Genomic DNA, 111,296 nt, shown 5'->3' with positions numbered 1-111,296 from the left:
TAAATATTGTTTGAGCTGGAGAGCTGAAACAAACAAATAAGCCTATATAATGGTGATTGCAGGCAACCGATCCTCTCTCATTTATATAAAATTCTCAACGAAGGAAGAAACCAGTTTTAGAGAAAATAAAGTTAATTTTTTTTAATTGATCCTGTTATTGCACTTTATTAGATAAAAATACATTAATGAGTAATTGAAATTTAGTTTCACCTCCTCCATATTAGGCCCCAGGATGCAGAAACACACATTTCAATCCTCATAAGATGCTTCTTTAAAACAGGAGCAGAATTGTATGTGAACGGTAATTTATTCAGACTTTTTATCGGCGACTTCTTAAATAATTTCATGTCACACTGTAATGGGTGTATTCTATTCTTCCAGAAAAGTCAAGCAAATTTCACTTGTGTTTCAATTACACAGATGAGGTGTTCTCCATTTTTTTTATGTATCGAAATGATAGGGGAGGGGGGCACTGTCAGGGCAATGCCATTGAATCTCTGCATCAGCCATGTAAGGTTTATCCAAGTTTCTCAATATTTTAATATTGCATAGGTGTCCGAAACGGGGGGGGGGGTCGCTTAGCCCCCTTTTTTGCAAAGATCTTAATAGATATAATATAGGCAGCCCCCCTCCCCCCATTTCAACAGGCATTTGCAGTGTAGTCAAAGAAGGTAAAGTGATAGTGTTTTGAAAAAAAAAGAAAAAAAAGTTCGAACCCCCCCTCCCCCCCCCCCCCCGAAAAAGGATTTTCCGGTTTGGACAATGGTATTTTTTTTATTCTTTCAGGAAGTATATTTTTAAGTTTTGAAATGTAAATTCCTTGTGTATACGACTATGGTATAACTAGCTAAAATCAAAGGAAACTTGTGAAAACAAAAATTAATAGAAAAAGTTAAAGCGTTTTGATTTTGGTTACGGAAATCACTACAAACTTAAGAATTTTTGGGGGGAAAGAACTATGCTGAATTTACTTCTTTTTTTTTCAAATTAAAAGCAGAAATAGATTTTTATAAAAACTGTAATAAAAAGATATATATCTTGATAGAATTATATTGAGATTTTTCCAAAATATCGTAATGCATCGCGACCTCAAGGTACACATTTTATATAGAGTGACGTCACAAGTGCATAACGTCACAAGTACTTTACGTCACAATTCCTACGTCAATGTGATTCCCGTAGATTTCTGAAATCATGGTACAATATACTGGAAAGGGATTTTCTAATGAAGTCCCACTGTGTAAAAGTGCATCCGTTCCTCTTAGACTTTCCAATATTGTCCCTCTGTTGGCGGATCAAACTCGGTCGGACATTTTGTTTTCGAAGGATATGATCGTAATTGGTGGAATTGTAGCATTTTGTAGTCTGGCTGGATATATCGGATGGAAGTTTGCAGGGATTATGGAAAGTCCCATAAGTGGATACAGGGTTCCTGGTCTTAGTGCTCAGCGGCACCACTTCCAGCGATGGGCAGAGAAAATGATAGAAGAGGAGGCCTCACCTCAAAACAGCCACTCTCAATCTGTATCTGTCGGCTCTGGAACATCTACTTCTAAAAATGATACTGCTGATATTGTGCTTGAATGCCCAGGCCTTTATGGAATGTTTGGTATGGAAGAGGATGAAGAAATTGTTGTTTGTAATCCATTGTTTACCGGAAAGTAACTCAAGCAGCAGCACCTCAATAAAAAAACACAGGATGCGTCTGGTGTTCTCACTTAACTGAAAAGACAATATTATAATTATATATTTAATTTTTGTTTTAATAATCGACAATTCTTTTTCTGTTATTAAAAGAGTTCCTTTTTTTCTTCAAAAATATCCGCGTGTTTTGTTGTTTTATTGTACTTTCTGTAAATGGCTTTCTAGTATAATAATTATTATATAAATTTAAAAATATATTACCACTTTTTTTATATTCATCTATCAATATAAAATGAAAAAATTACACTGAAAAATTTGCACTCATTTAATTATGAATTTGGGGCAAATTCTTGGTGGCCATCATAATCCTTATCTTTTTCAGTCCAATTATTAACATTTTTTTGCATTTGACAAAGCAAAATATACTAGTAATTTTAAAAGTTACCTCTTTAATTAAAAAGAATTCATCTCCGCATTAATTAGTTTGAAAATTGTGAATATAAATTAAAGGCATTCTTGTTAAAATAGGGGGAAAAATCAGACAGACCACGTGGATTCAGAATGTTCATACATTTTAAATATCAATGTATACATGAAAATAATTCTTCAGAGGAGCAAATTTATTTATGAAGCAAAACATTATTCTCCCCTTGATACGGAGTTGGAGGCGATAAAGTTTTCGTGTGTGTGTGGGGGGGGGGATTTTTTTGTGGGAGAGTGAGTTAAAGGTGTGCAAAACGGAAGTGACGTTATTTGCATCGCTATCGATGTCGAATGATGTTTTGATTTATAGATATGCTTTTTGCAAGGGGATACTCTTCTTTGTGGTGCCTTTGTTTAATTTCATTGTCATGAGCGGTAAAACACGTCGACTTGCATGCAAATAATATTTTTTAAAAAATACATGTATAAACTTTTTTCTTTATTAAAACCACATGATATAATGGAGTTTCTCATTCATTCCCCACCATGAATGTTCAGAAAACATTATTTCTCTGGTATCTAACTTCATTTATATACAGTACCAATAGATGTCGCTCATCTTGTCTAGATAGATTCTTTATATCCAAATCGGGGCCATATCGTACATCACAAACAAAAACATGATTGAGACAATTACAAAGAAGAACAGGCATAGTTATGTTTGAATTAAAATTATGTACAGAAAATGTTTTTTTTTTATATTGAAATAAATACGCCCAATCATGACAAGGAGCACAAGGCGAATGTGATCGGTCGTCGGGGAATGCTTTCTCCTTCATGGCTCCTGATCCCACCTCTGATGTTTTTAGAGGCCCGCGTTTGCTTAGCTCTAAATCTGCTCTAATGGACTTTGGAGCTTGTTACCTGGTCATTGTACCCGTATTTCATTTAGCAAAAGATGCCAAAGCATTATTTTTACGATACATAGTATGTGTACTTTACTCTTGTTTTTGTTAACATTTACTATATGTTTAAAGAAGAATTAAAATGTGGCTTTCTATCCCTTACAGATTAAATCTCTTGTCTCGACAGCTCACAAACAACAAAAAGCGCTAACTGGCATCGTCTCAAGCCACGGTTTGGAGTCCGCATACTCCTACCCGGCCAGAATGGGAGAGAATCATACATTTTGGTAGCCTGTTTCCCTAGCCTTTCGTTTGCGCTGCATTATGGGAATGCCAGGAGAGACAGACTAACATTTTAGCCGTGGTTTGCGACGATGCCAGATTATATATATATCATTACGTCACAATCAAAGCTTCACTTTACATTGATTATGACGTCACAATTTGTTAACGTCACAGTGCACTTATTGTGACGTTTAATTTTATTTGTTATTCTTGGAGATGAAAAGGAGGAAAGTGATAGTATGAAAGGAAATTTAGTATTGAGTTTTATTTTTGTCTTGCCCTTGTGCATATGTGCACCGCTTCCGCACAGTTCAGCCAATCACGATCATCCTGTGACAGAACACATTCAGACGTTCAGTTTTTCAACAAAGAACATTTTCATATTTGCTGGCATTTTGATTTGTTGTAGCGTGGCCGCATTCCTTGGATGCAAATTGTCCAGATTCACCAATGCAGATCATGATTTAGAGAAACCAGATAACACTGAAGCGGCTTGCAAAGCTCAACGACACCACTTCCAAACGTGGACAGAGAAAATGGTGAAGGAGGAGGAGTTATCCACTGAAGAATGTGATCCTGTATCTGTCATTTCCCAAACTTCGTCTATCTATGACAATCCGAGGATTGTTACTGTGCTGGAGTGCCCGGGTCTGTATGCAGTGTGTGGTTTGGAGAGGGATGAGAAGATCGTCGTGTACAATCCAATGTTCACAGAGGAGTAGGCGGCCACTGAATATCATCTGATGCAATCAACAGCAACCAAGTCTGAGAAATCCAAAGAAAAAACTGTACTGTGTATGCAATTGTTTAATAAACTTGTATTTAAATGTTCTAGTGATACCCGTGTGGTACAGGTAAAAACTTTATTTGTAACCAGAGCAACAATCTAGCTTCAGTTAGAGAAACATTTGCAGCAACACAATCCTTGTCACTGGACTTTCTGAAAGTTATCATCCAATAAACAAATCTTTTTGCAGGTCCCTCTTAGGATGTATGTGTTATTGCTTCTTTTATCAGATATTAAATGGTCATCACAATTTTCAAACTACTTTTATTCTTATTATTCCATATATATAATTATGTATACCGTATGTAACGGATCTTTCGTCTCTTTTTTCATGCAGAACCTTTTTTTTTTTTTTTTTTGGTCAAAATCCATATGGAAACTATTGTCACTTTAACTGTAAATGACATTTTAAAACCTTTACAATTTCATTGAATGGCCAATGTTGGTTGGATAACATGATCGGATACAGGATTTGTGATTGGGGTGGGGGTGGGGGTGGATATGTTCGTTCAGGCAGGGAGTCTAGGGCCGTCTTAAGGCGGTGTGGGCCCAGGGGGCGAAGCTCCTGGGTTTTCATGTATTTTAAGAGTATAACTGGCACAATAATAGTGGTATTCAGGTTTGTTATGTACCAAAGTACGGCATTATTAATACTAGTCATATCATACTTTGAATGGTGGGGGCCTAGGGGGCAAAGCCCCCGGAAGCTCCTGGGTTTTCATGTATTTTAATAGTAAAACCTGGCACAATAATAGTGGTATTCAGGTTAGTTATGTGCCAAAGTACGGCATTATTAATACTAGTCATATTATACTTTGAATGATGGGGGGCCAGGAGGCGTATCCCCTGGAATCTCCTGGGTTTTCGTGCATTTTAAGAGTAAAACCAGGCACAATAACAGTGTTATTAGTTTTAGTTATGTACCAAAATACGGCATAATTAATATTAGTCACACCATACGTGCCCCCCCCCCACCTTAAATACGCCAGTGGATAGGTAATTCTTATCTGAATCTAAATTATCTACAGGTACGACTATCCTGTGTGGTCAGCAAGAGTTACGTTTTTTCTTTAATGCAAGCTTAATGTCGTATATCTTTACTCTATACACTGTATAGTCTGATTTCTCGAAGATTTTCGTTCAGATTAAGAGAGAAAATATACAATTGCACCTAAGGTTCAAATCTTGACAGAGAGAGCTAAGTGCTGTTTTTTCTAGTTTTCAAAGAAACGTGAGCAAGTCAGGGTTTTGTTTGCATCGGTATAAGTATGTTTTACGAAGAACTAGAAATAAATTGAAATATAAAAAATAAGAAATATACGAAAAACGTTAAAATTTCTAGCATTTGCTTTAGATTTTTTTTCTTCTCTCAATACATTTTTGTGAAAAGTCCTCTATAATTCCTTGAACATTTTTGAAACACCAGTTTAAAATACCTGCTTTGGGTAATCATGCTAATCATGCATGTAGGTAACTTTAATCTATGGAAGTTTATAAATAATTAAATTTGCAAAAAAATGAATATGTACAAAATGTAAAATAATTTGAAACTCTGTAAAATGAAATATAAGAATGAGTCATTCATCAATCGTTGATAATACATGTATTATCATTGTCTTCGGAGATCAGGTCTTCCAACAGACTGTCGGAATTCCCATAAGCACTAATTGTGCTCCTTTACCAGCAAACCTATTTTATATTCCTGTGAATCAGATTTTTTTCATATTCTTCTTCATGAGCAAAAGAGAACATTTTCTGTGGCCTTGAACTCAACATTCACATTTATATGGACGACATATTATCAATACATTTAACAATACTTGCTTCCATTTATACGAGTATGTCGACTTTATATATCCCGGTGAACTTGAAATAAACGACACGACGAAGTATGCCACATCTGTTTCATATTTGAATGTTATACTGACTATAGTCGATAAGGACCAACCATCAATTAAACTGAATTTGTATGACATACGAGATTATTACAACTAATCCATCATCAACTTTCCTTATCTATGTAGTAATATTCCTCTATCACCTGCATACGGTGTTTACATCTCCCAGCTTATTCAATACTCAGGTGTATTCTCCAAGAAAAATCAGTTTTTAAACCGAGGTGTCCTACTGAAAGATAAGTTGATGTAACAGGGATTTCAACAACCTCGTTTTATAGGCAGCGTTTCGTAATTAAATTCTTTGGTCGTTTAAAGAACTTTTTAGTGAGGTAAAAATTATAACCTATCATTGGGCCGTATATTGGATGACATGTTTCATAACAATTATTAGATCTTTGTTTTATATTGTATTCGACTACCGAATGTTCCATCCATATGATCAATACATCGGCTCAAGACGAGTTCGAGCGCTCAACAGAGATGCTTACTCACCCTTGGCACCTGATCCCACCTTTGGAATTTCCAGTGGTCCTTGATTTATGTCCTGTTTACAGATTTCTAAATTGTTTATAGAAGTTTGTATCATAGTATTCGTCTTTTTCACTATCATTAAAAGGAGAGAGAAAGGGAGATTAGTTGATTAATTTCGGCGAACAAAATTATTCTTCTGAAACACTTCACTCAAAACAACACATGTGTAATTAAATACTTTCTAATTAGATCTTGACAATGACAATGAATTTATTCTCATAAACTGACATAAGTACAGTGTTGAGAAAGATTACACATATAGTTAAATATATGTGCATGGTGAAAAAGAAAAAAGTACAAAGTAACAACACTTACAATGAGCTAACGAGGAGAGCCAACTCTCTCAAAAATAATTTTTATAAATTTACACAGTTTTGTCAATGTAACTGTATTTCTTGTATTAAAAAGTTGATCTTGGAAATCAGAAAGAACTCGAGGAATTGAAATTGAAGAACAGTAAATGAAAGAGAGATAATTCTAACACTGTTCCAATCATAATTTATTATTTGTGAAAGCTAAAAAATATATTCGATTAATTAATTCATATTCAAATATCAACTAAGTACTAAATGAACATTCGAATACTGGTTCATGTGACATTCCTACTTACACGTTACAAATGTAACTTACTAATAGAACACTCTACAAGACTTCGTGTAGCTGACTTTTTCTTCTCAACCAACGAAAACCAATCATCCAAAAGTTAATCTTAATCTTCAACGCATCATAAATGGGTATACTGGATTAAAGATTTTTTCGAACAAGATATTAAATGAACTTTATTACCCATAAAGGCGTCTGTTCAACTATTTTGGAGAATTCTATGATCAGTAAGCACTAGTAACTTTGTAATCTGTTTTGAAAACAGAATGCACTATTTTGGGGTTAGAAAAATAACGGGAGGAATTTATGAATTTTGTAAAGCTTGTTTAGCGTGTGGACATGAGAACCATTTACGGATTGCAACAAAAGAAGCATGGTCCTCATCACTCACCTGCGTTCTTAAAATAAGGAAAAGCAAGACATGACTTTAAAAATCTTAAATTTTCATTAAATGATGGAGCTTCCATATTTCTTTGACCAAACATGGATTTAGGCGATTTTTATACATTTCTAGGTAAAGACCTCAGCCACGTAGCATCGTTTTTGAAAGGGGGCAATCCTGATTTGAAAAATATCAATTTCCCAAATTTTGAAATTCCTATTTCGGGGGGGGGGGGGCAAAATTTACAATGCATGTTTTAAATTTCTGCATACCACATTTTCCTAGTAAATTCAAAATTTACAACGTGATACAAATTTGAATCTGTATTATACTTAAAGATACTTCTATATTGATATGACTTATCATGGATATTCCTTTATATACTGTGAAATCACAAATTTTGTCGTTGGGGTGGGGGTGGGGTAATTAATTTTCATTGTTTTTGAGATCTGGAGAGACCTACGAATTTATGATAGCCGCAAAATGTAAATTGTCATAAGCATTACTATTAAACACTTTCCAACCATGAAATCAATACCCCATAAACCAATATTTTCAAACCTTGGTGGAAAATTTAACCCCATGAAAATATGTGATTTTACAGTGCTTTTGATCCTGTATTTCCACTATTGAGGCCCAATCCCATCTCCAGAGATCATGATTTGATCAATTAAATCTATTGTACCCAAGGCATGCGAGGATTCTTCTACATTAATTTAACTAAATATTTGCTGTGCTTTTTGAAGAATGATTTTCCTATATATATGTAAAATTTGATGCCCTGTTGTGGACCCGTCTTTCTCTCGGGGTCAAAATTGTAACAAGGATACTTCCATGTACATGTAATTATGACTAGTTATTGCTTTGCTGTTTTTGTGAATATTTTTAAAGGCATTTCCTACACATTCATTAGTAAAACTCTGATGCCTTGTTATGGCCACGCCCTAAGAGAGAAAATGCTGAAATTGTTCTAATGGAATTCATTCTTCTACTTATCGTGAACCACTGAACCAATTTGCAACAATGTTTGTTAAAATCATGCTGATTGTACACACAAGTAACATTTCAAATTTCTAAAATGATTTTGAGTTTTAGAATGTTAACATATTAGTTCAAATATCTAAATAAAAAAAATAAAAAACTCAAACTGATTTAGTATATTGAAATTTAATATTTTAGTTCAAAAACGTAACTTTTCAAATTTCTAAAAAGGTTTTAGAATTTTGATGTTTTAGATTTTTACCTTAAATGTTCAAAATCTAAATTTCCAAAAACGATTTTTGTGTTTTAAACGTATGACTTTTTATTCTACCGTTTGTTCAGAAAGTTTACGCTTAACAGTCTAAAGTTCAGAAACATTTTTCGTCTTTTAATTATTTAAAATTTACTTCAAACTTTTGAATTTCAACTTTCAAAACGTTTTGGATTTTTAAAAATTTTATATTTTGATTCAAACATTCAAATTTCAAATAACCAAAACACTTTGAGTTTTAGATATTTACTTTAAATATCCAAAATATCAATTTTCAATCACGATTTGAATTTTGAATAGTAGTTCAATATTCTAACTTTCTAAAAGCTCTTTATTTAACCAAAAGAGTTGTTGAAATAGTTTCAAAATTCAAACCAGGTTTGGAATTTGATATTTTGGATATTTGAAGTAAACTTCGAAAAACTCAAAATGTAAAAACTGTTTTGGTTATTTAAAAGTTTATGTTGAGTCAAATGCTTCTGAATTTTTAAAAATCTAATGATTAAAGTTGGAAGCTTGAAGTAAATTTCAATTAATCAAAAGACGAAAATTGCTATTGAATTTTAGATTGTTAAGCGTAAACTTTCTGAAGAAACGGTAAATTAAAAGCTCAAAATTTTAAAATACAAAAATCGTTTTGGGAAATTTGAATGTTGAACATTTAAGGTTAAAATCTAAAATATCAAAATTCTAACGTTTTTAGAAAAATTTTTTTGAAAGTTAGAAATTTGAACTTATATATTAACATTCTAAAACTCAAAATCATGTTAGAAATTTGAAATGTTAAGTGTTACACGAACCCATGTAGCATCAATGGGTGAAGGGGTCTGGGTCCTCTACCAAAATTGTAAAATTCATGGCCCGAGGATCAGGGGTTCTAGTGCCAGGGTTGGGCACTTGACATTGTAGTATGGTGATATTTTATTAATGAAGAAAAAAAAGTTGATAACTTTAAGTGCTTGTAGGATGTTGTTCTAATTATCATGTTGAAAAAAAGTGTAAATTCTTTTAAAAGCCTGCAGGATCTTGCTCTACCCCCATTTTGCAGATAAACTACTAACAGGTACATGTACATGTTTTAATGCCCATGGGTGCCTCTTTCAACTTTATTAATTTCATGGCCCCTGAGTAACATATGGTGTTAGGGCGGAGTTCTACGTACTACCATTTGATTGATTCTTTGCCCTTTGATCTTTTTTTAAAAAAATAGAATGCTGCCTCCCAAAGTTTGATGATTCTGACTATTGTATACAAATGTGCAGGTAGACAATACAAAACGATACATCAGACCGAGATGTTTGTATTTGCATGATGTAAAATGAAAAGATCAGAGAAGTGCAGACGATAGTGCATTGAAGTTACTTCCAGGAATTCAATAAAATGTGATTTGTGTTTAGAACTGGATATAGGATACTTTGAAACAACTTGTTTGTTATGCGATCAGAACAAATGCACATTTCTGAAACCCATTTATCCCACAGCGATAGAAAGAGCAGTAACTGAAGTTTTTTGTTCGTCATAAATTTACATTTAATCTTCCCACTTAACCAAATTCTCCCCTTTTTGAAATGCAAGTTAAAAAACAAGATGTGTTTGTGAAACACTATGCGCCCGGCGGCAACAAAGTTTAAAAACATATTTTTAGCATATAGGTCACAGTCAAGGTCACAAGGTGTCATTTGAAAGAGCTTAATTAGTGGAGTATGCATACCAAATATGAAGTCTCTATCTTGCAAAAGTTATGGTGAATGTTAAAAAAAAGCTATTTTTAGCATATAGGACACAGTCAAGGTCACAAGGTCATCGATCGTGGTGTCATTTGAAAGAGCTTAGTGGAGTATGCATACCAAATATGAAGTCTCTATCTATCATTGTTCAAAAGTTATGGTGAATGATCAAAAAAAGCTATTTTTAGCATATAGGACACAGTCAAGGTCACAAGGTCATTGACCTTGGTGTCATTTGAAAGAACTTAATTAGTGGAGTATGCATACAAATATGTTCATTTTATCTTTTATGATAAAAGTATAGGGAAGGTTAAAGTTTGTATCAAAAAAACATTTTTAGCATATATCTCATATCTACAAAACCACAATTCATTGACCTTGGTGAAATTTGGACACACATAGCCATACACATATGGTCTCATAAATAGCATATGCTGAATAAAGTTTCTCTCCTTGTTTGTGACGTCACAATGTGACAAAAACAATATACGTCACTATTTAGGCCACTTGTAATTAAATGATCTTTAAAAAAAACTTGAGATAAAAGATACCACAGAGTCTGACACATCTGTTTCAAACGACTGTACAATTTATTGTAAAGACGCTAATGGTAATCTAACAACCATCATATGATAATTTGATACTTTAACTTTTTGAGATAAACTTCCCTTACTTATGCAAATTAATTAATGATTGGATATATATATATATCTAGTGATTCGCTAGGAAGGCATGCATGGTTAAAAATTTCTAAAACGGGGTAAATTACCCAGTGAGAGCAAGTTTGAAAAGATATGTATTTTTAATTAGTCATCATTTGCTATTCAATGACTTACAATTAGCACTTTGAAAAATACAATTTTTGAACAAATGATATAACGTATTTCATACCTAATCGATATCGTTTACTTTATGATTTTAAACATTTTAGATTTGATAAAAAGGAGCACACGGCATTGACCGGTCTATGCCTCCTTCATAAAGGTTTCCCACCTCTGATGTTTCGGAGGATTTGTGTTTTAATGCTCGCTATTTTTTTTTTGGACTTTGAGGAATGTTATTATCTCACCCATTCTGTTTCTTCCAAAAAACGTTGCCATTTCTACAAATTAACTGGTCTTGTCATAAAAATTAACTCACATGGAAAGAAATATAAAACTCGGAAATATCTTTTAACTTTTGTGATGTTGAATTTCTGCTAAACATGAAAAAGTGGTCACGTGACCGCCAATATCACGAAGAGTCAAATAGTTGAAGGGATTTGACCAGAACCCCCTGGTTGTATATGCATTAAACATCGGGTGCAAGTTAAATAATGATTTTAAAAATCAAAATACTTGTAACATTAAAACCAAATATTGTTTCTTGTATGGAAGTTATTCAATTAGTTTGCCCACTTTTTGATAAATTTATATATTAGAGATTTATAAACCATATTAGTATACTTAAATTGTAGTTTTTTTTTATCAAAGTCCAAATATATGTTTTAAAATATTTAATCCTGCTCAACTTGTCATTCTGTCATTTGAGAATGGAATTATATTTAATGGTAATTCATGTATTTTAAAGTTTTTATGTAGCAAAATAACTTTAGTTCAAGTTCTGGCTCACTGCACTAGATCCTCGCCTGCCATTCAAAGGTATTCGATTGTCCATTTCATGAAATAAAGGTAAATTAGCAGATATGCAGTTTTTAATAAATAAGAAAACGTATAAATACAAAGGCACATACACTTCCAAGTTGTCTAAATAAGAAACAATACATTTGAAATCTGTTGGCGAGGAAATGAACTCACAAATCAAAACGACCAACAGGATTTCAAAACAAGTCACCCGTGTCAACCTCAATTGTCTAAAAATAGCATTTTGCATGAGTAACGCAAACACAGAATGATTCGTATCATTTAAAGTATATATTATTCTCTATATACTTAAAGTAACTCACAAATAAACAAAATATTAATATATCACACAGTAAACACGTTCTATAAAATTAGGCTATCCAGTGACACAATACAAGAAAAAAATGCCTCTGTCAAAATTCCCCATGAGGCCCCGTTTTACCCAATTCCCCCACTGGGTCAACGGAAACCAGCAAAAACAACATAGACACAGGTAAAAACGAAAAAAAATCGATGTGCTGTAATGTCTCTGTTTTTGAATATCGATATATGATTCTTTAATTTTTGAATGTTGCTATCTTTGGCGGAGGACCTTTCCATAACTTAAATAGAAAATTGTTGCTTTCAACACAAGAATGAACAACTTTACAGGGGGTCTGTTAGTTCGAATTTCCTATGTTTTTCATAAATCAAACACTTGTTTTGAATGTATATTTAACAAATATAGATAGTAAAACAAGTAAACGTTGTTTATAACATTAATTTGGTAAAATAATATGCTCTGAGAGACTGTTGCACTGCCTGCAATGAGGTCATCCAGTATGTTGGAAAGATTTTTATAACATGCTGAACATAATAATGAACCCCTTCACGATAGTTGTGGTACTACTCTTTTGCACGGCAAATTAGTAATGTTTGGTGAAGTTTTTGTTGATAGATGATTAAATGATGTATATTAAATAAATACTTTTACATCATATTTCACTAAAATCATTTTACCCTGCAAAAGAGTAGTACCTCAGTTATTGTGAAATGGTCTATTATAATGTTACGTATTGAATGTGAAGCAGAATATATATTGAGAAATAATTAACTTAATGGCAAACAAACACCCTTTTTTTTTTACCTTTGCATAGGATAAATATTGCACAAACATAATCAAACTGAGTTTCAGTCAAAGGTAACTTTATAAAAAAAATATTAATTTTTTATAATTTAATCATCTGAATATATTCATTTTTAATTTCACTGCATTATTTGGAAATTTTAAATCATTACTCATTTACTGTGCAAAAAATAATCCTTTGGGTTTGAAATTTGTTTATTTTATTAGGGTAATTGCATTTTAAATTTGTATTGCACAATTGATTATCCACATACCCAGATATTCTCATTTTATTATACGTTTATGTCATATTTTATTATTAAATATAGAAAGTTAGAAACAAGTTAATATTCCATCATATATCAATGCGCTGACAGCTTTGTTATCATTTTGTGGTTCTACCCGGACAGTCAATCTTATATTCATAAACATAAGGAGATAGTAAAGTGTAATAAAGTGTGTTACCTGTCATTTATCAGTTAAATCCAGTGATATAGCACCACACAATAAATTTCAGGTTTCAACTCAATTTCATACATTCAACATGATGTACTGTCAGGGCTAATTTTATAGTACAATAATTTAGTAAATATTTGATGTATTTTCAGCTTAATTGTGTACAGTAAATCAGTAATAGAGTTACAAGTTAGCTCTTAAAAAAATTTGCACACTAGTGTGGATTACAAACGTGTATTTTTTTTAAGTTTCAAGACTGAGTAATGAGTATAGATTTTTTGAATATCAGTGCTTGTAGAAGGGTATTATATCATAATGTCTCAATGATAAGAAAATGTCCTAAACATAAGTGATGTGCAGCAGTATTATTTCCAGGTGCTCTAATGTATGATGACAATAAACCATTTACCATGTTTATCAAAACTGTTAAATTCTTGCCTTTTGGTTTTAGATTTTCATTTTATGCAGAATTAATTAATTGCCAATTTTTTATGGAATTCTTCACTTTGTGCTGCAAAGCTAGTCATGTGATCATACACTGTTTTTGGTTGACTATTAAAGCCAATGATTTTAAAATCATGGAATTTGATGTATGAAATCATGGTTGGCTTAGGAGTCATATAAATAAACCAAAAAAAAATTCAAGATTGTCACTCATAAATAAGAAAGTTGATATTCAAAGAAAAAATGTTCATTGTGTACATTAGCTGTTAGATGATGGATGGAATGACTAAAAATTTTATACTAGACAACAAAGGACTACTATTGTAGTGAAGTTCTAAAATATGAGAAAAATAAATTTATTCCTTAATTCTTTCATTGTAAACTTTGATGAAAGAAGTAAGGTACACTTCTTTTAATGTTGCTTGGGAATGGCATTGATGTTCTATGGACATTTCGGTATTTCTTTTTCAATTCCTATACTTCCACAATGTACATGCTAGACTGACTCTTGATAATTTTCACTCAATATTTTGTTTTGTTTACAACTCATGATAGAATTGTGTCCCTTTTTCCTGTAAAAGATGCAAAAGAAGAGAATAGAATGGTATGTGCAAGTCTGTGTATTCTCACATTACTGTTAGACCAGTTAGAAGAAGGTTAAAAAAATTTACAAAAAATCACTTTCAACACTAACTGCAGCAAGCCAAAAGTGGCAGTTGATCAGTGGTATGAGATGTATATATCATGGGTGTGAAATTGACCAGTCGTGATATTTCTAGCAGTAGCTGATGACGACAGTAGCGGTGTTCTTTGGTGCATTTGTCCTTTGTTGATTTGTTTTATGCAGACTGAAGAAGTGGAAAATTAATCAGTTATTCCCTTCACGTTTAAGATATTGATTCCTTATAGTGGCTGGGGATTTGCATCAAATTGATTAAAAATAAAGGGTGTTAGTAGGAGTGTATGGGAGAAAAAAATAAGGAAAAAATTAATGGGTCGCAGGGGGAAAAAATCGGCTGAATGATTTGAAATTAAGGTTTAATGGTTGCATATGCCGGAAATGAAAATTCAGGTGAAACATGCAGTAATTACACATCTTGGAACCTCAAATGATTCAGGTACTTAAAAGATTACTATTCTCTCTCTGTCCATGCTTGCTGAAGTCTCCATGATTTACTGGCAATCCTAATATAGATTTACCCAAGCTCTGTAAACATATCTCGAGAGTGTTATGGCCCCTTGTTAAGGGTTATGAAATATTCAGCTTGATTAAAGCATATTATCAGGGCTGAGGGAATGTCAGTGAATGTACCTGAGATCAGTCAGTGGTCTGTGAATTACCTGTAGGACTGGTACTAGTAGGTCTGGATGACTGGTAGGAAATTACCTGTATGACTATAGGTAGGTTATATAGAATGGAGGCAGGTTTATTAGTTTTTTTGGCTAGCAATTTTATGATATTGAATTATCCAATGAAAAAACTTCTTTTGTTAAAAATGTGTTGAAAAGTGCAGTTTGATGCAAATATTTATTTTGTGTGATTTAATTTAGATTAGATTGAGGCTTGACTGGCATGTCTATCTTAATAGGGTGTATTTTGGCTCAATTTTTTGAAGTAAAATTATTCTTTTGATATACATTTATTAGTACATGTGTACCATACTGAAACATAAGGCCCTTAGGCAGTGTTTTATTTACTACGTTAAAGTTCCATTGATATGAATAAATGATGATGAAGCTTTGTAATGATGTCAGAATTCCTGATGAGATGTTTGATGATGTAATATGTATCCGTGCCAGAATTCACCACAAGGAGCTATTAAGTATGAAATAGAAGAACGATTAACACCTCATAAATCAATCTGTTTATATTTGATGTAATTAAAGAAGTGTGTGCATACCATACTGCTCTAAAGCCTCTTATACTATAGGGTACGTAAGAGACGTCTTGCAAGGCCTTCAAACATAGAGTGATTGCAGTTATGGGGTATCTTTGGAATCGTAAGAGGTATTGTGATTGTTAGAATGAAGTGGCATCACACAAAAACAATATATCATCATTATCATGTAATTATATTATTATAGAGCGGCAGTAACCCAAATCATCTCACAGAGGTCAGGGCATTCAAAAATATGTACGAGTATACTTGTAAAAATGGGAAGTGGTCAAATATTTTGTATCTAGTTGGCATCATATGGATATTACATTTATCGGTCCTAGAAGTTACAGAAAAATAATTCCTTCTCTATTAGAACAAGTACACATTGAATTAAAAAGTGGATACTTTTTGTTTTACTTCGACATTTCGGATCATGCTCTGAAATTTTTCTCTTCATTCAAATTGCACTATGGTGATCTTATAAAAAGCTTTGAAAGGTTTCATTTATTATTTAGAATGATGGAAATGATGGAAACTAAAACTCGTCAGAATGAATAAGTTTCTATTAATATTAAGGACCCCATTAATGTTAATTTCTTGTGGGAAGGGAGGGCTTATTGTTAATGAAAATCTTTTATACTTATATTCAAGTTTCAACAGGAACTCTCAGGAGCTTTACATATCAGCGAATCTGGGCCATTTTAAAAAGCTGCGTCTGGTTGATTCAATTGTTGTGCTGAATTTGATTATCTGCTGCTGTTTGAAGCAGTTTATTTACCGAGGATGAGACTGAAATAGCAACTTGAAGTGTTTATTGTTTTAAACGTAAAGCCATTATTTATTGTGTTATACAAAGCTTACTTGATATCCTATTGCTGCTATAAAAAAATGTGCAATAGAGAAAAAAGTGTGCCATATGGTAAAAATATGAAAAAAGTGGTTTTCCATTACAAATCCATGTCATTTGAATGCATAAAAAGCTCTTTAGGCAAGTGAAAAAAATATTTATTTTGATGCAGAATATGAAATCAATATACAAAGTTCCTATGGAATATGTAAAATGAGACTCAGTAGTTAATGCTATGTTGTTCAGCAAGATTAGCTAGAATTCCCTCTATGGGAGATGACCTTTTACAAGAGGATAATAAATCTAAACAGCTCATAAATTCTGAAAAAATTCAGAAGCTGGCAGACATAAAAAGGGACATTTTATTGCCGAATGCAATGTACAGGAACATTTCAGCTTGTAAGGAGAAGACATTATTGGGGTTGGTGCATTGAAAATGAAAACCAGGATGTTTATTATCAATAAGAGCATTGCATATTTAACGAGGCTGGGGTGTGGCAGCCATTTTCAGATGTTTATATATCAAATTTTAAAACTAAAATGTATAAATTTTTTCTTTGCCAAATTGCATATTTTTTTGGTTAAAAAATTAAAACAGATTATAAGAATCATCTCATAGTATTCTAAATTCATTTGGCAGTTTTCACAGCACAGACTCCATTACCCCCCCCCCTTTCTCATTCTCCCTGGGTGTATTAATTTTATCTGCCTGAGTTGCCAATCTTATATCATTCATTGATGATGTTATATGTGGTAGTGAAAACATGAACCACTACAGCTGTTTTGCTGCCAGACCTTCATTCTCTACACAAAGTTGTACATATTTATCCGAGTATTGATTGGACGGTGACTGCAGAGAAAATATGACATTAGCAACAAGCCAAGGCTGACAGTGACTGTTGGAAGTGAAAAAGGAAAGAGAAGGACACATCTCTCTCTGGACTTGGTTTTTTTTGCTACATGGAAGTTATATTACACCTTAAGAGAACACTATGGTATAGGCTAGAAAATTTGACGTTTACAGTGAGTTCTTAAGGGAGATATACCTTCTTAAGGGAGTTTTACCAGTAGGAAGAAAGAAGAGTCACCCATTACAACCCCTGAAGTTTCTGTTATATTTCTTGACAGAAGTCTCCACGGATTTCTGTGTTCGGTTTGTGACGTGCAAGAAGGAAAGGATTAAGTTTTATGACCATAACTTACACAAATTTAAATCCTCTGCTCTATTCTCTTTCTACAAGGTAAGACGATAAGTATAATCCACTGTTGTCACCCTCTTTTATATCAGCAGATTTAAAGTGAATGAAAATGTAAAGTTTCAACATAAAATGTTTACTCTCTCCCAAGCAGATGGCCCAGAAAATGTTTTATCGACTCATTTAGTTAATTTCTCTATTACATGGGTATTTTAGTCTATCGATTCATAGGAAATGTGGAAAATAAATTCAGGCTTGCACTGAGATATTGACATAAGTTTGTTTGGTCATGATTCCAAAGCTTGAAAATAATATGATTAGTTAATCATTATCTGCTCAAATGGGTAGTCAGACAATGGATTGTGAATTTCAGCAAGTTCATTAACACTGTAGTGGAACACTGTGGAAGATTTATTAGTAAGTACTTGGGATTTTGTATGGAATGCACAGAATTTTGAAGTTAAAATATAACTTTGATTAGCTTAGACGTGTACCATTTTCTGCCCAGTAACAAATTAATTTTTTTTTGTGACCAAATTTTCATGCAGTGGAAGACTATATGCTGATCAGTTTAATTTTTGTAATGAAAAAACTGCAAGAACTTTGTCAACCTTGTAGTGTGTGTGTGTGGTGGGGGTGGGGTGGGTGGGGGTGTTATTCATTGATTTAAAGAGAGGATCAACAGTGAAGGTTTTCAATTGACCCTGGTGTTAATAAAGGAATTACTATGTTCTCCAATGGATTTGTAATCCCTATAGACCTCCAAATGTTGACATTTAAAATTCAATATAATCAGTTTATGATTGGCCATGTCATATAGATGTGCAAATGGGTTAAGGGAATTTGATTTAATTATAGTCTCCCAGGGTTTAATGGTGTCTTCCTTTTTAAAAGAATGTCAAACAATTTTTTTCCCAAGTATTAGTAAAAAAAAATTTGTATTAAAATTGGATAGATGATGGCACTTTGAATCAGTATTCCGAATGACTGCATGTGACCTACATTAGTTGGATGAGTGATCATGCATATAGATTATTTACCAATAATTTCCAAAGTCAGTGTAGCAGCTTAGGATGCATTGTAATGCTTCAGTTGCTGTGTATGACCTGTATTTTCTGGGTGGACAATCTCACTTTAATTTACTGTTTACTAGTCAATAATCAAGTGGATAGACAAGTAAGTTTGACAGTGACTAAATAGATTTATAGATCATTTCAACAATACAGTGTATTGCAGTTTGCCCATGTCAATATGACCAAACTGTGTACATGTAATAGATATAGAACTGAGACAAAATTTGAAAGAGATATCTTTCTGACACAGTATTGCTTAATGCTAATATAGAAATACTGACTTAAAATCTGAAAAGCTTATGGTCTGTACATTCAGGTTTTAGTTATCGTGTTGAATTGAATTCTACTGCCCCTCCCTCACTTCTCAAGGGGACTACCGGTATATTTTTATATAGAAGGCCAAACCAAAGAAAGTATCAGGACTGTCCAAACATCCATTCATCTTTATAGATACCATGAATACAGTAAAACACTTTTATAGCATAGTGCAAGTGGTGAGCAATTTTGATCCGCTATAAACATTTTTGCCTAAGTTATAAAACTACAGGGAATGAAAATCACTTTGCTTGCATGTAAGTTTATTAGTTATAATCATTTTTATATTGTGACGCAAATTAAATTTTGTCTGCAAAAGAAGCCCCCCTTTCCTTTTCACCTTTTTGGTGAAGACCAAATATGAAATATTTCGAAAAACATTAAATAGTTTGCTTGTATGTTGTTTAACATCCTCTTGAGAATTTTTCAATCATATGGATATGCCACCACTTGCCGGTGGAGAGCTGAAAATTTTGTTCTATACTCGACACTCAGGGCCATTGAGCAGTGAAGGATCTTCTTGTGCTAGCATCTACTGTGACATGAGACCTTGGTTTATACGGTTTCATCTAAAGGACCGGTCTTCACACCCCACAGTCAGGGATTCGAACCCATGTCGTAAGGATCAACTCCTTACTCTGCGACTCTAGAGCAGATGCTCTAACCCTGCGCGCCATGCGGGTGACAAACCAGAATACATATTGTGTTTTTTTGCATAGTCATCATGCATCCTTTGAAGAAAATTTGGCAATAAATAGATAGAAGGAGTGTCTGCATGATCATTCAATGAATGAATTTTTGCCCTGCATATTGTGAAGTACCGTAATGTAGTCCTTGGGCTTTATTTTTGTAGCCCATTTGGCACCATTAATCACTCATTTTCTTTCATATGAAAAGTTTATAACTAATTTGAAACAATCACTATAACTGTGTAATAGGATGTGTTCTTTTGTTTCATCTTCATCTTTGATGTCAGGCAATTGTATTTTCAGTGGAAAACCAATAGTTGTAAGCTTTAATACTGACATTTCATAACCGTATTCTAAATTAGATTTTTAAAGAAAAAGCCTGCATACAGTCTGCAACAGTGAGAAAGTTCAATGTACTCGAGATGAAAAAAATAGCATTAAAATCCTTGTGTGTGTGTGGTACTTTGATGCATCAGAAGATTTACCATATTTAACATTCTGTATTACTTCGTCACTTTAATGTTTTCCAGTTTCAGTTGTCATTTGTTCTGATTCGGTGTGCCTGGAATCTGAAGTTTTTCGAGCGTCGTTGCTTTGATGTGGTCAATTATCTGTAAGCCTCTAGTCACCAGTCATATCTCTGTGTTAGGTAGTTCTGATTGATTTTCATGTAAGGTCTATAATTATTTAACTAGGAGTGCTGTTATCATTTTCCAACAGTTACAAATTCATTTTCTGCCTGCAACTATATAAGAGTTAGATTAGTTGTAAGCAAAGACCTGGTATAATTAGAATTCTGTGTTTTGTGCGGAGATCAACAGTGGAAGACATAAGAGAATGGTCTATATTGGACTGTAGATGTAAACATGGTCCAAAACATGACTGTATCGTAATTTTAATGAAATTCAGTGTTAATATAAGCTTATTGATTTGTTTTGTACGGATTGCCTATTCCACTGAATAAAAATAAGTACACAATGTATTTAGGCATAAGGTTCACACTAGAAACAAAGAAGTGTTGTTAGTAAGACTCTAGAAAGCTGAAGCTTTATCTTTATAGAAACATAATAATTATATTGTGTAAGTACTGAAGTAAACAGAGCCATTATCAGTTTGATGCAGAACTTGTGAAAATCCAATGCAACACTCCTCAGTATAAAAGAAGAATGTGTGTCGCAATATCCCCAAGGAAGTAGGTATTTTTACTTTAATAAGTAGCTAATTGTGTAGAATTGAGGGACAAATGATTTTGTTTATTGAAACGAGGCATAGCGCCATAGAACAATGTATTTTGATGCTTTTGGAAGAATGTCCTAAATACCTTGGAAAACAAGAGACAACACAAAACAGATGAGAATCCTAGCATTGCTTTGTACATTGTTGTATGCTGCAATTCTGTATATGCCATGCATGTCACACATAGGTTTAAAGAGCCATCTTCCAATGGAGCTAATTATGACATTAGTGGAAAAAAATATTGATGAAATGTAAGGTAAATAGGTTCAGTCTATGTCTTATGAAGGGATTAAGATGAGGTGTAATGAGATAAGCTGACATAATTTGCTATGTTTGTTAGCTTGATCACCTTTGGACTGACATGCATGATGGCTAGAAACTTGAGCTGACAGTTAACCTACCGTTACTTCTATAATATCATAGTGTTGACCATCAGATAATCATCATTGAAACTTAATAACCTCCTCAGGGATTGTAACCCCCATCAAAGATCCACTCACTGGATTTTTTTTGCCTCATAATAGATGATTTGAGGTATATAGTTTTTTGCCCTGTCCATCCATCTGTTGTTCTTTTTGTCTGTATGTCTGCAGAAATGTTAACCTTGCTCATAAATTTTGAGTGGGTGGGACCATGCTATGGCTTTCATATTTCACAGTTGTATTCCTTAGTGTGACAACATCTTTCTTTGGGTACCACTAAATTTGACTTCTTGACCTTGGTATTGGAGTTTGACCCTTTTTTATTAAAAAGCATACTTTAACCCTGGCACCATAATTTTTGAACAGTTGATGCTTGGGCTTTCATACTTCACATGTATATTTATTGTTACAAAACCTTCCAGTGGGTATAAATATTTTTGACCTTTTGACCTTGACCTTAGAGGTTGACACACATTTAAAAAACTTAAATTATTGCCATAACATTTAAACAGCTAGAACTAGGGATTTCACATTTCAAAGGTGTATTCCTTGTTACAAGACCTTCCTTTTCAATTTGGTACATATTGTACCAACAACTTTGACCTTGACCTTTGGAGTTTGACTTGCATTTTAGAAACTTCAACCCTCGCCATAAGCTGCCATATGGGGGCATGAGTGTTTCACAAACATATCTTGTTTTTTCTTGCAAAAAAAGTGATAATTTATTGATTTGTATATGGGGAAACTGTATTCTTTAATGACCAATATCTGGTTCCTATATCAAACCGTGATGTAGAAATCTATAATTATGTTTTAAACCATATTTTCATCAGCCATAATACCATTATATCTTTAGATAACAGATATGACATCAAGATGACTTAAATTCAAGATGTGAATGATTTTAAGGTAATGTTAAATGAAGCAGGTCAGTTTGAAAGTTCCATATCTTTTTTCTTCCATTTTACTATGTGCACACAGATTTAAGGTGTTCCCATTTATTTTTTTTGGGGGGGTGTGTGTTAAATTTTTGTTGTTTTTGGGGTATGAAGAGACCCACAAAGTCATAAGCACCACTTAATAAGCATTACTACTCAACACTTCTTTAAAAATCTCCCCAAGATATGTGATTTTACATTATCTCCCTTGCCCCCTCAACCATTTCCCATCATTCTTCATGCAGACCTACTTCCTGGTCTGGTATTTGGTTAAGACAATGAACCTGGCCTCATTTTCAGCTCTGAGCTGTATGATACTTTATTTTTTTCTGTCATTATCATTTCTCCCACTGTTTATACCTTCAGGTGTCCATTTTCTACAATGCAAACAAGGCAGTTATTAGAACATAATTGCAGCATTTTATATTGATTTTTCACATACATGTACATAATTCAGAAGCTTGTTATTGGCTTCTGTTTAAGTTCATTTATATTGTCAATTTAGAATCTGTATACACAAACTGAAAATGCTATGATGTAGTGTCGTTTGTTAAGGTCAGACGACACGTTCCTCAAAAATATATAATTTTTCTTAAGAATTTGTCATTGAAGTCTAGGTACTCACACAAGTTTCCTCACAAAAAATTGGGGTACCTTACTGGGCATTTGAACAAGATACGACAAGGTCATATTTCTTATATAACTCTTATGGGTAATCAACTGAATGGACTGTATTACAATTTTTGGTGTTTATATTTGAAAACATTCTGTAAACAATGTAGAAATCACAAGAGAATGACGACTTTGAATTAGTTTTCTTATATATTACCAAGAGATACAAAACATATATTTGAGGAAGGTGTCGTCAGACCTTAAACTTGAAAAGAACAGTTAAAAGAACCCAATAGCTGTCCTAATTAATGATATTGACAGAAAGAAATGGTTTGTGGTACCACTGTGCATGGAAGTTGGTTGATTTGAATTTTGAACAATTTGGATGCAAGTATCTAATTTGAATTTTTTTTTTTACTTGAATTTTTTTAAAAGTAATTACAAGGGCATATCATGGTAAAATTGTTTCAGACTTGTCCCTGAGGAAACAGCATTTTCAGAAAATTCAGTGTTTTTAGGCCTTAAGACAAGCATTGGTTTTCCATGGAGGATTCACAATAGAAGTAGTATTTATGTTATATAGAACACAATCACAATGTTTTCTCACAGATTTAATTACTTTGTAACAAAAGGCATTCGGTTCTCTCGGAGCCAGGGTCTTTTTTCGATCTGTAGTATATAACAAAGGAAATAATTAAATCAATAAAATAACCAACACATACATAAAATAATTCCATTTGATTCACCAGGGCAGGTGAATGTGAATGAATGCCTTGGACTGCTATTGAGGAAAACCCCTGTAAGCATATGGTATCATTTTATATTTCTCTATATATGGAAGAATTTTGAGTATACAGTGACAATGTTTGATAAGTTTTTGACATATCATTAGACTTAACTGTCTTATATTGTTGACTTACCAAGAGACAAGGAACATTAGATGAATTGTAGATAGTGAAAGTTATAGTTGCTGGTTTGCTTTACATGTCTTCTTCAAAGGGACAAATTTCTATTGGCATACTTTGTGAAGATACTGTGATAAAGACTTTTTAAAAATGCTTTAGTTGTTCTTGAATTTTAAACTCCAGTTAAAGGAATACATTGTATATGGTGGTATGTCAGATAAGATATAGTACAGCACAATAAAAAGTCTGATTTGACATTGAAATGTTCTAGATTTCTTTTCCAGGTAATTTACTGGTATCCCAGTGCAACAGGAGTTTGTCATCATGGGAAAACAGAATAGTAAGCTGAAACCCGAGATTCTGGCGGATCTACGGAGTCAGACGGAATTCAGTGAAGACGAACTACAGGAATGGTACAAAGGTTTCATTAAAGACTGTCCCAGTGGCCACCTGTCGGTGGAGGAATTCAAGAAAATCTACGGAAATTTCTTCCCTTACGGTGATGCATCGAAATTTGCTGAACATGTATTTCGGACCTTTGACCAGAACGGTGATGGAACGATAGACTTCCGTGAGTTTATATGTGCTTTAAGTGTTACATCGAGAGGAAAATTAGAACAGAAATTACGATGGGCTTTTAGCATGTACGATTTGGATGGAAATGGATTCATTTCAAAACAAGAGATGTTAGAAATTGTTACGGTGAGTGTAATTGAATTTATTTTTTTTCTACCTTCTTAGTTTCTTAAGTTTTTAAGAGAAGAGGTCCTCTGAGTTTAAATCTATTAAAAAGAAAGATTTAAGGAGAAATTTTTAATTCTCAATCTTGCCTGATTTTTGTTAGTAGTGATTTCCTATGAATTTGTATATGTGAACTTACCGGTACTTTTATTTGGTTTCTTTCAAATTGGGTATTCTTATACATAGACTATTAGTCCATTGTAGACTTCTACACAAGCAGGGAAAGTCAATAGCAGCTGTTTAGTGGTTCCTTATATAAATATTGCATGTTGAGGTTCAGGTGGAAAAATTACCCACGACTAGATGCAAGGGTTGATCCAAAAGAAATATATCACAACTGCTAGAAAATCATTCATAATTGAAAGTTTTCATTGAGTCATATACTAATATCTCTATCTTTATTGACTTTTGACCTAAAATTTCATTCAGCTATATGCAATACTTCATTAATTATTAAAATAAGCACAATGCTGGGTCTTGTCTATGGCCACACAGGAAGAATATACTGATCTGACATCGATGCCGTTATGAAGTTTCTCTTCAACACTCATTTTCAATCTGACGATACATAATATTTAAAAAAGGGGTTGAAAAGACGCATGTGAGACGTTAAAAGAAATAATTGCAGATGGACTGAAAATGAGAGCTGAAGAGTAACATCAATTCATGATGACATTGGTAACATTTCTGCCATGCAGGGATAGACAGAACTTATCATGGTGTTTATTGTCATATTTTAAGAAGTATTCAATATATATCAAAAAGAATGAATTTTTGGGTAAAAATTAAAATAGATAGGCATATTTGTATGTCTGATTTTGTTGATAACATTTAATTATTTAAGATTTATATCAGCTATGACATTACTTTTGGATCAAATGGTGTACAATATTTATTATAATATATTACTTTCATGTAGAATACTTGAATTTGATTTAATTGACAATATAGAAGCATATGTGAAAGAAAGAGTCACCCTCTGAATGAAGAAACCACACCCTTCAGTGCAATAGAACTCAAACTATTGACTGTGCTGAATGCCATATATATGCAGGGGGCTACACCTTGATTTGATTCTTTTTTGATAAATCATTCAGTATAGTGTAGTAAATACTGCAGGTGATTGAGAGTAACATTATACATTTATTGACTGGGTTTGAGGACAACATGCTTTTTTGTCGACAAAAGAACCAATATATGCAAGAATAAACATTAGGGATGGGTATCGCCAAAAATTTCGTATCACGATTTTTTCCCACAGTATCACGATAATATCATGATATTTTTAACAGCAGTTTTTACAGTGATTTTATATGAAAAGTCATTATTTTTCTAAAAAATATCCTAGAAAAACAAAATTTTACTTTCTTGAATTTTTTTTGTATATAAAATCAATTACATGTATGTTTGGACGGTAAGATGCCGTTCTTTTCACTTTTTACAACGTTTTTTATACTTTTTGTAATTGTAATTTGAAATTTGAAATATTGAACAAATAAATGAATAATTTCTGGACTTTATAATATGTACCTAAAGACAGGTATTTAGGTCTCCGTATCACGATACATATCACGAAACAAAAAATCGCGATATACCGGTATATCGATAAAATCGCACATCCCTAATAAATATTGCATGTAGTTGAGTGTAACATTGAAAATTTTCACCCCTCGAAAACGATTGTAAATCTTGGCTGCACCTCAGATGACAATGGTTTCCTTGGGGTGAACATTTTCAATGTTACCTCAACTACATGCATTATTTTTATATTGTTGCATGTAGGACTTCTATAAAAAAGACTATTCAAGGCTTTTTGCAGGATAATGATGATAATGCATGTAAATTTTATGCCAATAATTGCCGTCATTACATGCGATTGCTCCAAGACTAACAGCTTTTTGGGTTGGTTTTTCAAAGCTATACTACTCACTACTGCATCATATCACGATTTTCCATGCATGGACCCATCTTTTCTTTACAAAAAGAACTTTTTCAGAGAAAAAGGTCAAAAGCAACTTGGCAGTCATAAAAGGTTGTTTATAGTTGGGCATTGGATATTTCCCCAGTGTGCTGTAACCTCAGTGCCTCCCAGGGTTCTGCCTGGGTTTCCATATTGTTATTCAGTCAGTAACAAAAGACTGGAAATGTCAATTTAATTTTCATGATCTGTAGAAGCTAAGCCAGATGCTGTCAGACTGGAGGTTGAATGAAGGATTCGTGAGCTGAAACACTGATCATTTGAACAGAATCATCTATTGGTCGATTTAAGAGGCTTAACACCAATCAAAACGGAGTGCCCTTTCCTTTATTATTTATTTATGTTAGTAGTGTAATATACTGCGTAACACGTACATGTATGCTCTTTGTTCGTAAGGTTTGCCTTTTTTGTACCAAGGGTATAATCCTGGTCATTTTAAGTGGTAATAAGGTGAAGGTCATAAGGGTTGTAAATTACTTTACTACAGGTACTATTATACAATATAATGTACGCAAATTGCAGAAAACTGAAAAACAGAGTGTTTCTGAACAGATAAAGCAAAGTTTCTTTGAGGTTTGAAGAAATTATTTATGCAGTATGTCTGATATACTTGTTTCTATAATCTTTAATTCATTGTAAATGATCCTGATGAATTTTTTATTTATTCCCCGTATCCTAGCTCTCAGTTTTGACCATTTATTCATGGACTGTAATTCTTATAGCTTTTTAGCATTTCTCTTAAGAGTGAAAATAAATCAAAGTTATTTAAAATTGTCAAAACGCTTGGGATAAATTGATGTGATGAAGAAAAGAATGTTATAGATTGAGGAAGTCTCATATGTGAAATGGATTTCCTAAGCTTAATTTGTACCTGGTAATAATGTTCCCTCACTTTATGGTTTCTTCTGTCAGTTGTTCTTTTTTTTGTTGTCAGTATTTAAGGATTAAACACAACGATGTAAAAAAATCTGAAAAAAAAATGAAACAAATTAAACAAACAAATTAAAGATTAAGCATATTGTTTCTTTTTTGGATTCATATGCTCCTTGTGTTCATTGGATATGAATGGGAACTGCATGAATATTAATGAAAAAAATGAAATACTGTATGTGTACAATGTACTTAAAAAAACAGCCTTCATATTTTAGCGCCATTGGCATGGACAATGATGTGTTTATTCATGAATACCACTAAGAAATCATTTATTAATAAAATATACAGTGCATTAGTGTATTGCGCTTATTTATGAATATGCTAAATTTTTTAATAAACCAATTCATGTACATGAACAGTACATGTTCTAAATTTTTCAATTTTTTTTTTTTTTGCTTGAAGGCAATCTACAAAATGGTAGGCACAGTGATGAAGATGCCGGAGGATGAGGCTACGCCCGAGAAAAGGACGGAAAAGATTTTCCGACAGATGGACAAGAATCTTGACGGACAGCTGTCATTGACAGAATTTATTGAAGGAGCAAAAAGCGACCCTTCCATTGTCCGTCTTTTACAGTGTGATCCTAGTTCACAAGGATGAGGCAAGACCCCACATAAATAGAACATTTTTCTTCTTGTAAATACCAAGTTGACCTAACATGCTCCGTAACAATTCTTTTTTTTTCATCCATGTGTTATTTATATATAATTATATATATACATTCATGATTGTATACTTATTTTTGTTTGTATATGATACCTTTATTTGGATACATATATATGTATTTGATGTATGATATTTCTGCCAAGTTGTTTCCCTTTTTTTGATGTAAATTTATTTTTCTGATTGATGTATGGAAGTTTACAGATAGCTCAGAGAGAGTATAAATAGCTGAGAATAGGTTGAATTTTCTTGTTAATAATGAATTATTCATTCTTAACCTATACATTCTTTTCATGCTAGTTTGATAGGAATCCAATATGGTTTGTAACTTGAGTAAAATGCATTTGTGAAAAAGATATGGGCTAATTACATGTACTCTCCTGGTTACAGAATACTTGAATTTTCCTCCTTAAATAAACCTGAGACATTTCATACATGTAGACAGAATTTATTGATAAAGGCACATAGACAATAATTATTTTGTTCCATAATATTTGAGGTTAGAAATGTTAAGAATGGGCTGTTGTATTTGTTTATATAGAACTTTGTGTATTTACAAATAAGAAAGTAACTATTTTCGAATCAGGATTTTATTGTTTTGATGTCATATATTCAAAAACATCAAGTAGATCCACAATTTTATAGTCAATCAAAGCCCCCTGCCCCTAAAACAAGAACTTAAAACACAGTTTTTTAATTCAGTCATGTTTGTATATTTTGAGATGGTCCATAGCCCCATGTTAAAGTTTTCCCTTTTGTTGTGATATTGTTTATTGTTGCACAACATATTTATTGTTATATTTCACCAGTGGTTTATTTGAAGTCAGTTGCATGTTATTTGATATTTTTCAGCTGATTTTATTTTTCTTTACAATTACTGACTAACATAATTACATTTCGGGGACCATTTTACTCCTAGATTCTCATAGATTAAGAAATCATGAGTTCTTGAAACATAATTTGTATTGATTTTTTTTAAACAAAATTTTCATTTATAAGAAGATTGGATTAAATTGTTCTGTCCATTTTATAGTTTGTATGTGTATATTGAACTTCTTTAAGCTGTGTATATCAGATGAATGTTTTGGATACATGCCAACATTTATTTTTTTTTTTGCTAGATTTCTAAAATAATGTTTCAGGTTATTTTTTTTACAGTTTAAAACAACCCCACCTAATGAAACTGGGGAAAACTTTCATAGAATTAGACCTACATTACTTAATTTAGACATGCAGTCATTTTATGGTACTTTTTTTTTTTTGCATCTCTGTAAAATATGACCACCATCCCACCACATTACATGTGTATAGTTTTGTCATTGTATCCCCCTCTCCCAATTATTTTTTTTTATAATACTCCAGGATTTATAACTTATTGTTACTTCATCTGTAAATTCCCTGATGGTTAGAACATCACTGCTTGTCACTGCTTCTCAATCATTTAATACTGAAAAATTATTACTGTAGGAATGCTAGTGCTCAAACACTGAATTTTTGTACATTGGGTTTTGCATATTATATGAGTGTCTAGAACGATTACCTGTTTGTATTTTATGTTAGCTTTTGGTAGGTTTCTCATTGTATCATCTTCAGGAATGGTTGTCAGATGTCAATTAAAAGTTAATACTGCAGTTAAAAAAAATTTCTGAGAGTCCAAATGTTTGTGGCTGGAGGGCAGAATAATTAGAAATCTATTGGATGTACAACATTTATATTAAAAGAAAAACTGGACACACACTCTATATCTCATAAGGAATGTTTTTTCCATGACCAGAATAAATATGTATGGATGTTTTACTAAATTTGTAGTTCATCTTTCTACTCCAGTCCCACTTTTTCTCTTTTCATTCATTCTTTCTAGTCACATGACATTTTTATGTAGGTTTAGAAACTTTGATTTACCAAGTTTGAACAAAAACATTACACATTTTCTTGATGTGATTAATCAATAAATGTACCTTATATTTCTGACATTGCTTCATAATTGTTGATATTTAGCGATATCAGGTTGACATCTTAGAAGTATATCCACCAATCATTTGCAAGACCTCTTGAAATTGTGTAGGTTTTAACATTATACGCTTAATAAATGTATGATACCTGATAACTTAAGAGCACATAGAACCAATTGTATACCTCTGGCATATGAAATCTCTACTGATTCTTAATTTAAACCCTTGAGCATAAATATAGAGTGTATGAAAATTTCAGTGAAATCGTGGAAGATTATATCTTCTATGTAAATGTTCTAGAGTAGTCAAGTTTTTTTTTTTTAGTTATTTTGGTTTCTTAGACTTTCACTTTATTGATCTCAATGCAGTGAATGAGATATTGCAGTTTTATAGCAAAATTGTCTTGTGTGATTTTTCATTAAAATCCAAGGATCACCATTTTCTAGTGTAGTGTGTTGAAGATTTTTTTAGTTAATAGTTTTGAAGTAATGTGCACACTAACCCTTAATGTATTTAAAAAATAGATATTGACATGAAATTAAAACATGAATTTTAAATATAAATAGAAACATTAAGTTTTCAGCCATCTGTATGTGCAGATTTTTTTTCCTTAACTGGTTTTGAATACAGTGCTTGTATGATGTTATTACTAGACTAACTCAAATGTTACATGTAACATTGGTGTGACTTTGTACATAGAACAATATAGCTGTGTGTCATATGATCACAATTGATTTATTTGTCATTTGAGTGGGAATCTTATGTGACAATAAATCATTTTTCTCCTCAGTCTGTTTTATTTTTTTCTGATTTTTTTTTCAGGGTTTTGTTCAGTATTGATTTATATTCTGTTGGTTTGCTAGATCGTATGTAAGAGTGTTGTCAATCCACGCACACCCTACATCATGCATTAGTTAAATTGATATGCATTTAGTAGCATCCTCCCACATAGTTTATGTGGCTTAGATGCTTTTTAGGCTCTTACTTCACCTGAACTGAAGGCTCAGGTTAGCTTTCCTGATCAGAATTTGGTCTCCTGTGTCTCTGTTGTTGTTGATGTCGAATTCTTTTCACTTTTCATCTTGTTCTTCAGAAATACTGAGCCAATTTCAACAAAATTTTGCACAGAACATCCTTTGGTTAAGGGATTCAAGTAATCACAATAGGATATCATCATTTTTTATAGGAATATGTATGAAAAATCTTTAAAATTTTAAAATTCATTCCATTATGAAAATCAAAGCCAATTTTTTTTTTTATATTGATATTTAAGTATCCTCAATTAGATAAATTAAAGTTTGTTCTGGTCAAGACCCTGAAATGGAATAATTTGAGGCTACAATAAAGTATCAGATTTACAAAAGAGAACAGTATGTGGGAAGGAAGCTTTTAAACAGTGGAAAAACCACACCAAATGGATTTGAAAAGCAAAAAAATAAATATATCTAAGTCACAAGGAATTATTTTTGTTTTTAAATTATGAACAAGGTTTGTCCAAAATCTGACGTTCATATTTTACATAATGCATTTGCACAGGAAATGAAAATTCTCCATGACAGCAGGGCCATGTTAATCAAATTGATATTAAAGTATCCTGATGTTTTAATATTACAACTTTGATTAAATTATAGCTCTCTTCCTGCTAGAATGTAGCCCACAATATGGATTAATTTTTTTTTAATTAAGCAGAATTTTTTCAAAAACCTTACAAAGAACAGCAAGGCCAAAGTGACTCAGGTGAGCATTATAGCCCAGGGGTCTCTTATTTTCAGTCCAACTGTCACTGAGTGTGCAAGAATACTGTTGTAGGAAAGGCCAGATTTTGGGACCCTCTCAAATTACCTGCATCAAGAATGCAATTTAAGTTAAAGACCTGTTCAAGAGTTAATATTAATTTAAGAATAGGTCAAATTGACTAGATGATTCATCCACTTAATAAATGCATGGATAATATGCAGCATAGCCAGCATATTTAATTTTAATCATTCTTACTATATATGCTTGTTCCTGTACAGCAGTAAAAAGTCAGATAAAAAGTACTCTCAAGTCATGCACAGCATCTGACACATTATTGATGGTAATTTTGAATGAACCTGTTCAGGTACTGTAGCATTTATTTGGAAAAGGAGGGGGCAGATGGAAAAACACACTAATTAGGAAAAAACAGCACAGCTAGATCTAGAGGGGGTTAGGAGGCATGACACTTAAAAGAGGGCAGGGGCCATAAGAAGTTATGGTATAAAATTTCATTTCAAATGCTTGACAAGTCACTTGGAAATGAAAATTTACTCACAAAAATAAATGAATTATGACCTTGACCTTTTGACCTCAAAATAAATAAGGTTCTTCTTTAGGCCCCAGTGGAGTTTCATTCAATGCAAAAGTTCAATACCTTCTCGAGATCTTGTATTAGAAACCAGTGTTACAGACAGACAGAAAGACAGAATGACAGACCCAATATAATATCTCCACTTTCAGTGAGGACAAAAAAATTCTACACATACCCAGAAAAAGGGTGACAAGCAAATAAAAGAAAAGGGGGGCGGGGGGAGTGTCCAAACCCAGAAATGATATTTCGTGGGAGTGGGGTAGGTTCCAACTTTTTCTCAGTATCAATTTTATTCAAAGTCGACTATTTACCCTAATTTGACTTTATCTAAACAAAAAGGGGGCGACCTTTCAATGTACATTTTATCTACATGTAGCAAATATTTTATGGTTCACATACAGTACAATTTGAAGATGACTAATCTTGGGTACTGTACAATATATTCTAACATGAAGCTAGTATACTAGTATACCGGTATGCAAAACTAAGTCAATGAGACTAATTCTTATTACTTTGGAATGGACGTACTCGTAACAAAATTGATAACTCATCGAGAAAAAAAATTAGGTCACATCGAGATACGCAGCAGCTGAAGTATGACTGATGATGTTCTTAATTTGTCAAAACAGAGTCTGGACTAGCAAACATTGTTATAAGGAATTGAATTGAAAAAAAAATTAAAAAATAAAAATAAAATTAAAAAAAAGAAGACGAGAACAATTTTATTTGGAAAACGTTTATAACATACACATACTTATAACAGAATTTTTAAAAAAATATATTTAAAAAAAACCCCTTATAAATAGGCTTTTAAATGAATATTAGCTGCAATAAAGTTGCCCTCTCCGATTTTTTTTTTTAAATCTGATACCCCCCCCCCCCCCAAAAAAAAAAGGAGAGGGCTACATTTTTGCAGTTAAGTGGTTATAAATACATATTTTTGATTAGTAGACATTGATTTTGAAAAAATAGAGAAAAGTGTTTTACTGGGCTGATGTAATTATAGCTCTTGCTGTATTCCATTCACGAGACAGCACCATGCATATGAGGTAAATGTTATTCAGTATATGCATGCACCCCACTTTTTTTTCCAACAATACTTTTACTATTGAAAATGTTCATTGAAAGGCTGCTTGTGTGAAGTTTATACTAAAGTAAAGTAACAGGAATGTACGGAAGCCCGTTGGTGCCACCTACGAAAAATATTTTATCTGGCGGCCGCCAGATATGTATCTGGCGGCCGCTACTTATTAACTGGCGATCGCCACATATATATCTGGCGGCCGCCAGATATATCTGGCGGCCGCTACTTATTAATTGGCGGCCGCCACTTATTATTTGGCGGCCGCCAGATATATCGCCAGATATATATCTGGCGGCCGCTACTTATTAATTGGCGGCCGCCACATATATATCTGTCGGCCGCCAATTATTATTTGGTGGCCGCCACTTATATATCTGGCGGCCGCCACATAAATTATTTTGCAAAAGGTGAGTGTTATTGGTTTAAGAAGATGGATGTTGACACAACCGCGGCTTATTGATAAAAAAGTAAAAAATTAAATGATAAAAAACGAATTCTGAAATATTGGAACACCATTCTTGGAAATCCGAAATGCAAAACTTAATTTAATTCTCAACCAATCATAGCGTAAAGCAGACACCATGATTTATGTCCATGACCCCTGATAAGGCTTCTTAATAATCGAAACACTCTACAAATACTTGCATAATTCAAATAAAATATTAATCTGCTCTAAGCAAAAACATATCTCCTAGAAGTGTGGATTGGAGTGTTGGTTCAAAATAAATCTCTAACAAGTTTGGTTGATTGCTGTTGCTATTATAATTTTTACAGTGTATCTAAAACCACACATTAAAACGTGCGCACGCATCAGGAAGCCAGGTGTTATCTGGCGGCCGCCATATAAATTATGTGGCGGCCGCCAGATATATAAGTGGCGGCCGCCAATTAATAAGTGGCTGCCGCCAGATGTTATATAGCGGCCGCCAGATAAATTATGTGGCGGCCGCCAGATATTATATAGCGGCCGCCAGAAGAATATGTGGCGAGCGCCAGATGTTATATAGCAGCCACCAGATAAATTATGTGGCGGCCGCAATATATTAAGTGGCGGCCGCCAGATATATGAGTGGCGGCCGCCAAATAATAAGTGGCGGCCGCCAGATAAAATATTTTTCGTACGTGGCACCAACAGGCTTCCGTAGGAATGAAATATAGTTTTGTAAGGTTAAAAAATTGTTTTGAAAAAAGTTTGCTCCTACCTCCCCCCCCCCCCCCCCCCCCACGAAATAGGATTTTCGACTTTGGTCAATTTCCTTCTTTTTTTTTTTTTTTTGGTCAACTTTTTCAGGTATGTAAAAAAAAATTTCAACTTTCAACAGTTTCTATATTATATCAATTAACTTTATTGACGATTACCATGTCATGAACATTAATAACATAACACAAATTAACACGATTAATACATGCATATACAAAGTGACAAATATGAGGTGAACAAAATTGAATATTTCTCAATATTCATTTTGACTTTCTTTTCTGGTGTCTCTGAGCACTTTTAATATATGTGTACTGAAAATAAAAGATGGAAGACTTGTTTTATACTTGCAGGATTAAAATATCCCAAAAATTTAAAAAATGTCGGCAATTTTTGGTATTTTAATTTTTTGCAGGTGCGCGTTCTAAGTACGACCTACTGATTGTCGTAATAATTTATTTTATGAACGAGTTGTTTTAAACCATTTGATTGTTTTTACCTCCTTTTACAAAAGAGCCTCTGGAGAAGAAAGGATGGAGAATGAAGTGAAATTGATAGGAATGTTTCGTCAAATTAAATGCAAATCGGTGTTCTAAGAAACAATTTTCAAGACAGGTTAGTTTATTAACAATATTTGTTGTTATGAGCAGACATTCTTTTGAAATTTTAATCTTGTATTATAAGATTTCCTTATTTTTAAACTTTCCCTCTCAATCTGTGGATGATAAGGCAGTGTAACATAATTAATCATTCATTCAAAGAAACTAATAAGAATACAATATATGATTTGTGGTATGATTCTTTGCAAAAAGATTTTATTTTATTTTTTTCCTGGCTTGTATTTTTTCTTATAGTTAATAATGGTCAGCTGCTGGTATAATGTGTGCATATCATAATTCATTTCAGTTTTTAACTAATGGTTTTCATAATTTGGACTGTATTGGTATAAAACACACTTTTTTCAAAGAGATTTAATCACTGAAGTCAAAATTTTAATTGCATGTAAATTATGAATTCCTTTTTCAATCTATAGAACTAATTTTTCGGGTTTTCAAGAGAATATACTTTTGTTGCATGTTCAAAATCATCAGTACACATGTATTGCTTTTCTTTAGCAATTGTATTTATAATTTTTGACTGAAAAAGTGGAATCAAAACAAGGAATGTTAATTTATTTTATTGATAGGTAACCAAACTTGGGGTAAATCATACCCAAGAAACATAATATGTACATGCACAGTTCTAACCTTAAAAGGTGCTTATTTTTATTCAGTGATTGCATTTTACAAATTATAACTTGAGTTGCACAAACTGGGGGTTTTCACTGTCAAATTTGGTGATTTTTTTTTTTTTTTTTTGACATCCAGGTATTTTAGATAAAAAATTTTGAAATTAAGAGACAAAATTTTTTTGGGGATAACCTTAATCGATAATATCCATAGTACATATTATGTTTCTTGTTTATGCATGTTTTTTTCTATATTGGATATGGTAAGAGGAACATATTATCATTTAGTATAATGGGTCAGAAAACCCCCAATTTGGAGAATTATTTCATTTTAGGAGTTTGATATACTGGTGCCTGCTTGTGGTGCATCTAATATTTTAGGGCTTGAAGTATCTTTTAATTGAAAATAAATTGAAGAGAGTTTATAGAAATTTTGAACCTCATGTATTGTCTTTTCACACAATATTTCATTAAAGTTATCAAATATGAATTATTTGAGATTTGAAAAAAATTCAATTCGTTTTAAGGACTTGTTTTCGGTTTTGAAGATTTGTCTATTAATTTTTTGATCACAAACACATGCAAATGTGTATATATGGTATAGATTGTACTAGTTAAAGACATTTTATTTGTCTTTTGCAGTTTTCAATAATGCTCACTAGGTGGACCTTCTAAAAACTTCCTTTCAAGAATAAGCAAACATAATCATCAGTGATCTACTGGCTAGTGCAAATATTTCAAACATATAATCAATATTATTTTTAACATATTTTAGATTTATGAAATGCATGCATAACAATTTATTTCTTTGACATATTAAAATGTTAACCCGAAATTGAATTGGTGTGTAGCTTGTTAAATGTACAGGGACACCAGGGTATATTGTTTGAATACTTTAGTACACTGTTTGTCAGTGTCTAAATAGGTACATGTAGTAATTCCTTTGGTCACAGAGAATCAAGAAAACGTACAAGTGATTTGGAAACATGCATGATTCTTTGTAAATTAATAAAATTTGCAATAGTTCAATATATGGTATGATCATTCATGAAGCAAACTATATGTACCTCAAGTATTTATATTTTACTCCTTTCAGTCTTTGTTGATAAAATGGGGTAAAGATAACTAAGATAAGAGATAGTAAGTCTGTGATTTGTTATCTCTACTGATCCTGAGTGTATACGTCCTATTGAGATCATTCAACACATGTTACACTTAAAGCAGCTTAGTATTGAATGACTTATCCACATATTTATATACTTCACATTTATAGACAGATATCAAACTTCATCTGTGTTGAAATTTTAGTACTTTTTAACTTTTCAAGTTCGGAATGTATATAAATGCCAGATAGTGCAAGATGGAAAAACAAAAACAAAAAATATACAAACCTGGACAGTTTCACATGTTATGTGAAGTAACATGGACAAAGAAAGAACATGAACACAAGAATAACTAATTGGAGGTTTATAAAATGCCCATGCTAAAAAGTCACAAGTTGGTAACACATTGGTTGACAGTGTTTCCTGTGTGTATAAGTAACTCTAGTTTTCCTTTACTGGGGGATCAAGAGGGTTCAGGATGCGAGTTCTCACTATGGCCCCGGAACACAGGCCTTTTCACTTCCTGTCGAGTTTCTGTCACGAAAGGCTTCAACTTCCTATGGAAATATTGCGTTGTTACTTTTTACATGGTTAGGATTATCATTGGTAAGCCAATTTTTTGTACGTTGTCTCTCTTTGTTGCAATATTTTTTTATAAGGTTAAATGACTGATTAGATTTCATGAGTACATCCTTCAGTTTAAGAGTTTAGCTGATGCAGTGTACTGTAGTGTACTTCATGAATGTGCGACGTCTTTTCTATTCGATGCATAAGGATTTGATAAAATTGATGTTGAATTTCCTTGATGACAGTTTGTTTTATCAGTATCAAGAATAAAACATTGTCTGCAGTTGCATTTGACACTCATTGTATTTACCAAATGTTGTTCAAAGGACTATCAATATATCTATACGAGGTGTTACAATATGTGGATAGCCAAACAATCATTAATAGGGCAGTGCAGTTTTGGAAAACTTTTTGGCTGTAGGTTCTTTGTTGCTGTGAAGGAAGGCTATACAGCAACAAAGAATGAAGAATTAAGATGATTAAGAACTTTCTCTGTACTGTCATGATTGTAAATCTGAAGCCAGTAAGGTCAAGAGTATATTGTTATATTAACTGTTTTAAATAAGTACTAAAAATTGCAATAATTTTTGCACCATTTGATAAGAAGAAATAGTGTACATTGTACATGTATAATCATGTGGATATACATGTACAAGATTTTTTTTACCCATTCATATTATCTAATCTTATACACACTGATACCTGCAGTATACAATTGTTCAGAATTATGTTTGATTATCATATCGATATAGAAAGCTAGTAAATGATCTTATAAACCTAACAAAAGTATTATCCCCAAGTTTGCCAGTTATAGACTTCTTAGGAGGGATCATAAAAGATTGTGCCAAAGACTTCTGTTGGTTCCCTCCAAGCATTGCTAGGATTCTTGGCCCTTGGATTGCAGTGATTTACAGTATCTGTGTAAATCCCAATAAAATGGTTTACCCTGCTTCGACACTACCTTAATGAGCTGAGTATTTGAGATATTCTATCTAGGTGCCACTTAAGTATTCAAATCATGGTCATTTAAATTTTAATTTGTACAGACCAAATTAAATTGGGGGTAATCGCAAACCGTTCATCTTCCTTTTGTGGTGTCACCCATTTTAATGAGGAGTACCAAGTATGTATTATACTGTGTGGTAAACTGTTTGTTGCATGGAATTGTTACATGTATTGGAATTTGGATTTAAGCCTTTTTAACCGTGTGTGCAATATGCAGTTTTTTTGGGACTTGGTGCATATTGCATTAAGAAATATGGCTAATAGGAAAGGCATATAGGCAAGTCTTTGGAATGGAGTAGAAATGTTTTTTTTTAGGAAAGATTAATGATTAGAAATTGACTGCCTCAGTGTCACAATAGGAGAAACTATATATCTATAGTCAAGTTAAAGGTCACGGAGTTATATTCAATAATTTGATCAACTAGCAAATACATAAGCCCTCCATGGCTTTTGTTCCTTCAGCTCTGTTTAACAACAAGATATGATAACCAGATTATAAACCACAGGGTCAGCTGGATACAAAGAATGGTCTGTCAGTCACATTGGGGGTTGAACAGAGAAGATTTAATTCTGCTGGGGTGTTTATTAAATCATTCCACTCATTGTTCTACTCAGGAGTTATTTACTGACTCAAATTTATCAGGCCTTTAGGTCTGGAGCCGTTCCAGTAGAGTTTTCGAGACTAAATCTCCTAATACCTGCAAGTTACTCCAGTCTATAGATTTTTTAATTAGATCATTACTAAGGTATTTCTCCCCCTCCATTCAATATTCTGTCGTAACAAAAGCCCCGTTTTTTTAAGCAAAAGATTAATATTTTCACTAGGTCAAAAAGAACTGTTTTAAATACCATAGTAAGAAATAATGTAGCAATTTTAAGAACGGGGAATAGTAGTTTTATACTTATATGTGTAAACAAATGGAGTGAATGTCACGTTTTATTTCTTGATTCAAAATGAAAACAACACCTAACTTCGCTGGACAGTTACTGTGTGCCAGATGCAGGTACTGTGTCTCTATTGGTTGTGAATTATAGTGTTTATTAAGCACAAGTTTCAAGTTGTGTTTTATTTTCCTGTTGGTGGATGGAACATTCAACAAATTGTCCCCGAACTGCAGCTTGGCAGTTTGAAGTGTGTTAACATTTTTGCTTTTGTTGGGATTACAGATATTTATCTGCATGAGTGAATTGTGAAATATAAACACTGCATAATATCTGATTCTGGGGATTAAAAGCATTCAGTATTTTCCCTGCCTGTGTTTTCAGGTTATTTTTGGATATGAGGATGCCAGAAAATATCACTTTTCATTCAGGTTTTATTATGGATGACTTTTATGTATATTTTGATTATGATCAAGTGGGTTAATTAACTGAAGTCCTCAGGCCCACCCTTCTCTTTGCTAAATTCAATTAAACAAAACATCTTAGTTTGTAGAGGGCCTGGGTTACATCTATATTTCAATAATTCATGAGATCACTATCATGGCCTTCTTCCAATGTATACATACAGTTTTGTGTTATTTAATTCCCTTTGTTGGCATCATTAAATCTTCAGAAAAGGTTGAAAAATTAATTATTTAGAGATGGAATGAATGACAGCTAAACCTGGTAAGAGCAAATGGAAAAGTGTTGCTTGTTTGAAATATTGTGCATTATTCACACAAATACAAAAAAAGAAAATGTTGAGAGCTTTATAACAAAGCAGTAAATTATCTTTTCTAAGTTGACTGACTTTTGTTACATCTTCCATGTAATTCTATTGATTTTGTTATTCCCCCTTTAGATTTGAATCGTAATTTACTGTGGTGTATTGGGAATGCCATATAGGCCATTGACACTTAACTAAATCATAATACATTTAAGTGTTTGACACATTGATTTATGGCTACCCTGGTACCCTGTAGTGTCTACCTTTGGGAGGTATATTTATCAATGTTAAAATATGTTGTCCATAATTCCGATCAAAAATTTACAATTCAATTCCACTGTCCAGTTCCGTTCTGAAATGACTAAAAATTTATACTTTTGAACATAATATCATGTTCTATGACTTCTCAAGATTTACACCTAAACCATATGCTTTCTATTGGAGCGTAGAATTTTTTCTTAGCATGCACAATGTAAAAAAAAATTTAAGAAGTCTTTCAACAGCTAAGAAGGTTGTTTTGTATGTAGGTGTGTTTGATAGGAAGATTACTCTAGTTTTGGGATATTTTTACCCAAATTTTATCATTGTGTTTAGTGATCAGTATCATGTGCTTAGATTTAGGGACTTGGGATAAAAGGCATGAAATGTTGGGTAGTTCGGAGAAATATCTTGTCATCTCTAAATATTTAGAAGAAATGATGTTCTTGGTGTCAAGGTTTTTTCCGCAATATTAAGTTGAATACAATCCATTGAAGCTTATAAGAAGTATAATTCTTATAAATGTCACATTAACATAAATCTTGCACTCTTTTCAGAATGACATTAGAAGAAGAAAAAGACACCTCTCCCATCCCGACTCACAGCTACCACCCGGAGCGAGAGAAACCAATGATCCACCCCTGTGTTGACCCCCCAGTGTGTGCCAGCTGTCAGAAACTAGAACTATCTTTCTTTGATCCAGAGTGCCCGGGATGTAGGTCAATTCTAGAAAACCCAAACACCACTGTGCCAGAAATCTTCTCAGTCCTTCGACAATGGACACCACAAACTCAACAGAACTTAGATTTATTAATAGACGAGGTGAGAATCATGTCGAAATTTGATTTCATTGATGAGGATTTGTTGGAGTAAATTTAAAAATTAGATACAAAGACATGGCAAGATATTTTATTTCAATTCCTAGACCCTGGGTCCTCCAGACAACTAGAGTAAGAGATGTCTCAAATCAAGTTAAAGCAACTTTTAAAGAATCTAATTTCTTCAATTGAATTATTCATCACAGAAAGAAATGCATGATGGAAACACGATAACATATTCGTTAAAGCCTTGTGGATACATTTCTGCAAGTAATTTTCACCTACAATTTTTTTCTGTGATTATCATTAAATATTGTGTGTTTTGCAGATTTTAAAACGGGGTGCTCACATAAATGACCGTGATGGTCTTACAGACATGACCTTATTGCACTATGCAAGTAAATCAGGAGCGGCGGGGATAGGCGATGCCGACCTCGCGTGTCGTATGGTGACCATGCTCCTGGCTCAGGGAGCGGATCCAAACATCCGTTGTCGGTGGACTAACATGACAGCACTTCACTATGCAGCCTATTTTGATGTTGTTCCTGTAATCAAAGTACTACTCAAGCATACAAAAGCTTTAGGTAAGTCTCCTAACAAGATGACAATAACAAAAAAATATATTACTTTTAGTCAGAAAGAATTTTGATCTTTAAACAAACGCTGTATACAAACTATCATAACCTTGATCCAGACTATAAGTATATTTTTTTGATGATTTTCTCAGGTTCAATTAATTTTGATTTTCAGATATTGACAGTGTTTGTTCAGAATTTGATAATGGTTCATCATTACACATAGCGGCATCAAATCTGGCTTATGAAGCTGTCAAAGTACTCTTACAAAATGGTGCTGATGCTTTACTCAAAGACGACCAAGGACGAACGGCTTTAGGTAAAATGGGTTTTATGTGGTTCTACAGTGTGTTTACTTTGCTAGGGTGAATATTTTATTATGAGGAGAGCAGTTTTATCATGGCTTTATGGTATACAGGTGTGTTATAAAACAAGGTTATTTACCACCAGTTCTCTCCCTTTTAGAGTGCATTCCTGATCCATCCAGTCTGGACTCAGATCCAGAAATGGCGAAGGTTGTAGTGAAGTTAAGAAAGACTCTACAGGAGGCGTGTCAGCCTGCACCCAAACAACCACCTCCTAACTACGACCTTGTACAGAGCAAGGTCACCCTGCAGTCACTGGGGCTGGCTCTTGGTGACAAAGTCATGGTGGGGGGCCTTAAGGTAAATTGTCAAAGTCACGTTATGTTCACAAAACACTCTTTGCAATAAACTTGAAAATATAAGTGGAAAAGTAAGAAATGATAAATGAACTGAAGAAGACACAAGATTTGCAAGAAGAATAAATGTTTGTTGGACGTACATGACCATTTTAGGGGAGTAATATGCTTTGCTTTATTTAATGTTTTCTTTAATAATAGATGGGAACACTAAGGTATTGTGGACCAGCGGAGTTTGCCGCCGGAATCTGGGCGGGGATAGAACTGGATGACGCTGGCGGCAAAAATGATGGGAGCATCGGTGGCATCTCCTACTTCCAGTGTCCTAAGAATCATGGTAAAGCTAGATCATATCACTGACGGCATAATTAAAACTGAAATGTGTAAAGCTTTTATATAAATGAAAAGATAAAAGAACACATTTCCTTTTTAATGCAAAATAATGTAGAGTTTTATACCAAAATTTTTATCAAAATTTCATGTTAAAATCTCTCAAAATTATTAAAAAGATATTAAATTATATTTTGAAAAGTACCGGTATACAGACTGTTAGATCAACTTAGTTGGTGTTCACAAATGTATTATCTACTATTTTAGGAATATTTGCTCCAGTCAGTAAGATAGCCAAACCAGGCTCTGCCCCCCGACCCCGGTCCCCCGCCATGTCTCCTCATAAGTCCCCAGTACAGAGGGCAGGGTCAGTGGATGTGTCAAATGTCAAGGCCAGGGTGGATACAGGTAAATATCAGGCAGGGTCAGTGGATGTGTCAAATGTCAAGGCCAGTGTTGTTACAGGTAAATATCATGCAGGGTCAGTGGATGTGTCAAATGTCAGGGCCAGGGTTGATACTAGTAACTCTCAGGCACAGTGGATGTGTCAAATGTCAAAGCCAGGGTGGATACAGGTAATATCAGACAAAGTCAGTAGATTTTATAAAGGTGAAGGCCACTGTTTATACTGGTAGTTATCAGATATTGAAAAGTAAGAGAAAATGGTATTGAAATGGTTTGAAATGAAGTCCATTAATCTGCTATCTGTTTATCAGAAACACATTAATATGCATACTGGACTTAGAGGAAGTTCTATTTAAAAAAAATATGATGTGAATAAAGGGAATCTAATATCCAGAAAGAAATACTTCATACATTGAAGAGCATTCAGCGGTTCAAAAATGATACCAACAAATACAAATGCTACCTATTATAAGGAATTACCTGGTATGTATACCATTGTATTTCAAATGAAGTAATAATATGAATTATAAAATTATTGAAATCTATTTAGGTCTGAAGGCAAGAACAAATTCCATATCTAACTTGGCTGAAATGGAGGTGGGGGAACGAGTGATTGTGGCAGGACAGAGGAAAGGCACAGTTAGATTTGCCGGCAACACTCAGTTCGCACCTGGTATTGAAAGCGTTTTACAAAACAAATATTGTTCTTGGAATGTAGATAGTGTACTTATTTAAATGTCTCTTATCTGACTTTTCTTCACCTTTTATTATTTTGTTGTCATACTCTATTCAGTTGTGTATTTTGTTGAAATAAGTGATTAGAAGTAAATATTTTTGCTCAGACTCAACTTTGGTAGTATTTCAGATGATATTTTAAGTATTTAATGAATTTGTGTGCATTTTTAAAATATTATACCAAGTGCTTGTGGTCATTAAAAATAATGTATTAATTCCTGAAACCCTTTGTATGTCCATAAGGATATTTATCTAGTAACAAAGAGTTGACTATTGAATTATCATTCCTTGAATAAATTGCAGTATGTTCCATTTAGCATGAAAGCACCATGTCTGACATAGAGAATGTTTTTTCAGGTATCTGGTATGGTATAGAGTTAGACAAACCAGCAGGAAAAAATGATGGTTCTGTCAATGGCCAGAGATATTTCACATGTAAACCTAAACATGGGGTCTTTGCTCCCTTATCAAGAATACAAAAGTAAGTACAATTTAATTTTTAATTGTCAGTCAACTTATGATAAAGAAACATTCTGTTCAATATTTATAGATGTTAACCATATCATTTTTTCTGAGTTTTTAGAATCTTTGCTGAATTTTCTTGTTCTTTCAAAGCTGTAAAACTGTTCGAACACAGTTTCCTCTGCAGCATTTCGGTTTCAACGGAATTTTTAAAAATGGAAATTCAAAAATATGTTAGCCCTATAGTCAAGAAATTACTGTAAACCAACTTTTATTCGAGTGCATGTGAACAACAGATCTAAAAAGGCTTGATCGCAAAAACTAATCATCGCGAACTAGTTTGCCTGCGTTAAATCGCGAATAAAGTCATCACTGAAAATTGAATGATTTTTGTGTGAGTGAACTTGTCTGTAAACCAGGTGACAGTGTATAACTTATTTATTACTTAGAAAAAGACTTTTTTGAGAAGTGTCTGTGATGATATTTATTATTTCAGTAGTGTTTATTTTCCCTTTCTTTTGCTAGATTGGGAGATAGAAGATTTAGTTCCAGTGAGTCATTGGAAGCCATAAGTTGGGGGGCTGTTTCAGAGAGGGATCACAAACCTCAATGTAAGTTCACAACTTAGACTTGTACAGTAATAATTGTCATTAGTTGGGGGGTTATCAGAGAGGGAATACAAACTTTAGTGTATGTTCACTATGTAGACATGCACGGTACACTAATAATTGTCATTAGATTTGGGGCTGTCTCAGAGAGCGTAATCCACAGTGTAGGTTCACTATGTAGACTTGTACACTAATAATTCTCATTAGTTGGGGGGGGGGGGGGCTGTCTCAAGAGAGGGATCACAAACCTCAGTGTAAGTTCACTGTGAGGACTTGTACACTAATGATTCTCATTAGTTGGGGGGCTGTCTCAAAGAGGGATCATAAACCTCTGACAGTGTAACTTCGCTGTGTAGACTTGTATACTAATAATTGTCATAAGTTGCGGGGAGGGGGGGGATGGGGGGAGCTGTCTCAAGAGAGGGATCACAAACCTCAGAGTAACTTCGCTGTGTAGACTTTATACTAATAATTGTCATAAGTTGGGGGGGGGGCTGTCTCAAGAGAGCGATCACAAACCTCAGTGTAACTTCGCTGTGTAGACTTGTATACTAATAATTGTCATAAGTTGGGGGGGGGGGGGTGTGTCTCAGAGACGGATCATAATCTTTAGTATAATTTCACTATGTAGATATGTACACTAAATGGCAGTTATAGGAGACAATTTTCATTTTCTACTCATTGATATTACCGTAAGTTATAATGGATGACCCATTACAGCACTTGGGCCTGTAGATCTCTGATATTAGTGATTAAATAAAAATTATATTCTTATATCTTACAGCAGCTGGTGGTGTAAATTCTACACCAGGACGAGCAAGGACACCTGTCAAAAGGTAAAAATATCTAAAGAAAATCCTAAATTATTGATTTGTTGCAACACTCTGTATACATGTATAATATATCATATTACATGTGCAATGTACATTTTGCAAATGATAATTTGACCCAACTCTAGATGCTAAAAGATAGCCATAAATTTGGTTTAAACCAAGCTGTTTTAGCTCACCTGAGCTGAAAGCTCAAGTGAGCTATTCTGATCACCCGATGTCTGCCGTCCGTCCGTCTGTCAACTTTTGACATTTTCAACATCTTCTCAAGAACCACTGGGCCAATTTTAACCTAACTTAGTACAAAATATCCTTCAGTGAAGAGGTGATTAAAATGTTAAAATGAAGGGCCAAGTCCAAGTCACCAAAGTTACTTAGGTGAGCAATGTGGCCCATGGGCCTAGTTTTTTTTTTTTTTTTTTTTTTTTTTTTTTTAAACCTATTTACTACTAGTTTTTGTAAAAATCTGCACAAATATCATTACACATACAGATAAATTCTAGTGGAAAGTGCTAAATTTGTTAAATTACGGACACACATTCTTCAGACCAAAAAGTATGGGACAGAGTTCAGCCAGGACACCTAATTCACAGAGGATCTCCAGAACTCCTGGATCCACCAACGATTTCAAGCTGGAAGTGGGAATGAGTGTCTTCTGTAATAATGAACTAGGTAGGTAAACCTCACCATGGAAACCCTTAAGAAGGAATTTTTAAAAATATTTACTCTTTAAACTATTTGTTTTTTCCCCATGGATCACCGAGTTTGTTTCCAAGGATGGGGCAAATTGATCATGATTAAAGGGAAATGTCTCTTTGGAGCATTAACACACACACTTCTTTATCTGGCTTGAGCTATATCCACTGTGTAAAGAAGTAAACGTGATTAAGACAGAATATTTATAGGAAGTATTGCAGTGTATAAAACAAAAGATTTCTTCCTACAGGTGTTGTCAGGTACATTGGTCCAGCGGAGTTTGGTGAAGGTGTGTGGGTGGGTGTGGAACTAAGAACTGCAAAAGGAAAGAACGACGGCAGTGTACATGACAAGCGGTACTTTACCTGTCGTCCGGATCATGGACTGTTAGTCAGACCCAGTAAAATAACAGTCCGTGGTATCAATGGTGCCAAATTAATTACAGACTATTACGGATCAAAGGAATCAAGTCCAATGGAAGACAAGTGAATTTTTAAATAAAGGAATTAATCAGGACCAAGTATTTAACCCTTTTATCCTCATTATGCCTGTGATTAAAGATGCCATAACATTTCTCAATTTTACACAGCCCATATGAAGCATTTTTACTGGATATTGATGCAGATTCAGCAATTTTTTGAAAATATGCATTTATTACTCTGGTTGAAGATTTTTTTTTTTCATAGAGAATGTTCACTGTTGGTTAGGTAATATTTACATACATGTCTCTTGTACTACAATTTTATGGGGCTTGTGATCTCAGTCATATTGTCATTGTTAATGATGAATGCCTGTGATTGATATATTAAAGTATCACATGCTTTTATTTTTTGTACAATAATAACTCGATGTGTCAAAAGTTATTTAATGGGAAATCCATTATGCAAATCAAAGTTGTTGATATTTTTATGCATAAAATAAAATATTTTAAGCCTATAGATAATTGGTTTTTTTTTTGTCACCAAGCTACATTAAAAGCTTGACTTGTCAGGATACAATCATCCTGTATCTTATTTACTCACAAAATTCTTCACAAGGATTAGCAGTTTTTGTCATGTCTGGATCAAAGGTAGTCAGTCATAAATGGAGCCCAGAAAAGTTTCACAGTTAAACAAGAGATTAGAACAGGATCACAGGTAGTCAGTCAAACATAGAGACTAGAGAAGGATCACAGGTAGTCAGTCAAACATAGAGACTAGAGAAGGATCACAGGTAGTCAGACAAACATAGTTATCAGAGAAGGATTAGAGTTCATCAGTCAAAAACTAGGGCTGGGTATTGGCCTGAGATTTCGTATTGCGATATATTGCGATATTTTTAACTGTATTGCGATATGTATTGCAATATTTTCAATGTAATAAAAATGGCATTTTCTTACTAAATTTACTTTAATTTACATGCGGAATGTACATAACCATGATAAGTGACCAACACGGAAAAAAAATCTTGTTGATTTCATTTAAGTTATGCTCTGAAATGTTCCCACAAAACAACTTCTGACTTACTATTTGGCTAAATAACAAACTTTCATAAGTCCATTTTTATATTTAATGACAAAATTCCTTAATCTAAGCATATTGCCAATATATCGATATTACATAATCGTATTGCGATACGATATTTTTTGCCATTGTATTGCAATATATTGAAATATCGATATTATTGCCCAGCCCTATCAAAAACATAGAGATTAGAGAAGGTTCACTGTCAGTCAAAGAGACTAAAGAAGGATCAGAGGTAGTTAAACACAGAGAATATAGAATGATCACAGGTAGTTAAATGTAGTTATCAGAGAAGGATCTCGGCTTCCGCTAATTCAAGTACAATGTCTAATGTCTTGCACAAATACTCATAAATAAGAACATTAGGAAATGAGCTAAATCAAATCTTCGCAAACTTGTTCAAAAATTAATTTCCACAAAATATTGTACATGCCAAATACAATACATTTACAGTATTAATTATATAAAACAAGTCTGAGGTACATCTACAAATATGTCTTCAAATTATTATTAAATATCTAAAAAAAGTACCAAATCTCAAAAAAAAAATCTCAGAGTTGAGTAGAACTGAAATATCAAGTGGATAGAGGTTAAACCATAGTCCCCCAACTCTGCAGAAAGGCTTTAATAAAAACAAACATATGCAATATTTAGCATTTAATAAATAACACATAAATTTCAACACATTTTGATTTCATTTGAAAAAACATGACAATTAAAGTTGCAAATATAATGCAACTTACAAAGAGACATGACTGTAACCTTGTTAACATCAAATGAAATTAAATACAGGCTTCAGAACCTTAAACATAGATGACCCCCTCCCACCATTTCACATTTACAGAAAAATAAGTCACATAGCATACCTTAAAACAATAAATGTACATGGCAAGCTTTTTGTTTGCTTCTTTTGCTCTGGGGAAAAAGGCATGGAAATAACGCAAACCAACTCACTACAGTAATTGCACTTCGTAAGCTGGGACTTAATTCTTTGGCAAGAGTTATAGAACGTTATAGCTCTATAACTTGGCTAAACACTTCAGAAAATAGACAACATACACAGAATCTTTTCACACAGACAACAATCACATATCTCTATACATTCTAAAAAATATATATTTAATCAGCTAGCTCTCTATTACTTTGGTACTATCAATTCTACAAATATTATCAGCTGTCACAACCTTGAAACTGATCCCTAGAACTGTTCAATACACTTGACACACAAAAGTGAAAAAAAAATCTTAATATCAAAATATTGAATCTCTAAAGCTAGAATATAAAAATGCATATGAATTATGAATGCATTTTGTGAGAATTAAGTGAGCTGTTTCAAAGTGATTGTCAATGGAATTCAAATGTCATACAAAGCTATCAGTTTTTCTCCACCAATTTACACATGACACTCATTACTGTATCTCATTCATTTTCTGAGAGGTTATTGACAAGTGTCTATCTTTACCAAACTCTACCCCAAAATAAATGCTGTGAATATATACTGGGCATATCTGTTGATGCATTTCAACCTCTCCTATAACAATAATGGGATATGAGTTACCTGATCATTGGAATTTGCACAGGTACATTAATTTCACAAAAATATAGTTGGTCTGTGAATGCTGTGAATAATATATAATACATTAAATTCAGTATCACACCAAATGATAAAAAAGAGCACATATGGGGAGAAAAATACTGTAAATGGAATTCATAAAGCTTTTGTACAGGGTAGGAATATAGGTGATCAATTCATACAATCTTGGAAAGAAACAAAGTTCCTAAATATCAACATCAACATGTATATGGCAACAGGGTATTGTTAAAATGTAATGATTTGTATACACACATAGATAACTGATGGTAATTTAATCAAAATATTTGTTCAATTAAATGCACATTTAAGGATTCTCAAATTTAAAAAACTTCCATTTAGAAGAACAAAATGTCCAATGCACTCTGCATGAACAAAATTCGTGAAAAAATGAGGTAATTCTAGTTTAGTGTTCCTGCAAGAGCACTGGGTAGATGTGTAAAAAAAATTATAAACCGAAATATGACAGTAACAAAACCTGCATCATTAAATCACTCTGACAATACTTGAAACACTTGTGACAAGAACCTCCTTGTCATATCACACCATGCTTTAAATAAGTTATAATATCACAATGAATAAGTTGTCCCATCCCTCAGTCTCTCGGAGCCTGACATTAAATGTCCGAAGCCTGGAGGCCATTAATGAGGTGAGATCTTGGAGTATCTCCATTAAATGTCGAGAAAAGTGGATTCTTGTGACCAAAGCTGTTTTCCTGTGAGCCAATCACAGCCCCGATAGTTTTTACTTCTGAGTAGCTAGGAGGAATTTTACTGCTGTCTGACGTAAATGTCATGGACACTTCTTGTGTGTCCACAGTCCGTGGGACAGGGGCATCTACAGCATTGTCATCAACTGAATCATTGTCTCTGAAATAGCAAATCAAATGACATCAATCCTAGCATGCTTTTAAACTACTGGGAAACTGTACATAATAATGAAATACCAAGTTGATCTTTATTTTGAATATGGCTTATCAAGTTCATTTTGGATTAATTAGCAATTAGCAAACAATCCCTATCTTAAAGGATAATGGAAGTAAACATTAAAGAAAACATGGTTATTCCACGAATGTAAAGGAACATTCTGGAAACTAGTAAAAATCCCTTCAATTTACATTAACATTATATTCCTCAAGTACTGTTTCGAAATGAATGTTCATGTATAATGATAAGAGGTTTCTTGACAGTTAATTTTGACTTACTCAAAATCTTGGGATTCTTGTGATAATACTTTCTCCAAGAAAATGGGATTGGCACTGAAACATTTAAAAAAGAAGTGGATTTCAGACATGGTCACAAAATAGCATGCTTACACACAATTCTCAAATCGACGAAATGAAGAACTGAAAATTACAAAACAACAACTGCAATACCAAAGGAATAATTTTGAATGCTAAAATGCCAACATCTTCGTAAAATTTTCAAAACTGTTTAGGATTATTTAGCAATGACTAAAACATGCAAAAAATTAAGAGCTCTGTGAGTTATAATTGGCATATATGTATATTAAAATAACCGACTGGGGAAGAAATGTTCACATTTTAATTTGAGAAAAGTCTTTCTTTTTCTTTTCAATTCAGGGTGCATGAAACAAATTAAACATGCACACAACAACTAAGCAGGGTTCACATCAGCAAACCTAAAATCTTGTTTGGGTCTCAAATACAGCGTTGCTACAAAACAGAAGACAAGTCTTCATTTACAATGCAGTTCTAGATTTCTGAAGGTAAACTATTAAAAACATACCTGAGAAACATCTCTCTACAGACCAAACAATTTCTATTAGTCTGAATTAAGTATCACTTACTTTTCATAGGCATGTAGGTTTGTACCAGGAAGTTGATTCTTTTGCATATCATTATCTTGACCTTAAATATAAATTTATTTATTTGTGATTACACAACATTACTTTCGACACTATTTCCAATTACATGTATTATTTTTATTATTTTCAATAAATTGTTTACAACAGAAAATTTACATCATAGAAGTTATGAAGATTGCTTCACTTACCATACACCATGGCTGTGGCTGCTTTCAATTTCCTTTGATACCTAGTAAAACAAATCAACCATTCAATACTAAAGGTAAGCAGCTTTGGAATTAATTTCAGAATAAATTTAACAGCTACCCAGGTTATTCGGTAAAACTAAAAGGCTGGGTAAATTTAACTTTTAACTGCAAATAATCTTTTCCAATCCATTTATACATGCATTCTAGCATGGTATATGTAATGCCTTCAGCTGGATAGCTAACAAATGTATAATTTTGATTTAAATTACTTTTTTCAGTATGAATAAAAAAAAACAACAAAATCCCATCTTGACTTAAGGACCTTAAACTAAACAAATAGGTGCAATAATCCCTATGCTGCCTGATGATCAAACACAAACATAAATTAATACTTACGACTTTGTAATAAGGAATATAACTATCGCCATGACAATACAGGGAATTCCTAAAATGATTCCCAGTAGAATCAGACCCATGATCAGCAGTCTATTGGAATCTTTTTCCTCTTCCTGTTGAACAGCTGACTGAAATAAAACATTACAAATATATACATACATTTCATAAAAAAGTAGAAAAAAGTGGAAAAGAAGATAACTTTTCACATTTTTAATTGAGAGAGTACTTTTTTCCCTAGTACATGTATCTTACCACAATTTGTAGAATATTGTATTCATTCAGAACAGGCACCAGTGCTGAGGCTTGTCCATCAATTTTACTTTAAAAGAAAAATATTTTTTACAAAACATATGCAATAATTCATAAACATTTTCTCCAGTATTTGAGATTTTGATGTATTTTAAGTTCTGAAAAGCATCTATTAAAGCAATATGAGTTGCATGTTTGACATTGGAAAATTTAACTGAAAATTTGTAATTAATTAATTTAATGACAGATAGAAAAATTATTTATAAACTTCTGTTGTTCATATTTGCGAATTAGTGCAAAATTGAATTATTGGACAATAATGATTTTTTATATAAAACTGTATATTCGGTTGTACAGAAATATTTCTTCATTTTTAAACTTTATTTTGGGCTTATTATAAAATTTAATTTACATACAAATTGATCATAATAGCACATTTTACCATAAAAATAAAATTTAAACAATATTTTTAAGTGAATACATGTACCGTAAAACATGCTTGTAATGAAGTGCAAGGGATGAATGACTTTGCTTCATTATAAAAGTAATTTGTTCTATAGATTAAATTAACAGTATATTTAAGTGACAGGACCGGAATTTAATTAATTTAAACAATATTTTATGTGACAGTGGAACATGAAAGTGAAAGGGAATGAAAATCACTTTGCTGTACATAAGCATCACTTCATTATAAGCGTGTTTGCTATGAGCATGTTTTACTGTACATATACATGTATATTATGTCAATGCATTTGACATCATCACCAGACTCTCCCCCCAAAATAGATATTTATTCCTTAAATAGACTGTAACATATATTTCAGAAACATTCCAAAAACTTAAGTAATAATGATTGACAAATTTAGAAACCAGACTTTACCTCAATAGATCAGCAGCAGGAACAATACTAAAAGGCTTTAGGATTTCTCCATGTATAAACATATCGGTCCTATATAAAATAAATCATGCAATGCAGTGAAATATCAGATATTTTGGAGAAATGATATCATGATCATACGTATTGCTTGCATTAAATCCTAATCATAGGGTGAGTATATTATTTATGTAACATTTTCTTTCAAACTGAGCCCCATAATATACAGAAACTCCTACTTATCAGTCTCTGGCTTTCCAGCAGCATTCTCATGGGTCTGAATCTTGTCAACTACGATATGGTATCCTGTGATCCTCTCCAGTTTACTGAAAGAAAATATGAAAACCATTTAATTTCAACTAATTATTATTATACTGTGGATTATTTCAGTTCCATAGCATCATCTTTGAATCCTGATCACACACTGTATAAATTTACCTTCTGAAAGCCTCTGAGAAGTTTCTCACTTGATTCGGCATCATTCTAAATATGACTTTCACTCTTTGATCATCATTGATAAGAGATATCTGTCAATTATAAAGATGCACCAAGTCAAATTTTCATCCAAAGAAGTACATCTTAATAACGTAAAACTTTTTTTCTACATATAATTTTTATGTTTAGATTCAATATTGTCTGGATTGGAATACCAAACAAACCAAAGCCATCTGATTGAAGCTTTAACTTCTGAAGAGAAACTTACACTAAAGAAGAATCAATCCTTCGATAAATACAACAACTACAGTCTTTCTAACATTAAAAAATTTTGCCCAAATTGTTGAAAATTGCATTGCACGTTAAATAAAGTAAACATTTTGTACCCTCAATGAAGCATTGGCCATTTGGCCGTCCTGATCTTTGGCGCTGACTTCCATCACAATATAGCCTGACATGTCTGACTGGAATATTGTGTTGGTTTTGACCACCCCATCACTGGACAGACTAACGGGGGCACTGGGCAGAGCATCCCTCAGGGCCGCAGGGATAATGGTCAACGACATCAAATGAAAGGTATGGGCAGAATTGTTCCCAGTGTCCAAATCTGTCACTTCCTCCTAATAATACAAAAACAATCAACATTGTATAATGCATTTTCCCACTCATTATATCATTTCAAAAATACATTAGGCTCTAAATTTTGGATATAACAGTTTACTCATTTTCAAGATTTTTATTTGTTTCCAAGAACTTTGCCTGGATATTTCAAGCAAGAACCTCAGTATTCAATTGAATTCAAAATACAATTTTCAATTAACTAATGACTTACACTGAGTGTAAATATAGTTTCCTGAAACTGAGTTTTTCTAGTGATTCCCACACTTAAATTCTGGGTCCTGAACTTTGGTGGGTGGTCATTTATGTCATTAATGGTGATTTGAACCCATAACAGAGTCGTGTTGCCTGTATCGTAATCATCTGGTGCTCTCATTTCTATTTTTGGAGCCAGTAATCTGTTGGTCCCTGGTGGTGTTGAGTATCTGTCAATGTTAAGGTATCCCAGTGGCGTGGCCCAAATCACCAGGTTAATGAAGTTGATGGGAGTTCCTGTGACATCTCCATCCCTATCTACAGCTTTCATTAAGTACAACTCTCCTGTCTGATTGAGGTAAAAATGGTCTATCAAATCTCCACCTGCAAAAGATTGAAATAAGACAAATCAGCATCATCATCAAATACCAGTACATGTATATGTAACAGATACAAGTATTTACAAATCTGTGCTTTGATAACTACCCGGTATATTTCTGATCTTAAAATTTGTTTCCATGAACAAACAGGTTGAGTTATCAAAGAAAGTAAGGAAAGTTATAAAAGTTCTCTGTATGCTACGGTCTCTTACCTAAGATATAATAAAAGATAAGACTATTGTTGACATGGCTATCTCTATCTATTGCTACGTCCACTGAACCACAGTATTCCATGGAATGTTCCTCTGGGACCGGCCCCAGCATGTAGGGCTCCATGTCTGGTCTTCGTGGAAATTCAGGTTCCTGGTCATCTATGTCCAGCAATTGGACAAAAATGGTGATGGAGTTTGCCAGGACATTGATAATACCACTATCATTCGCAATCACCTTGATCTAAATTTGATAATCAATAAAATGAAAAGATACAATCGACTAAATGTAACATTTACGAGTAGAATACACATGAGAAGTATAAGTTTGCTGAACCTTGCCACACAAGAACAAGAAGTTGTGGCAAGGAAAACAATGAATGAACCAAATATTCCTACACTAACCTCATAAACTGCTTGCTGCTCCCTGTCTAGGATTTCATTGGTAGTCAATAGTCCAGTGTCTTTGTGGATCTGGAACTTCCTGTAGTCTTTTTCTGGAGCCAGGTAATAGTGGACTTCAGCATTTTTCCCGTGATCTGCGTCTGTGGCACTCACCTGTATCACTGTGGTACCTACTGGTTGTTGCTGGTTAAAAGATTCATCAGACATATTAAAATAAAAGGGATATGAAACATTGTTTTAAATCTTCCTCAGTGGGGAAAAAATGAAGACTTCAAACAAAAGATTGACTTGAGTATTGAGTTAAAAAAAAAAAAATTAATAGTCAAATTAATTAAAACTACAAATTTCCTAAATTATCTTACCTCCTTAATTTGTAGTGTGGCAATGGGTCCCTTGGGAACAACAAATTGTGGCTGATTTAAATTTTCATTGGATTCAATTATTTCTATCAGAAAAGTCTGGTTGGAGGACAGACGAGTGGGAGATCCTTTGTCTTGAACTTTCACTGTGATATAATACATCCCAACATGTCCTAGCAGAGACTGCCTGGTACGAATGACTCCTTCATTATTCTTGATGTCATTGTTGTACCTTGTAGCAATATAAAACCAGCTGTCACTGGCATTAGTGTGACCAGACAATAGGGAGAACTCCAGCTCCGCATTTACTCCTATGTCAGCGTCACTGGCAGATATAACCTCTACAATGGTGTTATTTTGGGAATTCTCCACAACTGATTTGGGAATGTTGTTGACATTAGTTATGATGGGATTATTGTCGTTCACATCCGTTACTTTGATAAATATGGCCCGTGTTCTCTCTGAGCGTTGCTGGTTTGGGTTGCCCTTGATATTGTCTGTTGCAGTGACATACAAAATGTATTCATCTCTGACTTCTCTGTCCAAGGGCTTCAAGACGGTGATAGTTCCCTGCAAATTATACAATAATTGACTTCATTTACACTATCTTATGCATGTTATTAAAATCAGTGAACAAGTTTCTTCAAACTTTTTAAAAAACAGAAATTTCAAGTGAACAGAATAACTTTTTGAAATATAGTGACTTCACATTTTTCAATTTCCAACATGTTTTTTTAATTTCCTTTTTCCTCCCTGGAGTTAATTTTTGAAATGTTAATTTTTTTTCTAATTATTTGTTTTCATTTTGGTTTATAACATATTAGCTTCCGTGGAGAGAGACTTACTGTATTGGAGTCAATAGTTAGACTTTGATCATCATTTGTAACTTGCATGGAGTAGAAAATCTCTCCAAATCTCCCGCTATCTCTATCTGTGGCATTGATTGTCCCTACAAAGGTTCCATTGGGCTTGTTTTCCTCTATGGAGTACTGGGTAGAGTACGGTTGAAAGACAGGCGTGTTGTCATTGATGTCAATCAGTGAGACTACGACAGTGGCCACTGACGATAATCGTGACATAATGGGACCAGAATCTGTGGCTACTATAGTGAAGCTTACAACATGATTGCTTTCATAATCCAATGGTTGTTTTAATGTCACTGTGCCTAAACAAAAAAAAGATTCAAAGTATTTTATCTCCATATCTAAAGATGAATTGTTCTTAGTCTATTTAGCATAAGCAAAAACATGGGACGATTATTTAAGTGGAATTAAAAATAAAAAATATTGATGTGGATATTTTTTTTAATCATGTTTAACGGTATATGACAAATATTTTGGTGACATTCAAAAATATAAAAGCATGCCAAAACTAGAACTGTCCAAACGTGACAAAATACCCCTCGCTGGGTTTTTTTCAGAAGTAAGTTTTTCCATAATAAAGATATGTATCAAACATGAATTATGAAATTTTTCTTCCAGTGACCTTGAACTTCCCCAAATGACCTTGGGTCAAGGTCATGACACACCCTTGAGTCATGGGCAATCTTTGTGTGAAATGACAACCTACCAAGTTTATCCATAAGAAAGAAATCGACCGGACACAAATTATGAAATTTTTCTTCCAGTGACCTTGAACTTCCCCAAATGACCTTGGGTCAAGGTTATGACACTACCTTAGGTCATGGGCAATCGCTTTGTGAAACGACAATCTACCAAGTTTATCCATAATAAAGATAAGGACCAGACACGAATTATGAAATTTTTCTTCCAGTGACCTTGAACTTCCCCAAATGACCTTGGGTCAAGGTCATGACAAACCCTTGGGTCATGAGCAATCTTTGTGTGAAATGAGAACCTACCAAGTTTATCCACAAGAAAGATATGGACCAGACATGAATTATGAAATTTTTCTTCCAGTGACCTTGAAGTTCCCTGAATGACCTTGAGTCAAGGTAAGGACACATCCTTGGGTCATGGGCAATCTTTGTGTGAAATGAGAACCTACCAAGTTTATTCACAAGAAAGATATGGACCGGACACGAATTATGAATTTTTTCTTCCAGTGACCTTGAAGTTCCCTGAATGACCTTGGGTCAAGGTCAGGACACACCCTTGGGTCATGGGCAATCTTTGTGTGAAATGAGAACCTACCAAGTTTATTCACAAGAAAGATATGGACCGGACATGAATTATGAAATTTTTCTTCCAGTGACCTTGAAGTTCCCTGAATGACCTTGGGTCAAGGTCATGACACACCCTTGGGTCATGGGCAATCTTTGTGTGAAATGAGAACCTACCAAGTTTATTCACAAGAAAGATATGGACCGGACATGAATTATGAAATTTTTCTTCCAGTGACCTTAAAGTTCCCCAAATGACCTTGGGTCAAGGTCATGACACACCCTTGGGTTATGGGCAATCTTTGTGTGGAGTAGTAGATTCTAATGTCCCTCTGTAAGAAAGATATGGACCGGACACGATTGCACAGACAGACGGACAGATGGACAAGGTGATTCCTATATACTAAGGGTATAATAAGAGCATGTACAGTTCTTCAAATTAGTGTTTTCTTTCCATCTTATTTAAATTTGATTTTAGATCTAAAAACTCCCAGCCATTCAATAAATAATATTACAATAATATCCGATATAACAAAGCCTCCTCACCAACACTTGGATCTGGGATCTGGAAGGAATTGATGGAGTCCTGCCCTATACTGTAGGATATGGTTTGTTTCTTGTCCGGATCCACAGCTGATACCGTTATAACTAGGTCATTGACCTCCCTCCCCTCCGAGACGTTCACCTGAAACTGGGGGCCTCCCACAAACTGAGGGGGATTGTCATTGACATCTTCTAAGGTCACTGTCAAGGTGGCTGTAAAGAAAACAAGGGAAGTAATTTCACAAAAATTTTAAAAGTTTGCGATGGAGGAAAAAGTATATTTCTCAGCCTAAATCCGCAAGTGTGTCACATTATAAATGAGGAAATTTACGTAAAAGCTTAGCTGCAATACCGAATAGGCAGAAATCTAGCAAGGACTCAATTTTGGCATTTTCAGCAAAGGTGTTGATATTGGTAAAATTAAATATCACTGACAAACCATTCTTCATAGGGGGTATTATTTGAAGGCATCACAAAATTGCTAAAATTACTTCATGCTAAAATTAGTTGATGATTTTAAAGAAGAAATCACTAAATTTATATGCGATAAAAATTCCACTTCTATCAATGGTAATTGTTTACCAGTTGCTGTTTGTTGATCTGCTGAGGGCTGCCATCCATTGAGGTCCTGAACAAGGATCTTTAGTTCCACTCTTTCTGCTGTTTCTCTGTCTATTGCTGAATTAACAAACACAGTGCCAGTGGTGCTTTGTATACCAAAATAATCCTATAAAATAAAACAATATTCAGGTGAACTATCTCCAACATCAGTCTGGCAGTCCCAACTACTCCTTTTCTCATTTTAACATGAATATCTTATTTCCTTGAGTCTATCTTTTTTTTCTTTAGTTTCACCTACTTTAAGGCAATGAAGTTTGATAGAACAACTACAAACTTCTTATTGTGTATAAACAAATATCCATTTTATATTTAAAGGCCGAGATTTCTAACCGTACGGTTTTCTCAGGTAAGGGGAGGGACTAAATTTTACACGCGTGGCACCCCGAGGCATTGACGGTCGTGCAGACCGTGGGAAGCGCTAATCCCTATACACAAACAGTATACACAGGAAGTCCATGGGTATTACCTGTACAGGTTGGTGGCCAACTGTTCATCATAAAATTAGTAGAATTTGACATCGTAAATAAAAAATTATCAATAATAATTAATGATAATTGTAAAATTTCGTAATTTCAGACTTACAAGCAGAAATCTCGCTGGCCAACTTTTGTAAAAAAAAAAAAATCTACGGTTTGTTGTACGTCACATGTACAGCAGTTACGACTTGAGTTCGTTGTAAAAATAATACTCATCCTTGTCTATTCCTTTCAAAATCTTAAAAACTATTCATAATTAATTATCGTAAATATAGTAACAATTGATTAGAGCTTCGATCATGATCAAATAGTAACAGTTACTTGCCGTTTGTATATAAAAAGTCGCGTGGTCCTATTTTTAGCAAATGTACATTCTGTATCCTAATGTGAAAAAATCGCGATGATAACGATGGTTTTGTAAAGTTAAAATTACATACAAGTATGTGTGTATTTTAAGTAAATTTAGATTAGAAGTAAACAACTTAAAACAAAATATTAATGTATTGCTAACATATCTTTCTAAACTATTTTTAACAGCTGTGACCTTGAAAGAAGGTAACAACCCACTAAGTAAGAAATGCTCGGTTATAAAAAGGAAAAGAAAAGAAAGAAACTTTCAATTCTTTAATACTTGTCCAAGCGAAGTTGTTACTTATAAGATATTTCGTTTCATCCTTAGTTATCCATTGTGTTACCAGCTTATTTTCTCCTTTATTTTCATCGTAATTTTTCGCCGTGTCTCACAACAAAAATCATTCTTAATTTTTACGACTGAAAACAAGATTTCATTCGCCTATGCAATTTTCACTAGCAAAATATACACAATCGTGATTTATTTTATTGAAATACAATGAGATAAAAATTCATTTTTTAATGAAATATTTGTAATACAGATAATTAATCAATTATAATCAAGCTGAAATTGTTTGCACCGAAATGGCTTCCTCATTGCGATGGTAATTTAGCGCTAAACATCAGAAGACCGAAAGTTAATTTGATGGTGGCCACGCGTGTCAAACAAGGTGAAAGAGATATACACAGGGACTAGTGGCCAAATGTCAATCAGTTTCAAGTACCCAATGTTGGACCTTAATTTATTTGATTGACAGGGGGATACAGACCAGGTAAATCTGAGGGCGGTGCTTATTATCTCGGGCTTTAACAAAAAAGTTTGGACTGCTTGATCAGTTCTAAAGAGATATTCCAAATAACCCTACCTGTATATGATTGGCTGTAACATTGACATCCCTCCCCTCCTCATCCACAGCTAGTATGGAGTCCTCCAGAATTTGATATCGGAGTCTTGGATTGCTGTCCGTATCTACAGCTGTTATTGTCACAACAGGGGAACCTAAAGCCATGTTCTCTTGGATAGTTACAGAATGTGAGCTTGTCGCGAAGTAGGGAACTTCATCATTTATGTCCAGGACATTAATTTGCACCAGACAAAATCCCTCTAACGACACAGACCCTCGATCTGTGGCAGAAATATTTAAGGAGTAGGATGACCTTGATTCATGATCTAGTTCTGATTCCACAGTCACTTCTCCTGTTCTGAAGTTTACTATGAACTTGTCCTGGGCTGTGCTTTCAATGCGGAACACAAACTCGTTATTTGGGGCTGTTCCATCCAAATCATAAGCATGTACTTTCAACACCTGAGATCCTATGGTTGCATTTTCATAAATATCAACTTGATACATCGATTGAGTAAATACAGGTGCATTGTCATTTTCATCCTGAAAGTAAAAATAGAGAATTTTTTAAAATACCAGTACTTGTGTTGTAGATTTAAAGTGAGAAATCATGTAAATGTATAAAAATAAGATATTTTCCTTTCTAATCCTCTATCTTTACCTCTTTCTATCCAGAGTAATTAAGATACAAAATAATATTTCTATTCATTGCTGAACTAACTGTCTGTACTCACAGTCTGTCTAGCTCATTCTTATGCATTCTCATTGCAAAAGCATATTGGTTTAAAGGTTCATTTATTAAAATTATATACATATTTGATATTTTACAGAGTACAATCTATTAGGAAAGCTTTTTTTATAACATTTAGTCCATAAAGTTCCTACCTCTAGATCAATGGTGACATTGATGTTGGAACACAGCCGAGGTGACCCCTGGTCACAGGCCTGGACCTCTAGCAGAACCTGATCCAGATTGACCAGCTCATAGTCCAGGGCCCGGGTCAGTCTGACCACACCCGTGGTGTTGTGTATGGTAAAGATGTTAAGGACAGGGGGCTCTATGTTGTATACAGAGTATAGGACGTGGCTGTTGATGCCCTCATCCAGATCTGTAGCCTGGAAATAGATAATAATATACCAAATAATCTACCACTATAAAAATTTATTACCATTCTTCTGATGAAAAATGACATTGCGAAAAGCTTGAAGCATGGATAATTGTGTTCTATTCTAAATACTTAATATAAATGAAAGTTTTGTTTTTCACGATTAAAAAAAAATTTTAAATGCAATTTTAACTCAGAACGTATGCATGAATAAATGGTTTAAAGGAATTTCAAATCCAAAGTCAAGGGATCTTCAAACTGATTTATGCAATGAAAATACCTCCAATTTAAGTTCTCTGATGAATGACATTGCCCCTTCCTTCAATGACGCAAAGTAAGCATCCCTGGTGAACAGTGGTCTGTTGTCATTGGTGTCAGTGACTTTCACATATAATTCTACAGTGGTTCGGAATCCACCCCCATCCTTGGCCTCCACCGTGATGTAATATTCACCAATCTTCTCTCTGTCCAGGACTTCTGTATTATACACCTCTCCAGTTTTATTGTTGATTCCAAATCTAAAGTGATACATATTTTATAACATAATAAAAAAAAAAAGGAAATGTACATGTACTGCAGGAAAAAAAGCAATTTATAAAAGTATTCAACTGAAAAATTTTCTGTGCAGTGCCTAAGCTATACCAACCTTCCATTTCCCCCTCGGACTGAATATGTGATTTCTCCAAAGACTCCAGAGTCCTGGTCTGTTGCCTATATTGATAAATAATATGACATGCAATGATAAATATTCAAAAATATTCTCCATCATAAAGTTACACCGTAATATTTCATTCAATATCAATTTCATTTTAATTTTCAAATATTTTACTCTGTAATACATGTAGTTCAGAAAATATCCACCTCTTTTAAAATTTTCAAAAATTTTACTTTGCACACACTCACTGAAATTTTGTAATCAAACACTAAATTTGTATTATATTATTATAAATCCAGCATGTTACCTTTAATGTTTTAAAAGTTGTCCCCGATGGAGAGTTTTCGGGGATCTCTGCTGAGTAAGAGGAGTTTTCAAACTGTGGTTGATTATCATTGACATCAAGAATGTGGACTGTCATCCTGACTGAACTGCTCCTCTTTGGGTTGGTCCTCAGTTCTCTTGCTATTACCTATCATGTCATATAATCAAAATGTAATGTAATGCAATGAGATGTAATGTAATGCATTGTTTGATGTAATGTGATGTATTGTTTGATGTAATGTATTGTTTGATGTAATGTGATACATTGTTTGATGTAATGTATTGTTTGATGTAATGTGATACATTGTTTGATGTAATGTGATGCATTCTTTTATGTAATGTGATGTGATGCATTGTTTCATGAAATGTGATGCATTGTTTGATGTAATATGATGTAACACTCATATAACCATGCTTGAAGAGAAAATAGAAAAGGGAAACTCACATCAAAAGTGGCTGTTCTCTTCTTTTCATAATCAAGACCCACAGAATTATTAACCCTTATCAGAATGGAAGACTCTGAAAAAACTTCTTTTGGTAAAGGAGAAAAGTCATAATAGGGTTGGCCATCCTTCTCCAAAGTGATTTCAAAGTAACTGTTAAGTCCCTGAAATAAAATACAAAGTAAATAAATACTTGCATTTAAATCAAATATATAACTTTCCTCATCAGTACTGCAAAGAGGAAAACAGGTTTATCCTTCATCTTTCCTTTAACAACCATAAGTTTTTTTTAACATTCTAATTGAGTGGGGGTCAAAGGACAAAAATAAAGTTATCTAATATCAGACTCTTTTCAATTATAAACACATAAATCGTTCAATTATAACCTAATAGTTTAAATATATGTTAAACTAATGTCTGATCACTTTTTGCTGATTGTGCCCATTTCTTCCTCCCAGCTGTTGCACATCCATTTCATTCATTTTTTTCAATTCAGCTTAGAGTGTATGTAAACATTAGATCATAAGATACCTCGATGTTGACTCACCTGATCAATGTCATTGACAGACATGATGGTATTAGCGGTAAAAATGACTGGGACACCGTTCTGCATGTTCTCCTGAATGGTAGCTGTGTAGTTGACGTGGTTGAAGGTTGGAGTGTTGTCGTTGACATCTGACACAGATATCGTCACCAGGGTAGTGGCAGTAGTGTTCCCATAATTCACGCCAGACATCACCTCTTCAGCCTATCATAGAGATACATATGTCCACAAAAAACGCATTTACATGTAACTCCTCAATGCAACACAGAAATGGACTTCATACATTTGTTAATCTGTAGTTTTATTTTTGTCTTCTTGGCAACACATGTATAAAAACCATGGAAATGAACTCAGACAATGCAGGTCATTTTTTGAAAATGTTATCATACCTTGACATACATTGCATACACCCCACCACTGTTTTGTACAGAGGCAGCATCCCTGTCTAGTTCTGTTTTTATGGTGATCCATCCTGTGTTGGAATCAATATTGAAATTCTCATAGTCACCTGAAATAAAGGAAATAAGCCCATAATGATATCAGTTTCACAACTTTTAAAGAAAATAGAATTTAATGGAAAATATGTTTGTAAAATTAATGCTGCAAATTTGCCAAGAGTTTCAAACCTGCTTCTACTCCTGGAAAGTTAGAAGATGCAAAGCTTATGTCTATCAATATTTTTTGCAGCAAATTTAAAATGTTCCTTATTCTTTTCAGAAGTAAAAAATCAAAACTTTGCTCCATAATTGTACATTTCTGTGTGTAAAGTTAATTTCTAAATACAATATGTAATTACAAATATCAATTACCTGAAACAAATGTGTATCTGATACCATTTGGAACCCCTCTATCTCCATCCAATGCTGTAACTTGAAGGACTTGTGAACCCTAAAATTAATTTCATGTAAAAATGTGATAATAAAATTATGTGTGAAGTTGTAATTATGTAATACATATATGCAAATGTTCTTCATCATATGAAAATATACAAACAAATTTCAGATGAAAAAAGATCACATACAGGTATAAAAATCTTAAAATTTCCCATACATTACCCACAGTACAATACCCCATTCTATGTGCCAGAATAGTGAGAAACATATTTGAAAAATATTTTTTGCTAGAGAAAAAGTTCCTTTACTCACCACAGCTTTGTCCTCTGGCACGACAACACTGTAAGGTAGATTGAAGAAGGAAGGGGGCGTGTCCTGTACATCAAGGACGGTTAATACAAAGTCAGCGTTGTTTGTACTCTCACTGCCTAATCCATCCTATCAAAATCAGCAGCATTAGTTGTTTTTTCTTAATTCAATTTCATAAATGTTCATTTAGCTGAAAATCAGAAAAGGTTCTTTGACAGCTGGATAGACTAGCTGGCCTGTTATTCATCATGGCATTTCAAAAACCAAAACTTTTGGCAAATATATCTCACTTTAGTTTGTTATATATTTTTCTTCATAGCTTCCCTTCGCTTTATGTCTATATGGTTAAACCATTTATTAGTACATACTTTTGCCTTTATAACAAATTCATAAAAGTTGTGCTTTTCAAAGTCCAGGGAAGAGTTAATGATGATATCTCCCGTGTCTCCGTCAATACGGAAGGCATTTTTATACAGTTCATCGGCAGCCTGAAATATAAAACGAACTGTGTAGGAGGAATTAATGACAACATATTAATTTAACTTTTTATCTTCTAGTATATCATTAATAACTGATTAAATCACAATGAATGCTGTGTTTCATTTATCAGTCGTTCATTCTATTATTATGTTATTAAATTTAAATTTAAAGTTCAAAATGAAAAAGATACTTCATACATGAAACTTCTCAGATTTCAATTGATTAGGAACTACATGCATATCCACAAAAAACTTACATTAACTAACAGGGACAAAAATAGAAGTTAAGCTTCAACAGATTTAATCAATTTGAGATACAGACTGTATTTATGGGAGATTTACTGGTATATGACGGTGAAAATGAAAAAATAATTACCTGGGCTACAGGCTGAAAAAAAAATTAAAAGATAGTAAGATATCATAAAAGATAGAACATCAAAAATATTGAAGTAACAGTACATGTACAATTATTCAAACAAGTTCATATAAAATGTTAATATCTTTTAAATCTACAACTTAATCTTTAAAAATTATATATTTACCTGGCAGGGTAAACTGATATTCATTTAATGTATACTCGTATTAAGCTCAATAGAAAATCATATTGGATCTATTTCTTGCTTGATAAGAGTTCTGGATAACTTTCTCCTGACGTTTCAGTAAGATTTGAATTCCTACCTCCATTGAGTAAGACACGGTGCCACCTAAACCATTGTCTGGGTCCTGGGCAGAAACCCTTATAACTGTCGTTCCAACTGTAGCATTCTAGGTATAATACAATAAGTGAATAAACTGATTAAAAGAAAACAAATTTCTTGTGTATTAAAATATACTATCTGAATGGCACATCATCTCTAGTTCAAGAATTTTTTTTAATGATTTAGTTAAGTTAGCCCAACTGCAGGTAAATTATGAGACAAAAAAAATTTCTCCAGATTATTTCATTGATAAAACAGCCAACTAATATATCTCATGAAAAATTTATGCTTTTGCGAAAATTCAAAATACCGTATAATCCCTATTACCGGTAACCGCCCCGGGCACTTAGAAAATTGCGAAATGGGGGCAGTTATTTTGGTATTCTCTTTATAATTTTTGTCATATTTTTACTTTTAAAATTCTGTTGAAAAAAAAAAATCAAAGAACCACTAAAATAATGTAAGTGAAGATAATACAACCAAATTATGCTAAATGATTAATTTTTCCACCGAGAAATTGGATAATAGACAAGTATCATTTTCATTTTCTTTAAAATTTGGCAGACTTTTGATATGATTCTAGATTATTTTAATCATTGTAAAGGGGGCCCTTATTTCCTGACAATTGAAAAAGCCATAGGGGCGCTTATAGGGGTGGTTAATGGGGATTATACGGTACCTGGTACCGGCTGCATTTCATTTCCGGAATTTTTGGTAATTATCAACTTTTCATTTCCGACATTTTGTAGTTTTCATTTCCGACATTTTTTTGTTTTCATTTCCGACATTTTTCAAATACATATGTAGTATAAATATAGTAACAGATTTGATAACTTTCCTTATGAAAAATTTAAGGAATAAATTATCAACAAATCATCGAAATCCAATTTTGTAAATCTATCAGTGACTTGGACATAAGTATGCTGCTGTCACTTACATATAATGTAGCGTACATTAAATGTGTTGAAAAAGTTTTATGCACATTGAACTCCTTTAACTAGACTTAGTCCTACATGTATGCATATATGTAAAGATGTTTTTTTTTGTTATTTTTTTGTTGTTAATATTTTGGTATAAATACATTCAAAATTCCATTTTCTTTTACTTAGAAAACATTGAATTGTCGCACAGGTAAATTCCGGAAATGAAAAAAAAATTATGTCGGAAATGAAAACAAAAAATGTCGGAAATGAAATAAAAAATTGTCGGAAATGCTATGCATATTTCCGGAAATGAAATGCAGCGCTGGTACCATATCAAATATAAATAATTTCACTAAAAAGTATCTGTTATAACAATCAATGTCTCTCATTTATTTACAACTCTCTTAGATTTCCAAGCATACCTCTAACACACCACTCAGTTTGAACAGAATTTATTTTCTATTTCATGTTTTGTGCCTATAATTACCTCATATACAGACTCTTTATAACGTAGGTTGACAAACTCTGGTACTTCATCATTGACATCACTAATATAGAGTGTCACTTGAACTGCCAACTACAATAATAAAGGCTATACTATAATTAATTGGTTTATATTTTATATAGTAATTAATTGCATCAAATATGAAATTTAAGAAAACAAAACTGGATGGACTAGATGTGTCAATATGACAAAATGTCCCTTCCCACATTGTGTTTTAAATACCATAAAAGTAGATATTTTAGCGAACCTTTTACAAATAAAACACAATTAATTTTTATCAATATTCACTTTTAGCTATCTCAGCACCCTTGCTAATAATATCAAAAATATAGATCCTTACTAAAAATTCTGCTTATGTGGTACCAAAAGTCCTATGATGAAAATTATTTCAATGGATAACAATGAAATAAAGTAGAATATCATATATTCTTGCTTTTGTTTCCTTGAATCATTTGCAATATCATGACATAATTTAGCTGTCTGAAAATGGTGAAAATAAGCCCCAAAATGGCATTCATTCCGTAATCTTAATTTGTACAAATTAGAAGACATGTACATCTGTAGTTCAAAGTCAAAGGGCAATAACTTTTGTGAAAAGTGTTTCCAAGAATGGCAGCTAGGGCAAATTAAAATTACTTCATATTCCAATTTAATATTTAAAATCGTTGTTCACCTTGAATATATGTACCACTATATATAATGAGTTTTTCTGTTGAAATATCAGTTAATTAATATATTGTATGAATCATCTTGACTGCATCATTTTCAGTATGGTACATTAGCACTGTTATTTAGAAGAAGTAATTATACTCTCCCCCTTATCACTCTACATTGAATAATTCATCTATATAGAACTTGGGAGGCAAAATATTGACCATCAGTCATAAGTTATAGCAGTGAAGAAATATGCTACTCCCATAAGGGAACTGAAGTGTGCGGCACCAAATGGATTGGGGATTCCCTATTATAGTGGTAATGGCCTTGTAAATGAAGCGACTTGCCAGTCACAAATCTAATTCTCACATTGTTAGCACTGGAGCCCTGTCCATCCGCCAGATTGAAGTACAGCTTTCTGTCTGCTGGTTCCTGAAACACAGTACATATTCATCACAGTCAGGAGCTCGGTAATTGGATAACAGACTTGTTTACTGATTTAGTTGTCTAAATCATACAAACAAGGAGCTACAGAACAAAATGATTGTGATTCAACTTGATGGTTTGATCTAGTTTTTCAATTTTCATCAATAAACGTTAGCTTTTAATGAACATAAAAAATTGGAGAGAAAGTAAACATCCACTCCAAGGACTAATATGTTGTATAGACTTAATTCATGCACTAAAGTATCTCATTGAACTATTGAAAAAATTTAATTTTCTATAGATTACATGTACATATTTTCAAATGGCATATTAGAATATATTCATGTGATTATATTTTAGAACAGGCATTAAAAACTCACAATTTTCTGTGATTTTCGATTTACTATGCAACTAATACTAACAAAACAATTAATCTAAGAAAAATCTTTGCAAATTAATTTTAATTTAATTAATATTCCTTAAATTAACACTCTACAATAAAGCACAATACACTTGTTTTCCTAGCACATTACAAAGCTTTCTGACTATATGCACAAGATACTCATTGGGGCGTTCCATCCTCTGGGAAATATTCTTAGTGTTCTCTAAGAAGCTCTGTGTCAATCAATATACTTACATGGTCCCTATCAAGTTGTTTGATTAAAATAATCTCCACCGATCTATTCACTGTGCTGTCTCCGAAATGCTCACTCAAGCGCACCAGACCTCTTGTAACATCATCTTTAATTGTAAATGTGATTTGGTCAGGTCCGTCTTGATCCCTGGCGGACAGAATTCCAAGGCTACCATCTAATGAGAAAAAAAGTTACTGAAAATCTTAGCTCTGCTTTCTAAACATACATTTTGTTTTTAACTATTGAGTGCATTTGAAAAATTATAATATACATACAATATTTCTATCATTATATAGTTTCTTAAAGCAACATATTAAAAGCAAAAAAAAAAAAACAAAACAATGTATCAGAATAGGGAACTTATTTTTAAAATACCAATATGTCAACTTTCATTTTTTAATATCTTCTATAGTACAAATTACATTTTGTAAGAGTAAAAAAAAATCATCTACATCTTCTATTATTGGTAGCAACTGACATTTAGAAATCCCTTACTTATTGGAAAATTTTCCTTGACAAAGATGTATCTGTTGAAATTCAGCAGGGTTGGTGGATTATTGGTTGCATTTAGGCCTGAAAAAAGAATTGAATAGAGTCTGAATAATTGGTCATTTATTGCAATGTGAGACCAAATTTCCAGATTGAGGCCCTATGATCAAAAAGAAAGGTCATGCCTGCTAGCATACTAGTTTCCTCTCAAAACAAATTTTTTAGGGTAATCCAGTTATGCCCTGAAAATGAACTACAGACAAGTTCTCAACAGAACTTATTTCTCTAACTGTAAACCATTTTTCCCTTGGATAAAGCCAATGAATCATTTCCAAAGTCAATTGCATTTCCCAGTTTCAGCAGAGATTTCTAGATTTGATATTTTTATTGCAAACTTCATATGCAATTTATGTTGCAATAAATGATATTTTTATGCCAATACATATATTATATGGTTATTGCATCCAATAAATTCAAGGATGCTTGATTATTTTAATAAATTTTCATTTAATAACCAAAATAGCCTGATGAGAGGCCAAAAATATGGTTATATGATCATTTTTATTTGCTTAGTATCTTTTCATCGATGATTTATGTGACTTCTATGGAATAGTTATTAGCAAAAAAAATTTGGTGTCATAATGTTCTCTATACCAATGATCTTCAAATATTGTTTTACCTTGATGATTCATATAAAGAAGGAAGTTATTTAACCACTAACCAACATGCACTAAGCTCTCATATAATTCAACAACATAAAAGTACAAGTTACATTTTAGAAATATTTTAGCAAAAAACTCCTGAAGCTATGAAAAAAAGCGTAATTAAATTTTTTTTTCAATTTTAGCCACATGACACTGTCAAATAATGCCAAAATTGAATCCTCACTAAAAATTCTGCTTATACAGTACATGTAACCAGATCAAGGTACAAGTTTTTGTTTTTTTTCAATTGTGGGGTAGATAACATATGACAAATTGAGGATATCTTAGAAATGTGAATTTAATACTGTACAGGATCAATGAAACAATGGTTAAGACAGTTTCACAATCAATGTTTTTCATGACAAAGAAAAAAAAACCGACAGTCAATTTTATGGCTTGAACTAAACAATTAACTTTTTACTGAGGGGGGGGGGGGGAGCAATAGAACAAGAATATTTATCATTGCCTTGCCTTGTGCTATACATATATTCTTTGGAAAAAAATTATCTTCTGATTTTTTTTTTATTTATTTATTTTTTTTTTGCAAGCATATACAATGTAGTATGAAAACAGCTCAATTATTTTTTGTTTTTCTCAAATTTATGTAATTGAATAACAATTTTGAAAGAATGTAAGAGGCCTATGGGCATTGAGAGTCACCTGAGAATTAATGATTTTCCTGACTATATAACCAACTGGTCCCACCTGGAATTGGTCTCTGGACTTGGTGACAAAAAGTTAATAATTTGGTGGCACTCTTTATTATCATTTAGATTATATATTTATGCAGCATGTCCCCTAGATGTTCAGGTGCAAAGAAGGTAAAGCACAAAAATTTCAATAAATGAGAAGCTAAGGACCACCCTGGGTCCTGATTCAATTTCCATGGGGACAAGAATTTTTAAATACATGTAGCTGATGATTGTCATATAACAAGGTGGGGACAATAATTTTTATAAAACAATGTAATATTTGTTAGCTTCACAATATCTTTAAAACACACAGGGAATGAAAATCAGTTTGCTATAATTGTCAATTCAAAAGCATGTTCGCTATAAGCATGTTTTACTGCATCTGCTTATTTCAATCAAAAGAAACAAAATTGCCTGCTAAATGCCCATGAGTCCAATGAGGATTTATTATGTATGACCAACTTAGCCCCACCCTTATGGCCTTATCCTTCACCATGGTCTTGGGAGCACTAAGTTACAATTCTTGTACAGAATTAAGTGCTTATTATAAGCTGAAAACAGTTTCTGTGCAAGATGTAATGAGAGAGATTTTCAAGTTGTAATGTATTTTCAATATAGGATAACTTCAGTCCAATAAAGGAACCATTAATTTCACAATTTTGATAGAGGGTTGTGGATTTATTGCAATTTATTTAAACAGTTTTCCAGATAAATCTCAATGAGTAGAGAAGAAGATTTTTACACACATTTTCAGTATATGACTAACTAAGCCCAATACATGGGCCAGAACCATAGACCCATCAGGTATAAGTTTCTCAATTTTGGTGTTAAGTTTGAGTATTAATTTTAATCAACCAGACAGTCTGTTTATAAGATGTCCATGAGAAAAAAAGAGAAAATTTTACAAAATGCATAAGATAAATAACTTATAATACTGCCTAGAGTTGAACCTCATAATTTCAAAATTTTGGTAGAGGGCTCATTGCTTAAAATAACCATGCAAAAAAAGTGACTGCTTGATTTCAGGAGTACATGTATATATTGAATATTTTATAAGATTGCATTAATTTTGATGGGTTTGGTACAACACTTCTTAGCCCCCCCCCCCCTTTTTTCCTCTTAAACATCAAAATTGATTGAAATTGGTTAATCAGAGAAGAAGCTGAAATTGTTCAAAATTTTACAACTGACAGGAGATGCATTTCACACAAGAATGAACAAAAAGATACATGTAGCAATAGCGCAATAACTCAGTCATTAAGAAACAAGGTACTGAAGGTAGACCTATATATGCAAGATTTTAAACAATCTGAACATTGCTAAACATATTATCTATAAAATAAATGTAAGTTACATCTAAAAATTGCTTGAATCATATTTGAAGTAATTAAATTTACATTTCAAAATTAAAATAAAATTATACAAGTTCTAAATTACATTTTTTCTTAAATTAAAAAATACCTAAACAGAGAATTCCTAGGCCCAGTAACAACCTCAGAACAGCTGACTTCATCTCCTTCACACTAGTGATAATGTGTTCACTTAATAAAACAGCTCATCTAAAAATAAAGTAAAAATAAAATAATTTAAAATCAAAATAGTTGTATATTGCATGCTAGATGTATGATATATTCTCCTCTCACCTAAGAGCCTCAATTTCAGTAAATAATATTCATTTTACAATCCTTTTAGTATATATGCGAGTGAATTTATCTTTGTTTTATAGTAAAATGATCAGGTATGTATAGTTTCTTTATGATAGTGATCAGTGATAACTTTATTAACATGACCTCCAGACAAAAATAATGACTAAGGATCAGAGAGTATAATATAAATAGTATAGTCATTCCCAAATATCTTTCATTTTTCAGCAAGTAATCCACAATCTGAAAGGAAATGTATAAAAGAAGTACACTGTATTTCTTTCCCTCTATGAATAAAAAGAATTTTGGCATATGCAAATACATGTACTGAAATATCTTTCAAATATTTAGATTGCAAATTTTTAAACTTTTTTTCATAACATAAATTTTTGTAAGAAATATAGGCAATATTGGATAAATCTGGATTCCCCATTACACAAATGTCCATAATTAATAGGAGGTATTTAACAGCAGATCACTAACCATGAGGCACAATATGAAAGCTTCCAGCAGACTAATTATCACTTCATGGTTTACATTAATGTTACCAATAAACAACATTTCCAGACCTGTACTCAATCTGCACCTGACCCTTCAAGCATTCATTTGAAATTTCTGCTTCTCAGTTATGCTGGATTAAGTACAGTCTTTTATGATATTTAATGATTAACATGGAACTGCTGCTCAATATTGAGTAAGAGAGGGACCTTTTAATGAACAAAACAGCCTACTAGAATATTTATAATTAAAAGAAGCAATAAAATTGTGTTTTCAATTTTGAGAAAGTTTTATTAAGTGTGAAACTGTTTAAAATTTTTGTAATTGAAAAAAAAAAGTTTTCAAATTTTAGAAAGTTTAAATAAATAAATGAAACTATTTACGATAGTTATAATTAAAAATAAAAGTTCTCAAAGAACTATGTGCGGTATATTGCATATATTTGCCCCCACAAAAGTCAAATTTTGAAAACTTCCTGAAATGTGCTGAATTCATAAATTGTATGAGAAATATAAATTAACAGAAAATATTATAGTTTCAAAGCAGTGTATTCACAATTTTTGTTTTTATGACGTCACAAACTAGTCCGATGTTATATCCTTTTTCAGAAAGAGGACAAAATGGACAAAATTTCAACAATTTTAGCTTTTAAATTTATAGAGCGCAAGTTTGTTCAGGAACAATATAGACATATTTCATTGATATTATCATTCTACACATTATATCAAAATATTGATCCTGAACACAAATGCGCTCGGTGACTTTTACTCAAAATATCGACAAAATATGTACATTTTTCTGTAAAATTCATAAAAACCGAAATTTACGTCATGTTTGTGACGTCATTATGTACATATGACCTCATTACTTATGAAAATATTCAGTGCTTTGAAGTCAGCATATACCCCCCTGTTTAAGAACTTAATTAAATATATCTCCATCAAAGTTTGATTTTGGAGGCAAATATTGGTTATTACCGAATAAAGTTCTTTGAGAATGCTTTAATTTCAGAGTTATCCCATTTCATTTCATACATTATTTTTCAAGTATGCAATCTTAAAGCAAAACAAAATGGAAAACAAAAACGTCATAAACTTCCTTAAAAATGTTGAATAAATTTCAAATGATTTTATTAAATATATAAAAATGTGATGATCTGCGTAAAACAAAAATATTTCCTTATTTCAATTCGTCAGGATGGTTCATGCAACTTTCACAGTGTGCTAAGATTGGTATCTCTAACCCTTTTTTCTGCTTAAATGATTTTCTTTCATCGGTCAACTTTAAAAACCCAATTACAAATCCAGAAAGGACTGTCATAATTATAACGATATTGGTTTATCATTGGCATTTATAGCCCTCTAATCTTATTGAGCAGCCATGTGTTATATTGCATATATCACTGAAGAAAATCTGGGAGAGAGGGAGTAAGAGAGATGAAAAGGCAAATTAGAGAGAGAGAAAGCTCAAGAGAGAGAGAGAGAGAGAGAGAAAAATAGCCAAACTGAATTGGATGAATCTAAGTGACATACTATACAGATTAATACTTTTATATAAAAACTATTACCACTACATGGTCAATGTGTCAGAGAGTTACAGAATATAATGAAATATTAATCCAGCTTATTAGGAATTGATCTACAATACATTGATTATCAGCTGACAGAAGCCTGACTTGTAAGTGACACACCCTTTTACAAGCTGTTTTTCAATACATGTACCGTTAGTATACAGTGTTTTTTGCATAATATTTATTTTATACGCAAGATAATATTATAATTTCCTTGTCAACATGTTTAATTCATACCTTATTGAAAAGTGTGAATATTTGGCCCGCAGGCCTGGTCAGTCTAAGGTCCACCCTGATTTCAATTGCAAATCAGTTCGGATTTTAATGAGATGCCCACCGGTTAAGTGTCTACTGAAACATGTCTACCAATATATAGCCCTTAAACAATGACTTACTGTTGAAACATTTAAAGATCACAAGCCAATAAAACGAACTGCTGAAACACGGAACCTGGAGAACTCCACACCTGAATTCGATGCACGTACCTGTATTTTATTTTGGCCGAATATCAGAAAAATCACAATGGACTCACCATTGTTGAGAAGTTCCTTTAATCCATGATGAACAAATTCAAGTCAATTAAACTCTTCCATTATAATAAAGAATGGTTTTTTCACTCAGCACACCTGGACAATTTGTAGCTTTAACAAGCTTCCACACAACACAGTCGCTGTACGGCACACACGCGACTATAGTCTAATGGATTTAATTCATGCAAAATCAATAAGCAAAGCAACCCCTCTCCTTTATACAGCTAAAACAGTGGTTTAACAGAGGAAGCGGCTGGACTCCAATAACATATTGCATGGGTATATTATAACATTTTATTAGAACACAAAGGGGAATGCCTTAAAGAACAACAAATTTATTTTGTCTTTAGAAACGATATACTAAAAGGTTGTTCTCAATGAGGAAAAAAAAACAATTCTAAAGAAAAGGGTTTCTATAGTAACATATTTAGTAAAAGAAACTTATTGATTTCTTTGCTATATATCAGGTATCTCAGCTTTTTTTTCACATTTACACTAAACATGTACATCAAAATTTCCTCCAATTCAACAATTGGTCAATGTACACAAGAATCTTTCTTTACTCCTTTCTTGTCTATTTTCACCAAAACAAAACATAATATTTCAAAAGTAAAAACCTTATTTGTTATTTTTCAGTTAAATCCATTAAGGACCATAGATTTTCTTTTGAAATTGTAGATAGATTTGATATTTTTTATTGAGATACAGTGTATATTTTTTTGTTAGATATTAATTGATTTAAAATATCTGTTAGTTACAAAATAAATAAAAACACATGAAATATGATTTTTTTTCCCAAATTTGGGGGAAAAAAATAAATAAATTATCATTGTAAGTAACAAACATTTTAAAATTTCATTAATTGAAATATTTTGTTTATCTCCCATTTAAAGATTCTGTTTCTTAGATTTTCCTTCAATAATGACTATTTTTTGTAACAACTCCTTCCTTGCTTATCCATTTAAGCCCTTTCATGTTCTTGACTTCTAACAAAATATTTTATCTATGCTTCAATTAATCTGTCTAAATGAATGAAAACGTTTCACAAAGACTGTTTACAGTTGTGGAACTTGAGAGAATTGATTACTTTGTTACATTTCTATCCCTTTCAATACATATCCCGCCATTTGTTGACTTATATCTTGAACTGGGAGACCTTCTTAAAGAATCCAATCTTCTTTTAACCATAGGTTGCTTAAACCCAATTACTTGAACAAATACTTTCTAAATTCCCTGTCCAGGTATAAAGATCAAAATGAAGAGAAATGTCCAAAACTGGACAGATGTATGTCCGTTCTCCCTGATTCATTAAAATTTTCATCCTAACAGCAGGTGCAAGCTTCAACATGACAGTAAGACGTTAGACCTCCTGTCAAAGTATTAACGGCTATGATGCATTTAATTGTAATTAGGGTAAACTTTAATTCACATGACTAGTTTTTTCACCCTAACACCCATAAAAAGTCAAGAACCTCTCCAAAATCAATAACTGAGTAATAAAAGCTACCCATTAATTGTCAACCAATATATATATTCGTCCTACACTCTGAATTTGCATGGATCAATATTTTAATGATAATAGAACATATCAAAATTTGACACTCCTAAATGATTAATGAAGTTAATACTTTTAAACAAATACATAAACAACACAACTTCACTCCTTTTTATAAATCAGTTCAAAGGAATTCTTCCCTTCACATTATTTGAAAAAGAAACAAAATTACTAATTATAATTAAAAGCATTCACATGTTCTGTGTAAAAGATTTTATGCTTACCTTGAAAATATTGATTGTTGATTAAACTATGAAAAACTATATGTATTTAATACTAATCCCTTGTATACATGATTTCATTTTCACTTTATCCTAGAATGCTTCATTTCATTTACTTACTTTCAATTTTCAAAAATATTTACAATAATTGATAAGGTGTATAGATGTGTTCAATGAAGCAAAGGCTGTATGCAAAAGAATGGATTTCACAATTATTCAGCTCTCTGTAATTTTTTTTTGATGGATTGTTTTGTCACACACATTTTGATACATGAACTGATTAGAGGCCTGCCACAAAACATATTGCCCTGATATAATATTATCATTAACATTCGATCATATTTGATATTTATCAAAATAAAGAAATGTGAGAAAATGGTCATAAAGTCCATCACAAAATTGTCCACCTGTACAAGATTCACAAGAACTGATAAAACAATTGGCCTAAAGGTTTAATCAAACTCCTCAAAAATGTTAACTGTGTACTTATAGTCTTGACCCTTCAGGACATAATGTGTTTTAATATTCTTTTGATATTGTTCCCACAGGTTTATGGTACTTAAAGTGTGGATGTCAATACATTTTATTTCCCAAGTCACCAGTGAGAATTATTGCTTCAGTCAATTTTTAAATTCCTTTTACAGACAAACAAACAGATTATTGTCTCTGAGTTTTATATTCATGAGAGATTCATTGGGACCATGTGCAGTAGATACTTGGTTGTTATCAATATTTTCCTTCAAGTAGTCATACAAAATTTTATTACACCCCCCCTTCCCCTACAAAAAAGTTGAATAGTGTAATTTCAAATTCAGAAATGATTTAATGTAGGAATTAAAACAAACTGTTACAAATAATTTACCCTCTATAAAGTATAATCATTCAATGATAAATTCAGTAAAATATTTATAAAGAATGATATTAATTAGAATATTTTTAAAATTCATTTATTTGTTTTAAATCAATAAAATCTATTTTAAAAATTTCTATTAATATATACCTGATGATGTCATAAACATTCCTATTCAGAGAAATCAAGGGAAATCCAATTAATTCCTATATATCATCAATGGTCCACTTTTCTTACATTAACATGAGCTAAAACAATGCTCCCACTACCTAAGAACAGTAAATGGGATGTTATGTACATACACATAAATAATCTCTCTGCCAAATCACGGAATGACCCAAAGAAAGGTAAATAATCACCTGCAGATATCCAGGTATTTCATGTTCGAACATAAACATTGAAATATCTTGGAGACACACCCCTGATTTCGGCGGTAACATAAAAATGCCAAGCTTACCCACTCTTTATTTGCTAGATTACATACCCTTTTCCCTCTGTTTAGAAACGAACCTCTATCAGTACTCTGTGTTCTGAACTTGAATATTAACACTCAATACAATCTATAAAAGAGGTTATCGGGTAGGGGGAGATTTCTAACAATTCTCAAGAAAACCCTTGTCACACGAGATTATAATGCGCAACTGGACTTTACCTAGCTTGTCTTTATAAATATCTACCAGTACTCTTGTCAAGACATTTTATTTTTATGGGGCTACTTGAAATATAGTGGAACATTTTATTGCTTTATTATCTTTTTTAAAACTTATGAAAGTATACATCAAGGCCAACTATGTTCAATCTTCAAACTAGCTATACAGGTATATAAAATGTTCTGATGCAGTTTTGAAAAAAAGGATATGCACTTAATTCTGGATCAATTTTTTTTTTTTTTAAGTTTTCAGAAACAGAATTAAAATTACATCTTTGAACTTGAAGTGAATTAAACTAATGAAAATCAATTTGATTAAAATTTATGATGCATCATAATTCATATAAATTGTATGTATTCCATAAACACATGTGCTTTTCTCACTATCACCCCCACAGTTATACTTTTTTGCTAAAAAGCTGAGACAAATGTATAAAATATTGACTGAGATATCACATCTGATTTATATAGTGACTTACAGTGTCTTTGATTCATCACAATTTTCACTGAATTTAATCATTCCACTGTTTTATTGCATTGCTTTTTAAATTTTTAAAATTAATTATGCAAGATGAATTTTTTTCCTTAAACAATAGGAGCCATATGTCCATATGTGAATGCTAGTGCATGTCAATTTGCTTGGACACTTAACGCTTTATGGACCATGTGAGATAAAATCTATTTATCTATGTACGATGTCTAGACCCACAGGTGTAATTACAGAACTGATAATAAACCCTGCTTTTATCAACAATACTTGTTTTTTCCTAGTATACATATAAAATCAAGATGTATTAATACATCCAGGTTCTACCCCCTTTTTACTGAATTATAGACTCATCAATAACAAAAAGATAAGGATTTCTATCAGTAGTGCATGTATTTTAATAAAGGTTTAATAATGTGCTGTTTTGAGATTACAACTGCAAACAAAGGCTTAACCTGGTAGCTTTTTTGTTACCTGCAGACTTTATTTAAAGATTCAATTTCCTTGTCTGGTTAAAAACATACATTTAATTTATCACTAAAATATATCAACTGCAAGTCAATATAGTTTTTGAATGTGATTTTTTAAAAACAAAATTTCCCAAATGAAAAACTCTTAATTTTTATAATACATTAATTGACACAATACTTTGTAGGTTTGAAAAATCCATTCAAAACGGCTATAACTTATACACCAGCCTCTAAAATTTCTTCAACTTAATTTGGCACAAATGTTTAATTTTGATTTTAAAAACAATTCATCATTTAGTATTTTAACTGAAGACTATCAAAGCTAAAATTCAAACTGGATGGAGAAAAACTAAAGAGCATGCAAAGTAGCATGTCTTTGTAACATTTATTAAGTTTGCATCCGAATGTGTGAAAGGAAGTTAATGACCCACATGTCAATTATTTATTATAAGATCAATGACTTTAAGCAACACAAGAAGGTTCCCACTCTCTCATTTCTTGATGTCAGGCCTGATCAGACAACAGAAATTAAAAGTTTGGAAATGATTAAGTCTGAAGAGAATAGCAAACAGCACTACACAGATTATAACTTATGGCTGCAGTAAGCAACAGCTAGACCACTTACCTGTAGAAGTTTATTGGAGTGCTTCCTTGATCTCTGGGAGCACCAGTGACCTGTTCAAAAATCCTGGATAAAGTCAACCTCTATAATATATCAACCTAAATGAGAAGTTAACAAGAAATGTTAAAGAAAACATCAAAGTACGTGCTGTAATTTAAATCACTTTTTTTTAACAAGAACTTTATTGTACATTTAATCATGCAAGCTAGGCTCTCTATATATTTTCAACTGTATCATTCTCACATATAATTTAATCGTTAATAAAGATAATGCAAAAAAAAAATAACTGATGTTTGTTAAATATTGTCTTGGTTACAGTACTCACTCCTTTAAAATCACATATTTGCATTGTTTGAGAAAAATATATGGGTTCATGTAGCAGTTAGAAATATCCTTCACCCAAAGATACTTTGTGGCAAGTTTGGTTGAAATTGGCCCAGTGGTTCTTGAAAAGATGAAAATGTGAAAAGTTTATGATTACAACAACAACAATGACGATGACAGACGTGTTAATGTTATTTGACCCTTGACCTTGTGACCTCAACATTAACTAATTGTCTAATCCCAAGGGGGAGCCAATATAGTAATACATGTACATTTAAAGTAAGCATGTCAAGCAAAGGATTCATATCATTATGATATTGAATAGTCTACATATTCCTTAGCCCAGTTTGACCCTTAACCTTTGATTGTGACCTTAAATTCAATAGGGGTCATATAGTGATATTCCTAAAGAAAACTGGTCTTTAAAGTATGATGTTGGCCAATCAAGCAAAGTCAGTGTTCTCAAAACATTGAAGATACAAGATGTTCCCATGCCTAGAGTAATTTGACCTTTGATTTGATTTTAAGACCTAAAAATCAATATGGTTCACCTAATCCTAAAAGTGTACCAGTGTGCCAAGTTTGATGTCTGACAAACAAAAGGTTCTTCAGATAATGAGGACAACTGGTCTACCAACCAACAATATATGCCCCAACCCCTACTTTTTCAAGGGGGTCAGAGGGTTAAAAATACATCAATATTGAAGTCATTAAAAAAAAAAATAAAAAGTCCTGCATGCAAATATTATTATACATTTTAGAATTAATCTTCTCAGTCTCTATTTCCAGTTGGAAAAGTTTCCTTCTGCTAGGTGTATCATTGCCTCTCCTTCGTACTCTGTACAGTTGTCCATTCCTTGGCTTCTGAAGTCCTTTTCATCAATAGTGAAGCTGATTTCCTTTCCCCTCAATATTATGACTGTTAAATGAAAAAAAATCCTCTTATAAATGCATTGTAATCAGAAAACATTTTCTTAGCATATAATAAAAAAAGTGCTATAATTACATTAATTCAGTAAGTTATTTAGGTAGCAGGTATTATAAGCATTTTTAAGAGTTCATGGGAAAAGAAAATTTTAAATGCCATGAACATCGGCCTGAGCATCTGGGTATTAGACCTAGAACATGTCAGTCTGACTCTAACAGCATCTGTTCTATAGGTACCTAGCCAGGACTGCGTTCAAGATTGTAGGAGCTAATCTAGCAGTTAGGTTGTAGATATCTATCTTTGTAGAGTGTAGTGTATTGAGCAAACAACTAACTTGTTAAGCTCTATAAATTTAGAATGGAAATATATCATGAAAAACTTAATTACTTTTAAAATAAAACTTTTTATTTCAAGCGGAAATTATGTGGAGAAGAATTCCTGAATTGTGTGAATTGCAAAGTTGTAACTAAAAGGGATATCTTGAATTTGGTACACTGAATATAGCATGTGAATTTGGTACACTGTATATAGCATGAAATATATATACTAGCTCTCCCTATGTAATGAACTCTCCATTCAGAATAGCCTTATGTTGAGGCTACATAGTATACATAGACTGTAGAGTATGTAGCCGTTTAATACAATATGTTGAATGCAGGCCTCAAGTCCACAAAATGAGAACAGACTTTGTCAAAATGTTGATATTTAGAGATATATTCAACATATGTATTTAAAAATATACACAATCCTTATAGCTGTTTAAAAAAAAACTTTTTTTTTCAAAATTACAGTCACTCAGACAGATCTGATGAAAATTAAATGCAACACACATTTCCAAGGATGCTCGTCCAAATTTTATAACGAACATTAATTCGTTATCCGTCAATGTGATTGAGACGAAACCTTATGATATTTTGGATATAAAACTGGCTTAAATCAAATTAATGTTTTCATTACCATAACCATACAAATTAGAAAATTCCGTCTGCTCGTTTAACAGCAAGGACGAACCCGATCTGATTGAAATGGATAATACACTAGTTTTACCCAATGCCTTCAAAGTACGACTTACCTAGACACGTCATACTTCATCAGCTGCCAAAACCAGAAGATGGAAAATATTGACCGTTTCTTATGTAAAATATTAACATTTCAGATTAGGAACCAGTCAGTTTGCAGGGTAAGAAAATCTGCAAGTTATCTTTTGGAATTTATGAGGTTTTTGCGATAGTTTTATAGCTGGAAGGCTTTAAATTTCACAGGTGCCCCTTGGCTTTGCACATGTATTATAATATGCAGAATACTGATTTAGTATTAATATTGATAACATTTCTTGAAGTTGATAAACAAGTGAAAATTTATGAAAAGAAAACAAAAGACGTTCAACTTCATATAAATATTATTGAGCTATATGATTCTGTTCTTCATAAAAAATACAGTTAATATTTTTTGAATTATATATTTCAAAAAATTATATATTTATAATATTTATATATTTTTTAAACAGTTTGCAAGATGAGTGCAGGACCATTAGTAATTGAAGTGATTTGTACTTGCTGCTTGGCAGCTTTCTTGTTGCATCGATATGGGGATCTCAGAAAGCAGAATATTTTGACAACTTTAATAACATTCATCGCTTGGTACTTTTCATTTCTGATCATATTTGTACTGCCACTGGATGTCTCTTCTGTAAGTTTTAACAAATAGGTTTTTTTCTCTGTGTAATAATTATTTTAAAATGCATTTAGAATACTCAATTTAAATGCTAATTTTGAAGAATTTACCAAAAAAAACAAAACAAAAGAAAGAAAATTACTTTCAAATTTTCATATGAATCTATATAAGGTAAAATAATTTGAACATGACATGAAAAGAGATCAAGATGAGTTATATAAACAAAATACATGACTGTATATTTATTTCATGGCAGACATTTTATCGACAATGCTTGAAAGACAAAGCCCCAAGAATTCTTACAACAACAACTCCCAAATTTTTAAATGTAACGACAACAGCAGATGGAAACACATCAGCAACTTCTGCATCTTCCACACCTGCTGTACAGAGCCTTGGTCAAGTTCATGTTTCTCCATGTGAAATCCCACTCAGCCATGTTCCAGAAAATGTTTTACCCACTCTGTGGCAAGTGGTTTATTGGACATCACAACTGTTAACATGGTATCTATTAAGACTGGATTTTATGGAGTACTGTTTTTTAGTGTTATAAACACACACAAATAAATGCATAATAAATAGAATTTAAAATATGCATTTAGATGGAAACGTAATTCTTTTAATACTGTAGATCACTAAATTTTCGCGACACCTTATTTTCGCGAGATAGTCATTGCCTCTTTATGAGCGAGACAAAATTTTCACGAATTGTGGTGATTGCTTTATATAATCCACAGGAACACTAATATATGCGAGAATAATATTTTCGCGAGCACTTTGTCTCGCGTAATTACGCGAAAATAAAGTTCTCGCGAATAAAAAGTGATTTACAGTAACTGTTACACCCCCCTTTCAAAATTAACATACCAATCATTGATCTTGCTATTGATCAGTATTAAACAATGCAGTGTATTACTCTATATGCATGTATTTTAAGAAAATTGTTATATTTTATGAATATTTTGTTATTTTCCAGGATAATTTTACCACTCATGCAGTCCTATTCCACAGCTGGTGACTTCACCGTGGCTGGCAAGATTAAGACTGCTCTGATAGAAAACGCCATATACTACGGTTCTTATTTACTGATATTTGGAGTGTGCTTGATTTATGTTGTTGCCAAAGCAGATCTCCAAGTTGATGCGTAAGAATCAAAACTTTCTTTATAAACCTATAATTAGTATGATTATTTGGCCAATTCTTACTCACCAACATTAAGATTATTTTACCTCATTTAAAACAAGATAAATATTTTTAACAATTGTGATGTCTAAAGACAGTCTTTACTAAAGTACTACAAACTGAAAAATATTTTTTTTAAGATGTACAATTTTATTATTCATTTTACTCATCACATGTTAAGTTTTTTTCCTTCATTTTTTAGAGAAAGATTAAAAGTTATAGGAATAACAGCCAGCAATACCTGGGGTCTCTTTCTGTTGATTCTGTTGCTTGGTTATGGTTTGGTGGAGGTACCTAGATCTGTGTACAACAGCTGTAAAAAGGGATTCGTCCTGTCCAAAACATATTTCAAGATCTCCAAACTCAGCACTGATAAAACAGAAGCCGATGAAGCTTTGGAAGATGTCTTGGATGTAAGCTTTAAAAACAGAGGCTTTAATGTACTTGTAGTACATGTACCTTGAAATATGATTTTTCTTTGGTTGTTTCTTCTTCATGGATAATTTTCTATTTTTTTTTCTACTTATTAGGAGATCAAAAAGGTTTCAGAGAAGATCAAGTATAACCACCCTTTGAGGAAGCATGTTGATACAATTTTACTAAAGGTAAGTAAGAATGATTTTCTTCCTCACTAACAAAGATTACTCCTACAAGTTAGAGCCTTGATTAACGTCCCTACGCTCCTTACATACCTTGTCAAGTCAAAAGTATCTCGCTGTGAACCTCTAGCATGTTGGAGTATAACAAAGATGAGATGAACATCATTATGAAGGTTATGACAATTAATGACAGAGAAGAATCTGAAGACTTTTAGAAAGTTAATTACAAATAAATACAGTAGTAAATGAATCATTTGTAGAATTTTTTTTTAGTAAATATACATATTTGTCTTCACACAGTGTCCCGAGACAATGCGTCATGCTGTTAAACAGAATAATGATGACTACGAAGATTACAATAGGAGCAGTGTTGACATTCCTAATGAAAAAACACTTGTGAGACTCCACAAGCGAGTCATTCGGGACTCCCAAAATCACCATCGCACACATGCCCAGTGGAACTCACTGATGCAAAAAGCCATCGCTTTGGAAGATGTGGAGAAGAACGAACAGAGTGCAGTTCATAAATTCCAGAGATCACAACATTCCGCCTCAGCATTGCCAGCTTTTGTACGCATTGTGTACACGCCTGCAGTAGGTATGTTGATATTTGATGCTTTTTGTGTAGGTGTGTTAAGTCTTTGTATGTATTCTGCATTTACATGTAGTTAAAATGGCTGACACATGCCAGGAATTTATGAAACTGTTATTACATTTTCTTTTTTCACTGTTTGTTTTACACCAGAATCAGATGATTCTAATTAGGGAATATAAAATTCTTTAACGCAAAGTTAAAAAGTTACACTCTGAAAGAAATAAAGGAAATTTTTCATAGAGATTATTTATTTATATAGAAGAAGAAAGTTGAGATTTTTTTAATTGGAATTAAAAATTCAGAAGATAACACTGTTATATTTTCAGAGTGGTACTGGCGGTGTAAGGTCTATTTCTGGCTGATGAGGGTGTGTGGTATCCTTCTTGCCATCATGACCTTTATGGTGGTGTGGTCAGAATGCCTCTTCTTTGTCAAGGACCCTGTCCTTTCACTGTTTGCTGTCTTCATCAATGCTGCAAAACATAACTATGATTATGTTTTTATAGAGGTAAGAGTTTAATCCAACTGAATAAACAGATGTTAAATATTATTGACAAGTGAATATTTTTAAATCTAATGAAAAAAAATGTAAATTTGGATTTTAAACTTACTTTTTTCCCACACTTTCATATTTCCTTGAAATCACAATTTCTGTTCAATCCATGGCTCAAAAATTATGTGCCAATGTATTTTGTAAATTGAAATATAAATATACTCTGACAAATTTTAATGGAAAATTTGTGATTGCATACATAGCATAAATTAATTATTAATCCCATGTGGAAAAAAGCATGGCTATAGTATTTTGAGTCATTTATGATTTATTCTTTTCATTCATATTTGGCTTTCAAGAAGGAGATTTCTCTCTTGCTGAAGTTGTCATGCACACTTTGATATACATTGTATGTATACAGTGTTTAACCTGATATGTTCTGTTTGCTTTCAGTTGTCATCCATTTTAATTATTGCCTACCTCTGCTTCTGTGCGTACTACAGCGTGTTCCAGATTCGAATACTCAACTTGTACTACATAGCACCACACCATCAGACTGATGAATTCAGTCTCATGTTTACTGGCATGTATGTACTACAAATACTGTCTCAAAGAGAAACTGTAGTATTACACAGCTCTTACTTTGTAACAACACACAAACAGACAAATTGTATTCAATTTCATGTTCACTGGCATGTACATGTATGTACTGCAAATATTGTCTCAAAGAGAAACTAAAGCAATACTCAGCTTATACTGCTTGGATATAACAGCACACAAACAGACTGATGAACTGTTTCATGTTCACTGGCATTAATGTACTTCAAGTATTGTCTCAAAGAGAAACTGTAGCAATACTCAGCTCATACTATATAACAGCACACAGACTGACTGACAAATTCAGTTTCATTTTCACTGGCATGTATGTACATGTACTATATACCGGGTATATTATCTCTCAGAGAAAATACAGAATAGCAGCATGTCATCAGAGTTATGAATTCAGTCTCATTCACTGACTTGTATAAAGTTACAAATATCATATTACTAATATATTATGCAAATTTACCTGCTTTGGTAAGGGTTTGAAGTCCTAATTAAGAATTTGATCATTATTATTACCCCGGTACTAGCTGTGGAAACTTAATCATTTCTTGTTATGCTATTCAGCATCAAAAGGAACGACTGTATTCAGAGTTATTTTCATCCTTTAAATGCAAACAATTTTGTCAATTTTACTTTTGCCAAACCATAGTTGTGTGTGAGAGATTATAGTATCTCTAAATTATTGCCAATTTGGTAAACATGTAATAATATTGGGGGCTAAAATTACCCTGTAATACACTGTTACAATATACAAGCTTATTTTTATCACCAGCATAAATTTGAATGCACATGGAATCTTGCATATACATTTAATTGCAAATAGTAATTGAGGTTTAAATATCAGATAATTCGTATTATATGACATGTACCAGAGTTTGAACTGTCTGCTTTTGTTTTGAAGCTATTTTCTCTGAGAATGAACACAAGTACTAAAGTGTAATTCATGAAAATTGGACAGCTCACTATTTTTTCAAACTTTAACAATTTTTTAGGATGCTGTGTAGATTGACCCCGCCCATGTGTTTGAATTTCCTGGGACTGATTCATCTTGACAGCCATATCACAAAGGAGGATAATCTGGAGGAAACATCATACACACAGGTCAGGGTCCGGATAAAAACAAAATATCATTCTGTAATTGTTTTCATTAAAACTTTATATAAATTTGCAAGAAAAAAGAGCCAAGAACTGACCACTAAATAAGGCTAGCTTATCTACCGTATATGGCCGAATATAATATGCATTGACGTAAAATACGCACCCCCCTTTTTGAGCCTGAAACTTGGGGAAAAAACGCAGTTCGGTTGTATTATACGCAACAGAAAATTTTACCAAGCGATGTTCTGAACTTTGAAAATCGCGGTAATTTGTTATGAAAGTCGGCGCAAAGATTAAGTGTCAAAAAGTTACAGAAAACAATTAATCCTGAATTTCCATATAGAGCAATCTGGAGAAAATTATTTATTTCAACAAAACACAAGGTAATGTTGCGTAAGCATGTGATATTGTTTTAGCATACTTCGTATTTCATTTGTCCACTCTCAATTATTATTTAAACAAGAGGCCGATAAATACAAGGTAAAGTAAAATTACACTTAACAAGCGTTTAATTGTTTAATGTGTCATAATCAACACACACTCATACATACAAAAGATCATAAACCGACCCCCGATTTTTAACAATTGAAAGAAAATAATCAAAGCAATTAAAAATACAGTAAATAATTAGTGCTGTAACTGTGAAAACAATGCTTTGGAGTCGGTAGACAATTTAATTGCCTGGAGGGGTGTTGAGAGATAATACTGTAGATTCCTTATTAAACATGAAGAATTAATTTCCGCGTTATTTCATGAGAAGAATCACTCGCGAAAAAATATTACTCACTTTTATTTTTAAAGTGTTGAAATCTATGAAAAATCTATTGATCAACCGCCCATTCGCGAATTATAATTCTCGCGATTTGACGTTTAAGAGCCAGTTCGCAATAAAAAGTACTCGCGAAAAATAAGGAGTCTACAGTAATCAAGTGACAAGCACACGTGTTCACAATATTGGCTTCCTTTCATTGGGACGTACACAGCGGTGTATATGTTGAAGTGAATTTTCACGGAGTTATTTAAAACTTAAAATAATTTTTTAATATATTGTATTTCATTAAACATTTTATTACTTCGTCTGGCAGATTAGGTACATGTGCACTATGATTATGGAAGCACGTGGCAAAGAAATGTGTGAACGTCTAAAAATAATATCAGTTATGGCGGCCTACAGAGAGACGATAAACATGCAGTTCAAATTAGTTTTAAATTACTTTTTCATATCATTTTACTATCAAATGATTATGAAAGTGACATTTTCATCAAGCATACGTTCCAAAAATAACTTTTCGAAGTTTAAAATATGGCGATAAACAAAAAAAATTACATATGTCTCTAGGTAATACTACGGTATGTACGTATGATAGCCATGTTTCACCTGAAAGAAAAACCTATCCAAATCCCATTGTGATGTAAAATACACATCCCTTTCTCAAAGAAATTTATTTTTGGAAAAAAGTGCGTATAATATTCAGCCAATTATGGTAAATCCAGTTTGTAAAGTTTTTGTAATGTGAAAATACATGTACATGTATGAAGATTCCAAAAATGGACCAATAATCTAAATCCATTATGTTTTGACAGATCATGGGCCACATGGATGTAATATCATTTATCTCGGATGGCTTTAACATTTACTTTCCTATGATACTAGTCCTGTTGTGTATCTGTACGTTCTTCAGCCTGGGGAGTCGAATCCTCCATTTTCTGGGGGTCCAGCAGTTTATCGGGGATGATGACATGACCCAGGAACTGGTGGATGAGGGGAGACAGATTGTACAGAGAGGTTAGATAAACAGATTATCTTGTTCCCAGTCTGAGTGGAAGTCTTTATTACCAGTGCTTATGCATATGTAGTGAATTTTAATGTGGAAAGGGTATACATGTATTAAATAGAGAAACTTCTCAAACTTTGGACATCATAAAATTTGACAATTTTAAAAAGAATATGTAGTATATGGCTATTTTTTGTACTATCATGTACATATTTTTCAATAGCTCTTACAAGTACATGTAAATATTTTATAGAGAAGAGGAGTCGAGATAGAAAACTTGACAGTGCAGAGAGAAGGCGTGAGTGGACAGAAAGATTTGGAACAACTTCCCAGTCTTCGGACCGAATCATTGGATCCAGAGGTAAGAGAAAAAGTCAAATACATGTACCTTGGAATGTTTCCATTTTTGCTTCAAAAAAGCTCAGTTATTCACATAATTAGAGACATTTCATATTTGTACATATCAATATTGTACAATGAATATAAAAAGAAAAGCATGAGGTGCAACATCGTCACAAGCCACAGGTTTTATGTTCATTTTATTTCCACATTTTGTGGGAATAGAATGGACACAAATTCTGTGGCTTGTGATGATGGAGGTGCATTTGAATGCATTTTTGAAGTGAATTATGATGTACCTATCCTCTTTTTTATATGTATTCCAGCCGACAGAGAAAGAGAGAGGGAGCGGGAAACCTTGGCAAGGAGCCCGGATGACAATGATAAAACTGAGCTGCTGAAGGAAGCAGAACCTATAGACTACACAGGTGAACTGCCAAGCACAGCCGACCCATTTAGTTCAGGGTCTGATATTTCACAAGGATATCAGAGGGCCTCATCACTTAGATCCAGCAGGTTTAGTTCAAGGACTTCTGGTGCACCCCCAAGGGGAATATTTGATGATGTATGACATATGTCAAAATAGGGAAAAATTTAATATTCACTGCACATGTGTTTACTATTAGATGTATTAAAATTATATTAAGTATTTAAGGTAATATATTTGAGAGCAATGCTTCTGTAAGTAGAAATAGATGTACAGGGTATAAATACTCTGGTAACACCGCTGTTAGTTGTCCAAGAATGGAAACCAAAGAAAATGGTCTGAATCTCATATTAAGAAGCTTTAGAACATCTTTATTTGTTGATGTTGAAGATAATTGAAAGTTATCACTCAAACATTTTTCATATAAAAAAGAAGGTATACACATTTTGCATTAAGCACTGTGATTCTTTTATTTAATTTGTTTGAAAACTTTTTCTAGTCAGTTTGTGTAATAGAAATGTGAGTTTTTAGCACAATGTTTAAGCATTTATTGTAACAACTTTCAAGGTAATTTAAAATCTGAGTTTGGTTGGTAGGGCATTATTTGGGGAAAAATTGCTTTGGAGGGAAATTTAAAATAAGATGGCATACTTGTAATACATGTACTAGCTGTTTTACATTGTATATTTAAGTATAGACTTTAGATTATGCATACATGAGTAAATCAGGGAAAATAATGGGAATATTAATGAAATGCAATTTGTTGTTTTGGGATGTTTGTGATGATTCTTGTAGCATTCCCCATGTTTTACATGTTATGAGCAATAGAAATTTCATATGTTGTGAAGATGTGGTAATTTACTTACATTGTTACATGTCCATGTACTTATTCTGCACAATTTTACCTTTATGTACCATGCTGTCTGGCAAAATTATTCATATGAATTCATAAGAGAATGAGAAAATTACATTGTGCAAGGTTTATTATCACCAGCAGTGGTCCTTACTCTGATACTAGTACGGTATTTCAAATTCAGAAAACTTATTATATTTAGAACCTAAAAGACCACAGATGTAAGAAATACTTGAATTCAAATAGGATTTTCCATCTTTTGGACAATTTCAAATATTGAAGAAAATGCATAGATAAGAGTTATTGATGTCCCTTCTGAAGAATTTGTAGTTCATCCTCTTACACAAATACACATGGGTGCATACACAAACAGTTGACACTGCTTACAATGTTTTAAATATGCATTGGAAAGAATAGAGGCATTTATGTATATTACCGACATATTTAAAAATACATGTATTTATTTACTAATGGTTGTGTTCCTTTTTCTTGGTAACGTACAATGTATATATCACCTTTATTCATAATTGATGTTTCAGACTGTAAAACACATTTTCATTATTAATTGTAATATTATACTGAATGTTTACTTAATCGGTAGAAATTCTTATTGTATCATGTCTATACATTTTATCTTGTATGGTTAAGATAAAGAGAAAATACATGTATATCAAGTTGTAGAAATAGTTATTAGTGTACAATATGTACTTGAGTATTAAATTTACTAAAAATATCAACTAGAACGTTTTCACAAAATACAGTTGACCAATGTTATCTCAAACACCGATACATATATATCGAATATTAAGGATATGTTAAAGGGATTATGCAGTCAAATCTTGTTACCTCTAACTCGATGTGACCTAGGAAAATCTTCCAGATATCTGATGATTCGAGATATGTGGAGGGTAAAACACTGAAACAATAAGTGGTTGGGACTAACAAATCACTTTGACATATATCTATGCATGGTATTTGAGATATCGGTGTTCAAATGTATTTATCTTGGAATTCTTGGGTATCTCAAAGCTTAATCTTGGTGCCATTAAATGGCTCATATTTAATAATTGCTGAAATCATGATTTTGGAATTAATTAATTGTGTATTTAATTTCAGTCAGTCTGTTGATATAGGACTAGTAAATTGTCAGCAGAGTTGATAACTTTTCAAAGAATGTTTAACAATCATTTTGTCAATTAGAAAATCTTAAAATTAAGGCTAAGAAAGTTTTAGGGGGTTAAAATTGCTGCAATTCAGTATTGCATTAACATGTATTTATGAATAAATGTAGATACATGTACTTGATGTTTAAAGGAACAAAAATTACATGGATTGCATTTTAAATGTCTTTTTGAAATCCAGTACATGCAAGTGCTTTTGTAAGTTAAATTAGTATTACGAATTCCAGATATAATGTTTTAAATATTATTTTGTATTATTGGTTCTTCAAACATTCCTCCATGCAAATATTTTTTTTTACCACAGTAAGTCTCTTGTTTGGTTACATCCACTAAATGTTCTATTCTACTATTGAGAATTTATATACACCACTTTTGAGCCATGTTTTAATTCTAAGCCTGCATAATAAATGGTATTATTATAGACCTGTCATTGTTATTGAATAGAAAGCAACAATATCTTACAGATTTTTTATAAAATAAAAATTCACTGTTGTTGAAAAGGTAGATGCCAAAATATTTAGATGTACAATGTTCTTTTATTCTTATAAAGTATATATCTATTACTTTAATTTCTGTTAATCTACTTATTGTTGTGGAATTAAATTCTGAGGCACAAATGCTTAATTGAACTTTGTTTTAAGTGTAGAGCAGGCACATAGCAACCTCTCCCAATCCAAATTTTCTATAGTACAGTACAAGCCGTTTATTATCATAGCTTATTTGTCAGGCCAAAACTTTATAATAACCGACTATGATTATAACCATAGACAGCTGAAATTCATCTCCGAGGTCTGGCATGAACATGACTTGATCAATAACATGCCTGCCGTTTTTACACTATTTAAAATAAGTATTATAGTATGTAATTTCATATTTTTACGTTTATTTTGAAAAACAAGTTAGCTAACATATCATTTTACTTTTTTTACTTACTGTTTCAACATTTTGTATAAATAAATTCACTTTCCTAAAGCTTAATAATCTCCGAACTCAATCTTCTAGATGTCTTGGCATCCATCTTGTTAACTTTCATTTTGATCTACTTTCGTTTTTTAGTTCTATGATCAATTCAATCTATTAATAATTCGTTGGGTTTTTTTTACATTAATAAAACACAACAAAAAGAGAAAATGTCTATAAAAAGTATATAAAAATGTACAAACGAAAAAAACATTTAGTTACAAAAATGTTAGTTCAACATTTCAGCATAACATAACTTGCTTACCAATTACACAATATTTACGGTATCAAAATTATGTTACAACATAAAAGAACATGAATTAAAATTGTTTAATTCTTTCTCATTCTTTTTCAACCTTCAAGCTATTTATTGTCAGGGAAAATTCATCTCAAACACAAGCCAAATTATTTTCTTCTCTGCACCCAAGCGCTAATTTACACTTAATGGTGCCGTTTAATTGAAATTAAATTAATTGATACACTGATGTAAATCAAAGCCGCTTTGACAGGCTGGTTAAAAAGTTAATTTCACATCACTTCTTAATAAATTGGACAGTTTATAAATGTGATTAATTATGAACATTGATCAGGCAACAAGCGTAAGATAGCTTGGGTAATTGACACTTAATTTAGATTCAACACATTTTGGTAAAACACATTTATTATCAATGTACAATTAAACAATTAAACAAAAGAAGAAAATAAGATTGCTGATGGCTTCCTGTTGTTGTGTAATGTACTTTGTGAAATAAACAAACTTCCAGTCACCGCTCAGGTAAATGCGCTGGAGTGTGACTAATCCCCCTCAGTCAAGCCATTGTGTATAGATAAGCGACAGTGCATGGGCCACAGGTGTTGACAGGTGTTATCTTTTGTTTTGTTAATTGTCTCAAGGGTGAAAAAGGTGTGAAAAAAATATTACGGACGAAAATTTTCTATTATAGTAACCGAAGTACACACTTTTACCTATGATAATAACGTAAGAAATTAACATTGAATTATTAAGAAATGGTTTTGTGTTTTAAATATCTATGATAAAAAACGGCCTATGATATAAAACAGGTATTAAATTAAACGGCTTGTACTGTAAAACATATGCCTGATGCTACATGCCTGCTTTCAATCAAGAATACCCAGAGAAATTATCAATAGGTATGGATAGTAAATTGTGTATGACTTCACTCTCTGACGTTCCTATTTCTTGAAATATAGCATACCAGTGAAAGCTTTGTGTGGGTGGGTGGGGGAATAAACACAGGACTACAATAAAATATTATGAATCCTTTAATCCAGGATATATAATACAGTTCATAGGTAGAAATCATTTAACAAAGTCTTGAGAGTTGCAAACAATTTATAACAGTTATTTAACTAACTACAGAGACCAAAACAATTCATCAACAATGAAATGTGTATACTAAAATGAGAGGCCCATGGGTAACAAAGCTCACCTGAGTCACAAATGGCCATTCTGTTCATCAGCAGCAGATACTCTCCCTATATATTACCCTATACATCTTTGATCAACCATTGTGGTTCCACCCTATCCTTGCGGGGGTCATCATATGCACAAACTTGAATGTACACTACCTTGCTTCTTTGTATGTTGTATACTGGCCCAGTGGTTCTTGAGAAGATTTACCCATCTCCCAAGGATGCTTTGTATCAATTTTGGTTAAAATAAACTAAGTGTTTCTTGAGAAGAAATTGAAAATGCGAAAACTTGCAGGCAGATGAACAGATAGATGACAGATATTGGGTGATCAGAAAAGCCCACTTGAACTTTAAGCTCAAGTGAGCTAAAAAGGTGCATCAGATAATCTCAGATTCTCTAAAGGCACACGCTAAATACTCAACACTGAAAGAAAAAAAGTAAATAAATAACAAAACAAAAAAATATAAGTTAAACTTTTGACTGAAACCTTTTTAACAGTTGTATAGTAAAAAACATTTGTAAGATATTTGATCTTTATTTAAAGACAGTTCATTGCTTTATTGAGCTTTATTATGCCATTTCTTTTTTCATTGTAGTTACTTCTTTTATACAAACATGCTTTAAAATCAAATATTCATAGTGATTTACTATTTCTTTTCCTTGCAGCATGTTCTAAATTAAAAAAAAATGCAAATGATATTTAATGATCATATAAGACTAATTAAGCTAATTGCCCATTGATTTAACATATACATGTACCAAAAAATAAAAATGCCCATATACCAATAAACCTGTTTCCATGAAACACACATAAAACTAAATGAATTTACCTAAATATGAGAGGGGAGGTTATAACGAAAAAAAAGTTTTAACAAACAGATCTATGAAGTCCCTTTAAAGACTAGATCTCTAAAACCTTGTATGCAAAAAAGAAAATAAGGCATTAAAATATTTTGTGAGAATAAGAATGAAAATATAAAAATTCTAGTATGAAAGTGGCATTTTATAAATAATAAAAAAGGTAAATATTTTACAACCATGCTAAAAAAAACCTCCAATGTATGAAAAAGTCAACAATAAAAAAGGTCACTGCATAATTAATTTGTTAAAATAATTCCTGTAATAAAAAATAAAATAATGTGCTATGAAATACCTAACAATACAAGTAATTAATGATCAGTATTTATTTCAAGTTATAAAATAAAATGCCCTCTGTAAAAATATATCTCTGAAAATTGGTAAACAGATCAAATTATTGTATATATCTGGTAAATTTCTTCATGTGCAGCAAGTGCAATATACTGTAATGTATGTAAACAATGTTTTTATGCATGCAGAGTACATGTAACAAACCATTTTTGGAATGTATTAACAATAACTAAACATTACTTCATATCACAGATAACAATACTTCTCTTGGTTTTACACCTTACACAGGTTGTACAATACATGTAATTCATATATTATAAGCAGATACACTGATGTAGTAATCCATGCAAAAAGATCTTAAAATGATAATGGAAACATACTGCAAAATTTTAGATTTGTAATATTTTATCCACTTTAATCAAACTTTTCACTAAATGACAAAATTTTCTGAAAAAAAAAGCAGTTAAAACGTATATAAATAATTTGTGACAAGAAGTATTTGTGAGTATAAGGTATCCAAAACTCATGAATATTTCTATCACTTAAATAAATGTTGGTTTACAATAAATCGACATACATATTGAGCTTCAAGAGAAAATTCACTCTCTTTGTAAATACTTAAAATTGTATCCAATTATTGTAATAAATACAAACAATTATCAGAGCTGTCTTAAAGAGCAGCCTTAGATTTAAGTTTAATAAACATTTCAAACATTTCACATGTTTTTAGATCACAAACATATGCATATTTAATGAGTATGTACAAAATTAATGTTTCAAACAAAATAATTTATATGGTTATGCATGTACCTGTCATTTCATCATAATATAATACACACACAAGTCTGGTTAACTGGAGCTTTGGCCAGATAATGAAAGGAGGGGGAGGGGGAGGGAGAGCAAATCCTGTTCCCTGGCCTGAAAATGAGGGGGAAGGGGGAGTTGGAGAAAATCCTCATCCAGTCATAAAATAGTTCACACACAAGACTGGGTTACAGCAACTTGTTCCTTGGCCTGGTAATGAGGGTGAAGAGAGTTGGAAAAAATCCTCATCCAGTCATAAAATAGTTCACACTGGGTAACAGTAACCCATTTCCTTGCACAATAATGAGGGATATGATCGTTGTCCACACATTTTATCATAAAATAGTACACACACAGGACTGGTTCACGGGCACCTGTTCCCTGGCCTGATAATGAGGGGGAGGGGGGAAGTAATCCTCGTCCTGTCTTATCACATTATGTTGTCGACCCTCTGGGATTCCCCCATAAGTCACTGTGGATTCCGTCACTATGGGTAAAGAGTGCGTCTCGCTGTATAAACTACTGTTGTCATTAGAGAACTGTTTACTGATCAGAGTCTCAGTGTCAAAATACTTGGTCAGGTCTGGGACAATGTAATTCATCAGTTTCTGGACAATCTCCTTGTATTTGTCCTTCAGGTCGGCATGGATACCTGTGCCACCATGACCACCAACACCTACAGAAATACATGTATTTTATATATAGAATAATAATAGATTGTTTCATTGTGCACATAATTATATAGAAAGAACTTTTAAACGTATAGAAAGAGCAATTATAATTGCTATTGAATACAATGCTTCGGTTTTGTAGAGTTTATAAAAAAATTAAAAAATTCAATCAATCAAATTGCTAACCAGCAATTAATTTTTGATCTAATCCTAACACAATTTTCAATGATCACACAAAATTTTCATCATTTGAAATTTTCTTTGAAAATCATCACATTTGAAAGCTGATAAAATAGCCTTAAACTTTCCTTAGTTGACAATCTACTATTTGGAATTTCCTTAACCAACATTTTTTCGGCATTAAATTGATTGAATCATTTGATTGTCACTACTGTAAACAATGCCATGTGTCCCCAAAATCTAAATCTCAAAATGTGTAAAGTAAGATAATGTGAACAGATATTACATATTATAATAGGTTGTTTCATTATTCAAGGAACTTGAAACAAATGAGAACAAATACATAAAAAAGTAATGTTAGCATGTCATTGGTTAAAATTTAATTTTACCTTTCATGTTAATGTAAACAAGTTGTGAGAAGATGAGGGACATGCCCCCGGGGGGAGGCCAGGGCACCTCCTCAAACATAATAGGTATAATGGTTTTATTCAGCAGATCAGCCAGACTCAGCTCACGGTTACAATGGTGGGATACCACATATTTTGGCGTTATACAGGCAAGCACCACCTACAAGTATAAGAAGAAGAATGTGTGTCAACTACATGTATATATGTAGTATACATACGAGTACTATAAATAACAAAATCAAGGGATAGTTTATGGAACACAATGACTTATAATACCCAAAACACTGATCTAAATGCATTTAAGTTATCACTCTTTAACTTACTTCTCTGATTGTAAACTCTATTTCACCAAAATACTCAAAATAATCAGAATCTATTACATACAATGTAAACTATATTAAACAAAATACATTCACCTCAGGTATTTCATGTCTTGATGATACATGCAAGATAAATATTTTTCCTCTCCCTTACCTTACAGTTGCGAATACCCTGGTCAATTTTGGCACTGAGAAAATCTCCACCTCCCATCTGACCAATGTCCATCCAGCAGGAAAACCCGCTCCTCTCCATCTTGTCTCTGAGGGCCTTGACCTCGTCCTGGGAGTCCCACTGATAACTGATAAACAGTTGGGGTGGATCCTTATCTGTGTCTGTATAGGAATTATACAATACATTACAGAAAATTAACCTCCTCATAGCTGCAAAGTACATTTACGTAAATTACACTCTTCCAGGAAAAAATAATTTTTGGATACTGCCATCATCTTGAAAAATTATTTCATTCACATATATAAAATAAAACAAGCATACTGGCTCTTATTGACATGCAAAAGTCTTATTGATCAAGAAAAAGGAATGCAGGTTTCACATGCAACATTGTTTGAGCATTTAAACCAAACAGCTCACTTCATAAGCTCATCAAACACACTTAATATTTTATAAATCTGTAGGAATTTACCATTAGCCTTCTCCATGATCTCCAGCACATCATCTCTGTTCATCTTCTCTAGGTAAGTGATCAGCATGTCCACAGAGAGAGAAGTGTTACCACTGGTGATGATCCAGTCTGTTAACAAGGCCAGACCAGGATTAAGGTCCTCCAGCAACTTCTCTATCTGAGCCTCCTTGTAACCTGAAAAGTACGAAAATTTTCTCTGTTTATCTCATAAGCATTGTGTATTGTAAGGAATTGATGTAAAGCCCTAATAAGATTTTTTAAAAATCTGATGTTCACAGAAAACTGTTCATGATTATAAACTGTTTAAAAAAATATTAAAGAACACAAAAGAACTTTTCTCTTTATATATTACAGTGAAACTTTCTAATCCAGATGATTTACATGTATTCTGAAATCTTCGCTAATACGACATAGACTAAAGGTCACTCAGTAAATTTCAAAGTTTAAAATATTGTCGAATACAGAATGTTGTCTGACCTTGCAAATTTCTATGAAATTAGTACTGTCAGAAATTTCCATACAATCCTTTTCTTACAAATGTTGTGCATTGGTAGAGTATATTTCCACTGACTAAAACTCACCTAAATGTTTGGCTAGAGCAAGCCAGTCCTGATTTTCTTCCCCAGAATTCAGTAACTTAGCAGCACCTTTGACCCACACCGGTAATACGGGGCTGTGTTTCTCAATGTTTCCATAAGATTCCTCAAGGTCAATGGCTGGCAAGATGTGACCTTGAAAAACTACAAACAAAGGGAATCAAGACTTATAGGCTTATCTGAAGAACTGTTACCAATAGATAATGGACATGCTCATGTAACTCACTATTGCACTAAAGTCTGTAGTTCTTGTTCAATTATTTGTTTATGCATGTAAAATAAAGTGAAGCATTCATTTGGTAGTTTGTGGTATTTTTTACCTGGTGATAAAGTTTCGGGAAACCACTTCTTAATGGATGTAGTTTTAACTCTTCTGTGCTCACAACAAACAATCTGTAATAATGTAGATAAACATGTATATGCCTATGTCACAATGAAATGAAATCTAATCGAATCTCATGAATATATGTTACTTGAAGTCTTATATGTAGAAGAAAACAAGTACTACACAAACCCTGTTTGCTAGGCACTCGTCTAAATTTAAGAAATGTAAACACTCTTCCTCCTTGCAGATATCATCACCATGGAGGTAACATGGCCGCCCACATGGACATTCCACACACGTGTAATAGACCAATCTCTTCATCCAGCTCTCCTTCAGCTCTAGAAGACTGCTCTCTAGAAAATTTCTTAACTGAAAAAGAGGACATCATACCATGATAAATGTACTGGCACCCATATGTGAAGGCTTTTTTATGGAGACTGAGAAATTTGAATATTTGTTCCATGAACACAGATCTTTTAAAATAAATTTAATTTTTAAAAGCATTTACTAAGATTCATTTAGTCAGGAGATTTAAAACTGACACTAAAGTTTTGAAAACACTTACTTTGGCACAAGCACTTGGTTTGGGAGACAAATTGGCATTTTCTGAATTGTTTGTTTCAGACATATCATTGACCCTGGTAACAACAATCTAAAAACAAATAATTATAGTGAAACATCAAAAACTGAGCAACCAATATTATATTTCAAGACCAAACATTACAGTTTAAATTTTACAGAAAAACTTCTGAAAAAAGCAGAGTTACCTTAATTCTGTGATATTTTGCAGGAGCCATTTCTATAACAAAATCATGCTCCTCATCTAAATAAAATCTTGCAAGAGTTTTCAACAAGCTGTAGGGTTCTTTTCCAGAATTGTCTATACACCATTTTGTTGTTCTAGTAACAATTCTATAAAACAGTCCAACTGAAAGAAGAAAATTTCAACAGTTAACAGCTGCACTCTGAAATCCACAAACTGAATGAAGACCAAATTAAAAACCCAGTGCAGTGTCTTTTTTCATACCTGGTAGAAAACCAGCAAAGTTAATGTAGAACACAGCATTGCTTGGGTTGTTGGCATACAGACGTTTGTCTGAATCATTCTCACTCGTCAACCTTGATGGCACAAAATAATACTTGGGTCTCTGATTTGCCTAAACAATGGAAAATAACATCAATTACAGTATCAAAATATCATTCTCTCTTATGGCAGTTCAACTTTGATTTTAAAAGAAATGCCATTTATGAATAATTACCAGTAGGTGCAAAAATTAGTACATAGTTCATATTAGTTTTTTATGAAAAAATATGCAAATACCGTATAATCCCTATTAACCGCCCCGGGCACTTGAAAAATTTCAAAAAGCTCTTTTATTGCAATTTAACTTCAAAAAATAAAATTTTTAAAGGCATTATGCCAACTTTAGTGATAAAATTTAATTCATCATAACAAAAATACATATTTCATATCAGTTCTTTATCAAGTTAATGAAAATTAATGTTATATTTTTTTCCATATTAAAAATTGGCTTGATATGTGTTATTTTCATTTTCAGTATATAAGTAAACATGAAATTTAATTAAAAATACTATATAGTGAAATAGAAGGAAGAAAATTTTTAAAGATTTAATGAATTTTCATATATAATTTCACCAAAACCCCTGACCCTGAGAGAAAATTATAATTTTGGTACAGGCACTTTTGCTCATCATAACTGTGTGTTTATTTAATACCCAGGACAATGAAGAAGATTTTCAAAGAATTCCTGTATTTTCACTATATAATCAGACCCCACCCTAACCCAGAACCGTTTTCACAATTTTGGTTGAGGCCTTCTTTGCTCATCATAACTATCCACTTAGTTAGTTTATTTAATACCCAGGAGCAGAGAAGAAGATTTTCAAAGAATTCATGTATTTTCACTATATAATCAATGTTCAAACGTAAAATTCCAATTTTGGTATCACTTGCTCACCATAACTAGGCACTTAGTTAGTTTATTTACACAGAGAAGAAGATTTTCACATGTATTTTCACTATATAATCAATAGAGCCCCACCCTAACACCAGAATTGATAAAAATTCACAATTTTGGTCATTCATCATAACTATGTACTTAGTTAGTTTATTTAATACCCAGGAGCAGAGAAGAAGATTTTCAAAGAAATAATGCATTTTCACTACCTTCATGAATTTCACAATTTTGTAATATACTGATTACAATCATGCAAACAGTTTGACTGCTTGATGCCCAGGAGTAAAGAAGAAGATTTTTAAAGATTGATTAATTTATTTTTGGCCCCATAAATTGTTCAGGATGCTTTGTGCCAAATTTGGTTGAAATTGGTTCAGTGGTTGCAGAGAAGAAGCTGAAAATGTTCAAATGTTAACGCACAACGCACGACGCACGACCTTGTCACTTTTGGTGACTTTACAAGAAACAACTAAAATAATGTCTAACTTTACTTAAAGAAAAGATAATCCACCCAAGTTATGCTAAATTGTTCATTTTCCACTGAGAAATTGGATAATAGACAAATTTCATTTTCACTTTCTTCATTTCTTTGTCTAGCCGATTTTAATCACTTACAGGGTTCCTTATTTCCTCACAACTAAAAAGACCTTGGGGGGGGGGCTTATAAGGGTAGGGGCGGTTAATAGGGATTATATGGTATTATTATTTTTAATGTTAAAAATTGATGTGTTTTTTTTTTCTTTAAAATATTATGATTACATGTACTATAGTGAAATAAGAGACAAGAGCATTGTCATACGAATACAAATCTCTGAAGAGAGATGTTTTAATGGACAGCGTACCTGTGTGTATGCTGGACAGAGAAGATCAAACTTCTCCATCAGACCCAGGAGAACCGTTTTCTGCATCGTCGCCTTCTTCCAGATATCATCCACCAATGAATCATCCAGAATTCCTTTCTGTTCAAACGTCTTCCATTTATCTTTGCTAAAACTCCACTAAAACACAATACAACCTCAGTAACTTAATTGATAAAGTCATAATCGGTCATTCAGTGATTTCATCAGTAAAATACACAATTAAGAACTTTACAAATATCTGTGAATTTGAAATAACTTATTCATAATTTGTAGGGTTTGTGTACAATTTTGAAAGATTTCAAAGGTACCCCATCCCACCTTGTCACTTTTGGGCTTTGCCAGCACAATAGTTGTTGTCCAAAATTGTAGAACTACTGTGTTCCTCAGAAATTATCAATATATTTATTAGAAAATGATTTTAATCTCATTTTCAGTTGTGTAAAAATAAACCATTCTGTTATCACTTTCCTTTACAATAAAAAGTTATGAAAATGAAGTCCTGTATTGCTATCAAGATATAATGTTAATTAAAAATTGCCATACTCTTTGTAAAGAATTTTCAAGAATAGTTGTTATTCCTTATAATTGTAAGGAATCCTTTTTTAATTTTTGCGAACATTGCCCCATATTGCTATCAATAAAAAGTGATTTACAATAACATTTGTTTGGGTACCTGGTCATAGGAAGCATGTGTGGTGTCCTCTGCTACAAGTTTAGCAATCTCTTGTTCAAACCTGAGCCAGCGGATTGGCATTTGTTCCCCCATGTACGGTTCTTCACTAGCTGCCTCTTTTATCATTTTCCTTACCTCTCCAATCTTCAAAAAAGAAAAATAAACCATATATTAACGGAACATAAGAGCTGAGAGAAAGACCTAAACAATGCAGATGGCAAAAAAAAGGTCTTTCACCTTTTTCCTTGAAATCAACATGGGTCTTTCTATATTAGTTAAAGATATCCATTGCCTAAGTTTCATTGCTATGGCTCTAAGAGAGCTTAACTTACCTGAAAATTTATGCAATACTGGTATTAAAAATTTTTGTCCACTGCTTCAAAATCAATAAGGTTTACCTATAAGTCAGATCGGGTTATGAAAAAATTCCATTAAAAAAACTCAAAAACTAAAAGTTATCACCTGAAACCATTTTGTGCAACAAATGAGTTTTTTTACCTAGACAGACTTTGACATCAAAATTCGATACGAGTTTCTTTAAGTCATAGAAAGTTAGGAAAAAAAATCATTGCAAAAAAAGTAGACAGATGGAGAAACAGAAAGAATTCCAGGACAGAAATATCCTCTGCTTATAGTGAAAGTGAACCATAAAAGTGCTTCTTTACATTATACAATTATAAAAATACAAAGTACTAATTTATTACAGGGTTCTTATTGTATTAATTAACAATTAACTGATTTGCTGATTAATGTATTATATACCTGAGGGTCTTCCCCATCCTTCATGTCATTTTCTATGGCTATAAATGGTGTAATCAAATGTCTGGTGTAGGGTTTGTCCATCATAAAGGTCCTCAGCTCATCAAATTTCTCCTCAACCTGCAGTTAAACATTTACTGATACACATACTACAGATAATGAACCATGTATATAATACGTCTAAGAAGCTGAAATAAGCCAAGTCTCTCTGAAATATCCCCACTCTGTTTTCAAACATCTTATCTGCTACACTGCAGCCCATCTAATCAGACATGATTTGGAGGACAAATTTTGTTTCCCAAATAGACAGGATGACATTGAACAATGTAAACAACATGGGAAAACAGTAAAATATGAATAAAATAAAAGTCAGCATTCACAGGGAGACAGATTACCGGTACACAGACATCAGGTTAGACAGTGTTTACTGTACTTCTGGCTATATTTTCTACAGTACTCACCAGTCTTTTCTGCTCCACCTCATCAGCTGAGAGACTGTTTCTGTGGGTCCCCACCACTAAGATGGGGGGCGAGATCCTACTGTTACTGATAGTATCGGTACTGTTCTGGGAGGTGTGGCTATAAATAGTCCTAAGCCAGTAGTCCATATACTCCATAGTGCTCCAGGATTCAACAGAGTTCTAATTTCAATAAATAATATATTAATTAATTTTAGTCATTCTGAAATTATTTGTGAAAAAGAAAAAAAAAGGATTTTTTATTATGAGGACCAAATTTAGGTGTTGCTAATACATACTAATGAAGAAAAAATTTACTTTTCTTACCGTCATTGCTAATAAATAGAGAAGTTTAGCAAGCTCACTTGTACGTGTACATGTACGTGTAAACTACAAGTTAGAATTACACATACACGTTAACATTTTTTTCTTGTTTAGCAAAGTATAATCTGTACTTGTACTTGTAGGTTTTTAAATGTAAATAGTGGTTTACAATTAAAATTTATCCAAAAAAGCAATGATTTTAATACGTATATCACCGTTTTACATAAATATATGCATGTACTTATGAGAAAAAGATTGTAAAGATTTCTTACATTTTTATTCGGTCAAAGCCTGTTTCGAAAATCTAGATGTTGTGATTTTAACTCTCTATAAATTAACATTTTTCAATTACTGACATACAGTTTTTTTCTCAGTTATTTGTATTAAATATTCAGGTTTTAGAAGAATGCACACTTTTTGAAAAATAAACTGCAGTTCAAGAATTATTAGCTACAAGTTTGGACTTACGTGTACTTGGCAATCTACACGTAACCTTCGTAAACGGATACGTGTAGAAATTCATCATAAGCAAAAGTGATGACGTAATGCACAGATTTTTGGTGCTACACGTACACGCACGCGTACACGTTAGTTTGCTAAACCTCTCTATTAAGTACATTATACATGTAGTGGTAAATTACTTATCTGTTAAAAGTTAGCTTTGTAATTGTGCTAGATTTTGGAAATGTGAAAATTGAAAATGTTTCATTCTACTATCTTTAAGTAGTGAGAACTTGCTCTGCATTTGTTTTCTTTATGCAGAAGTGTAAATGTAATTTTGTGCCCAATACCATGACTGAATTTAAAAATGGCAGTCTACATGTCATTAATAAACAATTTTTTGAAAGAAAATAAAAAACAGAGATTACAAGAATGCAACAACTAGGTGCTGAATAAATCATCAAATAATTATTTACTGATGTGCATAACTTGATTACTTTAAAGAGGTTTTATGGAGGTTTGAAATCTCAAAATAAGCAACCAAAAAAAAAAAAAAAAAAAATAAGTAGAGCTGCATGTACACACATGTTCAACTACATACATATTTTATGAGTTGATAATATTGCTACACATGTTAACTTCTTAACAATGTAGTTTTAAAAAAAATGGGGTTAAGGGGGTACTGAAAACTTTATCTTCTCAAAATTTAATACTAAATTTGTAAAAGGCTAAATCAAGTTAAAGATGTTAATTTTGCATCTTCTTGGAATATTTTCAAAAACTGACAGATTTCAATTGGAATAGTTCACTTGAGCCTTTGGCTAAGGAGAGCTAAAAACCCTAAAAGAGCTTTGGGGGGATATTAAAGGGAGGGGGTAATTGCTCTTAAATATAGAGAAGCAACATAGCTCACCTCCGGTCTGGTGGTTTGTAAATCATGGCATAAATTAAACACAATCACATACACAGCACGGGAGGACAAAAACACCTGAAAAGGATTATTTTTTTTAAGAAAAACAGTTCTGTCTAAATTTTATTTAGTATTGTCATATAGAATACAAGGTACACATATGATTATTCATAATTACTTGTTGATCTGTAATAAATGAACCCCACCTGGTGGGTTGTATAATAAACAGACTGTCCCGAGAAATCCCATATATTCAGCACAACTTTCTTTTCTATGTTAGATTTGTCTGCTTCAGAAGAGTTGTCCAGTGATGGTTCTGGAATGGGAGGTTTTGAGGAACTGGACTGTCTTCTGCAATATAAATAAAATTCTTCATAGTTCCTTATGAAAAGGCCACAGACAGTGCAAAAGCTTATAAAATACCAGCATAATAGTGTTTGATAAACATAAGATCTTCCCTGATTTACACTTTTTTAAAAATAGGAATCGTCTTTATTTTACTTCATCAATCTAACGTAAAACTCTTTATGACATCACAAATTTGGGATTTTAAAAGAACATTCAAGGGATAAAGGTGTAAACATGGGATAAATCTATATACATGCAAAAATATCTCTTTTCTTCAAATGCAATTAACAGAAGCAAAAAATAAATTTGAAATTTACAATATTCACAATTGACATGTTTGCAAAATGTTTTGCTAATGAATGTCAAATTACAGTGGTCTGTATACTGTTGAAGCAAGATACTCTTCAAAGCTAATCAACAGCTTCAATTCCTTTGCTTACTTGAAAGAAGAAGTTTTGGAGAGTTTTGGCTGGTTCTTGGAGGTAGATGGTTCCCGGTTTTGGTCGAGCATTTCTTGAACAAGTTGCACCACTCGTTCTGGGACATCGGTGAACATCTCTGGGGGAACATGTGATAGTTTCTCAGGAATGTGAGCTATGGCACCATGTACAGAGGAAGTCGACTTTATACTCTCCAAATCAAATGGCTGAAGAATGAATGAATTGTTCTGATGAAAGGATTAAGATTTATATTTTTATACTATCTTCGAAAAAATAAAGATGGATTTGTTTTTGATGTTGAAGAAATATAAGGTATCCTTATGACTCCAATTCCACATTTTGTGGGGGATATGACTTTGTTGGTTTTTATACCATAAAACAGTTTAAATTACCCCCCCCCCCCCCAAAAAAAATAATATTTGCAGAGTACAGATTAATAAATTGTTACCTTCCTGGTTGACTTGGCACTGTCTCTGCTTGCTGCACGCCCCCTCATTGAGGCCTCCTTTCTAAATTTTGGCTGATTTAATTCCTTCACAATATTCTCTGCCAGTGCCTTATGATACTCTTCTTCAAGACCTACTACACCTCCTATTGAACACAATGATCACATTTAAGAGAATAATAATCACTTTTTAAAGAATAACTACACATATTCTGTAAAAAAAAAAATTATGGTTAATGTTTTAATACACCCCAGTGGTCAACATACAAGAATAATAAATGAGCTCAAGCATTTTGAGTCTTGCTTGAAAGCAATAAACAAAGCAACACCTAAGATAAACTAATTAATGACAATTTAACCACAACTTCTTAATTTCTATAAAATGTACAGAGAATTTGATATTTAAACAGCATGAATATCCATGTTTATTTCATAATCCCTCTGCTTTTTTCTGCTGTGAACAGTGATAGAAAAATATTGTACATGTAACATTAGGTTTTAAAATTGTATATTACATGTATTACCCATAATTCCTAGCTGCTTTTGTTCTTCCACTGTATCTGCCTCTTTTTCATGTTCACCCTGTATGGCCATCTGCCATTTGTCATGAAGGTTACTAAAGGAGCAGGAATTGGACAAGTCTATCCCTACTGTCTGTTCCTCATCTTTGTTATGTCTACAAGTGTAAGAGTATTCAATTAAATTTTGTCTCAAAGAATGCTGTAACAATGAACAATAATCATGTCAATGATATTATAATTTTTTTTTTTATTTTTTCTGTTTCAAAAACCTTTTATATGAGGACTTTTGGCCATGGACAAAGAAATGGATATAATTTTTTTTAACTAATTTTAATATATGTAACATTAACCTACAGTTTGATGGTTATCCCCCTTAAAAAAAAGCATAGAATAATTTTGTTTAACAATTTTGTCTAATGAAGATGATTTGTTTCCATACTTTCTCCAATGATACATGCACTTCTTAACTTCTAATTCCATTTTCACCTTTCAAGTATTCAGTATAGAAGACAAAAAGTCATATTTATCCAGTTTTCTTTCTACTGGGTAAATAGTTTTGCATTATAACAGAATCGCAGATAATTCCAATACTGATTCTAACCTAGGTGAACATAAAAATGTGTTGCAATTGCTTTTTATTGAACAGGTGCAAGTTTTAATCAGATTTATATTAGTTGCCTACTCAAATTACAACAAAACTTATTATTACATGAAGTATGCATTATTTCCTGACGCATTCTTCACAAAACGTATTTTGTAGAAAACAAGGTAAAAAAAAAAGTATCCCAATTTTAGAGGCATTTAATCACCTGGAACCTGCCAGTTTCCTCACTCCTCATTTCAATGTCAATTCTCATTAAAGAACCAGACTGATGTCGACAGAGAATCAATTTTAAAGACAATACTGAAAGTTCTTTATGGTAAAATTCACATTGAAAAAGCAAGCAGCAAAGCTAAGTTTCTCTAAAGACCTTATGTAGTAACAGTCATTTTTAATTATCTAGGAATGGGAGTCTTGGAAAATTGCTCAAAAAATTCTATTAAATGCCATCTAAGTTTACAAGTCTGTTAGGAAGTACATGTATTACATTTGAAGTAGAGAACTGCCATACAAGGGTTAGAGACAAGCAAGCCCATTTTTAGAAGAATACACTGTATAACAAAGTACTGTATACAGGGTTATTTTCACCCCGTTTAATTTTCACCCTTTTACACTTGCAGACAATTTTGCCCCGTTTTAAATTCGCCCATTCATATATTTATTCAAGAAATTATACTGTTTTATTTAATTTCGCTCCATTTTAAATTAGCCCAAATTAGGGTAGGACGAAAGGGGTGAAAATAAAATGGGGGCGAACATTTCCCTGTATACAGTAATTAGTAAATCATAATTTAAACAAGAGGCCCATGGGCCACATCGCTCATCTGAGCAAATGTGGCTAGAAAAAAAGGAGAAATCAGTTTATTATTGAAGAGATTAAACCCAATAAAGGTCCCAACCAATCCTTAAAAGGGAGAGGGTATGATTTGAACAAACTTGAATCTTCTCACTAACTATTAGGATGCTTGCATATTTTTTTGACTCTCTGTGGCTTTATCGCTCTTTACATTTGAATTTGCATTGTGGCTTGCCCTATACTCCCACGAGTCGTGACTTGAACAAAATTGAATCTACACTTCCTGAGAGCTTACATATGAACAGGACTAATCATGGCTTTGCTATTCTTGAAAAGAAGAATTTTTTCTACATGTTTCTATGTAAAACTTGGATTCCATGTTGTGGCCCCGCCCTACCCACAGAGGTCAAGATTTGAACAAAATTGAATGTCCACTACCTGAGGATGCTTCCATAAAAATATGATCATTCATGCCTTTGCTATTCTTGAGAAGAAGATTTTTAAAGAATTTCCCTATATATTTCTATGTAAAACTTTGATCGGCCATTGTGGCCCCACACTACCCCCCAGGATCATGATTTGAACAAACCTGAATCTACACTACCTGAGGATGCTTCCATATAAATATGATCATTCATTCCTTTGCTATTCTTGAGAAGATTTTTAAAGAATTTTCCTTTTCATTTCTATGTAAAATTTTTGATTGGCCATTGTGGCCCTGCCCTACTCCTGGGGGTCATGATTTTAACAAACCTGAATCTACACTACCTGAGGATGCTTCCCTATAAGTTTCATCTTTCCTGGCACAGTGGTTCTTGAGAAGAAGATTTTTAAAGAGTTTTCCTATATATTTCTACGTAAAACTTCGATCGGCCATTGTGGCCCCGCCCTACCCCCGGAGGCCATGACTTGTACAAACTTGAATCTACACTACCTGATGATGCTTCCCTATAAGTTTCATCTTTCCTGGCACAGTGGTTCTTGAGAAGAAGATTTTTAAAACATACGATCATATTTTCATTATTTCTTAATTATCTCCCCTTGAAAAAGGGAGTGGCCCTTCATTTGAAGAAACTTGAATCCCCTTCACCTAAGAATACTTGGTGCCAAGTTTGGTTGAAACTGGCCCAGTGGTTCTTGAGAAGAAGTCGAAAATGTGAAAAGTTAACGACAACGACAGCAATGATGACGACGACGACGACAGACGACTGACAAATTTTGATCAGAAAAGCTCACTTGAGCCTTCGGCTCAGGTGAGCTAAAAACATGAGTACAGTGTATTCTTAGTGTTTTCATAGAAAAGATCATTAAACATGCATAAAGCAATTTTCAAAGTCTACGAAATTGATTATCAAAGTATGCAGAAATTTAATTGTACCCTGGTAAATTTCTGCCACTGCAGTCAAGTGCAAGAGGGAGTTGTTTTTATTTCCAGAGTTTAACTGAGTGCAATATCAAAAATTAATTCTGTAGACTAAACATGTTTGAATTATTT

The 111,296-nt window shown here is 32.7% G+C and overlaps 5 protein-coding genes across 16 annotated transcripts; 3 read left to right on the top strand and 2 right to left on the bottom strand.

The window, feature by feature from the left end:
* The first annotated feature begins 12,479 nt into the window (after window positions 1–12,479).
* Window positions 12,480–31,233, top strand: LOC134230382 (neurocalcin). 3 transcript variants are annotated; one of them, XM_062712169.1, is made up of 3 exons: window positions 12,480–12,552; window positions 24,462–24,879; window positions 28,232–31,233. In XM_062712169.1, the coding sequence occupies exons 2-3, from the start codon at window positions 24,502–24,504 to the stop codon at window positions 28,427–28,429; spliced, it is 576 nt and encodes a 191-aa protein (XP_062568153.1). In that variant the 5' UTR covers window positions 12,480–12,552; window positions 24,462–24,501; the 3' UTR covers window positions 28,430–31,233. The 3 variants fall into 3 exon arrangements, with proteins under 3 accessions (XP_062568153.1, XP_062568155.1, XP_062568154.1); XM_062712171.1 differs by lacking the exon at window positions 12,480–12,552 and adding an exon at window positions 12,611–12,717; XM_062712170.1 differs by lacking the exon at window positions 12,480–12,552 and adding an exon at window positions 17,568–18,032.
* A 4,290-nt stretch (window positions 31,234–35,523) lies between these two features.
* LOC134230380 (CAP-Gly domain-containing linker protein 3-like) lies at window positions 35,524–47,921 on the top strand. Of its 4 annotated transcripts, none has more exons than XM_062712165.1 (13): window positions 35,524–35,670; window positions 41,422–41,686; window positions 42,011–42,266; window positions 42,433–42,576; window positions 42,723–42,922; window positions 43,120–43,255; window positions 43,516–43,656; window positions 44,204–44,326; window positions 44,746–44,869; window positions 45,376–45,461; window positions 46,243–46,294; window positions 46,836–46,960; window positions 47,235–47,921. In XM_062712165.1, the coding sequence occupies exons 1-13, from the start codon at window positions 35,633–35,635 to the stop codon at window positions 47,471–47,473; spliced, it is 1,929 nt and encodes a 642-aa protein (XP_062568149.1). In that variant the 5' UTR covers window positions 35,524–35,632; the 3' UTR covers window positions 47,474–47,921. The 4 variants fall into 4 exon arrangements, with proteins under 4 accessions (XP_062568149.1, XP_062568150.1, XP_062568148.1 ...); XM_062712166.1 differs by lacking the exon at window positions 35,524–35,670 and adding an exon at window positions 37,842–37,992; XM_062712164.1 differs by lacking the exon at window positions 35,524–35,670 and adding an exon at window positions 39,898–39,962 and having other exon boundaries at window positions 46,246–46,294.
* A 1,207-nt stretch (window positions 47,922–49,128) lies between these two features.
* LOC134230377 (cadherin-23-like) lies at window positions 49,129–81,901 on the bottom strand. Of its 7 annotated transcripts, none has more exons than XM_062712158.1 (38): window positions 81,763–81,901; window positions 80,688–80,737; window positions 78,607–78,725; window positions 73,051–73,148; window positions 70,200–70,277; window positions 69,707–69,879; window positions 69,013–69,075; window positions 67,972–68,061; window positions 66,542–66,628; window positions 66,240–66,251; window positions 65,753–65,872; window positions 65,388–65,513; window positions 65,052–65,130; window positions 64,632–64,750; window positions 64,246–64,446; window positions 63,701–63,862; window positions 63,239–63,403; window positions 62,923–62,987; window positions 62,557–62,794; window positions 62,056–62,286; window positions 61,192–61,713; window positions 59,460–59,604; window positions 58,881–59,090; window positions 57,058–57,377; window positions 56,216–56,782; window positions 55,854–56,036; window positions 55,452–55,692; window positions 54,879–55,243; window positions 54,433–54,666; window positions 54,050–54,138; window positions 53,851–53,937; window positions 53,618–53,686; window positions 52,741–52,807; window positions 52,489–52,616; window positions 52,093–52,133; window positions 51,887–51,947; window positions 51,282–51,335; window positions 49,129–50,946 (listed from the first exon to the last, which is right to left on the bottom strand). In XM_062712158.1, exons 4-38 carry the CDS (start codon window positions 73,100–73,102, stop codon window positions 50,694–50,696), a joined length of 5,697 nt encoding a protein of 1,898 aa, XP_062568142.1. In that variant the 5' UTR covers window positions 73,103–73,148; window positions 78,607–78,725; window positions 80,688–80,737; window positions 81,763–81,901; the 3' UTR covers window positions 49,129–50,693. The 7 variants fall into 7 exon arrangements, with proteins under 7 accessions (XP_062568142.1, XP_062568140.1, XP_062568139.1 ...); XM_062712156.1 differs by lacking the exon at window positions 81,763–81,901 and adding an exon at window positions 81,010–81,123; XM_062712155.1 differs by lacking the exon at window positions 78,607–78,725.
* A 1,095-nt stretch (window positions 81,902–82,996) lies between these two features.
* On the top strand, window positions 82,997–91,636 carry LOC134230370 (G-protein coupled receptor-associated protein LMBRD2-like). Its single transcript, XM_062712129.1, has 13 exons — window positions 82,997–83,116; window positions 83,444–83,625; window positions 83,867–84,114; window positions 84,587–84,754; window positions 84,995–85,205; window positions 85,323–85,397; window positions 85,692–85,989; window positions 86,313–86,494; window positions 86,933–87,066; window positions 88,078–88,186; window positions 89,768–89,969; window positions 90,212–90,319; window positions 90,624–91,636. The coding sequence occupies exons 2-13, from the start codon at window positions 83,452–83,454 to the stop codon at window positions 90,866–90,868; spliced, it is 2,154 nt and encodes a 717-aa protein (XP_062568113.1). The 5' UTR covers window positions 82,997–83,116; window positions 83,444–83,451; the 3' UTR covers window positions 90,869–91,636.
* A 3,350-nt stretch (window positions 91,637–94,986) lies between these two features.
* LOC134230388 (uncharacterized) lies at window positions 94,987–108,603 on the bottom strand (the record flags this gene model as incomplete). Its single annotated transcript, XM_062712187.1, has 20 exons — window positions 94,987–97,782; window positions 98,347–98,524; window positions 98,839–99,017; window positions 99,326–99,499; window positions 99,907–100,065; window positions 100,242–100,314; window positions 100,436–100,615; window positions 100,812–100,898; window positions 101,014–101,174; window positions 101,274–101,403; window positions 103,068–103,223; window positions 103,404–103,467; window positions 103,739–103,902; window positions 104,521–104,637; window positions 104,979–105,158; window positions 106,654–106,728; window positions 106,857–107,001; window positions 107,439–107,644; window positions 107,887–108,029; window positions 108,408–108,603. Coding segments are annotated over 20 exons (3,108 nt in total), but the record flags the coding sequence as incomplete, so codon positions are not given.
* Between the last annotated feature and the right edge of the window lie 2,693 nt (window positions 108,604–111,296).

This window comes from Saccostrea cucullata, unplaced genomic scaffold (genome assembly GCF_032062105.1).
Source record: "Saccostrea cucullata isolate Sc308-1 unplaced genomic scaffold, CSIRO_AGI_Scuc_v1 ctg315, whole genome shotgun sequence".
Lineage (NCBI taxonomy): Eukaryota > Metazoa > Mollusca > Bivalvia > Ostreida > Ostreidae > Saccostrea > Saccostrea cuccullata.
This window is presented reverse-complemented; position numbering and strand designations above follow the sequence as displayed.

Bases quoted from the DNA above. Each gene is read 5' to 3' on its own strand.
- LOC134230382 (XM_062712169.1), top strand. From the start codon at position 24,502: ATGGGAAAACAGAATAGTAAGCTGAAACCCGAGATTCTGGCGGATCTA. The intron at 24,880-28,231 runs GTGAGTGTAATT...TTTTGCTTGAAG, and splicing joins AGATGTTAGAAATTGTTACG to GCAATCTACAAAATGGTAGG.
- LOC134230380 (XM_062712162.1), top strand. From the start codon at position 39,913: ATGAAAACAACACCTAACTTCGCTGGACAGTTACTGTGTGCCAGATGC. The intron at 42,577-42,722 runs GTAAAATGGGTT...TCTCCCTTTTAG, and splicing joins CCAAGGACGAACGGCTTTAG to AGTGCATTCCTGATCCATCC. The intron at 46,295-46,835 runs GTAAAAATATCT...CACATTCTTCAG, and splicing joins GCAAGGACACCTGTCAAAAG to ACCAAAAAGTATGGGACAGA.
- LOC134230377 (XM_062712158.1), bottom strand. From the start codon at position 73,102: ATGAAGTCAGCTGTTCTGAGGTTGTTACTGGGCCTAGGAATTCTCTGT. The intron at 53,687-53,850 runs GTAGGAGTTTCT...TATTTTATATAG, and splicing joins GGAAAGCCAGAGACTGATAA to GACCGATATGTTTATACATG. The intron at 51,336-51,886 runs GTAAGTGATACT...TAAATGTTTCAG, and splicing joins AACCTACATGCCTATGAAAA to TGCCAATCCCATTTTCTTGG.
- LOC134230370 (XM_062712129.1), top strand. From the start codon at position 83,452: ATGAGTGCAGGACCATTAGTAATTGAAGTGATTTGTACTTGCTGCTTG. The intron at 85,398-85,691 runs GTAAGTAAGAAT...GTCTTCACACAG, and splicing joins TTGATACAATTTTACTAAAG to TGTCCCGAGACAATGCGTCA. The intron at 88,187-89,767 runs GTCAGGGTCCGG...ATGTTTTGACAG, and splicing joins AGGAAACATCATACACACAG to ATCATGGGCCACATGGATGT.